Below are 139,424 nucleotides of genomic sequence, written 5' to 3' on the forward strand. Positions count from 1 at the left end.
GATGAAGCACAAGCTGGAATCAAGATTGCAGGGAGAAATATCAATAACCTCAGGTATGCAGATGACACCACCCTTCTGGCAGAAAGTGAAGAAGAACTAAAGAGCCTCTTGATGAAAGTGAAAGTGGAGAGTGAAAAAGTTGGCTTAAAGCTCAACATTCAGAAAACTAAGATCATGGCATCCGATCCCATCACTTCATGGGAAATAGATGGGGAGACAATGGAAACAGTGTCAGACTTTATTTTTCTGGGCTCCAAAATCACTGTAGATGGTGATTGCAGCAATGAAATTAAAAGACGCTTACTCCTTGGAAGGAAAGTTATGACCAACCTAGACAGCATATTAAAAAGCAGAGACATTACCTTGCCAACAAAGGTCCATCTAGTCAAGGCTATGGTTTTTCCAGTGGTTAGGTATGGATGTGAGAGTTGGACTATAAAGAAAGCTGAGCATCAAAGAATTGATGCTTTTGAACTGTGGTGTTGGAGAAGACTCTTGAGAGTCCCTTGGACTGCAAGGAGATCCAACCAGTCCATCCTAAAGGATATCAGTCCTAGGTGTTCATTGGAAGGACTGATGTTGAAGCTGAAACTCCAACACTTTGGCCACCTGATGCAAACAGCTGACTTGCTTGAAAAGACCCTGATGCTGGGAAAGATTGAGGGCAGGAGGAGAAGGGGACCACAGAGGATGAGATGGTTGGATGGCATCACCGACTCGATGGACATGGGTTTGGGTGAACTCTGGGAGTTGATGATGGACAGGGAGGCCTGGCGTGCTGCGGTTCACGGGGTCGCAAAGAGTCGGACACAACTGAGCGACTGAACTGAACTGAACTGAGGATGTACAGATGATTAAGACACAGTCTCTCCCCTCAAGAGCTTATACTCCAGTACAAGAGCTAGAGGCGGGTGGCTGTATAACAATGAAATGTTCTTTCCTGGAGGGGTATGAGAACAGAGATAACGGAATCACCCATCCGACTAAGCGAAGGTGCCTTGTGAGCTGGGCTTTGAAAGATAAAGCTTGGTCAAAACACAAGGTGGAAATGAAGGGTGAGCAGAGGCGTGACATGTGCCTGGTGTGTTGGGGGCACCACACCACCACACATAATCCAATGTGACTGGTGTGCAGGGTTCTTAAGGAAGAACTTTGGGGACCAGGTGAAGGGTGCCAACGCCATGGTGAGGCCCCTTGATCCTCTCTGTGTTACAGGCACAGGGCTAAGAAAGTTGTTAGGCAGATGGTAACATGGTCAGAATCATCTAGTGAAAATAAGAATATATTCATTATCTCTTTGGTTAAAAAGAAATCTTTTATGTAAAGAATTAGTATAACATTAATCTCATTCACAAAACCACCAGGATGATCTCACAAAAAACACAGCGGAATATGCTAGATCCTCCCAAAGCACACCAGAACCCTCTGCCCCACCCACCCTGCTCAATCCCACCCTTTGCCCTATGTATGCACCAGATTGTTTTAAGTATATGACTCAGTAATTCTCAGTAAATTTACAGAGCTGTGTAACCATTACCATAATCTGGTTTTAGGACATTTTTATTACCTCAGAGTCCCACATGGGTATTTGTAGTCAATCCCCATTCCTATCCCTGGCCCCAGGCAACCACTGATCTGCTTTATGTCTCTATACATTTGCTATTTTTAGACATTTCGTATAAATGGAATCACACAATGTGTGGTCTTCTGTCTCTAGCTCCATTCACTCAGCATCATGTTTCGAGGCTCATCACACGGGAGCATGAATCAGCAGTCTGTTCCTTTTTATTGCTGAATGATACTCCAGTCAGATGTCTGTTTCAAAGCAGGATGCTGGTTCTAGAAGGTAAGATGGGTAGAGGAGGAAGAAATAGAAGCCAAGGGACAAACTAGAAGACCGTGGTGGTTGTTCTGGCTGGAGACCAAGGAGGCCTGAGTTGGCTGGGTAGCAGTGGGCACGGAGCAAAGAAGGGAGGGAAGTGACAGCGTCTGAAGACAAGTTGCTCACATGAGCTGGATGGGGAAGGTGAGAAGCCTGGGCGAGGTCCGGAATCCCACGGGGTGAGGAAGGGGCGAGTGAGCGGATAGCATCTCTGGTCAGGTTCATACCCGGCTAATGGGGCCAGGCGTTCACAGGTCCAGTCAGCCCTGAGCACCCTCCTGGCAGCCTGCTGAGAGGTTGGGTCCTTGAGCCACTGGGATGAAGGCGCTGAGAACAGGTCTGTCCCTGTGCTGATGACACAGAGCTATGAGGGGCAGCACATTTGTGATGACTCATTACAAAAAAGCTTGGCGGGCTCAAATGATGGGCCATCGCAGAATCTGGGCAGCTCTGCGGGAGTGAGACCTACAAATGCCAGTGGACTGTGGTTTTCTGGACACCCATCTATCTTCCTGGCATGCTGTGAGCTATAGGAACAAAGACAGTGCCTGAGGATACAAGGAGGATCTCATGAAAATGACCCCAGTAGCTGGCTTTGGTTGTCAGGGCCTCCTCTTTTCAGCTTCCTTTGGGAACAAGGAGCTCCTTTGCTTCACAAGACGGTTTGCCTTCCTGAAATTCCCACAGGCCTCCAAGTCCCCACGTGAAGAGTGACAGCTTTCCTCACTGCTCCTCTAGTGCCCCTGCATTGAACAACAAGCCCAGCATGCCTCTCCATGGGATGCTGAAAAGATGGGGATCTCACGTCCCTGCTTGCTGATCTTTATTTTGGTGTTTCTCCCAATAAATTCTGCTCCTTAACCCTTACTGTGTATTGTGCAAGAATTTATGATGCTATTAATCACCGTAGCAACTAACAACACAATAGGGGTTTCTTCACTTTTGAATCCATGCACTGCCAACAGAGCGTCCAACTCTTTGTGACCCCATGGACTGCAGCATGCCAGGCTCCTCTGTTCTCCACTATTTCCCAGAGTTTGCTCAAATTCATGTCCATTGAGTCAGTGATGCTATCTAACCACCTCATCCTCTGTCGTCCCCTTCTCCTCCCGCCTTCAATCTTTCCCAGCATCAGGTTCTTTTCCAATGAGTCAGCTCTTCACATCCGATGGCCAAAGTATTAGAGCTTCAGCTTCAGCAACAGTTCTTCCAATGACTATTCAGGGTTGATTTCTTCTAGGATTGACTGTTTTGATCTCCTTGCAGTCCAAGGGACTGTGTTTGATAAGTAGCTATGGACAAATAAAAGCACAGATCACTTGGATGTTAGGTACCTGCCTTAAAAGCAATTGGTTCAGAATTCCAGGTATTAAGCAAAGATTCTATCACTGCACTCTATTCATCAAGTCCCAGTTCTTGGAAACTGGAGATCTGATAACATTTACTGTAATTTCCAATTATAAAAGTAGCATATGCTCTCAAAGGCAGATTTGGACACTATAAGCAATGTTAACTTTTTGATTGATTTCTTTCTCGATACAGAAGGAATGTTCAGAATATTTATTCATTCATACATATACATAGGATACATACACACACACACACAACAGATCTTTACTACATAATTGGGATCAACAGGAAGATTTAAATTTCAACTTAAAAACATCTTTCTGTCATTAAAACTCTTTGGAAACACCCTTTTTAATCTGGGCAGAATAGTCTATCATATGTAGGTTACACGATTTATTTGCCCATTCCCCTCTCATTGACCTTGTAGGTTGCTCTGGGCCTGGGGGCTGGTTTCAGTGATACATAACTCTGCCTGTCCCAGGTGGGGCTCCGGAGTCCTTCCCCAGCCACAGTGTGATTCTGTTACACTTTTTAGCCCACCTCGCTCAGCACCTGCAAACTCTCCTGTTCTGGCTACCTTGCTCCAGGTTTATGTGCAGCCTTACCCCTGCCCCTGCTCCCCACCCCAGGGGCCAGTTCTGCCCCAGTTTCCTGTTTCCTCCCTCCCAGCTAGCGTCTAGGACTCTGCATCTTCTCAGTCCTGAAGGCCACGGTGGCGGTTGTTCCTGGCTCTCTCCTGCCATCTCCTGCCCACTTGCAACATCTCTAGTATCCTAGCTTCAATCTTACGATGCTGGGCCAATTGGGAAAGAACAGGTCTAAATCAAGAGAACGCCATTTAACAGGTTTAATTGTAAAGTCCCATACTTATTTGTTCTCAATTATCTGCAGAGTAACACTATGAAAGGCCTGATTTAATTGTACCTAAAGGAGGCAAGGGTTCAATCCCTGGGTTAGAAAGATCCCCTGGAGGAGGAAATGGCAACCCACTCCAACATTCTTGCCTGGAAAATCCAATGAACAGAGGAGCCTGGCGGGCTACAGTCCATGAGGTCACAAAAATTCAGACACGACTGAGCGATTCAGCAGGAGCAGAGAAACAGTCCTAGAGGCTTTGCTTGGTAATGAGCCCTCTAAGAATCACTAATGGAATGTGTCTGTCAAAAAAAAAAAAAAGTCATACCATTTCCAGTCACCTTTATGTACTATTTTGGGACTCAGGATCACCAGGGGGATGTCTTGGGAAGGCAGATTTCAGGTTAAAATAAGGAAAAAGCTTTGTAACAGGAGCCGTCCTCCAATGAAATGAACTGGCAGTGACTGTTAATGTTAAGAAAAGATGGGATCCCTTATGCCTCCAAGATTTTATTGCTGCCCACACAAACTCATTACACACGCTTCTTAAGTGACTGCAAGGAGATTGAACACCCACGCTAGCAGTGGGAGGTGTGAGCTCTGGGTTTACATGTGAGCCTTCATTATGCAGCTTGTTCCCTGCCATCACGGAGAAGAATTCAAAGGCTAAGTGAGGCGTGTGGTAGCTCCCTGGGGTGGTAGCTCCCTGGGGTGGGTCCCGGGCAGGCCCTGAGGCCAGCTTTCCACCGCTGCTAGGCTTTGGCGCTGTGAGGCAGCAGCCAGTCTCATGAACTAGGATAATGGTACCTCGGGGGGTGGTGGGGAGGAGAGTGTTCTTCACTGTCCCCAAGCTGGGCAGGCCCCACCCTGCCTTCCCATCCATCCCAGGACGCTCCGCTGCTATCACCGTACCTCTGCTCCTGCTTAGCCACTAAGCTGTGTCTGACCCTTTTGCGACCCTATGGACTGCAGCCTGCCAGACTCCTCTTCCCATGGGCTTTCCCAGGCAAGAATACTGCAGTGGGTTGCTATCTCCTACTCTGGATCAAATCTGTGTCTCCTGCATTGGCAGGCAGATTCTTTACCTCTCAGCCTTCTTGGAAGCCATGTCTGCATTCATATAACCCACAGCAGCTCCAACAGACACTCGCCTGTTACTCATTGAACACAAATTTCCTTCCTCTAGGCCTGTTGTGTGGGTAAGTCTGCAGGGAAGGTTCCTGCATGCATAAGGGAAAGGCTCCCTTTCCCTGGGGAGAGGGAGCAAGATAGCAAAGTCTTCAAGGGCCAAGGCAGCCATGTGAAAGGATGCTTGTGCCAGACAAGAGCAAGTGCAAAAGCAGAGGGGGTGGAGTGGCTTGGGATGGGGATTGGGGAAGAAATAATTCAATATGGCAAGCTGCTTAGTCTGGCTGGGGCCGATGCAAAAAAGGGTGGGTGAGAGATGAAGCTGGAGAGGTAGTTGGGACTCAAAATAAGAACAGCCATACTAAGGAACCTGGATTCGAAACTGAAGGATGTGGGAAGCCACTGTCAAAGAACAGTACTAAAACCCCGAGAAGTCAAGGACTGTGAGGTGTGTGCCTCCTTTTAAGAACAATGACCCACTGAAAGATAGACTGAACGGCTCTGAACCCTAAGTTCGTGGTTTTATAAGCTCACCTTGCCAACAGTGACCAACCAGAGGCTTCATGGAGCACCGGATGGAGAGCGTGGTGTTTCGTCCTCACCGATACACACTTGGATTTGCGTCCATGCCCATGATGCCTCTGCTAGCACTCCCATCTGTGGACTCACCTTCTACACATTCTCAGGATCAAAGACCACCTTGCTTCTAAGGAATCCAGCCTTTGTGCAAAATTAGGAAGTTGGTTGATAGATCTCATTCAAAAGTTTTTACCATGTACCAAATTATTCACAGGCAACTGGCTTTATTGTTGCTGTTTAGTTGCTAAGTTGTGTCCCACTCTTTGCTACCCCATGGACTGTAGCCCAGCAGGGTCCCCTGTCCATGCCATTTTTCAGGTAAGAATTCTGGAGTGGGATGCCATTTCCTTCTCCAGGGAATCTTCCTGACCCAGGGATCAAACCTGCCTCTCCTGCACTGCAGGCAGATTCTTTGCCACTGAGTTACCTGGGAAGCCCCACTGGCTTTATAGAAGGGTATGAAACTCAAGTTGTAGTGCCACTGGAGAGATGACACCTTCGAGGTTACCACATTGGTTCACAGCCTGTGATACATGCCTTGAACCAGCACCCAATACACAGGGCCAGGAACCAAGCCATGGATGTGGAGGCGCTCACTTTCATAGCTAATGATTCCCCAAATTTTTGCTTCCCATCCCTATAACTCGGGGCTCTGTTTGTTTAGAGATTTTAGCCTTGAGAGAATGTTTCCATCAGGAGACAAAAATAAAGGTTTCAAAACCTTGGCTCTTTGACCTCCTCACCACGACTCTGGTGTTGTAATATAGTGTGTAACATAACGATTTGGAACACACTGTCCATGGAATTCTCCAGGCAAGAATACTGGAGTGGGTAGCCATTCCCTTCTCAAGGGGATCCTCCACATCTACTACATAATTCAGGAAGAGAAAAGTATAGATGTAACTTAGAAGATCCCCTGGGACTTCTCTTAAAAAGGAATGAAAACAGTAATCGATGACACTGAATTGTATTGTCTGCCAATTTCCTTAGAGTAAAACCTCCTACTGTGGCCAGTGTCAAAGCATCAATATGACATTACAGCATTCTGAACATGCAGTGATAAACAGTAGCCTATCATTATGTGGTTTTTATACAATACATACAAAAGATATAAATAACCCCAAAGGGACAGATAATAGTAAAATAACTAGAAAGTGATGAGCTTGGGGTATTTATTACATTGTTTTTAATATAATTTATTTGATTGTGAGGGCTTCCCACATGGGTCAGTGGTAAAGAGGCCACCTGCCAATTCAGGAGACACAGGTTCAACCGTCGGGTCAGGAAGATGCCCTGGAGGAGAAAATGGCAACCCACTCTAGTATTCTTGCCTGGGAAGTCCCATGGGCAGAGGTGTCTGGCTGGCTATAGTCCATGGAGCTGCAAAAGAGTTAGACGTGACTTAGCAACTAAATACCAAAGTCCCACAATAACAGGTCATCTCTTACGGAAAACCAGGGTGCAGCACAACCAGTGACTGCCGCAGGCCTCTGGCCTCTGGCCAACTCTCTTCTCAAATGGAGGTGGGCTTAATTTGTCATCCTCTACTTCTGCAGCAGGAGGGAGGAATAAGGAAGGAGGGTGGAGCTGAGGAGGAAAGCAGCAGGCAAACTCTTCAACAGAGAGCTGGAGGCAGTACTCCTACATCGCTCGCTGATTTTCTCTCCAGATCAGGGCAATTAGATGAGACCCGACTAAGTGGGAGAGCTGCAGAATCATTGTTACTGCTCTGGAATCTCCGCATACTACAGAATCCAGAATCCTTCTCTTGACATTTCAGCTCGAGCTGACAGCTGCCCCCCAGTGGCGCCATATGGCAGCTGGGACATGGCCCCAGTTGAATCAGGCAGTGGGGACTTTCAGAATCACCATCCAGCTAGCTCTGATGTCTCACCCAGTTATTTTTAACACAAATATATTCCAATTTTACAAGAGTTGAGTTTGGGGGGAATTTACTTATAACATTGCAACAGGGATTTACTGGATTGGACACCAGAGGGAAGTTGGTGAATATTTGTATTTTGTTGGCTTGATTTTGGGCTTCCCAGAATTTGAAACCATTTCTTTAATTGGGAAACTCCCACTGTATGAATCTTCGTATGAGGTGGTGCTGATGATGCCCTCCACTCACTTTCCCAGCCTCCCTCACAATGAGCACGGTTAGGGGCAGCGGGGATGCAAACCTGCCTGGCGTCTGGCACTGAGCAATAGGAACGGTGGCACCTCCACCAAACAAATTCTGCAACGTGATGTGGCTGTTCAGCCTTCAGATTCCGTCTTTCCATCTTCCCAGTGATTCTAGTATTTGTTTCAATAAATTACCTTTCATCTTGGGCTTCCCAGGTGGCGCTAGTGGTAAACAACCCACCTGCCATTGCCGTAGATGTAAGACATGCGGGTTCAGTCCCTGGGTTGGGAAGATCTCCTGGAGGAGGAAATCACCCACTCCGGTATTCTTGCCTGAAGAATCCCACGGACAGAGGAGCATGGGGAGCTATGGTCCACGGGGTTGCCAAGTCAGTCTGACACAACTGAAGCGACACACGCCTTTCTTCTTAAATCAGACAGTTGTTCTTGTGACTAAAACCCTCGGTTGATATCATATAAATAATTCTCAGGGGGAAGTAGCAGAGTCTTATTCTAACTTTTGGACTAGTGACACAGGAAATAGGGCCATCCACTAACAGAGTTCTGTGCATATGGTGGGTTGAAGCGAAATGATGAGTCACTTTGAACAACTCTGAAATCCTTCCTGAATGAGTCTATTTCCAGCATCAGTTTCCTACTTCTTTGGTGAGCTCTTTGAACTCTCTCTGCCTTTAATCTCTCCTGTCATATGGCTTGTCTTCCAGGCACCATTGTAGAGACTGGAAGGGAGCTCTTATACCCAACGTGGCTTGATTCCCCCCTGTATTTTTCCTCTCTATTAATACATATAAGCAAGGACTGACTCCTTAACACCAGTGGTGAGGGGTGTGGGGACATGTGTACCAGCACACATACATCTCAAGCCAAACTGAGTCAGAAAAAACAACCCTGAAGTTCATAATTCAGAAAAACCAACAATCATCCTAGGAGTGGAACTTTTCATAAAACTTTTATGCCAAGAAGAGCTGTTGTAATAATCAAAGCATTTCTCTTCCCACTCAGGTGTGGATATCAAGTCACACCAATAATCAAGAGAATACCCAGGAGCCAGAACAAAATTTTGCTTACACCCATACATTTCACAAAACTTCATAATTTCTCATCATTAAGTACATCCCAGAAAAGCCCATAGATAATATCTAACATGACCATATATACACACACGCATACAGTATCCAGTAAGACAAAAAGGCTTTCTATACAAAGACAAGTCCCAACTTCCAGCTAAGCTCACTAATTTCCAAAAGACATCCCTCACTTGATCTAAAGCTAATTTCTTCCCCCAGGACTTTAATCTCTTCTCCTACATGATGCCATTTTAAAAGGTTCTCAGCAGACTTTGGACTTTGAAATTCTAATGTGCAGTTTTTCCAGCATGGGCCCTGGCTTTTCCTGCTGACCAGCATAGCCAAGGCATAAACTGGGCAGTCCAGGCTCTTGAATACACCCCCATTCAAATGCAGAAGAGAAAGGATATGGGCCACTGCTGAATGTTTTCACTGTTACACAAAATGGCAGAAAAAGTTCTTTGACCTACTCAGGTGCTAAGGATGCTATCCTTTGGATTACAGTAATAGCCCAGGGAAAAACACAGAAAACCCTGACCGAGCCAGTTTTCTTTTGGACTTCAGAAAGCTCAGAGCCAGCTCTGCAGGTCACGTTTAGTTATGCTATAAGGATGTTACCCTCACCTTTCTCTTCACCCTCAATTTCCTAATATAATTTTACCTTGCCATATATATTTCTTATTTTTCTGAAAAACAAGGGAATTTATTTTTACCATATTTAAATTTCAAATAATTACAGAGTCACTGAAAGTTTTAAAGGTATTAGAGAGGTCCTGCTTTTCATTTCCCGAGAGCAGGAACCACCATGCCCTGGCTCTGCCACATTCTGATGAAAGGCCCCTGGGATCAGCTTTCCTTGTCCTGAGAAACCTATGTGCTGAGGCAAACCAGGCCTGAGAACCGCACATGGTTGGGTGGGTTTAGCTGTTTCAAAACAACTGTTTAAAGTCCAAGAGGTTTGACAATGCGGATCTGGACTCTAATTCCCCAGCCAGGGATGTAGACCCCGTGTCCTGCATTCTGCATGTTTTCCTTCCTGTATCCTATTCATTCTTTTTTCTACATTCCCTTGCTGCTTTCTTCGTAAGACATGTTTTTTGAAAGGGTAGAAGCCTTCAATGAATTTTTCTGTATTTTTAGCTGTTTGGCCTCATCTTATGTTTGACCAAGAAGACCCGAAACCAAAAAAGCCCCAGAGTTAGGGCAGCCTGTTTGGATAATAGGCATTTTTGCTTGTATGTTTATTCCCAAGATCCTCACTTGACTGAGGGGCATGGAGATTAACGGTTTCATTCTGTACCATTTTGTATGATTTGAATTTTTACCCTATGCTAGTTATTAATTTTTTGTTTGTTTGTTTACAAAGGTATACTTCATCAACTTGTTGTAGGTCGTAGCCTAAGAGAAAAAGTTTTTCTGGGAAACAAAGATTAAAGCTAGTGTATCTTCCCAAAAGCCATACAGTTGTAAACGATACTCATCAGTTTATTCAGTCCCATGAATAATTAATTAATAATAATTAATAATTAATAATTAATAATAATTAATTCCTGTTGATCTGGATGAAGTAATCAGGTTTTTCAGTAGAGTTTTGTCATTTGCTGGGCTTTCCAGGTGGTGCAGTGGTAAAGAATCTGGCTGCCAATGCAGGAGACAAGAGTTCAATTCCTGAGTCAGGAAGATCCCCTGGAGTAGAAAATGGCAACCCGTTCCAGTATCCTTGCCTAGAAAATTCCATGGACAGATGAACCTGGAGGGCTACAGCCCAGGGTGTCACAAAGAGTTACCTAGTTTCTTCCAGCAGTTACACTTCACATAAACATAGTAAAATACCAAAACCAGGAACTTGATATCAGTACAATGTGTGTGTAAAGCTCTAGGTCATGTTATCACATTCATGTAACTCTGTAACCTCCACTGCCAGCAAGATACAGAAGCATTGCATCTCCAGAGATCTTGGTGCCATCCCTTTTCAGTTGCACTCACTCCCCTCCCTCCACTGGCCCTAACACCTCGCAACCATCAATGTGTTCTCCATGGTTACAATTTGGTCATTTTGAAAGTGGTATATAATCCAGAATGCCCAATGCCTGGCAACCACCGATTTGTTCCCATTACTATAATTTTGTTGTTTTGAAAACGTTGTATAATTGGGCTTTGTAGTCAGCAAAGGTGAACGTATTTTTGAAGTACAATTACTTGTTTACTCATCTCTTTTTCTCTAGATCACTTCAATTTTCTACTTTATTTGTACATTCACTTATTCAAGTGGAAGAGTCTGGGCTGGGGTAGCTACCACTTGGAAAGGGTTTTTTTTTTTTTAGTATCTCTGCTGTCCAGTAGGGTTTCCCTGGTAGCTCAGCTGGTAAACAAGCTGCCTGTACTGCAGGAAGCTGCCTGCAGTGTTAGACACCAAGGTTCGATCCCTGGGTCAGGAAGATCTCCTGGAGAAGGAAATGGCAACCCACTCCTGTATTCTTGCCTGGAAAGTTCCATGGACAGAGGAGCCTGGTGGCTATACAGTCCTTGCGGTCGCAAAGAGTCGGACACGACTTAACGACTAAACCACCACCACTCTCCAGTCGCTTAGGAGATATTAATAAAAACAATAAAACTTATTTTGAACTTCCATCTTCTTGAAGGTGAGAGGATAAATTTCTGTTGTTTGAAACCACTGCATACGGTAGTTTGTTAGAGTTGTCATAAGAAACCAATAGGACAACTAAGACAGTGCCTTTCTGATACAAGGCAAGTACTCAAGAAATGTTTTGTGAACTTCTTTGAATTCAGAATAAAAGGAAAAACTCTTCCAAAAGGTAATTCCTGGAAGGCTTCATGGGAGTGGGATTTAAGTTATTCCTTAGAGAACTGGGTAAATCATAAAGGGAAGAAAAGGAGTGAGAGATCATCTTAAGTGGGAGAAATATGATGGGGAAAGCAAGGAGGCGGGCAAGCCTAGGACTCTTGAGGGCAATGACACTGGCCCAGTTTATCTGGGATAGAAGAGGGCCCTTATGGGGAAAAGTGGGAAAAGTACTGCGGTGCAAATGCCCTGGTTCCCCCATTTATCAGCCTACGTGTGGGTTTTCACCGGTTTTCCTCCAATACAACCAATCTTATCTGTAATCTTACAGATTATTCGTCTAACACTGAGTGTAAGCAGTGTTATTCTGTGGTGTGCTGTCATAATCCAAGTGGGTTCTCTTGGATTCCCTACCAGAAAGCTATTTGGAGCAAGGCAGGATAGAAAGAACCTTCTTCCTCCCCTAGGAAATCACTCCATGAATTACCGATCAACTGTGTACCACTGTCTTAGTTGCCATAACTCACGAAGTCCATTCATCAGCTTAGCATAGATGTGGTAATACACACAGCAAATCAATGGACTTGCCATCTGTCTCCAAGGACCCTGCCATTCACTTCACTCCCAGCACTCCAAAGGCAAAGTCAGTCAGCTCTGTTGTAGCCAGTATTCTGCCCAAGCTCTGCTAATGAGGACATCAGTGCATAGGGCATAATGATTAGTGTCTGTGCTGTTGCTGATGATCCTGAAATACAACAAGATCTTGACAGCCCTATGCATCCTCAAAGGCAAAGGCAAATTACTTCAATACACTTGCTTCTTTACCAAAATTCTACATTAACCAGAGCATTCCATCTCCTGCTCACATTAATGGACAGAGTTTTCCATGACGATGGTTCTAATCAATAGGTTTACCACAGTCCCTGCCTATTTATCCAATATTATCTTTTATCTTTCTTAGAGTAACTGCCAAAAGATTTGGAACTTGAGATAACATATATATTTTTGAAGTGGAGGTTAACAGATATGTAGACCCATGGAATATAATGAAGATTAAAAAACAGCCCCAAATAGAAACTTATTACACTTTTGAATGGAAAAAACCAATATTATTGTATTGAAGAAAAAAGATAACTGAATTAATTAGACAAACTGGATAGAAATATGGATAATAATTAAACTGAATCTGTACTTCATGTGATAGCATAAAAAAGTACAAATGGCTTGTTTAATATAAACAATATAATTAAAGAACTAAATAAAATATAGATCCGTATGTTGAGAATGTTTTAAGGTATGATATCAATGCCAGAAACCATAAAAGACTGACAAATTTGAATACAAAATCTAAACTTGGGAAAGAGAGAGAAAAGCCAAGTTAAAAGGAAAATAACAAAGTCAGAGGGGAAAAATTACAGCCTACTTGGCAAAGAATTAACATCCTTTTGAAGGTGATTCTTAGGTTAAATTTAACCATAATTTAAACTTAAAGGAGTTGAGAGCAAATGCTTGCCCACATAGTCCAATTCAATTAAGCACTCTTAACTTCAGACTTCAAACAACGGTAGGAAGTCTATTTATTGGATTCCCTGATCAAAGAAGGAAGTGTCCCCAAATCCTGTACTATTATTGTTTTACAGGATAGTCTTCCTTGGAAAGGATACAAACAGGAAGACTGAAAAAGACACAACAAAGCATTAACCATGGTTATAGCAAGGTTTGGAAGAGTTGGAGGGGTTAATTGTTTTTTCCTTTTTCTTGTCTGTATTTTCTAAACGTTTTCAAACTGAATATACGTTGTTTTGGAATAAGTGGGAAAATGTTTAATCGGCCTGGATTCTTATTTGCAAGCAACAAAATTCAATTCTGGCTGTTTTAAGTAAATAGGGGATTTATTAAGAATGCACTGGATTAAAAAATTGTTTTAAATAATAAGTTTTAAGATGCATTTGGAAGCTCATTGAGTTATAGAGAAGGTGGAAAACCAGATTTGGGCCTGAGTGGACAGAAAAATCTTCCAAATCATATTTGAAAGTCTGAGGAGAAGACAACAGTGGTCCCATCAAGGACTAGATGGTAATCTTTGGGATCACCTCCATCTCAGCACCAGGAACGTGTCTTGGAGCAAACTCAACTGCCCCTGCAACCAGAAAGAGAGACAAGTGCCATCTCCCCCTCTTAGTTTTAGCCCCCTAGTCAAAGTCAAGGGCACAGCTGGCAAAATGACCTGGCTTGGGTCATGTGCCTGCATCACAGGATGCTGGGGAAAGGCAAACCCTTGGCATTTGCAGCCTCTATAGTGGGCGGGTATCTCTTCATCTCGTTAAGGTACACGGGGCAGAGATTGTCCTAGACACGGAAAAGTGGTTCATAGGCTGGTGGTCAAGAGGAAAGTAACTGGCCACTACTTAATACATTTTAGAGATTTTCATCAAAAATACAGAGGGAGTTAGGAATCTGAAAAGCAACAGCAGTTTAGAGGGAACTGTGATGGGGTAACTCGCTCAGCCATTGGCTCCTCATGTGACAAATTATCTCCTTCTCCCCTTAAAAATAGAATTTCTTCCAGCAATTTTATTACTGTCTCTAAGATTATCTGCTAATTAATACATTGTTTGGGGTTAAACATACCTTTTTTAAGTAAAAAATTTACTTATATAGTAGTTAACATGTTCTAAATAATTTATAAATATATTCATTTGGTCATACTGCTTTCTTAACTCCTGCCTCTGAAAGCTTCACCATTACTTCCCTTGGAATAGAGGTGAGGGAGATAAAAGAAAATTGGGGTCCATGTCAGGCCTGGATAAGGGGGTGCAAAATGGAGGATTCAGGGTATGGTGAGAGCATAGGAGGCCTGAAGGGACAGGGGAGTGAATGCACAAAAAGAGTGGAATGGAAGGCAAAAAATACCACAGACAGATAGCTACTTTAAAATTTTGTTTGAAATATCTGTCAACCAAGAAAAAAGAGAGAGCCATCTGTTAGAATGGCCATCACTGAAAAGTCTACAAATAGCGAATGTTGGAGAGGGTGTGGAGAAAAGGGAACCCTCAGACACTGTTGGTGAGGCTGTAAATTGATGCAGGCCCTGTGGAAAACAGTATGGAGATTTCTTAAAGAACTAAAAATAGAACTACCATATGATCCAGCAATCCCACTCCTGGGCATATATCCAGGAAAGATAAAAACTCTAATTCAAAAAGATACATGTACCCCAGTGTTCATAGTAGCACTATCTATAATAGCCAAGACATGGAAGCAACCTAAGGGCTCATCAACAGACGACTGCAGATCTTCCCAGCCCAGGGATCAAACCCAGGTCTCCCATATTGTAGGCAGATTCCTTCTCCAGGGGATCTTCCCAACCCAGGAATCAAACCCAGGTCTCCCACATTGTAGGTGGATTCTTTAGCAGCCAAGCCACAAGGGAAGCCCAAGAATGCTGGAGTGGGGAGCCTATCCCTTCTCCAGCGAATCTTCCTGACCCAGGGATCAAACCCAGGTCTCCTGCATTGCAGGTGGATTCTTTAGCAGCCAAGCCACAGGGAAGCCCAAAAATGCTGGAGTGGGGAGCCTATCCCTTCTCCAGCGGATCTTCCTGACCCATAAATCGAACCAGGGTCTCCTGCATTGCTGGTGGATTCTTTATCAACTGAACTACTAGCGAAGCCATATACAAATGAATCTATATACAAACAGAAACAGACTCACAGACATAGAAAACTTGTGGTTACCAAAGAGGGGAACAAATAGCGGTATGGGATTAACAGAAACTATGTATAAAATAGGTAAGCAACAAGAATTTACTGTATAGCACAGGGACTTTACACAAATCATCTATAAGGGAACATAATCTGGAAAAATACAGAATCACTATGCTATCTACCTAAAACTAACACAATACTATAAATCAACAGTAGTTCAATAAAAATATAAAGGGAAAGAAAAATACAAATTCTTCCTCGTGGACCCAAATGGATCCGAAATGTGGAGCATTATTACTCAGATTCAGTCATATCATAGGCTAATTATTCCAAAATTTAAAAATTATTACAAAATAGCTTAAACTTTGACCATGAGATCTGATGGAAGCACTTAGGAAGATGCACCCTGCTCATCCCACTGCATGTGCCCTGAAGGGAGTTTTCACTCCAGCTTGGAATGACATGCTGGACACCTGGGGGAAAGGCTGGCCAGCTTCAGAACCAGGAACAACTGCTCTACCTAGCAGATAAGGTATCTCACATGTGTGATGTCCACTTCCGTACACTAGCTGCTAGAAAGTCCCGTCAAACTGAGGCCAGTTCCAGAAATGTAAGCAGAATAGTGTTCATGGAATGTTTTCTAGATCCCGAGCTGTTCCTTGTTTTTCCTGTCTTTTTAGTATTCACCGCTCCTCTTTCCCTCTCCCATACTAAGAAAAAAATTGCAAGCCACCTTAAAAATCTTTTTTTGTAATGAGGTAGGGCAAAAAGTAATAAATATGCATATTGACATTTGCTTGGGAACCTAAAATGTAAATTCAACGCACTAGCTCCCTATTCTGGTTAGACATCAGATCACAATTAAACCTTCCTCAGATTCTCTGTTGTCCTGGTAACTGCTCTCCGCTTAGAGAACACAGAGGGTGATATCGCCCAAAAGGGTCTGGAAGGAGAGCAGGAGCGTATTAAGGAATTCTTCCTGATGTTCGTAACCACACAACAAGCTGTGGCAGAATGGTAGCATGGAGCAGAGACAAGCCCTCCTCAGGTTACTCCCGTTGCTGTGATGTAGTCGGGCTTTGCTGCAGTTAAGTGGCTATGTACGTTATAATAACAAGATTGGCTATGGCACACCAAAAATATTGACAATGAATAGTACTTTGGATAATCACAGATTGCAAATCCTCTTAAACGCATTCGACTCTAACAGATATATTTAGACTTAGATGAACAGTAGCTGAGGGAATTTCTCAAAGTGTCAATTGGTGTGAATGAATAAAGATGGCTTTAAAGGAGCTATACTGCTTAGGGATTAAGGCCAACTGGAACAATTCACTTTTACAAAATAAGCCTCCAAGCTCAAGAGAGCAGCCCGTCTTTGTTTGATGGAGGCGTATACACTTCAATCCTCAGGATGTGTGCTGGCAGTCCTGTGATGGTTCATCCCTGTCCATTCGTTCAAGGAAGAGGTTTTAATTGTACATTGATGGGAACTCGCGACTCCGTTGAAACAATCTTTGTAGCAACAACAAAGAGGGAAAATTTTTAAGTAGCCGTCATTTTTATTTTGGCTTAACAGATTTTAGCAGGAATATTCTGAATATGAATCGGCTTCATTTTTAAATCCTAAAGAGAATTTCTGAAGCAGCCCAGAAGGTGCCACTTTAGTCGGAGGCAATTAAAAAAAGCCCAGAATAGCAAGAAAGAAAATCACACAATTTGTTTGGACATTGTAGGGAAAAAAAGTTACAAATTATATGAACTCCTTTCCTCCATCCTCCCTGAGTCTATTTGTTCTTGTTTACACTCCTACATAAAATTCTTCCTCAGTGTTTGGAGGTGGGGATGGGACAGGAGGTATGATGTAAATATTAAGAAGAGTTTATATTATTTAAGATATTGCTTGTCATGTTTTAACTGCAACAAAGTCAAGTGTTACATGCACTTAACAAAACGGCCAGTGCAGTGACTTTCCTGGTGGTCCAGTGGCTAAGACTCCCCACTCCCAATGCAGGGTTTGATCCCTAGTCAGGGAAATCGATTCCACGTGCTGTAAGCAAGAGTTCACATGCTGCAACTAAAGATCCCTCATGCCACAACAAAGACCCTGTGTGCCATAACTGAGACCCAGTGCAACCAATTAATTAATTAGAAAAGGGGGGGTGGATGGTACACTTTTGGATGGTACAGAATCTCTTCCCATAGGTGAGTTGTTTTTCTCAAGAGTTGAATTCCATCCAGCCTTTAGTAGGTAATGTGGGCATCAGTGGAGAAAAGTAGAAACTGATTAAAAGTCATTTCTCTCTAGGTGTTTCCCCCGCCCCCCCAGTCCTTAAGGACGACCAGAGAATGCATTTTCAAACTTAAATCCTTTAAAACGCTGAGCTACCTGAAACTGTTAGAAATACGGCTCCTCAAAGTGAAATGTCAACAGAGCGTACCCAGCTACTGGGATTCCCTGCAGGTACCACTTTGAAAGTGACCCGCGCCATGCTCCTCCAGTGTGCGAGACAGCTACTTAATGATGCATAAAACTAATTATTATAAAATAAGACTGAATCTGTATGGTAGCTGCTCACAATGTGGAAAACCACACTTTTTCATGGCCTATTTTCTTTTAAAATGTATGCCCTTTTCTCATCCTTAATGTGCTCTGGATATGTAAAATAAATACTCTTCGCAGCAGGACCCGGGCTTGGAGGCCTTAAAACCCAATAAAAGAGTCCTGTAGTTTAATGGTCCTTAAATGCTCAACATCTTTTTCACTTAATGTAAAATCCATCTGATCTAATAGCCGTGACTGAATTATAGATATATAATTTTTTTCTATTAAATGTTAATCTTCTGACTTGGCAGAGCAATAGAAGCTCTAAATTATTAAGAAGGCAATAACCTCTCTAAACTCTTTCCTGAATTCAGAATATTCCCAGGACTGCTATCTTGAAAAAAAAAAAAAAAAACTGCAAACCTGTTTAAAATATAAAATAAAAATTGGGCCTATTAAGTACAATTTGATGCTAAATATCAGTTATAAGGGACACTATTTTTATAGATGTTTATCTCCTTTATTATTTCACTATATGTATGTATGTGTTTGTAGGTATGTGTATACAGATACACACTTATAACTGGAGAAGCAACCCTCACAAGTCGTGGCTCTTTTTCATTTACATATGACATTTTTGTAACCTTGCCTTTTTGGTTGAATTCATTCATCATCAATGTTTGTTCATGCAGGCATAAATAATGAAAATGCCCTCTAATGCATAAGTGATGCCACATGTCCAATTATGCTAAACACGGTCTCAATGCCCAGAGAATCTTATTGAGTGCCATCTTTGCTGCAGTTTTTTTCTTTAAATCTCTACATTCATGATTCTCATGAGCCAAAAATCCATACATGCAGTAAGAAACAGAGCCATGTTAAGAAGGTTAGTATGTACCTGGGGAGGTAGTATAGACACTCTCGTTTCAAATACTCAAGCCCAAAACATAAGAGAATTCAATTTCCAACAACAAAATCTTAAATCCAGTTTAGTTGGAAACACTGAATGAAGTGGGAGCTGAAACATCTATTTAGCATTTTGTGCATGATATATCTTCTGGTGCCGTTTGCTTTTTTCTTTTTCTGAAAATTACTCACAGTAATTGTTTTTCCTCTCTGAAATTTATTCACAACATTCAGCAGCCAGGAGCAAGGTCCAGGTTCTTCTTCCCCCGCCATACATGTGCAACCATAATTTGCACAATTATCACAGGCAATTCTCTTTGAATCCTTATTTTGGTGCCTTTAGTTTGATACATAGAACTTGTAGGATGAAAAAGGATCACCACAAGGTTGTAGAATCCAGTGACGAGGAAGATAAAGAGACTGCAAGAAACAGTTTTCTTCCACCATGGGGAAGCAGATGTCAAAATTGTAATCACTACTGTCAATATTACCCACTTGGCATTAGTGTAAGCAGGCACTGATGTATCTAGTCATCATGGACACCAAAAATTTGAAACTCTTCCCTTTTCTTCTTTGAAACAAGCAAACTGAAAACATGAGCCATGTTCTCTGTAGGTAAGAAGCTCATGCATGAGACCAATATTCAGGTCTTTGTTAGAAGGAAGGTGGTTAACACTGCGGGAAAAAAAAAGTGCTCATGTTCTAAAGCTGCAAGCTTTTTAAAGCACCAGTGATCCAATGCATTTAGAATTACAGGAAAAAGTAAACTGTATACTATTGGTTAGGGACAAGAGGAAAGGTTTAAATAAAAAACAAGCTATAAGAAAGATTAATTCCCAGGTGGCGCTAGTGGTAAAGAATCCACCTGCAAATTCAGAAGATGCAAGAGAACCAGGTTCAATCCTTCAGTAGGGAAGATCCCCTGGAGTAGGAAATGGCAACCTACTCCAGTAATCTTGCCTTGAAAAATCCCACGGACAGAGGAGCCTGGGGGACTGTAATTCATGGGGCCACAAAGAGTCAGACACAACTCAGCACACACACACATCTGAAATTTTAGAACAGCACAGGTGTAGCTAGTGTTTGATGCTGTAAAAGTGCTGCATTCAATATGCCAGCAAATCTGGAAAACTCAGCAGTGGCCACAGGACTAGAAAAGGCCAGTTTTCACTCCAATCCCAAAGAAAGGCAATGCCAAAGAATGTGCAAACTACTGCACAACTGCACACATCTCACACGTTAGCAAAGTGATGTTCAAAATTCTTCAAGCCAGGCTTCAACAATACTTGAATTGTGAACTTCCAGATGTTCAAGCTGGATTTAAAAAAGGCAGAGGAACCAGAGATCAAATTGCCAACATCTGCTGGATCATCGAATAAGCAAGACAGTTCCAGAAAAACATCTACTTTTGCTTTATTGACTATACCAAAGCCTTTGACTGTGTGGATCACAAACTGTGGAAAATTCTTCAAGAGATGGGAATACCAGACCACCTGACCTGCCTCCTGAGAAATCTGTATGCAGGTCAAGATGCAACAGTTATAACTAGACATGGAACAACAGACTGGTTCCAAACTGGGGAAGGAGTACATCATGGCTGTATATTGTCATCCTGCTTATGTAACTTATATGCAGAGTGCATCATGTGAAATGCCAGGCTGGATGAAGCACAAGCTGGAATCAAGATTGCTGGGAGAAATATCAATAACCTCAGATATGCAGATGACACCACCCTTATGGCAGAAAGCAAAGAAGAACTAAAGAGCCTCTTGATGAAACTGAAAGAGAAGAATGAAAAAGTTGGCTTAAAACAACATTCAGAAAACTAAGATTATGGCATCTGGTCCCATCACTTGGTGGCAAATAGATGGGGAAACAGTGGAAAGAGTGACAGACTCTATCCGTTGGAGCTCCAAAATCACTGAAGGATGGTGACTGCAGCTATGAAATTAGAAGATGCTTGCTCCTTGGAAGAAAAGCTATGACCAACCTAAACAGCATATTAAAAAACAGAGACATTACCAACAAAGGTCTGTTTAATCAAAGCTATGGTTTTTCCAGTAGTCATGGGTGGATGTGAGAGTTGGACTATAGAGAAAGCTAAGCACCAAAGCACTGATGCTTTTGAACTGTGGTGCTAGAGAAGACTCTAGAGAGTCCCTTGTAAGGAGATCCAACCAGTCCATCCTAAAGATCATCAGTCCTGGGTGTTCACTGGAAGAACTGATGCTGAAGCTGAAACTCCAGTACTTTGGCCACCTCATGCGAAGAGTTGACTCACTGGAAAAGACCCTGATACTGAGATAGACTGAAGGCAGGAAGAGAAGGCCGATCCGATGGACATGAGTTTGAGTAGGTTCCAGGAGTTGGTGATGGACAGGGAAGCCTGGTGTGCTGTAGTTCATGGGGTCGGGTCGCAAAGAGTTGGACATGACTGAGCAACTGAAGTGAAACTGAGCTAGTGCTTAGAGTCACTGCATTATTAAATTTTTAAGATGTTCACTGCATTAATATTTTATTTTAAAGGTTCTTTATAATACTAACCCTTTGTTAAAAGGAATGAGCTTTTCTGATGAAGTAGAAGTGATTTAAAAAAAAAAAAGCAACAAACAGTAATAAAGTTTTCAATGAAGGGATTCAGTGATTCTTTCAGAGAGCACTCGTATCTTAGGCAACTGATCTTCCTCTTGGCCTAAATTCAGACTTCACAGTCTTTCTGAATACAGAACAGCAAAGTGACCAGCATCACACATTGTATATGTTTCATTTGTTAAGGTTTGTAGGAGCTCTGCATTTGACATCCAAAGGTGAGTGAATGAGAAAATGAGATTAATTCAAGGAGGTTACTTGGTAATGCATTCTACATAGCTAACTGAAAATAGGTGTCATTCGAAGAACATGGGTTTGGGTGAACTCCAGGAGCTGGTAATGGACAGGAGGGCCTGGCATGCTGCAGTTTATGGGGTTGCAAAGAGTCGGACATGACTGGGTGAATGAACTAAACTGATCTGTACTTTGCACCCCATCATTCTCTACCCAGAATTCTCCAAAAATAGCAAATGGACTTGATCACCTTGTAAATCTCTTGCAAGGATGTTCAAAACAACATTCCACAGAAAAAATTTTTTTGATGGCTGAAGACAAAATAAAACATAAATAAACCCATACAGGGGTTCCCTTACCATCCCTAATAAGGAAAGTATAACACTGAAAATTATTCAGTTAAGAACTTCTCTACTCTAGAGCTTCAATAGGTGACTTAAAACTCATGAAATAGAACTCATGCTGAAGAACAACATTAAATATAAAATTTAAAGAATCTAAATATTGCTTATGTAAACTGTGTATACTTAACTAAAGAATTAAAAATAAATCCATTTCTGACTTTTCATTGTTGCTTCTATATTGAAGAAATATGACAGTTTATTCTTTGGTGAGATAAGTTATTCTGATGGTCTTTTGTCCTTGTAATTCACAAAAATGGGAACAAAAACCTGGTTCAGGATGCTCAAAGATTATTGATAAGGCACATTTTGCAATTAAAAAAAAAAAACTTGGTTGAAATGATTCATTTGTGTAGTTTATTTGCTAATAGTCAAAATAGTAATTTTCAATCTGAATTGTGAATAAAATATTAACAAAATAACAAAACAAACTTTCCTTAAGGAGACAGAAATAATAAAAATGGTTGGTTATAATATTTACTATAAACATGTCCAATTGCATTATTTTCTTGCTATCTATATTCTTACAGTTTACTATGTTCCTGCACTTTTGTCTAAATCCTTAAAGATCTGTCCTCTAAAACCCATTCTCTAATGCTAATTTTGCAAGAAAACTGCCTTTTACATTATTAATCTCATTAGTGCAATTTTCCTATAAATAAGTACAAAACATTTGGAGGATGCATCTATAATGAGTGCTTGGTTACTATAGTAGCAAATGTCAGAGTAATTACTAAAAAAAAAAATGTCTAAAACTTTTGACACTTTGGAAAATCTAGTATACCATTAATCACAGTTTCCTACATACTCTGGCAAGAAAAGTCACCACAAGTGAAAATTAAGATACCATTATGGAGATTATGAGGCAATTTTATTATGAATTCCTGATATATTCCACCCTTGCCTGTTCTTAACCTAAATGTAATTTAACACTGCAAACCATCTGTGAAATGAAATTTAGTTTAAAAGGCATAAATGTTACTAGTGTAAAAAGAAAAAAAAACGTGTACCTCCCAAAGAAGTCAAAGGCACTCATTAAGTTACTTGAATAAAAATGGAACTTGGCCAAGTTATCATGTGTTCCTTGAAACTTCATGAGGTCTCATGGCTTGACTGAAGACCTGAAAGATCTTTTGAGTCACTTAAAAGTGGCTCCCAACCCAATTAATTTCTCTGGAAGAAATCTTTAATTATTTCCGCCTTAACCCCTCTTCAAATGGACCCACTCAGTTGGCTCAGGTTTTACTGGGTACTCAATCAGTTAAAACAATCCAAGGCAAAGTGTTAATGTTGTTTGCCTAATTGTAAAATTAACATACACAGAATATAAGATTTGAACTGATACTGAAGAACTCAGTAACATAGCTGTTAAAAACCTACTGATGGATCAAAATACACTTTATTTTAATTACACTAGCACAGCAAGGCCCAGAAAGGCCATGAAGTCACACACAGAATGGTCAGCACTAGCGGAAGAGCCACCGTGGGTGGTGGGTGCCTGCTAGCACACGAGGCCCTGCCGCATCTGTATGATCTGCAGTAAGGCGGCCTGCACGTCCTCATCCATGTGACCCTGGGGAGAAAGGGGAGAAGCACTTTATGTCATCTCCATTCACACACAAATTCTTAAGACACGGGGCTTTATAACAGGACCTTATTGGTTGTGATTCACCAAGTGCTAAATCCTCACCATCGTGGTGACATTCTCAACATTTTATTGGAAAGCAGAGTAGAGTTCTAACGTGGAAAGGACAATCAACGTAAAGGTAGTGCACACCAGTGCCTCTAACTGTCTAGTATCAGAGAACAGATGGACAAACTTCTTTCTCTCTTTTTACTAATGGCTCAGATGATAGAGGCAGCATAAGTTACAGATAAGCAAAGTAAACTACTACAAGGAAAAGTTTATTTTGCTTCTGCCAAGTTTTTTATCAGAAAATTAATGAAAATTCCTATATTTATATTTTTTACATAAATAGGATCATATATATTGTTTTGCAATTTGTCTTTCCACCTAATGTCACAGAAAGCTTTTCCAAGATATTGCTTATTTTTATTCATTTATTTATTGGACACACCACATGGCTTGTAGGATCCTAGTTACCCAAGCAGGGATCAAACCTGGATCCATGGAAGTGAAAGCCAGAGTCTTAACCACTAGAATTTCCTGCCTTAATTATTTTAAATTATTGTATAATATCCCATCGTGTGTATGTATGATAATTTCTTCATTCTCTCAAAAAATAGACATTTATGGAGTTTCCAATCTTTCACGGCAGGTTCCTAGAGAAGAAACTGCTGGGTCAAAAAAGCAGGCTCCATTTTTAAATTTTGCTAAGTACTACAAAGTTTGCCTCTACAGAGATAATGACGAGCTACACTCCTACCAACAGGGTATAAGTGTCCATTTCCCACAATGCCCTGAACAGTGCTACAGATTATCCTTTTCTTTAATATCTGCCAATCCCAGCAGTGAAAAATGGCACCTCCTTGTTTATTTCCCCTTTTGCTAGTTATGTTGAGGTCTTTTAACATGAATGCTATCCGCTTATATTTACAAAGAGACACTTTAAAGTTAAAGTGATGGCAAGAGGTTTATTAAATGCAAGTCAATATGGTGGGCTTACAACAGCCACCCCCCTTCCCTTTTCCTTTGCTTGAGTACTTGAATGCATTTCAGCATGACACTTGCTATTAATATAAAAAGTTTAGCTTCCAAAATCTGTTTCTATAACAGCGGGATGTTTAAATTCGAAACATTAGCCATAGTTGACTAAACTGAATTTCTTAGTTAACTTTATGATGCCAGAAGGCAAGACTATTTCATATGCCAATTGCTTTTGTTATGTTTCATTAGGAGTCAGTAGAAAATAATTTCGAATCTCAGAAGCATACATGATAAAAAGTTGATAGGCTTGTTAGGTTTGCTGTCTTTCAGTATGCTGCTCCCAGCCTTGGCCAGTATCAGAGCCAAGCAAGTTCACCCTCACTAACACAGAGCTTCTATACTTTTCTACTATTTTCCCTCGAAAGAACTCCCCATCCTGCTGCCCGTCAACAGTCTTTTCCCATAATTACAATAATAACAACTTTCAAACCCCAGCTTATCTTCTATCTACTCAAAAGAAAGCAGCCAAAGAGACTACCATATTATTCATCCTTTTCCATTGGTTTCCCCTTTATCTCCTACAGAAAAGGCAGGCCTTTTTAAGAAATTGATACTGTAAAAATCTCTTCCTTTTTATTTTACCTAGTTCTTTTTCTAAAAATGATCTTTTTTTTTTTTCAGTGTGGACATTTCAAATCCTAAACAATTTCTATTACATCTCACCTGCTTATTGCTATTCTAACATTGTCTCAACTGTCTTCCCAAAAAATCTATCCTGAGAATTTTGGAGATGCTGATCGTGTTTCTACAGAGTATTAAGTATAAAACACTTCATATGTTAAACATATTTCTTAGTGTGATTTTTTAAATAGTTTTCTCATTACACCCCTCAAGAAAGCCATCTGTGGTCTTACGCTTCACTGAGATTAAGGCTCAATAAATAAATACTGCTGATGTTCTAACAGAACCTCTGTTTTCTTATATTATTACAATTCTGTGCACACTTGTCACTTTTTTGGTATTCTCTACATTTCAAAGAAACACTTCTGAGCTACCAAGAAACAGCGAAGTTCTTCCTACTTTCCTCTTTCAGCAACAGCCATGTGTGAATGTCAAGGCATTATCTCCAGCTAGCGATACTAGTAATGCGTGCCGCCATCACATGTTGCCAAACTGTCTACAAAATGAGTGACAAGCAGATGGAGACAACACTAAATTTAAGATGCTGTGTTGCCACACAGCTTTGTAAATTTCTCTGGAAGACATGCAACCCATGATTAAAAGAAACAATTATTTTAAAATAAGCATATGGGGGTACAACTATGTTAAACATGAATGACTTTCACATAAATTTACTGGAAAATAAAGAATTATTTTCTCTAAAATGATATCCTATCCAAAGGAGCAGTTCTACTTTACCTGCGCAGCACTAAGAAGGTGTGTCCGATAAATTGCAATTACTTCTTGGTGCTGTCTGTCGGCATCCTGCAAGTGTGGAAAGATGGGGAGGTCAGACTATCAGCATTCATGTTTTCAAACACATGGAGGCTTGTAACAATGCTGCCCTCAGGCCTGATGCTTCTAAACAGTAGTAGTATTAAAGTGCTCCTGCTATATTGCGATAACAAACCACCTTGGACCCACCAGATGCAAAATTCCATAGCAAAACAATAGTACAAACTTTTCTAAAGAAAGTGTGGGAACATTCACAGTGAAAGCAATGCCGCTCATCCTAGGTAATATGAAATTACTGCCTCAGATCACATCTAATGCCATGAAATTATCCAGACACTTATCAACGTATGCTTTAAATTACCGCGAAAACTTCCCATTTCATCACCTGTCTTTGGGCTTTATTCCCTTTCATGCTACTGAGACTCAAGTAACTCTGTCCTCACATCACTTTTCACTCAAAAATCTTGGGTGACACTTCATTATCTGATATCTAATATCTCATATCTGTAAGAGGGAACTGGAACGCATCAGCTTGATTCTCAACAGCCTCCACAACTGGGCCTCAAACACAGCTCCCAGGACAAGCCAGCCTAGCACCCTTTACTACCTTGAGGCTCGCATGCCACTTGATTTCATTCCCAGGCCTTGCTTCACACTGTTTCCTTTCACCTATCAAAACACCATCCATATACAAGCTCAGCCCAGGTACTCCCTCTTTCAAACTGGCTCCTACCACATCAGTAACCTTTCCTTCCTGGCAATTCACATCACTGAGACCCCGGGATCGTATACTCAATTCTATATTTGATACTTTTGTCCCATTATTTTACTTTTTATAGATATATATTTTGTCTAACTACCCAGAACCCTTGGGGACAGGGACTGTATACTCTCTTTATCCCTGACAGTGCTTAGCACAGTGTCATGAACATAATAAACAATAAACAAATATTTTCAAATACTGAAAAATCCACCACATCCTTTTGGTAAGATCCAAATTAGCAATATGTCATCATTAATCTGTAGGCCAAGAGTGTTATAAAATGAACACTTAAAGAAATAACTTTCTTCTATTCAAAAACAACTCACAACAAATTCCTATAGATTAGAAAAATAGCGCCCAACAATTTACATTTGATTGGGCTACATTTTACTTAGCCTCACAGCTCATTCAACTAAAAAAAGGAAACAAGCAATCAGTTTATATTATCCTATTCTAAAGATGAGGAAGCCAAGGATTAAGGGAAATGTATCATGTCACTCTCTTTTAAGTGGCAGGGCTTAGAACTGAGCTCCCCACTTAACCTTCTTAATCCAGATGTTTTCTTTTAATATATAAAGGAGATACATATCCACAAAGGTATTTATGAATGTATACATACACACACACACACACACACACACACACACAGATATTGTCTTTTAATATATGAGGATATAATGTATAAAAACCATAGGAATGCCTACCTTTATTCATAAGGATAAAAGATTATTTAAAAAAGTGTGCTCTGCTGTGTCTAACTTTTGTGATTCCATGAACTGTAGCCCGCCAGGCACCTCTGTCCATGGCATTTTCCAGGCAAGAATACTAGAGTAGGTTGCCATTTCCTACTCCAGGGGATCTCCCTGACCCAGGGATGAAACCGCAGCCTTCTGCATCTCCCGCATTGGCAGGCAGGTTCTTTACCATTGTGCCACCTGGGAAGCTTGCTTTAAAGTGAAAGTGAAAGTCACTCAGTTGTGTCCGACTCTTTGTGACCCCATGGGCTATACCATCCATGCAATTCTCCAGGCCAGAATACTGGAGTGGGTAGCCTTTCCCTTCTCCAGGAAATCTTCCTACCCCAAGGATCAAACCCAGGTCTCCCACATTGCAGGCAGATTCTTTACCAGCTGAGCCACAAAGAAAGCCCAAGAATACTGGAGTGGGCACGCCTATCCCTTCTCCAGCGGATCTTCCTGACCCAAGAATCGAACAGGGGTCTCCTGCATTGCAGGCGGATTCTTTACCAATTGAGCTATCAGGAAAGAAGTGGACCAAAATTTTAGAGTCTGCAACAGTTGGAAAGCTATCAGATTTGGAGTAAGTCCCAGGACTAAATCCTAGCTGTATGATCCCAGGCATATTTTCGTCTTTGTTTCCTTAAGAATTAAATGGGGGGCTAAATAAAACCTTGTAGGACTGTGAAGAAGATCAACTTAAAGATCAAGCACATAAAATGCTTAGTATAGTGCCTGGTACATAATAAGCACACAAAAATGTTATCATATCATAGTATAAATAATTTCTAGCAAAAATGATTACATTCTTGGATCTGAACACAGCCACAAATTAATTTGATTTCTAAATAAGATTTTACAAACAAGCAAAGGTGAGCCTGCACATATCAGCATGAAGCCCTGCAGGTCTCAGGTACTCACCGCCAGCTGCTGCTGCAGGGACCGGACCTGCTGCTGCAGGCCGTCAATCAGCTGACTCTGCCTCTTGCTGGGACTTCCACTCCCATAGGTAAGCTGGGAAAGGCCATTGAGGGCCTGTTTTAATCTCTCCACATCATTGAGCAGTTCAGTTATCTTATAAAAAAAGAAAAAAGGTTGTGAGAAACACGTATTAGTCACATATTCACTTGTAAGGAACATCTTTACACAGAGCTCATTCTCTGAGACACAAAATTCACCTTTATATACCAGAAAATTGAGGAAGGAATACTGTCAAAACTGTTTCAACAGTATGTGCAGTATATGATTTTCTCCCAGTACAGGGAGAATCTTTCATAGTTAAGAAAATCAAGTAAAATCCTAATATATGTTTGGTATGTGGGTGTGCATGCTAAGTCACTTCAGTCGTGCCCGACCCTATGAACAGTAGCCCACCAGGCTCCTCTGTCCATGGGATTCTCCAAGAATACTGCAGTGGGTTGCCAAGCCCTCCTCCAGGGGATCTTACCAATCCAGGGATCGAACCTGTGTCTCTTATATGTCTCCTGCATTGACAGGCAAGTTCTTTACCACTAATGCCACCTGGGAAGCTCCTTGGTATGTAGTATGTGCTTAATAAGTGGCAACAATTATAAGTGGGAAATTAATAACTTGTTATCATAATTTCATATTAGATTCATAACTGATTTCCGAACAAGGTGCGAGCACTAAAGTTCTAGGTCATGTGAGCAGACATGTCAGAAGGTCAGTACTTATACCACTCCACTGGGCTGGAGCTGGGGCTGTGTCACTGTATTCCCAGCACTAAACATAGCACCTGGCAGGTAGAAGGCATTTAATAATTATTTGAATGGGTAAAATAAAACTGCATTCAATCTCCCTGATTTCTCATCTTCCTAGTACATACTTTATTCAACTACCAGTTTTGAAAATGTTATTGAGCACCTGTTCTGTAAATTGTACAATGAGAATGAACAGTAAGAAGGAAAGATAAGTTATGAATCTACTCTTAAAAACTGGCTGGGAAGACCACCCATATCATTCTGACATGGTAATATATATGCTGTGAAAGTGAAAGTGAAGCAGCTCAATCATGTCCAACTTTTTGCAACCCCGTGGACTGTAGCCTACCAGGTTCCTCCCTCCATGGCATTCTCCAGGCAAGAATACTGGAGTGGGTTGCCATTTCCTTCTCCAGGGGATCTTCCCAACCCAGGGATCAAACCTGGGTCTCCCGCATTGCGGGCAGACGCTTTAACCTCTGAGCCACCAGGGAAGCCCTGTAAATGGATGTCAAAACACAACATACATTTTGGAAAAGGAACTGTTTACTGTAAGCTAGATCGGCCAAAGAAGGCTTTAGGAAGGAGAGTTAAGTGAAGATGTGGGCATTAAGAAATGTAGAGAATTTGGGCAGGTAGAAAGGAGGGGCAAAGACATTCTGTCTAAAGGAAGATAAAATGTACAGTGAGTTGGAGGGCTCAATTTACTGGTATGAGTGAGTTTCAAGGTTCTGGGAGGCTTCAAATTCTGGGAGGTTCTGCAGTGTCTTCAGCTTCTTGCAGCCCAGAAACATAGTTTAATACTTTTCCTTTCCCATTCTTTAGGTGCCCTAAAAACCCCTGGGTTTTGATTATTCATTTTTGAGGCAAGCGAGTCTTGAGTCTCCCTATCTTCCCACAGTTCTTGCCTGAACCAGATGAGAAAACAAAAGGAAAACTGCTTTTTGATTTCTGTTTGTGTAACTTTACCTTTTTCTCAACTCTGTTTTGTTTTTGTTTTCAGCATATTCACAGTCACACTAAAAAGGCGGCATTTAATGATCACTTTGTCAATGCTTTGGTAAACCTGTCTTGTGGAGTGCTACAGTAAACAGTCCTTTCGTATGTACCCTGGCAGTTCTGCCCTGGGGTTGCCAACACCAAGCCATGCTTCCCTAAAGTATTATCATTACCTTATTATCTTTTGCTTCGATTTGTTTGGCGGATTCCTGTATTCTTCTCTGTAGTTCTGTGATGGTTGTTAAGGATTTGTCACATCGTTCCTGCTGATCTTTGATTTCTTGCTCAATGCTGAAATGGAGCAATTCCTTCTCATCTTTAGCAGACAGCTCCTTCTTTTTGGCATGCAAAACCTCCTCACATACTTCCTCATACTTCCTATTCAGATTGGCCAATTTTTCATTTAAGTTGGAAATCTGTGTCTCCAAATCGCTTTTCGTTGCTTTATATTTCGACAAATCAACCACCTCCCTAGTCTCTAATTTTTTTAGCGCTTGTTTAGTATTCTGAATCTCAGACTGGAGTTTGGAGACCTCTTCAGTTTTGTTTTGGCTTTCTTCTTCCTTTTCTCTCAAGCTAGCTTTTATGATTCCAACTTCTTTCTCAAATGCTTCCTTAACCTGCAAATGCTCAGCCAAGGGCACAGAGGAGTTCTTCTGATTCTCCAGCATCTGCCGCAGTTGGGTCACTGTCTGCTGCTCTTTCTCATAACATCTCTGCTTAGTCTTCAGTTCTTCCTTGAGTGTCTCGATTGTACCACTAAGAGATTTTTTCAGGGACTCAACCTGTTCCAGCGGAACATGCTGCTTCTGCAAAAGAGTTTGTGCTGCAAGGATCTCAGAAGTCTGCTTGGCATTTTCCTCCACAAGCTTCTCTTTCTCCTTCTTTGCCTCTGTGTATTTCTGCAACAGGTCTTTTAACTGTCTGTTCAGCTCTTCTGTTTTTCTGCTTAATGCTCTTTCTGTTTCATGAGAATTCTCAACGAGAACATTCTTATCCTTTAGATCCTTCTGAAGAGTGAGGATCTCCTTCTTTAACTTGTCATTCTCTTGCTTGCACTTCTTGGCCTCTTCTTCGCTGGTATGATACTTCTGTGTCTGCTGGGATAATTGCTCTTTAAGTTCTTTTTCGGTGGCTTTAAATTTTCTTTCACATTCTTCCAAGCTGATGATTGGAGCATATTTTAGCTTGATGCATTCCTGTATTGTGTCAAGTTCTCTTTTCTGGGCTGCGATCTCAGCATGCAGGGTTACAATCTCCTCCTGGCCTTTTTTGTAGTTGGCCAGTATTTCAGCGCTGTTGTCCTGGACCTTCTTCATGCTCTTCCTTATGCCACTCATCTTTTCTTCATGCTCTCTTAGGCTGATGTACTCAGCTTTTACTTGGTTCTGAGTATTCTCCAGATTTCTTTTTAATATTTCATTCTCATCTTTTATTTTCACAAATTCTTGATTTGTATCTTCACACTTCTTCTTCACATCTACTAATTCTCTATTGGTTTTATCCAATGTGCTACTCAAGGCAGTTTTGATCTCTTCATGGGTTTTCACTGGCACATACTGATGACTCATGGTCTTTTTCAAATCATTGTTTTCAGACATGAGTGAATGTATTTTCTCTTGGTCTTCACCACATTTTTTATTAAGTTCAGACAGCTGCTTCTTAAGCTCAGTGATACTGGATTTCAGAGTCATCATCTCTTTTTCGTGTCTCTCAGGAGGTATGAACACAGTTTCCAGGCGGCTGACGTTCTTACTTAAACTGGCATTTTCCACAAGCAACTTTTCCATTTCCAACTTCGTTTCTGAATATTTGTGTGTCACATCTGAAAGCTTTTTATTCAAATCATCAACAATTACATCATGTGACTTTTTCATTTCTTCACTTACTTTTAAAGGGACGTAATGATTTTTCATTTCAGTTGTTAGGTTATGTACTTGTTGCGTAAGGAGCTTATTATCCAGGCAGACCTTTTCGATTTCCTTTTGTAACGTCTGATTTTTTGATGTTAACTCAGTGATCCTCTTCCCCAGTTCTCCTGACTTCTGCTCTAATCTGCTCTTGAGCTGCTCATGTTCCTCTGGTTTGACGTGCTGAGCCAGTTTGGCCTTCAAATTCTCAAGTTCTCTCCTTAATGGTCTAATTTCGTTAAGTGATCGTTCATACTCTCTTTCCACATCTATTAATTTTTTTGCCTTCTCATTTACTTCATTTGATAACAAGCTCTTCATGTTTTCAAATTTCTCTGCTGGAATAGAAAGGGCCAGCTTGGTTGACAAGTCCTTTAACTGGCCTTCCATCTCAGTGAGCTTCCTTCCTCTCTTCTCTCGCTCGAGCTCACACATGCTCAACTCCTTCTGCAGTCGCTTATTCTCTTCCATCAGCTTGCCCTCATCTCTCTTAAACTCTTCAACTAACATTTCATTTTGTTTGATTTGGTTTCTCAATTTCCCCACTTCTGCAGACGCACCTTCATATTTCACTTTCATGTCTTTCAACTGATCCTTCAGTTCCTCCATCAGTCTGTGGTTCCCAGTAGCTGCATCACTTGTCAGGTGCTCTTTCAAGGCAAGAAAATGTGTCTGCATTTGTTTCACTTTACCTTCTGACTCATACATTCTCTTCTGCACGTCTTTCAAGGCATCTTCCAGTTGCTTTATCTGCTCGTCTGAATCCTCTTTCACCCTTTCACATTCCAGTGCTAAGGCTTTGCACTCTGCCACCTTGTGAGCCAGTTCATTTTGGAGTTTGAGTCTGTCTTGTTTTGCTGAATCACAGAAAGTTCTCATTGCTTCTAATTCTTTCTTTAAAATTTCGTTTTCTGAATATGAGGCTTGATTAGGTAAGGCTAGTTCCAGTGGTCTTAACATAGATCGGCTTTGCATATGGACTGGCATGCCTGTGGAAGTACACTGCAAAAATAATAGTAACACAATAAAATATCAATCCCAAAAGCCTAAAGAAGACACTTATTTACCAAACTTATAAAGTTGCCACATCATCAGTGGCCAAAGGGTTTCCAGACTAGCATATTAGAAAAATATAGTAGTACTGATTTTTGAGGTAAGAAAAACTGTTCTAGGTATGATTTCCTTGATGCAGTGACATTTTGAAAGTCTGTTCACTTTACGTGTATTTCTGGCAGACCAAAGAAGGAAACAGTTGTGGCCTCTGGGGACTTTTTTCTCTTTCTCTTTTTATAATATCTACCGATGAATGTCAACTGATCAAAATCCATTTACTATTTCTATGTTTTACAGCACATAATCTGCTTAGAACTTCAAATTCTGAAGAAACTCATCAGAGCCCTTGAGTTAAAACAAGGGTTTTGCAATTTTAAATCTGCAAATAATTTTATAGAATGATATATTATTATCTAATGACATATATTGACCTCTGAGTTCCCTCAATGCTAATGCCAGTGTAATGTTTAAATTATAAAAATAATACCAAAATAAACCTAGCTAGTATAAGAATCAAGAGAATGATATTAATCAATTCACAAAATATAAATGTTTTCTTCTTTCAAACAGAATGATAAATTAGAATTTAGCATACGTTCTTACTACAAAACTGAATCAACATCTTGTTTCTTCTGTTAAATGCTGACAAAAAGAAGTATAATTTAAGCTCTCACTGAAATATTTCATAAGTACCAGCACACAGAACATATAACCATGAAATATTAAATTTAACTATTTCTATTTTTCCCTATCCACCCTATTACAGTAAGGGCTTTTTTAAAATACTGATAAAAGCCATGTGCTATGAGTATGTCCCACTATTTTAATAGGCAGGTTTTACTGTTGTTCACTTCAATTAACACTGCCTTCCTATTAATGAAGAAGAAAACCAGGCTGTGCCTAGTCGCTCAGTCAGATCTGATTCTTTGCAGTTTTATGGACGATGGCCTGCCAGGCTCTTCTGTCTATGAGATTCTCCGGGCAAAAAATACTGGAGTGGGTTGCCATTTCCTCCTCTGGGGGATCTTCCCAACCCAGGGATCAAAACCACGTCTCCTGCATTGGCAGGTGGATTCTTTACTACTGAGCCACCTGGGAAACCCGAAGAAGAAAATTAACAACATGGAATAACTTCTCAGCCTCAGTCTGCTTCCGACTTACCAATTATCTCTGGACTAAGACTACTATAATTCACCAACAAATTACTTACTCAGCTTCACAATTCTCATACTTATTTTACTACAATCAAACATTTATCTTATCTTCTTAAATGTTACTCAGTTAATTGACATCCATTCTCTCAACTTAGACGCTTAGAAGTTTCCAACTTAGAGGGACCCTAGACATCATATAGGCTAATTCACTCTGCCCATGGATGATGAAGGTATATATATGAAACCTTTAAAAGTCCAAATATTTATCAGTTCTGCAGTTCATAGAGGGTACTAGGAAGGCAAACCTTGTATCCACTGGAAACTAAATGTGAAGAGCAGTTAAGCAATAGAATCAGACAACACTCCCTCTTGGAAGCTTTATTTTGAGGTGAAGTGAAGTGAAGTCGCTCAGTCGTGTCCGACTCTTTGCGACCCCATGGACTGTAGCCTACCAGGATCCTCAATCCATGGGATTTTCCAGGGAAGAATACTGGAGAGGGTTGCCATTTCCTTCTCCCATTATTTTCAGGTAAATTTCCCAAATATAGAATACACATTTGAATTCAATGAACAATACACCTCAAAGTCAAAATGAATGCCTTTTGAATTATTCATACCTGTCTCCCCTGTAAATGGGCAACTACAAACAGTTGGCCGACTGCTGTTAAAGAATAGAGGCCTACTATCAAAGACAATGAAATTGTAATTCAAATCTTTTAAATCACCTTCACCAAAAATACTCTAGAGGGCACTAAACAGCGTATCTGCTTTTATTAAACTCAAGACCACAAGACCAATTTTTCTTTGATAATGAAAACTTAATTCAATGTATATATAGATGATAAATAAACAAAGCTGCTTTCCTCCTTTTAAAAAGGCACAAATATTTTTATAAATATTTTTTAAAATAAAACATTACCTGTGATTCTGTCATGTACATTTGACCTTGTTTAAGAAGGATATCTTCTTTCCCTAAATAAATCCAAATAAAGGATACCTTAAATATCCATACCAAAGAAGGTTAAGCATTAATTTAGTGTTATTATCTCCTTTATTATTCAAATAAAAAAGAAGCATGAGTTACAAAATAAAATTACCCTGTTCTAAAATGGCCATATTTTTACTTATTTTGCTATATACATAAGGAAAGTATGTATATTCTTTCGAGTAGATATGAAGTTGGTTTTTAGAATTATGTAAAACTGTTAGGCTAAATAAGTTAAATGATTATTATAAAATATGTATATTATAGTCAAAATAAAAATGGTATCATTTGCAATTTATAGGATAAATATTACAATTGTACTTAGCTAAGGAATAATTTAATATTCGATAGGAAGCAAAAAGTTAGATTTTATAGAGAAACTTTAAAGATGGAGAATAAACACAGTGAAGATTAATTATGTAAAGTCTTAAAATAATAAAGAAGTATTTACGGAACATCTAAATAATTCTAAAATGCTTACCTGCATGAGGCTATATCCAAAGATTTTTCCAAATCAGAAAACTATGTTTACATCTCTTTCAATAAAGAGCAAGTCCCAAATATCACAGGTTAAATGTCTTAACAATCAATATGCAAATTTGGTAATTTGTACAACACACAATCTAAAAATTTAGGTCCTAAGGAAAATCAGAGCCTTAGTGATTAGCAGATTTTCTGCTAAGAGACTACAGGAGTCATTTTAACCTCTTCCCTGCGCCATGCTGAGGTACAAGAGACAAGCAGTTGATGAAGTTTTGCAGCAGGAGTATCATATATAGTCAGAAAAAAATATTCTTTTTTGCTTAAACTGGGTGAACTGTAATGATAATCTATACTTTTATACTTACTGAAATGACTTCCTGATCCTAAATGATCACTCTGAAATCAGAAGAATACATTAAAACATTTTAGATGAATACTGCTTCAATTTTGTTAAATTCTGTATCTATTTTAGCTCTAAATGATCCAGTCATAAAACCACATTTTCAACATTCCTTGTTTCTCCTAGGTATTATTCTACTCGAACTCACAAAAAGGCAAAGCACAATTAGCGAGACCAGCTGGGAATAAACTATTTCACTAAGCATTTTAATAAAAGCAGACAAGTATTTCAAGAAAAAACTTTGACTGTTCAAAAGAAAAGCAAGCTCCAAATGAACTGAAACAACTTTGAATACGTACTCTCTGCTGCTGCTTTACCTCAAAAGGAAGGAAATGCCACATTCGCACCAAGAAATCAATTTACTATATCACCGTTGGGGAGCAGAAACCTTAACTCATCAACTATGAAACATTAGCCTAACCCTTTATTTCAGATTTATAAAATGCTAATTACCTTTGAAGGTAACAGAGACAGAGAGCAGGAAATAAAACTGAGGCAAAGAACTGCATATAGTTCATAATAAATCCACCAATGCATCAGTTAGGAAAAGGAGAAAAATAGAGAAAATTTAGATACTCTGAGTTAAAGTATACTTGGATTGATCCCTATCCCAAGTTAGCCAAGTACAGAGAACCTAACAGAAATTAAAATACTATACTGTCAAGAGTAAACATATGCAGATGTACATCATGTTTCTATATTTGTCTATATTCATACTAATGGCTGTGTGTCAAACTCTGATAAATGACCATGATAAAAACGGCCCACAGTTCAATAACTAAATTAATGTCCCACTAATACTTATGCCCCAAGGGTATGGAAAAAGATCTGTAAAGTTAGGTAAGCTCTTTGTTCTAAATAATATGTAATACTAGAATCTGCAATAGGTAGTAAATGGGCTTATACATGAATGGGTGAAGGGAGGCCATGGCACATAAGAAATTCGAAAAATTTAGTTTGGACTTATCACCTTGCCTTGATGACTCAAATGACAACAAATGCATGAGTTACAACATAAAATTAGCCTTGTTCTAAAATATCCATGTTTCCCAAACTTGTTCTGTAAAAATAAAGAAAATGCCTACATATTAAGTACCACACAGTTGCACTCATCTCACATGCTAGACTAAAGTAATGCTCAAAATTCTCCAAGCCAGGCTTCAACAATATGTGAACCATGAACTTCCAGATGTTCAAGCTGGTTTTAGAAAAGGCAGAGGACTCAGAGATCAAATTGCCAATATCTGCTGGACCATCGAATAAGCAAGACAGTTTCAGAAAAACATCTATTTCTGCTTTATTGACTACACCAAAGTGTTTGACTGTGTGGATCACAACAAACTGTGGAAAATCCTTAAAGAGATGGGAATACCAGACCACCTGACCTGCCTCCTGAGAAATCTGTATGCAGGACAGAAAGAAACAGTCAGAACTGGACATGGAACAACAGGCTGGTTCCAAACAGGAAAGGGAGTACGTCAAGGCTGTATATTGTCACCCTACTTATTTAACTCATACACAGAGTACATCATGAGAAATGTTGGGCTGGATGAAGTACAAGCTGGAATCAAGATTGCTGGGAGAAGTATCAATAACCTCAGATATGCAGATGACACCACCCTTATGGCAGAAAGTGAAGAAGAACTAAAGAGCCTCTTGATGAAAGTGAAGGAGGAGAATGAAAAAGTTGACTTAAAGCTCAACATTCAGAAAATTAAGATTATGGCATCTGGTCCCATCACTACATGGCAAATAGATGGGGAAACAGTGGAAACAGTGGCAGACTTTATTTTTTGGAGCTGCAAAATCACTGCAGATGGTGACTGCAGCCATAAAATTAAAAGACATTTGCTCCTTGGAAGAAAAGCTATGACTAACCTAGACAGCATATTAAAAAGCAGAGACATTATTTTGCCAACAAAGGTCTGTCTAGTCAAGGCTATAGTTTTTCCAGTAGTCATGGATGGATGTGAGAGTTGGACTATAAAGAAAGCTGAGCACCAAAGAATTGATGCTTTTGAACTGTGGTATTGGAGAAGACTCTTGAGAGTCCCTTGGACAGGAAGGAGATCCAACCAGTCCATGCTAAAGGAGATGAGTCCTGGGTGTTCATTGGAAGGACTGATGTTGAAGCTGAAATTCCAATACTTTGGCCACCTGATGCAAAGAGCTAACTCATTTGAAAAGACCCTGATGCTGGAAACGATAGAGGGCAGGAGGAGAAGGGGACTACAGAGGATGAGATGGTTGGATGGCATTACCGACTCAATGAACATGAGTTTGGGTAAACTCCGGGAGTTGGTGATGGACAGGGAGGCCTGGCATGCTGTAATCTATTGTGTCGCAAAGAGTCGGACATGACTGAGCAACTGAACTGAACTAAGTATTACACATAATACAACAATGCTGGTAGCAGTTTATGAAGACTTTCAAGGGAGGTGAGATAGCAGTGGATATTCCATATTACAAATAATGATTCCTTAGTTGTTAATAACGGCTTTCATAAACACTGGGTCACAAATAAAGACCTTATAATTTTCTCTTGGATGGTTAAAAATCATTTCTAGCATAAAAATTCATTTGATTGGGGAAAATGTCCCCATTATACTGAATGCAAAAACTTATAAAATAGGATGTATAATAAGATTCCATCTGATGAATTCATGTATATAACAAAAGTTATGTACAAAGAAGGGGCTTCCCACGTGGCTCAGTGGTAGAGAATCCTCCAGTCAACGCCAGAGACACAGAACACACAGGTTTAACCCCTGGGTTGGAAAGATCCCCTGGAGGAGGAAATGGAACCTTTCTCCAGTATTCTTGCCTGGAAAACCCCATGAACTGGGGAGCCTGGTGGGTTGCAGTCCATGGGAGTCGCAGAGTCAGACCCAACTCAGAGACTGAGCACACACACACATACATGTACACGGAAAGGTTTGAAAGGATGGTCAGGTGCTAAGAATACCACATCAGCACAGATGAGCTTTATATCAACAATAGATTCGCCTTGTGTCAGTCTAGATTAGCTGTGTCTAGTTCTGCACTTCATAAAAAAGGAATTATGCAGTAAGTGCTCTTTGCATCTGATTTCTTTCATCCAACATTGTATCTGTGAGTTCCATCCATGTCTTTATATTCTTTTTCATAGCAATACCCATTTTTTTTGTTTACAAAGAAAAAATTGACTTTTGTTATGTATTTTGGAGTTATATCTCATAATAAAGATAAAAGACTCACACTGAATCAGCTACTCTCTTCAGCGACCCCAGTGCTGAACAACAGTTATAAAAATATGTATTATGGCCTTGCAAAACACATCTCTACAGTTGCAGGTCTGGAGAGGGGTCACCCTTGGCGCAGGGACCATGAGGAGGCTTCTGGATGAAGGTGATGTGCTATTTCCTGATCTAGGAGGTCTGATTTGTGAAATTTGTGAAAATCCTTCAACTTATCCACTTTAACATATACTTTTTAACATATATTGTATTTTGAATAAAAGTTTTTAGAAAAGCATAGTCTTGGAAGAACTAAGAGCTAACTGAGTCAACAAAAGATAAGTATATGATCTGAGCCTTATTAACACACTACCCTCACCAAACAAGTTTGTACATGTACCAGGCTCTTTCTGAGATAATCCTGGAATTACCACTATTCATTTAAATGATGACTTTTATTAACATTATCAGAATCACTGTAATTTTACAGGTAAAAACTATGACATCTTGAAATGGTAAAAAAGGACAAAGAGGAAGGTTGGGGAAGAGAAACTGGAACTGAACTAAACGTTGGTTTAGTCAATTTCAGTTATTTCATTTAACCTTTATGACAACTCTGTGGGAAAAGGGACAATCACCCCAATTTTGCCAAAGCAGCAAAAAGCTCAGAGACTTCAAATGAATCACCTGAGGTCACACTATAAAAGAGAGAGTGATAATTCAAATTCAAGTCTGACTTCAAGCCATTTACCACTTCCATTGCAAGTTACACAAAACACTTTATTTAAGCTTTCTGTACCTCAAAATACTTAAATCTACTTTTCAGAGCTTCAATAGTTCTTAGGCTTTCTTCATGTTGCTTTTCTTTGGCTGCCAAAAGGGACTTCAGCTTTTCTTTCTGAAATGAAAAGGAATAAATACAGCACAAAATCATACTGTGCTTGAAATACATGTGCATGAAATGTACTACAGAAAATGTGCATTAGAATTACTTTGAGGACTATCGTTAATGAATTCTCTAAGCTGGTAGATTTTTTTAACTATTAGTCAAACTTCATACCAATATACCAATAATACACAAAATATACAAACAACATTATGAAAAATTCAAATTTCTGTGGTTTGTTTTGTCATATTATTTTCAGACATTTTCTTTATAATGCTTAGAATTTTATATCTTTTCATGACAAGTCTCATGGAAAATGAGACATTCAGAGGAGTAACAACAAAATGCCTACAATAACCCATGCCACTATTCTCAAAACATAATTTTACAGTCGCACATAGGTTTTGTTTTTCCCTTTGAACAATTAACCAAAAAAGCAATTCTGTCTCCATCTCAATTTAGGACTTAAAACTTCTACTGCAATATTCTCTTCATTTACATAATATTGTTACAGCTTTAAAGTAAAACTTAATCATCCTACCTCACTTTCCAGATCATCAGCCACCATTACTTCCTAAATTTAAAAAGAAGAAGAAATATATTTTCACTCTTGAAAGTTTATTTTAAGAAGCATGAGCTTGGCAAACACCTTTTAAACAGACGTGCATGTCACTGAGCCTGGGGTCAAGGATGTAAGGAGATGCCTGTGCCCCCACCCCTGTGGCTCCCACTGTCATTCGTTCATCTCACTAACCTTGCTCACAAGCACTTCAGACTCCTGACAGCCTGTCAATTCCTTACAACTCTTACTTGCTCTTCCTCCTCACTTCTGTCCATTCCTTCCTCTCCAATCCCACAACTCCAGTGTTATCACCATAGAGCAACAGATTTGACATTAAGTTTCATATAATGAAACTTCCCTGGTGGCTTAGCCGATAAAGCGTCTGCCTACAATGCAGGAGACCCGGGTTCAGTCCCTGGGTCAGGAAGATCTCCTGGAGAAGGAAATGACAACCCACTCCAGTATTCTTGCCTGGAAAATCCCGTGGATGGAGGAGCCTGGTAGACTACAGTCCATGGGGTCGCAAAGAGTCGGACACGACTGAGCGACTTCACCTTCACCTTCATGTAAAGGTCTTAATAAGATCTAACTTTCCTCAAGGGCAATGATCTGATTTTACCTCCTTTAGCATCTGACACCATGACTTGCTGGGAGGGTTTGATCATTAACAATTTGTTATTGACAATGATGATGACTTACAGTAAAATAGTTCTGGATGTTTTTGGTATCATGCAGATTATTTACCTCATTTAGCTGTAGCTGTAAACCATTGACTTTATCCAATAATATTCTCTGTTCTTGCTGAATTTTTCTCAACCTCTCTTTCAGATCTTCATTTTCAATCTCCAGATCCTTTAACAGTAAAGAAAACAGGTGCTAGGCCAACTTTAAAAGAGCAACTCTTATGGAAGAAATTTCTGAAAGCAGCTCACTATCATAAATATATACATATACAAACAGCTTTAAGTATAAAGATACAATAATTTCAATGACATTTAAATCACTAAATCTACACATGAGAAATAATGTAGAAAATTACAGTTCTATAACTAATAAACATAGCTATATATAAGACAGCAAATCATGATTCTAATAAATAAGAAATAAAAGCATCATCTAGAAATAGAAAATAGCAGAAGAATATGTCATTTTAACTTTTGCCAAACACCTCTCAAATTAATGAGTTTAAAAAAGTGAAGAATAATATCTACCTAAAGAAACAAAAGACCTATACATAGAAAACTATAAAACACTGATGAAAGAAATCAAAGAGGACACAAACAGATGGAGAAATATACCGTGTTCATGGATTGGAAGAATCAATATTGTCAAAATGGCTATACTACCCAAAGCAATCTATAGATTCAATGCAATCCCTATCAAACTACCAACGGTATTTTTCACAGAACTAGAACAAATAATTTCACAATTTGTATGGAAATACAAAAAACCTCGAATAGCCAAAGTAATCCTGAGAAAGAAGAATGGAACTGGAGGAATCAATCTGCCTGACTTCAGACTCTACTACAAAGCCACAGTCATCAAGACAGTATGGTACTGGCACAAAGACAGAAATATAGATCAATGGAACAGAATAGAAAGCCCAGAGATAAATCCACGAACCTATGGTCACCTTATCTTCGACAAAGGAGGCAAGGATATACAATGGAAAAAAGATAACCTCTTTAACAAGTGGTGCTGGGAAAACTGGTCAACCACCTGTAAAAGAATGAAACTAGAACACTTTCTAACACCATACACAAAAATAAACTCAAAATGGATTAAAGATCTCAATGTAAGACCAGAAACTATAAAACTCCTAGAGGAGAACATAGGCAAAACACTCTCTGGCATAAATCACAGCAGGATCCCCTATGACCCACATCCCAGAATTTTAGAAATAAAAGCAAAAATAAACAAATGGGACCTAATGAAACTTAAAAGCTTTTGCACAACAAAGGGAACTATAAGCAAGGTGAAAAGACAGCCCTCAGATTGGGAGAAAATAATAGCAAACGAAGCAACAGACAAAGGATTAATCTCAAAAATATACAAGCAACTCCTCCAGCTCAACTCCAGAAAAATAAATGACCCAATCAAAAAATGGGCCAAAGAACTCAACAGACATTTCTCCAAGGAAGACATACAGATGGCTAACAAACACATGAAAAGATGCTCAACATCACTCATTATCAGAGAAATGCAAATCAAAACCACAATGAGGTACCATTACACGCCAGTCAGGATGGCTGCTATCCAAAAGTCTACAAGCAATAAATGCTGGAGAGGGTGTGGAGAAAAGGGAACCCTCTTACACTGTTGGTGGGAATGCAAATTAGTACAGCCACTATGGAAAACAGTGTGGAGATTTCTTAAAAAGCTGGAGATAGAACTGCCATATGACCCAGCAATCCCACTTCTGGGCATACACACCAAGGAAACCAGATCTGAAAGAGACACGTGCACCCCAATGTTCATCGCAGCACTGTTTATAATAGCCAGGACATGGAAGCAACCCAGATACCCATCAGCAGACGAATGGATGAGGAAGCTGTGGTACATATACACCATGGAATATTACTCAGCCATTAAAAAGAATTCATTTGAATCAGTTCTAACGAGATGGATGAAACTGGAGCCCATTATACAGAGCGAAGTAAGCCAGAAAGATAAAGACCATTACAGTATACTAACACATATATATGGACTTTAGAAAGATGGGAACGATAACCCTATATGCAAAACAGAAAAAGAGACTCAAATGTATAGAACAGACTTGTGAACTCTGGGAGAAGGCGAGGGTGGGATGTTTCAAGAGAACAGCATTGAAACATGTATATTATCTAGGGTGAAACAGATCACCAGCCCAGGTTGGGTGCATGAGACAAGTGCTCGGGCCTGGTGGACTGGGAAGACCCAGAGGGATTGGGTGGAGAGGGAGGTGGGAGGGGGGACTGGGATGGGGAATACATGTAAATCCATGGCTAATTCATTTCAATGTATGACAAAAACTACTGTAATGATGTAAAGTAATTAGCCTCCAACTAATAAAAATAAATGAAAAACAAACAAACAAAAAAAAAAAAAGTGAAGAATATTCTTACACTTTGTTAACCTAATCATCATCACTTCAGTGCTCTGATAAAACATTTAAGGCACTTTCTTAACACTACATAGTAAACTATGAAATCCCCCCAAAATGCTTTTGCTTCACTGTACAGAAAAGGTTATTCAACTTATATTTTAATAGCATTTGTCACAAAGCAAACCATTTAATTATGGCTCATCTTCCAATGCAACACAAATAATTATTATTTGAACACTTTAATGAACATAAAAGGTAAAACTACTGTGTGGATAACAAAAGTATTTTTTAGTCAAAATTTTAAAATTTAAGAAAATGTTCAGATTTTGTTTTATTCACAGTGATAATCATTTTGTCATTATAATTAATTTTCTGAAATAAATACAAATGTATGATTTATGTCCTAAAACAGATATATTTAAATCAACAAAAAGTTATATAAAGTTATTTACTTTTTAAGCATATTAAAACAATATTTTCTGTAAGATAATACTGACACAAACATTCATATCAAAAGTCAATTCTTTTAGAAGGAATTATGCAAGAAATAGAATCACAAAATATAACAAGCTTCTCTTCCTGCCCTTACTTATCCACAGCACTTCCCATTTTTGCTTCCTTTCTTGTCCCAAACCTCACTACAAACAACACTGGAATTCTCTGCAAAGGAAGATACCAATGTTTTTCTTTTTACCTGAACGTTTTGATGCTCCCTCTGATTTGACTTCATATTTACTTCATCCAGCATCTGAGACAAATTTCGCTTTGGTAAAACATATGAAAACACAGGTTAGCAAGTGTGAGAATAAAGAAAAGTACATTTTCCTCAATAGGAAATATACCCAATTAGTGATTTTCAGCTTAACCAAGTTTTAATTTTCCTGTACAAAACACAAGGTGGCAGTGTTTCCACTTAAAACTCCAAATGGAAAAAATATTTAACAATATAGGTTTTAAATGAAACAAATATAGTCTATTTTTTAATACTAAAAAATAACAGAATTTAAATCTCTATTATTAACTATTTATTTTCACCAAAGTCACAAAATTTTAAAAAGAAGAATTTATACTAGAAGGAAAACTCAAAATTATACTAAAAAGCATCAGTTACTATTCCCAAAACAAGGGAATTGGTGTTTAAAAAGAGAAGGGAGAGTTATATTAATATTGAAAGAAAATATGGAAATTATTTGAGTACTGATGAAATAAAATATCAAAGGGTGTGATAAGAAAGAGACAGACAATGCACTGACGAAAGCTACATGACTTGGCTGGTACATGATCTGTTTCTGTACACTTACTGCTTTGAAACTTTACTCCAGCTTAGAGATTTGCTTTAATAAAAATACAACACAATCATTAAACAAGAGAGAAAATCATCTTTTTTTGCCCAAATTGATCTGTAAATCTACACAATAATTTGACAGCTAAAAAACCAAATAAAAAAGTAAATGCGTTAATTCTCTAAGGTAATTACATTTTGCATTATTTGTTGAGTTTTGTTTAATCAAGTGTTTAAACTATCATTCTAATGAGCTTGGATTTGGAATTGGAGGGAAAAAAAGTTCCCATTAAGATGACACTTCGTATCCACAATTTGGCCCAAACTACATTTCCAGCTTCATTGCTTCTAGCAAAGGTCCATTCTCATGTGGAATCTGACCAGTCTCATCATCCCATGTCCTGCCCTCGCCTTCCCTTCTGGTCCCTGTTCCTCTGGCCTTCTACTGCCCCCTTGGAACTGTTAGACACGCTCCCTCATCAGAGGCTTGGTACTTGCCACTCCCTCTGCCCTTGAGGTTTCACCCACAGAGCCCCTGGCTCCCTCTTCACTTCCTTCAGACCTCCGCTGGAATGTCACTTCCTGACCACACCATCTAAAATAGCTTCCTGCCCTCTGTCTCTGCCTCCCCTCATCCTGTTCTGCTGGTCTTCAAAGCATCTCCTAGGATACTAAATACCTACTTGTTTATTATCATCTCTCTCACTAGGCTGGGAGCTCCATGAGAGCAGGGACTTGGAACACTGATATCCCCAGCACTTAGAACAGTAATAAGTAAGTAACTGAATACATCTTATTTTTAAACTATAGGCGTCTTGACAACAAGGATTACATGTCCTTTAGTAAGGAAATAAATCCTATTTATAACAGCTATTATAAAATGTATTTAATAAATAACTGAAATAAGTTTCATTGTTCTTAGTAGAATATTAATTTCATGAATTCATTTAGATAACTTATTCATTAAGATACCATTCCCATATTAATATTCAATAATTCTCTTTTAAATACCTGTATATTTCAGAATCATTTTTCTCTGAAGCTGGGTGAGATGACTGGTACAGTTATAAGAGTGTACATTTTATTTTCCTCTACCCCAACTTAGGTTACCTAAGGAGACAGCTGCTCCAGATGGAAAAAAATTGACAAGTAGACATGACCCATGCATGGACATATTACTTAATTCTGATGGACTGAAAAGGCAGCATGCTTTCATATAGCTTTCAGATTCAGGTGCGGGCTAGAGAAATGATGCAGAATGATGACAGGATGGTTGAGAAGGTACCTGATTACTTTCTCTTCAGGGTTTGGAAATGTTCAGGTCCTTCTCACTAGAGAAAAGCTGAAAGCCTGGAAGGGAACAGCCAGCAGAAGAGGAGAGTTGCCTACACTAGCTTTGGGCAAGATGGTTAGAGTGCGTAAAGCAACCCCACTCATTTTAACTCAAAGAGAATAGGGGAAATAATCAGACATCTGCTGAGACACAAAACCAGGGTTAAGTAGTGATTTGATAATAAAGTTGGTATAAGGGATGAATTACTTCATGTACTGTGTTTTTTTTTAAAAGTCAGTGTGAAAGTCACTCAGTTGTGTCCAACTCTTTGCGACGCCATGGATTATACAGTCCATGGAATTCTCCAGGCCAGAATACTGGAGTGGGTAGCCTTCCCTTCTCCAGGAGATCTTCCCATCCCAGGGATCAAACCCAGGTCTCCCACATTGCTGGTGGATTCTTTACCAGCTGAGTCACAAGGAAAGCCCCTTTTAAAGTCAAGTCCTCATTAAATTAAATACACACAGCAAAAAAGAAAAAAGAAAATCAAAATGTTAAGGTGGCATTGAAGTCACAAATATAATCTTCCTTGAACTGTTTTCTTCACTTCTTATTGCACTGAAAGAATTTTCCCACCTCAGGATATATTTGGTTCTGTTACTAAGTAAAAACAGAAAACTGTCTATGGTCTGCCAGACTAATATTCATCATCAAAGAATCTCAACAAGGTGCAATATTTCACACTTGAAAGGGCTGTATGCTCAAGACCAGCGATCAGGAGGTTGCTTATTGCCCACTGGATACATTCACTGTAATTAAGACCCACTGTCTCAAGCTGAGTGACAGTATCTGTATAAAGTCTCAGGATCTCATGACCTAGGTTCTACATGGGCATGATTAACTGAGAAGAGAGAACATGAATTTAAACTCAAAACAGTTAAACATAACCATTAACCAGGTATGCTAAGCACTTTACTTAAATTGTACAATATACATAATTTTTAACCTGTTGTAAAGATGGTCCTTTCTTCCAAAGTTCTCTCCCTGAAGATTTAAAGAGAGGGAAAGAGAGGAGAAAGAGGAACAGTGAGACAGAAGGTTAATTCAGGTAGACTTCCATTCCCTAATTATATAATTAAGTCAATATTAAAGAAATAAATTTCTTTCTTTATAGCTTACTACCTTACAGTTAAAACAATAGTGAAACATCACTTTTGCCTATCTAATTGGTAAAGTATTTTTTTCCTAGGATAACATCTATGTAGATAATATTCAATGCTAGGGAGGGGAGGGAGGTGAAAAATGCAAAATTGAAAACACTCCTAAATGAGAAAGCAACTTGTTGATATATATCAAAAGCTTAAAGAAATGTGCATAACCTGAAACCTCCTGACTCAATTTCTAGGAAGTGATTCTAAGGGTATAATAAAAACATGCTAAAACATTTACACTTAAGGACAGTCACTAAATGGTTATTTACATTAGTAAAAACTGTAAGCAACTTAAATAACACCTATAAAAAAATCACTTAACCAAATTAAATGTAAACAGATTGAATTTTATGCATCAATAAAAATCATACTGTAGAAAAAATACTTATGAGGGAAAAGTCGTCAAACTGTATTACACAAAAAGTAATCTATAGCTTACCACAGGTGACTTCAATTTTATGCATAGTGAATAGACTGGGGAAGAATATTCCTCAAAATGTTAGTAGAGGTTCCTCAGTGGCAGAAAGTGAAGTCACTCAGTCGGGTCCAACTCTTTGCGACCCCATGGACTGTAGTCTACCAGGCTCCTCCATCCATGGGATTTTCCAGGCAAGAATACTGGAGTGGGGTACCATTTCCTTCTCCAGATCTTCCTAACCCAGGAATTGAACCTGGGTCTCCCGTATTGTAGGCAGATGCTTTACCATCTGAGCCACCAGGGAAGTGTCAGAGTGAGTGGCTAATTTTACTTGTTGTGCTTTTCTGTACTTTCCAATTTCTCTTTAATAAGCATAGAAACGTACTTGATACAAGTATTCAATAAATCTTGGTTGAATATTTTATATACACGTTTAAACAATGATTCTTTAAAACTTTTTAAGTATAAGACCTTAAATCCCTCACCCCTCATAAAAAAATATGTATTAGTAAAGCCCTTTATTTGGGCCTTTCTTTTCAGTTCTTAAATTACTCCACAGTAGAGGAGGGGGGACTGGATAAGCTAGACAGTAAATGGGACACACACTGCCTCCAAATGAGTGACTGTAATGTAAACTTGCACAGCTGGGGCAGAGAGGGAGATGAACCAGTTCTGCTTCAAGTAAGGAGTGTTTTGCCCCTTACAAATACTGTAGCTCTACCACATAAATCTTAAAAAGCTGTCCTTTATTAGCACGCTTTATTAACTAGCACTTTCTAGTGACAAAAAACTGCTGGTACCTTTGTTGGAATTTTCTGATGCAGTCTTCAGTAAGGTTAGAATGTCCAGATTGTCACCAATTCTTGCATAGTAAGAACTATCATGGCCAAGGGCATCCAGCAAGGTTACATCAGCGCCATTTTTGATTAAGACTTCTACTGCATCTTTGCAACCATACTCGCATCCGAGCATGAGAGCAGTCCTACAAGGGAAGACAGAAGAATAAAAGACCATAAGAAGAAGGGAAAAAAAAAAAAAAAGAAATCTCTTTCAGAGGCCCCATTCTTAAAGGACAGATATGACTTTTAAAAGCTATATTGTTAAAAAAATAAAATAAAAGCTATATTGTTACACACACAAATTTGACTTCATATTTTTGTTTTATATTTTAACTCCATTGCATTTATAAAAACATGTGCTTGTGTCTTAGTTTGCAGGGCTTCCCTTAGTTTACAGTGGTGCAGATGGTAAAGAAACTTCCTGCAACGCAGGAGACCCGGGTTCAATCCCTGGGTCAGGAAGATCCCCTGGAGAAGGGAATGGCTACCCACTCCAGTGTTCTTGCCTGGAGAATTCCACAGACAGAGGAGCCTGGCGGGCTGCAGTCCATCGGATCACACAGAACCAGACAAGACTAAGCACAACACAGCAATGAAAAAGAGACAAACATACTTGGAAAAACATAAGATCTATTAAATAAGACATCATATACATGGATCAGCCAGATCACGCCTCTCTGATCTAAAATTTATTTTTATATCAAATTTTATTAATCATGCTTGGATCCAGATTATAGTAACACAAAAACAAAGTAATATCAAAAAGTCACTTTCTTAAAAATCACACTAATGATTAAATTGCTTAAGAATTTCCTCCTTTGGGATGCCTGAACAGTAAAAATGATCAGAGCTATAAAACCTGACATCCAAAGACTATTACACTTATCTACTTCCAGTGAACTACAAACAATAGAATACATGTTTAAAAGAATAAAATAAACTGAAAAGAAACCAACAATTTTACGAGTATTCATCTATAAAAATCTCAGAAACTCGTCATAAATTATTATAATGCTTCACCTGGTGAAATGGGCATGTTTTGGATACTTTGTTGTCAGAACCTCTGTGACTATAAACATCAGAATTACAATATAACATGTAGCATGATACACTAAGCCCAGAAAAGAAGACAGGGAGAAACACAGACAGAAATTGTTAGTGCACATCAATTAAAACAACATCAAACACAGATGCAGAAGTAAATGGAGTCTGTATTGAGGTACAGAAATGAACTCAGTTTCAGAGAAGGAGGTGGCACTGTGCCCAGGTAGAAAGGAGAGAAAATACCTTGAGCAAATCTATACTGAAACATGTCCATCTCCAGGACAGCCAAGAACTCCTTTACTCTCAAAAGATCCACTAATGAAGAAGTAGACTGTAGATGTAGCTTTTTATTCTTCTTCCTTATTTGAGCCCATTTCACTAAAGGTTATTTTAAACGTTAAAAATAACTAGGATATAATTCCTCTTTCTTCAGTTCTTTGACTCAAACACAGGCCATAGCCACTGCATATATTTCAAGTATTTCCCTCTCCCCTCTTCTTCAGACAATTCTGAAGAAAAATAAGTAGTGAATGCTAATTCCAAGGAAGGGAGAACCACAGGGGGTGGAAAGGCCAGGTCACAACAGCAGAGCTTCAGGATCACTGGGCATCCAGCTCGTGTCTAAGGAACCTTGATAAAAGAATTACCTGTTTTGTTTGTCTCTGGAATTAATATCCGCTCCTCTATCTATCAGCAGTTGACATATTGTTGGCCTACACATCTGAGTAGCCAGAACAAGCGGTGTCCGCCCATCCTAAGCAACAAAAAAATAAGACAGCATTAAGACAACAAACCTCCCAAAATGTGAAAGTTAGAATCCATGAGTTGAAATGACAATAAACATAAACTGACTTACTACGTCTTTGGCATTCACCGAGGCCCCGTGGTCGCAGAGCAGCTGTATGCTAGAAGGACAGTCTGCCATAGCTTTGAGGAACAAAGGAAAATGATAAATGGGGAACATCTGCTGGTAACACGTGGTGTTTTGCAAGACCCAAATAAGGCCTAAATTCGTCAATCCCTAAAATACCAAGCTTTACATCCTTCACTCTCAGTTTGGCATTATAAGCATTGATTTTTCTATCTGAAAATGGATTAGACAAGATCATTTTGTAAGTTTTATATAATTTATCAGAACCAAGGAATACTGTCATTCTTATAGAAGATAAGAATATACTGCTGTTCTAAGGGTAAACACTGACAATGAAAATCAAACTTAAATTTTCTATTAGAGTATATTTTAAAATATGGCTATAACTGACTGGACCCTTGAAGTATTAGCTGAGATTTTCTTTAAAGAATCATATCCTTTCTTTTTTTTTTTTAAATAGAAGAGCTACAGTTAATAAAGTATGACTCATATAGTTCACATGCCCTTTCAAAGCAGAAACTGCAATGTCTGACCTTAATTATGCAAAAAGCAGGGTCATTTTGCTAAAAATTATATTACAAAGTCACATCATGCTTCTTCTCTGATTGACACTAGAGTTCATATTTATATCAGGAAAAAATGGTCAAATTCATAAAATGTGTTTATACTTCCCATGAGTTTTTATAAAATTTTATGAGTTGATATTAGATTATCTGCACAAAAAGAACTAAGTCAATGTTCTTTTTTTTTGTAAAATTCAATAAAGTAAAACCAAACATACATTTTAAAAAATCAAGTAAATTTTTCATTTCTGATGTCTTTAATCCAGCAATCTTTTATATAAAATATACCATCAACCTTTTAAAAAAGATAAAACTGAAATCAAATACATTAATTTCAGAATTATGAAATGAACAACCATTCAGGTCCAAATAATAATGAACAAATGTAATGGATAAAAAACTTGAGAGTTACACCATATTGCATAAGTAAAGTCAGTATTAAAGGTGCTATGATGGAGAATGTTAGCTGTTCACCATCCTTCCATGGTGATAAAACTGTGCCAGTCACAGGGTGGTTCACCTAGACCATAGGTCGCAGTCTCCTTTGCATGCAGGCAAGAGTACATGAGTTAGATCATGCCAGTTGAGTCTGACCGGAGGGATATGTGCTACCTTCTAAGGCTAGGGCTGCAAAATGTGGTTACACATTCCTCCATAATCTTTCTCTTTCCTGTTAGCAGGAAAACAGATACCTGTTGTCAGCTTTAGCCTTAAAGAAGAGAACAACACCCTAGGCAATGGCAGAACTGCAAAATGGAAGTAATCTGGGTCCCTGCAGGACCATATGGAACAGAGGAACAAGCCAATCTAATCATCAGGGCTGTGACATGAAAGAAACTGTGTTTTTTAAAAGCCAATGTTATTTTGTCACAGCGGTAGAATCTTATCCCTAATCAAGACAAAAATTGCTACTGGAAGTCAGGCGCTGCTAATAACTAAACAAATAACTAAATTACATGGCACCGGTTTACTGGATGGATACTAGGTGGTCAGTAAAATGTATTTCAGGCTAGGAACCTTGTGATTTTTCTCATGCTGTAGCAAAACATTTGCTAGATTTATCATGTGTTCTAATTTAAAAGGTACACCATGTGACTATGGAACCTTTCTAGGTAAAGCAACAGAAAAGAGCCAAAATTTTAGTACATATTGACAGCTGCTTACTGCTTTTAGTAAGGTATTTTAAGAAAATGATGAGGTTAAGCAAAAATTAGTTATGCACACTGTTGGAAGCAAACAGAGTGCCTAGACATTTGGGACCTCACAGGTATAGGGAAGCTAATTATTTCTCTTTACCAAACAGCAAGATCTAAAATTATTGCTGGTCACGACTTTTCTCAAAGACTGTGCAATAAGGAAAATAAAGAAAGGGGAAAAAAAAGATACAGTCCTGGAATAAAGATCGAATTGAGGATACTATATTCCTATACAAGACGTATTATTTCAGATGACTTTGAGATAGCAGTATTAAAATGAAGTAGAGAACCAGTGAGCTTATTTTCAAAACAGAAGTAGAGTCACAGACATAGAGGACAAACTTACGGTTACCAGGGGGTGGAGGGGAGGGATAAATTGAGATTGGAATTAACATATACACACCACTCTATATAAAATACATAACTAATAAGGAGCTACTCTACAACACAGGGAACTCTACTTAATACTCCGTAGTGGATTATATGGGAAAAAAATCTAAAAAAAAGAGTGGCAATATGCATAACTGATTCACTTTGCTATACACTTACTTGTACACTGTAAATTAACTATACTCCAATAACAATTTTTTAAAACCTTGTAAATTAACCTAATGTTCTATACTGTATGGAACATTTTATAAATAAATAAATTTTCTAAATTTGGCCAAAAAAATAAAATGAGGTAGAGAATCATGACTCTAGAAATAAAGACAAGAAATAAAGAAGGGTTAAAATTTTTATGTCCAGAAAATAAATGGTGAAATAAATATGAAAGTGGCTGGCAACAAACAGGCGAGAAACCTTCCAAGGTTCTGAGGGAATGAATGTACTATCCCAAATCCGAAAGCCCAGGCAGCTAAACCAATAACTCTTCCTGCACTTAAGCTGCCTATATAGAAGGCATACCTTCCAGCATCCAATTTATCTGTGTCTTAGAGGATAACAGATCAGTAAGCACCTCCGAGATGGCAGCGCTAGGGCCCACAGATGACAATGACAAGGGATTTTTCATGGGAAACAGAACCAGGGGGGCACAAGGAGCAGTTAACCAAGAAATTTACTCCCAGACTTCAGCTGAAAGCCTTTGCAAATTTTGCTCAGCAGCATTTGGTACCCGCTATTGATTAGTGATTGCTGTGTATTTCCCAGTTCTCCCTTTTCTGGAACAGAGACTTTATTTATCCTGTTCTTATTTCATCACTATATATTATGAAGAGTACATTTCTTTTCTTTGCGTTTACAAATTGTTGGACCATGAAGAGCCATTTCAGAGCCAACAAGAGCACAGCGCCCAGAAGCCCGACTTTGAGGTGGCCTCAGTAACTGAACTGGTTATGTGTCCTCTCCTTGGCGAGGCGGGGGGCAAAGGTTCTGTGTGTGGGAAGTAGCGGCTGCAGGAATATTCAGAAGGCCAGAGGGCTGGACTGTGGTGACTGTTACCAACCTGTTCTCCCCTTCTTCTACAGTGGAGCAGCTGGGCCGTGACTACTTATCTGGAGATTACATTTCTGGGCCTCCTTTGCAGGCCACCAACTGACTTTTCTCTTGTTGATGGATTAGGAATAAAGGGCTATTTACCACTTTCAAATCTGGGCCTTAGATCGCGGGCATTTGCTCCCCCAGTTCTCCTTCCCTTTGCTGCTGGCTGGAACATGGATATGACTACAACCCAGCTGCAATGATGTAGCTGAGAAAGACACCACAGTAAAGTGGAGCAACAAGATGGAAAGAATTCAGTGCATCAAAGACCTCAAGCCACAGTGCTAACCTATATACCACTCAACATTTTTGTAATAAGCAACTGGTACTAAAGTTCTTTTATTATATCAACTCAGTCTTCATCCTAACTTCATCAATATACCTAATGGACAAATATTTAGATTTCAATTGGTTAAGTTGTACCAGTTTTAAAAACAAGGATAATAAAATCTATAATATAGAAAAAATTATACACAATGTATACATTTTGCTGAGTTTGGACTAAAGAATACATTGTAATACCATCACCACAATCAAGATACTAAACATATGGATCACTTCCACAAATTTCCTTGTGTCGTTTTGTGTGTATGTGTTTTTGAGGTTTGAGGTTTGTTTTTTTTGGTGAGAATACTTATCAAAATATTCTGCCCTCTTAATATATTTTAAATTATACAATATCATATTGTTAATAATATGCAATACATTATTATATTTTATAATTATCTAAATTTTTGTATAATAATTATACCTCAGGTATTTAAAAAAGTAAAAATAACTGGGGAAAGCTGAACATTGAACAGATGATATTGAAACTATTTTCAAACACACTAAGTGTGATAATGATGTTACATTTAGGTTACCAAATAGAATCATTATCTTTCAGAGATAAAAACTGAATTGTTTATGGATAGAATTATATGACGTTTGGATTTGATTTAAAATATGTCAGGAGAGTAGAATAATGGGTGGTGGTATAAATGAATCACAAGGTTGGCCACATGATCACAACTGTCTAAATTGGATGAACAGTATAAGGTATTTTAATACGATAGTTTAACATTATGCTTGAAATTTTCCATAATAAAAATTTTAAAATAATTTTTAAAATGATTAATAAGGTTGGATTGATTAAAAAATAACTATGAAAAGGTGGTAGAACAGAAATATCACATGACAGAAATTCATACTTCATTAAGCAGCAAAATCATTTTAAAATTTCTATCAAGCACAATAAATTAGTGCTACAGAAATGAACTGTATTTTTTTTGTGGTGTTAAAGTTAAATAAATCTGGTGATTCTGTAACTACACAAGCTTGATAAGCATATTACATATGAATCTAGGTTTATGTTTTTTTAATTACTTATTTTTATACCAGTAGCAATACAAAATTATCATAAAAATAAAAAACTACAGAAACTCACAGGGAGGGGTCATTGTGAGGCTCAAATGATAATGTATGTAAAAATGCTTTGCAAATAATAGTACTCTGTTCCAAAAATTTTAAAAATGCACTGTGTAAGAGATTAAACTATCATAGAAGTACATATTTTTTCAAAGGAAGAAAATCAAGTTACGAAAGTTTGAAGGAAATCTGAAGTATAACACATTTTTCAAGGCACCACTCTAACTACCACAGTTACTCCATATACATGAATGGGAACAGTGTGTTGTTTTTTTTTCCTTTTTTTTGAACTTCTAGTTAACTATGAATTTCAGTCTTAGAAGAGTCCAGCCAGGGGTCAGAATATCTTACATTTCAAAAATCCTTAAATATTTAACTTTTTCTAATCATTTTTTTTAAGACACCTAAAGAATAAAGCAGATAAACTTTGATATTAATAAAATTCCTGAAATTACTAATATAAAACTCTTTTAAAACAGAGCACATTACAATGATATCAAATTCAGCACTGATACCTCTAAACCAAAACAAGCACCACCACCATTAATTGAGAAGTTACTACATGCCAGGCACCATTCACTAATCATGAATAGTTATAACCATTACTGGGTTTCCTTGGTGGCTCAGATGGTAAAGACTCCTGCCTGCAATGTGGGAGACCTGGGTTCCATCCCTGAGTTGGAAAGATCCCCTGGAGGAGGGCTTGGCAACCCACTCTAGTATTCTTGCCTGGAGAATCCCGATAGACTGAGGAGCCTGCTGAGCTACAGCCCATGGACTCGCAAAGAGTCAGACACGACTGAGAGACTAAACACACAAGGCAGTAGTATTCTTAACTTCATTCAGCAGATGAGGAAAATGAGGTACAGACATGTCAATGAGGTAAATACAGTTTTTAAGAAAGAGACAAGTCTTCCTTCTTCCATTTCTCCTACCAGTCCCCAAGCATACACATGGTATTTACAGCTCCTTGAGAACAAGGTTATGGTTTATTCATCTTTGGACTCTCAATATCTCGCATCTTGGCCCGGAAATACTGGCTGAATGAATCTTTTTAAGCTGTACAATCTACCCAATTTCAAACTTGAGTAAATAAAAAATTCATAACATTCTGTTTCTCCATGGATTACATAAACATATGCATGTTAAACTCTGAAATTAATTTAAATGCCCAGCCATTTTAACAAAGATTTATGTCCAACTGAAACCTTTGCTTACCTGCATCATGAAGTGCAGTTCTTCCCTGCAGGTCTACATGTTCAGTGGGACAATTGTACTGTTAAAACATAGAAATTTAGTCATGTAAGGAAGTTTTACTTTCAAATTAAGTATCATGATTCAAATGAACAGCTGTTACTTCATCTTAAAAATACTGCATTTATCAAAAACTCTAAAGAGTACTAGACAAGTCCTAAATATTTTGACATGTGACAAATATAATAACATTGTACTATAAATTTAACAGTATTCCAGCAAACAGGAAAACATATGGTATATTACAATAGCATGGAATATAGAAATGGCTATTGTTTGAGTTTTTGCTTTTTTTTCTGTAGCAGTTAAAACTTGAACAATTGAATCAGAAAAAAACAAATGACCTCTGCTGTGAAACTCAGCAGCAAACATGTTCAAGGAAACATGTGACTAAACTTTTCAACTAAAAACTTAATCTAGCCCACTAGTTCATAGAACTCTGTGGCTGCCTGATTACAAGCTTAACTAATGATGCTATTATACAGTCTGACTTATTGGTGTTTATATAGAAACATACAGACCCTATGCTGTGCCACTTCATCTCAAGTCATATACCAGACCACAGAAAATTCCAATCTCTAGCTAATGTCAACAGGAAGGTCAAGTCTTTGTTGTTTATTTTTAATACACTGAGTTATGCAATTCACTTCCCTCAGAGTTTTTGCTCTTTATTGTTCACATTCTTTCACAAATGATGGAAAAAATATTACGTAAGCTAACAGTCAAAGCTAGCCTACTATTTTCTTTGATCTCAAGTTCCAAAAATGCATTGAAAACACATCTACTATTTGCAGTCAAAGTAATAAAGTCAAAGTATTAACCACTTTTACTACCTGTAGAAGTTTCTGCAGACACAGTGCATGCCCATACTTTGCAGCCAAGTGCAGAGCATTCCTTCCTAGAAAAGGGATAGTTTTAAATATATGATAAGGGTTATTTTCTTCACATGTGAATCCCCCTTAAAAATGTAATTTTTCCCAAAATCAGTTGACAGACTACTTTATTTATAGGCATGCTTTAAGTGTAAGCTTTATTTGCACTGAAGGAGAGAGGGCAAAAATCACTCAGATTGGTCACTAGGCAAATCATCCAGAGCGGAAAGAACACAGACAAAAACAAAAAAGACATATGTTGGAGTTGGAATCAGCACAATACACATACAAAGTTTTCTGAGTTCTGAAAAGGTATGGCTAGTACAAAATTTCTAAAAATAAATATTCTGCTTCAATGGAAAACATACACACACGTGTGTGTACATGTGTGTGTGTGTAATAAACAGTTTTGTGTTCATTCAAAGGTGGCAAGTAAATAAAGTTTGGTCTTCAATTAGGAATTTGGGCTTCTTTCTTCCTGTGGTTTTTGGGCTGTTTGGCAGTAAACCCCCGGCCATGCCTGAACCCTCTAAGTCCGCTCCGGCCCCGAAGAAGGGCTCCAAGAAGGCGGTGACCAAGGCGTAGAAGAAGGACGGCAAGAAGCGCAAGCGCAGCCGCAAGGAGAGCTACTCCGTGTACGTGTACAAGGTGCTGAAGCAGGTCCACCCAGACACCGGCATCTCGTCCAAGGCCATGGGCATCATGAATTCATTCGTGAACGACATCTTCGAGTGCATCGGGGGCGAGGCATCACGCCTGGCGCATTACAACAAGCACTCCGACCATCACATCCAAGGAGATCCAGAAGGCCGTGCGCCTGCTGCTGCCCGGGGAGCTGGCCAAACACGCGGTGTCCGAGGGCACCAAGGCCGTCACCAAGTACACCAGCTCCAAGTGAGCCGGCCCGCCACGGAGTGATCGAACCACATCCATCACTTCGCGATCCTGCTGAAGGCATCAGTGCAATTAAACTCATCAGAGTACTCAGAACAACGTCCACTGTGGATTCTTCACTTCTGTCATCCTGACAGTCCTCCGATACATTTTCATTGGATCCAAAATCTTGGTGGAGGAAAATCCCTGAACACTATCTTGACTTCTTAAGGTGGAATGCTTATCTCCATAGGCTACGTGAGACTATAGCTGTTGCTTCCTTCAAACCTAGTGTTAAATTTTGGCAGTGGCCACACCGTGGAACACAGACTTCTAAAAGTCACAAACCATGACTTTGAATAGTTTTTCAGTTGTAATTTGATGGAGGTAAGAAATGTAGAAGAATAGATGCCATTTATCTGTATCATGCGCTGCTGCTCTGTTTCAGACTTCAGTCCATCCTGTGTAGGAAGGTGAAAGCTTGCAATAGTCCTTTAAGGCCACTCTCATTCCATATCTGTTTTCTAGATGAACAAACTAATGCACAGAGAAGGGGAGTATTTTGTCTAAATAGCTAGAGGATCAATGACAGAGTCAGTGATGTATTTTGTGGTCTTTTGTTATCATTAAATTCTCTCAAAACAAATAAACAAATGGAGATGGGCCATTTGTATTTGTTTCAATAGTGAAAAAGTTGCCATTCTTTATTTGAGAGAAAAAAAAAAGTTTGTCCTTCTTGTTCCCAAGAACAGAAAAGAAAAAAAAGGACAGCTTATTATTTTTTTTCTTGGCGAACACTGGTCCAGCTCTCTTTAGAGGGTCCTGTAGCCCTACTCCTATCATCACACAGTTAATAACTTTTGCCTTTCCTGTGGGAAACTAGCATGTATAGCAAAGTCTGCCTGTTGATTATAATACTGAAATAAAAAATAAAAATAAAAATAAATTAAGAATTTGATGTACCTTTAGGTGAAGATTTACCTCACTAACTCATCTGTGATGTCGCCCTTTCTCTCCCTCCTTGCCTTCCATTTCCAAACAGAATGCTGTTAACAGCAATGCATTTATTTGTCCACACATGAAGTCACAGGATAAAACATTAAAGTTGTTAAGGAAACTCTCTGCTCTAGGTCAACTCCCATATTTCATGGAGTAACAAAGTATAAGCTCAGAGATACAAGTTGCAAAGGATCTCAGAGAAATAAGAATGATTGTCTAGATGAATGGAAAACTAAAACATTCACTAAAGAAAAGTGATAGCTATATTCAAACGCTTAAAATCTATCCTGTGATATGCAAACAAACATATGCTATAGTATTTTAAAAGACAGACATAGGTATGACTAAGTTTAAGCAGGAGGCCTGTCTAGAAGAAACACTTGTTTATAAATATAGCTAGCCAAACAGACCAGGTCTCCTCATGAGGCATAACGGTTAAGAACACAGACTCTGACTGTGACTCATACACTGAAGGACTCTGGCACATCACTTAACAACTCAGTGCCTTGCAGACTCACTGGCTTGATGTGAGGATAAAATGAGTTAATACATGTAAAGTGCTTAGCAGAATAGCGTCATCTATTATCATGTTTAAAAAAAAAGCATCATCTATTCCTGTTATGATCACGACTGGTGATGCTGTTATGAGGTAATTAGTTCCCCAACAAGTCTAACCAAAGGCCAAATGACCTCAGGACAGCAAGAATTTACATACTGAGTAGTACATGCATCTGTGCTAAGTTGCTTCAGTCATGCATGACTCTTTGTGACCCTATGGACTGTAGCCCACCAAGCTCCTCTGGCCGTAGAATAATTCTCCAGGCAAAAATACTGGAGTGAGCTGCCATGCCCTCCTCCAGGTGATCTTCCCAACCCAGGGATCAAACCCACATCTCCTACGGCTCCCGGCATTGCAGGCAGATTCTTTACCGCTGAGCCATGAATAGCATATAAGTATAAATTAAATGGCCCCTATAGATTCTCTGAAGCCTGAGATTTTAGAATCCTATAACACTACCAAGACAAGCCCTAGACTTCAGGTCTCCAGCTGCTAATCTGTTCACTCATGCTTTCCGCTATATTGCTTTCTCCCCCACAATACCTCAACTAATTAGAAACCAAGTTAAGGCCTTCTCTCTGAAAATCACATTTAAGTCTGACTGAGAGCATTGGGGGCAGGAGGAGAAGGGGACGACAGAGGATGAGATGGCTGGATGGCATCACCGACTCGATGGGCATGAGTTTGAGAAACTCCGGGAGTTGGTGATGGACAGGGAGGCCTGGCGTGCTGCGATTCATGGGGTCGCAGAAAGTTGGACACGACTGAGCGACTGAACTGAACTGAACTGAGAGCATTATCAGTGGACAATGCTTGTCTTCTCTGCACTAACTATGGAGGCAAACATACCTGCTGTGTCACTGGTTGTAATATCAACTCCATGTATGAGGATGGCATTCAAACACTCAAGATTTCCCTTTGAGGCTACAACATGAAAGCTAAACAAAAAGAAAATTTTGTTATGCCATGGAAACTACCCAAGGTCAACTTTAACGTTACATTCATGTCATCTTATATTCAATACTCCTACATACACACACGTACACACATGCATTTTAAAGGCTACACTAAACACTACATATTTAATACAAGAAAAAAAGAAACTTATTTCACATTACTGAAAAACTAATTTTAATCCAAATTTATATCACTACTCCTATAGTTTATCATTTCAATAACAGAGGCACTGGGATTTAGACCTTAAATGCACTGAAAAATTTCTATCAGATTATTTTACTTAATTTCAAATATACGGAAACTGCCAAAACAAATGAAGATACCACAGAATGCTAAGGCTAAAGAGAAATCAAAACACTTATCCAGCTCTTTAGAATTATCATATTAAAGCTGGCATAGAAAAGTTTTCAAAACAAGCTAAGCTATACTTGAAAGCCACAAAAGATCTGGCATCATCTTCTTCCCCCAAAGTACTACCACATAATTCCTCCTTTCACTCAAGAGATCTGTGTGACTGGTTGAAATTTCACACAAACAGGCAGAATTGAACATGTTTTCCAATAAGGTAAGTAAAGCCTACTGAAAACATAACTTTAAGTCATCAAATATTCAAGAAACAGGATAAAATATCCCATTGTTTCTTTGATCATCTAGTACTTTTTCTTAATGAACAAACACAAATAATTTGTGTGCATTAAGAACTGATACTGTACGTAAATACAGTAGGACTTGTTGGCAAAGGACATTGAACTCAGGCCATCAACAAGTACAGTAACCACTGTGAAAATGCCAGGAGATAAAGGCTCAGCAAGGTACCTGGATACAGACACACCGCATACCCCGCAGTAGGGGTCTTCCCTCACCATACCACTTAAAAATTTTACATTTTCCCACTCCCTGAAACCTTAGTACTCCTAGCTCCCCCATCCCTGCCTTCATTATTTTAAATATAACTATGCATTTTCTAATATATATAAATTCAAATTTTATTTTCTTTATGGTCTATTAATCTCCTCTAAGAAATCAGGGATTCTCGGCTGTTGTGCTTCCTATTATATTCCCAGGACCAATTAAAGTACCAGACAGATGTGTTGTTTTCTAGTCACTAAGTTGTGTCAGACTCTTTTGCTACCCCATGGACCGTAGCCCACCAGGCTGTCCCTGGGATTTACCAGGCAAGAATACTGGAGTGGGTTGCCATTTTCTCCTCTAGAGGATCTTTCTGACCAAGGGATCAAACCCGTGTCTTCTGCATTGGCAGGTGGGTTCTTTACCACTGAGCCACTTGGGAAGCTCACCAGACAGATGATGAACCCTCAATATTTGAATAACTGAATGCTTAGGAACAAAATATAGAGATACCTTGCAAATTCATTTTCAGATATTAAATTATGCCTCCATTAGCATTATGATGAATATAAATGCAAACTAGAGACTGAGCACTACTAAGTAAATCAGGTTTGTGTACAGTTTAAATGAGAGAGAGAGAGATACTTCTGATATAAAGAATATACTGTTCTTAAAAGTCAGGTAAGTTCTCCTTATAGTAGAATTAAACTGCTATAAGGCTGAGGGTCTCAATTCTATCTGCAACACTGAAGTGGGGAATTATATTATGCAATGCACTGAGAACTTTTTGAGGAATGGTAATTTCCTTCAAGCAAAGGTTTTTCATCTTCAAACAACTTTGGAGATCTCATTCTTTGTCTACCTGTTTTCACTTCTTAGGCTCACAGAATTTGAAAGACTTCTTTCTCCAAAATAACTTAACATTATACTGATGATGCACTAAGAGGGCAGAATCAGAGCAAATCTACAATGCATTATTAATATGGGTGTGCTATAAATAGTATATGTGCTTCAGAAAGAAGATATATCAATCATTACACTGTATGCAGAGTTGCAAGGGAAATCTGGAAAACTGCTTTATAGAAATATGCTTTTTCAATTAAAAAATCAACTTTTTCTTTTTAAAAACAAGACAAGTATTACTACTATAATAGGAGATCCAGGTAATTTGGACAGTCCCCACCTTTAAAGACAACCAGAAAAGGATACAAAATAAGAAATCTGCCTGAAGGTATCAGTGAGCTAACATGACAGTGAAAAATTACTAAGACAGTACGCAGGGAAGCACAGAGGCCCAGAGAGGTGAACTTGGAATATGGGGCTACTTTTTCTCTAGGAGCATTTGCTGGTTAGAGAGAAAAGAACTGAGAGGTTGAACAGTACTTTTGACAGCCTGAGGGGAAGGCGAGTCAGGAACTGGAACCCACAGCTCTCCAGGAGGCAATAGGGATTCTAGGTGAACCTGCCCCGTTTTGTATTGGCAAAGGGCTACATCCCTGGGAAAGAGGTGACAAGGAATAAAATAGATTCTTGTAATGACTATCACAAGGCCTCAAATATTTCATTTTTGAAACTGTATAGAGATCAAGAGGGGCTTTGCTGATAGCTCAGATGGTAAAGAATCTGTCTGCAATGCAGGAGACTGGGTCTTATCCCTGGGTCGGAAAGATTCCCTAGAGAAGAGATTGGCTACTCACTCCCATGTTCTTGCCTGGAGAATCCCACGGACAGAGGAGCCTTGAGGGCTGCAGTCCATGGTGTTGCAAAGAGTCAGACATGATGGAGTGACTTATACTTTCACTACAGAGACCAAGAAGGACATGTCAATTTTGCCTTAAATTTCAAAATTTAAGAACCAAAAAAAAAAAAAAAAATTCAAAATTAAACTATTTGTATAACTATAGAAAATATATACTTGTAGTATGTCCTGTACTTGACTAAATATAAAATGCTTTAATTAAGAAACACTTTGTGTGTGAATAACAAAAGGAAAATATTTTATCCTACGAATCCTAGAAAGAATTCTACTTCTATAGGGAATACCTCAAAAACTTACACTACTCAAATATGTCATAAACTAGAGCTCACAGTTCATCATAAACTAAAGTCCACAGTTCATCATATTATACCAGATTTGCATAACTCTATTAATATAAGTAATTTCCCTCAAAATTGAATCTTAGATCAAAAAAGTCTGAACAAAATTTCAAGTAACCATTCATTCAAAACATTCAAAGAATGGGCAGACAAAACTGAAGAAATAAGGTTTCACTGAAGATTTTCATTGAACTTTTAAAATCATGGCACTCAGGGAAAAATATGAAAAACAATTTTGATATTAAATTTTTACTATTTATACTGCGAGTCCTATAAATGGCTTAAAATTTAGCAAAAATAGAAGCAGGACTCAAAATAACCAGTTTCTGTAGCTATCAAATTGCCTACTTTACAAAACTGAAACAGTACAAAAAATTGGGACTCCTCAAACTTCAATGCTCTTATAAACAACTTAAAGTCATGCTCTGCTATTTTTACTATATTTATGTATCTAAGCATTCTAAGATAGTAACCTACATCAAACATTAACTATTTACTTCCTAATATTCATTTCTATATTTAGTATCTAGTTTCCAGTATTCTAAAAAAAAAAAAAAACTCATCCAAGTATAAGGCAGAGAGGAATTTAAGGAAATGAGACTTTTCACCTCTAACTTTGGAAGGTTTCCCAGATAAGGTTTGAACTGCTGTATTTATAGAGGATAGTAACAGAATCTGGATCTACCCTTTAACCCAACAGCTCCCTATCCTCAACATGAAGGGAAATGATGAAGACTAGGAAGAGGTAGAAGAAAAGATACCTAGTTTATAAGCATATAGACAAGCCAGCAGCCTTCAGTAACACAAAACAAAAGGGCAGGATCACTGCCTATATCTCCCTAAGTCACACTAGTTATTCTGCCTCTCTGTTGTCCTAGACAGCTTCATTTAAATTAATTACGCCAATACAAAAAATGGATTGGGGTTAAGGGGAAAAGGCAGTGTAATTTATAGAACTCTTCCAAAACAGCAAACTTGGGTTTATATCCCAGACTGTGACTTTTAATGAGACTAGACACCAAGTTATTTAGCCTCTGTAAACTTCTTCCTACTTCTTTCAGAGGGCCACTGTGAGGATCAAAGATGATAAGGAGTATTAAAAAAAAAAGCTTATAAAACAAAATTGCACCAAATAACCCAGGCTGTGATTTGCCATAGGGCCCAAACAACTAGACCACTGGGTGGTATTCTAGTATTCTCTCTCTCACTTTGAAAATCTTTCATATTGAGGACAATTATTAGTCCAAATTGATGAAAGTGATGTCTGAAAGATTTTAGAGTGTGGGTTTTGGTAAAGATTTTTTAAATTACATGTTGATAACCATAATTCACAAATTTCATTTGTATGCCACGGGTGTACCCTTGAGAGAATTACCACAAGTAATACTCACGCAGATCTGCCTTCCACATCTAGCTTGCCTGGACTGACTCCCTTTTTAGCAAGGATTGAGGACACTTTTTCTACATCTCCCCTTTCTGCTGCTTTCATCAATCGGTCATCATATTTGTTCCAATCTGCTGCTTGCTACAATAAAGAAAAAAGAAAGTAAACATAGCATACTATATACTATATTAGTATGGCTCTCCAAAGGAGGGGAAACAAGAGAAGGGAAAACAGTGCTGTATAATACATCACTGGGTTGCCAAATGTATCTCAAATTCCTTTCTCCTCACTATTCTAACTTGATGAAAAGAGCCTTTCCAAAACACACAACATACAAGAAATAATTTATAATATTATATATTTGAGAAAAAGGGAATTTCTCATGTTTTCTGCCCTGTTTTCTTTGCCTTCAGAGCAAAGAAAGGAAAGGAATTAACTGTTGAATACCTACCATGTGCCAGGTATAAATTACTGGAACAACCCTAATAAACTAGATTTATCATCTCCATGTAACAGATGAGAAAAATCAAGGCTCCAGGGATATTAAATGACTTAACAGGCCAAGCCCAATTATGACTTCTCATGACTTCCCAAATCAGTGTGCTTGTTTTCCTGTTCTGTAATTCAAGCTTTTGAAATTGGCTCTGGTTACCTATCACCCAAGACCTTTAGAGGAAGTGAAATTCTGTACACATTTAAGAACACCCACCCCTCTCCCCACAGCATCTCTTGCTTAAAAGGTACTATTGGAAATATAATTATAGAAGCAAATTGTATACACATACATGCAATTAAAAAAACAATCCATTATGCTTATATATTAGGATAAAAAGAAACATCTACATAGAAAAAATTTTTTTAAAACTAAAAATATTAACTTAAAAATCCTAAAATTATAGGATCAGAGATGACTTTCATTTTCTTGCTTCTTTACCTTCAACATATACTGCTTTTTATTAAAAAAAAGATGTTTGATTTCAACAAAAACAGTGCATATGTATTTCAAAGGAACATTAAAGGCAATTTTTTTAAAAATAGAAAAACATATCAAATGATATAATTTTAATTATATTAAGATTATCAAGTTTTAATTGGAGAAAATACATTCAAGACATTAGATATTCTGAAGCCAATAACTTTAACTTTTTCTTAGTAAGTAGAAATATAGAACTCAGAACTAAAATATACATTAAACAAGTAAGGTTTTAGCCTTTTAAAATTCTGTACAGTAAACTTATTGCTAAATTCTTCTTTGCTAAGTCCAATATCATTTTTAGAACAAAAAATAAAGTACATATCTTTCACTTATCTTACAAAGCAATTCTTATGTCCACAAATACAATAACAAATCTCTGGAGGAAAAAATGAATCACTTTATATAAAGCATATCCTCTAAACATTTGAGCAATAGGATTATTTTATATCTACTCTTCTCCAAAACAAAACAAAAAAAGTAACCAATTTTCTAGCTAAATAAATAATGTATTCATTAAATACTTGAAGTGACAAATATAAAAACTGAATATGAAAAAAAGATAAATTAAAATTTTGACCCACCAATGAAATGTAACATTTCAATGGAATCTGGTTCAAGTATCTACACAGACTTCAGAATTGCTGTATACAGTCAAATTTGGAGATGAACTACTTCCTTCTAACTTGAAAAGTTCAAATTATCAACTATGCTATGAGTCCTATGAGCTCTACTTACTGCTTCAGTCTAAACAACATTTTCAGCTTCCCCTTTCTTTAGCTTTAAAACAAAACAATCAGTGTGCTGGCTCTAATTTGGGGAATGGTAGTAGATGCAGGCTTTGTGATTTCAAATGCCTAAGGGATTAAGTCACGTTTTAGCACACAAACCCTTGCTCTAAATTGATTAATTTACCCTTGCAGTTAGAACAATCTCAATTTTATTTCCAAGTAAACTAGCTGGTGGAGAAAGGAGCTATTTAAAACACTAGAACAATTGCAAAATCTGAAAGTAAGGTTCTTTAAAAGATAACTAAATAAGATTAAAGTCTGGTATTAATCCGGTGATTTTTCAGTCCTACTCTACCAAGCACTTTGGCCCACTGTCAGTTAACAGAAATACTGCTCAATTACTAGAATTCTATTCTGAGCTTTTTAAATCCAGAAAAAGAAACAAGCACGTTTGTTTTCGATCACTAGCCCCAGTCTGCTAATCAAATAAACCAGAGAGAACAGAATAAGACAAAGAAACCAGATTTTTTAAAAAGTAGTACATTTTAAAAGAATACAGTTCAGAAAGCCTGGCCAAGACTCTTTTGTTTCACTGACTATAGGGATACCTACTCTGTTCTTAGGAGCACAAGAAAACCAACAGCTCATCATAGACAGGATTTAGTTTCTTGTTGCTAACAGCAAATTAGTTCGCATTAAGTTACAAATCACTGTGGCTCACAAAGCGAGCCCTCAGAGAAACTCCTAACTAGTGACTCAGTCCTTCTTCTTACAGCTCTTCCTGTTCTGCAATCTTCATGCTGCGCTACGCTTAGCTTGGATCTCTAAGGATATTTTCTTCGTCTTCGGAATCCTTCTCCGCCTTCATAACGCTTGAAACTTATCTTCCTTGCAGCGGCAGCACTTGATTAAGAGCAGCCCCAAATCAGGTACTGTAACTCCTCCTATTTATTATTCTTTAGAAGCTGTCTTTCACTGCCTTCCCTTTTCGGGCACTCCACTGGAAAGCTGGAACAGCACTCTACATCCTGCCGCCTCAACACTGCAGCACAGACCAGCGCCTGTGCACAATAAAGCTGTCCACATCCGAATCATCCCCGTAAACAGTGTGTAGACTGCCTCCCATTGGTCAGGATCTATTTTAGATTCCATAGGCCTTGACAGCTGAGTGACAGATAGAGAAGAGCAGCTAAGAATATACTGTAAATGCATGCTTCTCCTCTGAGTAATAAACTTAAGGTCTGCGAGGGAAAAATGACTCAAACACATTGTAAAACATGCTTATTATATCAAAGCAACTTGCGTGACATTACAACAATATTGTTAACAGACAAATTTGGTTATTCCCACAAAAAAATATTTTAAACCAGCTTCAGTCTTAGGATCGTCTAAAGAGAAGTTATAATAACCTTGATAAACAGAATATAAAATTCTATTTTTGGCAAATAGAATCACACTTTAATTTAAGGAAACACACACACACACAGAAACATTTTCAGATTTTTCTCCATTTTCCTTGTACCCCCTCAGCCTCGTTCTGCATGCAACCAGGTTTCAGCTTACAACCGCTGCCAGCCTGTCTCCTAACATGTTAAATGAGAAGAGCGAAGCACTGCCAAGACATTAAATAGTCTGCATTATGATGAATACTTTTCAACAAATTTTAAATTTAACTCACTGCTCTTAATTTCCAAGTTTAGCACCCTGCCTGATATAGCAAGTAAATATTTTATCAGTGGAAAACCAAATTATCTGGATTCAGGGATTTTAAAAAACAAGTATGATGATTAAATATTAAAGGAAGCAAATGCATATTAATCACTGAGCTAGACTGTAAATAAAACTCCACTTGGGGACAAAGTAAATACCCTCTCCACGTTCTCCCCCGCGATGTTTCACCTCCTTGTACCACAACATCCCTTACATTGTCAAGGATGGTGACAAATTTCCACAAGCTCCAGGGATTTTTTTCTGTTCTAGTTCCCACATTAACACAAGAGTAATTTACACTTCCTCCAAAAAGTCAGATTTGGGAAAACCATTTCATGGGAATGAAAAACAGCCCAAGACGACTGTTTACAGGAGGAGGTAAGGGCTATACTACAGATCATGCCGCCAGCTAAACTCTGTTACGAATACCATCAAGAAATCCATTTCCTACTATGTAAAATATTAGGTACATATTCTAAGATATATAAGATCACATACCATAATGTATTATTTTTGAAACAACTTTTTTACCCCCCAAATCACAATGGATTCTTGGCTGGACCCAGAGACTCTGCCCACTCGATTCCACCCTTCTTCAGGGAAATCTGGGTGGGATAGAACTCAGGCCCTGTCCTTTGGTTAACAAAGCAAGCACATTCTTTCTAGAAATAGGACAGCAAAGGCAAAGGAAATAAAAAGAAAGGAGGAAATCTGCAAGAAGTAATAAAAGCCGTATATGGAGCTGTCTTGCGCTGATAACCAAGGCTCAGGAGACAGGATGTATGGACTCCCCTAAACTGCGGCTATCCTGAACCTCCTCTGCTCCTCAGTCTCCTTCTCCTACTCTCTCTCTCCTCCTCAGCTGCTTCCCGAGAGCTCAAGACAGATTCCCACCTCTGCCGCCCCCGGTGCCAATGAGGTTTTTCCCCTACCTTCATCCTAGTTCTTAAACATCACTTCCTCAGAGAATTCTCAAATACTGTATCGACAGCACTAGCCCCATGCTACCCTTGCCACTCTATCTTTCTGCCCTGTTTCATCCATCTTCATAATACTTGTCAGTATGTGCCAGTATATCATGTTCACCCATTTATTAGCCTACTTCCTATTTCTGGTATTTACTTCAAAAATAATCAAAATAACCAGGGGGACAGACTGAATTCAACAGCACATTGAAAGGATTATACACCATGACACCACATACACCAATGCAGGAGACACGGGTTCAATCCCTGGTCTGGGAAAATCCCACACGGCCATGGAGCAACTAACCCTATACGCCACAAAGACTGAGCCCCGCATGCCTGTGCTCCACAAGAGAAGCCATGCAACGAGGAGCCTTGCACCGCAACTAGAGAAGAGCCCATTACAGCAATGAAGGCCCAGCAAAGCCAAAAATAACCAAATCATACAAAAGAAGGAAATCACCTCAACATAATAATAGTTACATATGAAAAGCACATAGGTATCATCATATCCAATGGTGAAACACCTCCTCTAAGATCAGGAACAAAACAAGGATATTCCCTCTCACTATTTTTATTCAACAAAGTATTAGAAGTTCTACCCAGAACAACTAGACCAAAAAAAAAAAAAAGGAAATAAAAGGCATTCAAATTGGAAAGGGAGGAGCAAAATTATATCTGTTTGCAGATGACATAATGATACATGTTGTTCTTTGTTGTTTAGTTGTTAAGTTGCATGCAACTCTTTTGCAACCCTATTGGACTGTAAACTGCCAGGCTCCTCTGTCCATAGGATTTCCCAGGAAAGAAAACTGGAGTAGGTTGCCATTTCCTTCTCCAGGGGATCTTCCTGACCAAAGATCAAACCCATGTCTCCTGTGTTAGCTGGCAGATTCTTTATCACTGAGCCACCTGAGAACCTGATGTTATATGCAGCAAATCCTAAAAATTCCACAAGAATAAAAAATTTAGACCTAATCAATGAATTCAGCACAATTAGAAGAGAAGTCGCTCAGTCGTGTCCAACTCTTTGCGACCCCATGGACTGTAGCCCACCAGGCTCCTCTGTCCATGGGATTTTCCAGGCATGAATACTGGAGTGGGTTGCCATTTCCTTCTCCAGGGGATCTTCCCGACCCAGGGATTGAACCCAGGTCTCCCGCATTGTAGGCAGACGCTTTACCATCCAAGCTACCAGGGAAGCCCAGGCCAGCTGTAAATCCTATATAAAAGCAACACACAACAATTATGCTTCTATATACACTAACAAGGAGCAATCCAGAAATGAAACTAAGAAAACAATACCACTTACAATAGCATCAAAAATAATACAATAATTAGGACTAAACCAATAAAGTGAAAGACTTGTATACCAAAGATTACAAAACGTTGTTGAAAGAAATTAGAGAAGATACAAATAAATGGAAAGACAGAGCATGTTCAACTGGAAGATTTACTATCATTTATGTCAATACTACTCAAAGCAATTCACAGATTCAATATAATCTCTATCAAAATTTCAAAGGCATTTTTTTTTCAGAAATAGAAAAATTCACCTTAAAATTCATATTGACTTTCAAGGGAACCCAAATAGCCAAATAATCTTGAAAAAGAAAAAGTCTGAGGTCTCACCTGTTCTGATTTTAAAATATGTTACAAGGTTACAGTAATCAAAACAGTATGGTATTGTCATGAAAACAGATACACAGATCACTGGGCTTCCCCGGTGGCTCAGACAGTAAAGAACCCATCTGCAATGCGGGAGACCTGGGTTTGACCCCTGGGTTGGGAAGATCCCCTTGAGGAGGACATGGCAACCCACTCTAGTATTCTTGCCTGAAGAATCCCCATGGATAGAGAAGCCTGGTGGGCTTCCATGGGGTCGCAAAGAGTTGGACACAATTGAGCGACTAAGCACACACAGCACAGATCAATGAAACAGAATAAAGAACCAGAAATAAACCCTAATATATAAGGTCAAATGATCTTCAACAACGGTGCTAAGACCAGTTGATGGTGAAAGGACAGTCTCTTCAACAAATTCTGTTGAGAAAACTGGATACCCATGTGCAAAAGAATGAAGATGGACCCTTATCTTTCACCATATAGAAAACTTAATTCAAAATGATTAAAGACTAAATTTATAAGCCTAAATTTAACATTCAAATATAAAACTCCTAAAAGAAAATACAGGGAAAAGCTTTATGACTTGGGATTTAACAGTAATTTCTTATATATGACAACAAAAGCACAGGCAACAAAAGCAAAAGTGGAACTACATCCACCTTAAAAACTCCTGTACAAAAGACACAGAATGAGAAAATATTTCCAAATCATGCATCTGATAAACAGTTAATAAGGAAACTATATAAAGAATTGTAACTCAATTATAAAGAAACAAATAACCCAATAAAAAATGGGCCAAGGACTTAAATCAACCTTTCTCCAAAGATGATATATGAATGACCAACAAGCATATAAAAAGATGTTAAACATCATTAAATTAGAAATACAAAGCAAATCATAATAACATATCACTTCACACCCATTATGATGGCTACTATCAAAAAATTAGAAAATGATAAGTGCTGCTAAGGATGTGGAGAAATCTGAACCCTTCCCATGGATGGTGGAAAAATTTGAATCCTTCCCACAGTTGTTGGGAATGAACATGGTGCAACCACTACAGAAAACAAGATGAAGCTTCCTCAAAAAATTAAAAATAGAACTACCATACAATCCACTAATCCTTTTTCTGGGTATATATCTGAATGGATTGAAAGTAGAGTCTCAAAGAGGTATCTGCACACCCATGTTCACTGTAGCATTATTCACAATAGCCAAGAGGTGGAAGCAACCCAAATGTCCATTGATGGATGAATTGATAAACAAAATGTGGTATATACATGCAATGGAATAGGAATCAGGCATAAAAAGGAAGGAAATTTTTCACATGTTATACCACAGATGAATCTTAACTTTATGCTAAGTGAAACAAACTCCAGCCCTCCAAAGACAACTACTGTATGATTCCAGTTATGAGGTATCCAAAGTAGTCAAATTCAAAGAAACAAAACATAGAATGGATTAGGGGAAAGAGGGAAATGGGGAGTTGTTATTTAATGAATATATTTTAGCATTTCAGATTTATAAGATGAAAATTTTCTGGTGATAATTTGCACAACAGTATGAATATACTTAACACTACTGAAATGTTCACTTAAAATGGTTAAGATGGTAAATTGTCTGTGCTTTTTACCACAATTAAAAATAAAACAAAAGAAATGCAGTCTCACAATATCATTAGCATGCTTTACATTAATTAACAAATTTTTAAAAACAAAATTAAGAGGGTGAAGATACTGATGAAATGAGATTGACCACAGGTCAATAATTGTTAAAGCTGAGTTATAGGTTCATCAGGGGTTTGCTATGCTAAACTATTCTCTAAACTTCTGTGTTTCATGTACTTTTGACACTTGGTCCAATAAATCTGGTTGATGCATAAATTTCTAAACTATATTACTTGCCTCTTACCAAGGCCCTTCATTAAATTGGCAGGAAACACAGTATATCCTTTCCACTCAGTCCTCTCTGAATTAAAATGAAGCCATTTTCATTCACAGCCATATACTTACAAGATAAGTCCTGTGCTACTGAATGAAAGCATTCTGAAAAGAAGCAATTTTTTTAAAAAAGCATTAAATGTTTACCACATATTATAATAAATATATTTCTGTACTTCAGTACTGTACTATTTGAAAAGAAGCTATTCATTAAACTCAGAATGTACCAAGCCAACACATCTATGGTAAAAATCAAAATACAGTTCTTTCTAGAGAATAAATAAAACATTCTAACACAAAGTATTCTAGGTAGACCTAAATAGATGATATCTTTAAACACTAAATCACCATAAAGAAAATCACTTAAAAGTTTTGACAGTGATTTCCTCATATTAGCATGAACTGCAAATTCACAACTTTTCAGAAATTAAATGAAATTTTTAAAATATTTAATACATCTTTAATGTAGAAAATCTGTAATACATTTAACTTTACATATAAAAACAGAAATTCCACCATGCAGAAAAAAAATTACTAAAAATTTTGTATACTAACCTCTAATTTCTTCTCTGTTAAAAGGTCTAGTCAAGATTTTTAAACGTAAATGAGTCCAACAGCTGCTTCATTTATTCAATATTTAGGATAGAAGGTCTCTTGAGAAGTACTTTATAGAAGCAAATAAGCAAGCAGACTTTAAAATATATGCAAATTCATATAAAGTATTTATATATTTAAGGGGTAGACTCAACAGATCATAGGTAATATTATTTGAAGACCAGTTTTAGCCTAAATGCCATTCTAGATGCATTATCCAAAAGAGAAACATACACAAAACTTTCACAGATTACCACAAAACTTTCATAGAAAACTGCTTAAAACTAAGAAAAGTCATGCTAAACAAAAGTACCTAATTCACAGTTGTTCATCATTTTAGTGTCGCAGACCCTTTCAAGAATCAGATGAAAGGAATGGATGCTCTTTTTAAAAGTATATATAAGAACATAATCAAAATAATTTACATTTATTTTTGGAGGGTCACTGATCTCTCTACAAATATGGAATCCATGAACCCCAAGTCAAAAACCGCTAACACAGATAAGGAGAAGCAGCAAAGGAGTTCTGTCTTTCATATAATATTTCTAAAATACTGAATAACTGTCAGAAGATGGGATAATTCATTTTGTTCAGTAAAAATTTACCAAGCATTATGTGTAAAGGGATATATTTAAATACTCGACTCAGGATTTAAATATACATGATCATTTGGTGTGTGCTATGCCACATGTCAGGTGCAGGATATAAAACAGGGAACAAAACATACATAAGACCTGGCCTCAGGCAATTCACAGGAATAAAACCCAGTTATTTTCTTCAATTGCTCTCACAATATGAAAAAGATACATATGAAAACATGCAAATAATCATAATACAAGGCTATCTATCTATGCTCTATGCTCAGAGGCTCAGTTGTGTCTGACTCTTTGTGACCCCATGGACTGTTGCCCGCCAGGTTCCTCTGTTTATGGGATTCTCCCAGCAAGAATACTGGAGTGGGGTGTTCATACACTGCTGTAATATTACATTAATTACATGGAAGGTATAGAAGTAGATCAAAAGAGAGAAAATCAGAAAAAAAAATTGTAGAAAAAAAAGTAGATAGTTTAGCAAACTATATACTAAAAGGTGAGAAGGGAGACAAGATCAGAGGCCGAACTCGGGATCTAACAAGATGGCCAGGCTGCCCCACAAGATTATCAAGGAAACCCGGCATCTGCTGGCAGAACCAGTTCCTGGCATAAAGAGAACCAGATAAAAGCAATGTATGTTATTTTCATGTGGTCACTGCTGGCCCACAGGATTCCCCCTTTGAGGAAGGGACTTTTAAACTTGAACGATTCCTTCCAGAAGAATACCCAATGGCGGGCCCTAAAGTGTGTTTTATAACCAAAATTTATCATCCTAATGCAAGCTGGGAAGAATATGTTTAGATATTTTGAATAAGTGGTCCCCAGCACTGCAGATATGAACAGTTCTGCCATGGATCCTGGTTTTGTTAAGTGCATCCAAACCAGATAATCCATTAGCAAACAATATAAGAGCAGTGGAAGGCCAACCAAGCCCAAGCCATTGAAACAGCCAGAGCATGGACTAGGCTATATGCCATGAATAATATTTACATTGATCTGATCATCAAGTCTGCATGACTTCTGTTCTGCCAAGACTTCTTCCTTTTTTGTTTGCATTTAATGGACACAGTCTTAAAAACATTACAGAATAAAAGCCCAGACAGCTTCAGTCCTTTGGTGATGAAATGTACATTAGCAAATCTATGTCTTGCCCTGATTCAGTTGTAAAGCCTGAGCAGAGGCTACAAGTACCATCTGGATGTTGCAAAACATTCAAAAGCAGTGACCCCTCTCTGCTTTTATTCATTTCCCCCATCATGGTTTAATTAGAAAGCACTGTGAATAAAGGTAGTTGCCAGGGTTAGCAGCAGGGGTGCGGGTGTCATACTTAATTTTTTTGGTGGGGGAGAAAGTAGTTTTATTTTACAAGTTCCTTTCTCCCGTCTTATGGTGATCTAACTGCATTGGGTAAAAACAGCTAGCCAGCTTTTTAGAATATGCTCTCCAGCCAAGTCTAACTTTATTTAGACACTGTAGATGGACAAGCTCTATCGTTTGAACCAAAATGCAAACATTAAACAAATATCACAGCCCTTATTAGTAACCCTGTGACCCTCCTGTCAAGTGTAGAATTCTCCCTTCAAGAAAAACCTTGTGATCATTTTGTGTGGCTTGTCTGAAAACTTTTGTAAGTCTTACGTTTTAGTAAAATATTTTCTAAAAAAATTACTCTAAAAATTATTCTAAAAAAATAAAAATTTTTCTAAAAACTTTTATTCTAAAAAATTCTAAAAATTTATTCCAAAAAAATTAAATTATTTTATTCTAAATACATATTCTAAAAAAATAAAATTAAAAAAAAAAAGATGAGTAGAAAAATCACCAGGTTTGAAATAACACCACAAATTAGGAAACTAAACAGAGCTTGTAGACAAAGCACTTCATCATATTGTAATTAAAAAATCTGTTCACATATGACTGCCATATACACAGCTGTAACCGAGGCTTCTCTAAGCTTCAGGCCCACATATTCTAATACCTTTGTGACAATTCTTCTTCAGTGTCTTAAAAGTACCTCCATGTTTCAAACTATATACATGATCCCAACACGCAGGTAAGACCTTGCAGCAAAAAAAAAAAAAATGATCCTCCTGAAGCTTGATCTTACTCCAACTTTCACTAACACAGTAAATGGTACTATCATCCATCTAGTTGTACAAGACAGAAATATAGAGATGAGTCTTGACACCTGACCCTCCTTGTTCCCCTGGTACCAAATCTCAGAGACTTAACCTCCCCATTATTCAAATCCACCTGCTCATCTCCATGTCTACCGACATCACCCTACTTCAAGTTAGCACCATCCTTCACAGGATTACTGCATTAATGTCCTAAACAGTCTGTCCAGATTCATTCCAGCCCCTTCCCTTGTATTCTCCACACTGTAGCCAAAGTGATTTTCAGAATGAAAACCAAGTCACACCACCAGCACTCCCTTTCAAGCACCCTCTGCCACATCACTTAAAATCTGTCAGTAGTTTCCTATTCTTGGAGGAGAAAAACAACTTCCTTCATGATGTCTTATTGTTCAGTTGCTTAGTCATGTCCAACTCTTTGCAACCTCACGGACTGCAGCATACCAGGCTATGCTCATGATGTCTACAAATCCCTGAACAGTGTTATCCCCACTACCTCCTTCAGCCTCCTCATACTGAAATGCTAACTGATTCTCATATTATCTATGCAGAAACTGAGTCACTGGGAGATTATGGGATTTTGTATAAGGCAATTGCAGTTAGCTGCAGAATGATTAGGGAATTCTTTTGTTAGACTTATCCAGTGCTTTCTACTAATTAAGAAATTTCAACTTCTCAAATCATCTGAAAATAAATCTTTGATGTAAAAATGCAAGTATCTTTAAAAAAATTAAGCATCATAAACTTAGATGTCCTTTACATCAAAAAAATAAAAAATAAAAACTTCCATATTTGCAAATACAAACTTTAATGAAGCACCTAATATATGTCAGGCATGGCACCAGAGATATAGAAGTTAATAACACAGCCAAAATCTCTCTTTTTTAAACCACTTTATTAAAGTATAATTGACATGTAAAAGGCAGTACATATTTAAAGTACATAACTCAATGAGTTTAAGGCTTCCACGGTACCCTACAATTATCACCATTCTCGTTACTAAACCCAAGACAAGCCCTGCCACAACCAAACAGCAGAAAGCAAAGCTCATGAAGCATAAACATTCCTTGAAGATTAGGCTGCACAATTAAGAACTGTTCTACAGTTCACTGGATTGATGATGGTTAGAAATATTTCCCCCATTCCATTTAGTCCAAAGGTTATTTACTCTTCTTTCTTATATAACAGCAAGTTAGAGCTTACATAACAGAAAAAGAAAAAAAAAAAGAATGTTAAAATAAAACAGGAAAACAAAAGCTGTGCATCCAGTATCTTTCTCCTACATTCCAGACTCTTCCTTTTCTGATTTTTCCTTTTCCTTATTTAATTAGGCCTCATTTTATCTACTCAAGTCTTCCACTACATGATCTGAAAGTACTATTTAGTCGGGACTCAGTGGAACAATTAGAGGAAGGGAAAAATTTATCCCGTCAACCATTTTTCTGACCAAGACATTAACAGGCTAAATCCTGCTTTACTGAATTTCTCTACATAAAAATGTCAAGAAAAAACAACAACAATTATTGTTACTATTACTTAAATGACAAATCTAACATCTTAAATACTGAAGGTGCTATAAAATTTTAAAAATAAATAAAATAACTTTAAACAAACTACAGTCTAAAAGACTCAGCACTGCCTTGATAAGATTTCCTCACCACTCCATTTGATTCTATTCTAGTCTGTCGTATAAATACCAGACTGTCTACCACTAACTATTGCAGGTATTTGCTCCTTTATTAGAGCTGTCTAGGGGCCCAAAAGAGGTTGTTTAAAATAGATAGGAAATTGCCTCGCCAATTTTAATAAGTATCATTTTTTAATAATATTACGTATTTCACCCTTCCTGTTTTATTTTAACATTCTCCTGGCAACAGAAGCAGCCTCAAATTCTAAAGTAAATATATATATAGATCTTGAACACAACAAATGATAAATGTGTATCATACAAGAATAGAGCTCGTAGGCTGGACATATAACATCTTATTTAAGATCCCCTTTAAAATGCTAAGCAATTGGTTATTTGGGAGTAAATTTTCTCCCAAGAAAATTTTAGAGAAAAGTGTATTCAAATTAGAGTTCTTTAAACATCTAAGTGTCATGAGTGAATTTTTTTCAGTATAAAGGTAGAAACCAAGAAGGGTCTATTATGCCTCCTACCCCACCTTACACACACCAATGAACACAGTAATATCTCTGATGAGTTTTAACAAACACTTCTGCTAATGTCTGAAAACAGGACAGATTTAGGAAACAGTCTATGTTTATTCTTGACAAAGTAAAAAGCAAAACAGATACACTTATAAAAGAGCCTCTGATGGTGTTTGACTACAGTGAAAAATAAGAGATATTTTTGTTTCTTTGGTTTTCTATTTATTCTTGGCTTTGCAGAGAAATAGCTAAATAAAAATATGTTTGCTTGAACTAAAAAGACTCTTTGAGAATTAAACTGATAATAAATCTTACCCTACTAGCCGGTATTTTTAAAATTGAAAGTTGGAAATACAAAGATATGTATAGACAGAGGGTCATAAGAAAATACATGTTTTTACAAACACATTAGAAGTTAACTGCTTTTCTTTTTAATTATGAAAAGGATAATAGTTCAACACATATGGCTAACTCTTCCTGCATGGTTATTTTACACAGGATTTGCTCCCAATGAGTCTCAATATGTTTCTCCTCATTAAAAATACATGACCAAATTAATAATGAAGAAGAATGAATACTCTCATGATATTTAAGTATACAATAATAAAACACAGCATTTAAAATATTCAATTTCAAAATTTTTTAAGAAATACTTCTAAGTGCTTTATATACATAATTGTTACACTATAAGAAAAACTCTCTAAGTCACATTGTTATTTCTACTTTCCAAACAGGGCATAAAGAAACTAAGCAACTGATGGTGTTAGATTGGGCAGCTACTATTAATTCCCTCCTCTCCTGTAAACCCATCCTCTGCAATATGACTTTGCTATGATTCTCATCAAAAGATGGCATTTATTTTCTCATCCCTTAAATCTGGGCAGGACTTGACAAGTTGAACTGTGGCAGAAGTGATCTTGTAGAACATTGAATCGAAGTCTCAAGAGACCCTGCAGCTTCCCCTCTGGGGCTGTTGCTGACACAGTGTAAGCAAGCTAGCCTCCTAGAGCATGAGAGATCTTAGGAGAGAAAGAGCCCAACCACCCAGTCATGCAATCTAGCAAAAACTGCCAGACACGTTAGCGTGGCCAACTTAGACCACCCAGCCTTAGAGGCACTACCAGATGACTTGGCAGCCTCATGAGTAATCCCAGACAAGACCAGTGGAACAACCAAGCAGCAGAACCCAACCCAAACTGCTGACCTATGGAGTCAGCAGCAAGTAAAATAGTTGTTGTTTTAAATCACTACATTTAAACCGAGGACTGCCTGAATCCAGGGCCTGGACTCTCTCTACTAACTAAAGCTGCAATTTATTACTTGGTTGGGAAACAAATGGATCTTGTAGTCTGATTCAATTTTACAGATAAAGGAGCAAATTAAAAAATAGATTACTTTTTTTTTAATCCATTAACTAAAAAAAGGGGATGAGCTGGGCATAGAAATACACCTTTTTACCATCTTAAAAGAAGGAAAATAGACACAAACAATGAATTCTGCAATTGTAATAATATGAAGCTGACAAAATTTTGTACAAAAAATACTTTCTATTCATTCCCAAAGATACACAAGTATTCATTTAAAAACTAACAGCATTCATATATATTTTGTCCATAAAAACTGAATTCAGTAAGTGATCTAAGAGCAAATTTGAATGTCTATGCAATGAAAAGTTAAGAAAATTAAATTTTATGAAACTAGTCAAATCTGTGGCTTTCAAAAACAAAACATTGCTACTGTAATGTTTAATAAGTATACATTCATACTTGAATGGAAATATTGAGCTAGGAACGAACCATAACAAAGCAAGAACCACAAGCAGCATTTCTATGTATTCTTTAAGCATTGGCAAGCACTTGCTATAAAGGGTTAGATGGTATTTCAGGATTTGTAAGCCATGCAGTCTCTGTTGTAACTATTCAACTCTGTCACTGTAGAATGAAAACAGCCACAGACAATATACAAAAAATAAGCACTGCTGTGTCACAATAAAGCTTTATTTATAAAAAACAAGCAGTGGGCCACAGTTGCCAACCTCTGTTTTAGATGCTCAAACATCCTGTTTATTAGTCGTCATCAAACTAATCTGTTTGCTACCTTATCATGAGATTTATTAGAAAGTACTTTCTGTATTCATATTCCACTCTTCAAAATAGCACTGTGGTGTGTGTGTGTGTGTGTGTGTGTGTGTATGGGTAAATTTTATAGGGCAACTTGGCTTAGCTATGATGTCCAGTTGTTTGGTCACACATGAGTCTAGATGTTGCTATGAAGGTATTTTGTAGATGTAATTAACATCTGAAATCAGCTGACCTGAGGTAAAGGAGATAACCCTTGATAATGTAGGGTAAGGCCTCATCCAATCACTTGAAAACCTAAAAAGCAAGATCAGCAAACTTTGAGAATAAGCAATCCTGCTTCATGGCTATAACACAGAAATCCTGCCTGAGTTCCCAGCCTGCTGGCCTGCCTTACAAATCAGATTTTTCAGTCCCATATTCATGTAGGCTAATTCCTTAAAGTAAATAAGTATCTCTCTCTTAGATGCAGATATCTTTGAGATATAGATACATAGATATAATCTATTCTATTTCTCTGGAGAACCCTACCTGATACAATAATGGGGTTTTCCTAGTGGCTCAGTCTATGGGGTCGCACAGAGTCGGACACGACTGAAGCGACTTAACAGCAGAAGTGGCAAAAGAATCCACCTGCAATGCAGGAGACCCAGGTTTGTTTTTTTTTTTTTTTTTTTTTTCATTTATTTTTATTAGTTGGAGGCTAATTACTTCACAACATTGCAATGGGTTTTGTCATACATTGACATGACTCAGCCATGGATTTACATGTATTCCCGATCCCGATCCCCCCTCCCACCTCCCTCTCCACCTGATCCCTCTGGGTCTTTCCAGTGCACCAGGCCCAAGCACTTGTCTCATGCACCCAATCTGGGCTGGTGATCTGTTTCACTATAGATAATATACATGCTGTTCTCTCAAAACATCCCACCCTCGCCTTCTCCCACAGAGTCCGAAAGTCTGTTCTATACATCTGTGTCTCTTTTTCTGTTTTGCATATAGGGTTATCGTTACCGTCTTTCTAAATTCCATATATATGTGTTAGTATGCTGTAATGTTCTTTATCTTTCTGGCTTACTTCACTCTATATAATGGGCTCCAGTTTCATCCATCTCATTAGAACTGATTCAAATGAATTCTTTTTAACGGCTGAGTAATATTCCATGGTGTATATGTACCACAGCTTCCTTATCCATTCATCTGCTGATGGGCATCTAGTTTGCTTCCATGTCCTGGCTATTATAAACAGTGCTGCGATGAACACTGGGGTGCACATGAGGAGACCCAGGTTTGATTCCTGGGTCAGGAAGATGCCCTGGAGAAGGGAATAGCTACCCACTCCAATATTCTTGCCTGGAGAATCCTATGGACAGAGGAGCCTGGCTGGCTACAGTCCATGGGTTGCAGAGTTGGACACGACTGAGCAACTAACACTTTGTTTTCACATACTCCCACTGTAGATGCCAATCACAATTCCAGTCTTTTCACCAAGTTGTCTAATATTTTATACCTAACATTTTTGTTTACTACTACATTACGTGGTTTGCCCTTACAGCTTCCTTGCTTCAGCCCCCTGGCCTCCATGCCTACATAATTTTATTATTTTTGGTGGTACTGGTATTAAAGGTAGCACCCCACTTCTGGTTCCAGTTCCTGCAGTGTTCATTTTGTTGTAATAATTACCTCCGAATTTCAGTGGTTTCTCAAAATAACAAACTTGTATGTCCTATTAACATTATGCTGCAGACTGTGGGTCAGCTCTGTAGAAATAGCCTGTGATGCCCCTCCAGAACCAAGGCTGAAGGAATACCCCTTATAGGAAACATGGCACTCTCCTGATAAAGTATGGAAACAAGAAGGCTGGCCCAAATTTGGCCACAGCACATGACATGCTGCTGCTGCTGCTGCTGCTAAGTCACTTCAGTCGTGTCCGACTCTGTGCGACCCCATAGACAGCAGCCCACCAGGCTCCACCATCCCTGGGATTCTCCAGGCAAGAACACTGGAGTGGGTTGCCATTTCCTTCTCCAATGCACGAAAGTGAAAAGTGAAAGTGAAGTTGCTCAGTCGTGTCCGACTCTTAGTGACCCCATGGACTGGAGCCTACCTGGCTCCTCCATCCATGGGATTTTCCAGACAAGAGTACTGGAGTGGGGTGCCATTGCCTTCTCCTGCATATGACATGAGCAGTCCCCAAATCAATAACCATGGGAGGTAGAGTCTTTGTGAGGTATGCAAAAGTCATACATGTAGGGATACACACACACACACACACACACACACACACATATGATCATCTTTGAGGAAGTAGGGGATTGGATAATCTCAAATAATAATACTGTCTACCACAACTTCCTTCCATAGTTTTGGATAATGTACAAAAATCAGAGTATCCTTTTTAAAATTTAAGGTCATTATTACCTTAATGTTGTTGTTTAGTTGCTAAGTTGTGTCTGACTCGTCTGCGACCCCATGAACTAACCAGAGCCACCAAGTGGGAGAGGAGCATCTAAAGTTACATGACTGATCCCTGAAGCTGTGAGGTCTGAGCTAGTTCTGGGCAGTGCCTACACTGAGTTATATTATAAGACACCCAGCTGGTACCCACAGAGAACTGCTTGGTGTGGAAAAAACCCACACATACTTGGGAATACAAAACTATTCAGTGAGTTGTGAGTAAAGGAAACAAATGTTTTCCTTTCACCTAGTAAACTCTTTCAGTGGAACAAAATGGCTTGGAGGGTAACTCCCCACAGGAAGAGACTAAGGATGTGGTGCCACAGAAGCCTGATAAGCTCAAGATAACTGTACCGATGTCTAGAGAAAAATGCATTTCTCAAAGAATTGAGGATGCAGTTCATAGCACATGGATCTGACTGAAATCAAATAGATAAAAAGACAAAAGACAACTTCCAAAACAATCCCCAGCCTGAGTTAAGGGTCTATTACTCCTCTAGATCATCTTGGGTCCCCAAGTTTCTATAAGTGAGAGGCAGGCCAGGAAAGCTGCTCAACACTTACCTCACTCCCCAGCTGAGAAGGGTATACCCTTCAACACTGTTCCAATATGGATGAGTGCGATATATTAAAGGAAACACTTCACAGAGGGCGCAGCCAATGGCCACAGAAAACGATGAACGAGGGAGCCTCACACAGGAGTACAACCAGGGCCTAGACAAGGAGCATCCCCTAGTGCAAAGAAAAGGAGGCCTCGCTATATTTACCCAAGAATATTCTTATAACTGGGGCTTCCAGGTGGTGCAGTGGTAAAGAGGCCACCTGCCAATGCAGGAGGCACAAGGGATGTGGGTTCAACCCCTGGGTCAGGAAGATGCCCTGGAGAAGGAAATGGCAACCCACCCCAGTATTCTTTCTGGGAAATCCCATGGACAGAGAAGCCTGGCGGGCTATATAGTCCATGGCATCTCAAAGAGTCAGACGTGACTGAGCTACTGAGCATGCGTGCGCGCGCACGCACACACACACACACACACACACTCTTACAATTGCCAGGGTCCAGTGATTGCTGTACCCTGGCAATTGTAAGAATGTGCTGCTCTGGCTTCCCTGGTAGCTCAGTTGGTGAAGAATTTGCCTGCAATGCAGGAAGCCCCAGTTTGAACCCTGGGTTGGGAAGATCCCCTGGAGGTGGGCATGGCAACCCACTCCAGCATCCTTGTCTGGAGAATCCCCAGGGACAGAGGAGCCGGACAGGCTGCAGTCCATGGGGTCGCAGAGAGTCGGACACGACTGAGCGACTGAGCACAGCACAGTGATTGCTGTATGCCTCCTTTCTTCCCCTTTCTTAACAAACGGGTTTACTGTGGACAGCCTATCCCCGCTCCATCACTACGCTGGGGAGACAGAGGGTGCATTATGAATTGTCTCTGGGTCAAGAAAGTCTACATACAGAAATGATGTAGAAATTTTACTGTGCTTCAAGACTTCAACATGATTGGAAGAAATTCATGAGCTATTTTTCTTGAGGAAAGGATAAATAAATCTAGCACACAGAAAGGAAGGAAGTTAATATTTGTAATCAAGAGACAAGATTGTGGCAGATTATATTACTGTTCACGCTTTACCATACCCATCCTTGGAAGAGGCTCTATATCCCTGCCCATTAATTCATAACTTGCCTACACCCTCCAGTGGGAACAATATTTGTCTGTGCCTCTGACTTTGAACCTAATCAGGCGACATGTTTTGGCCATCATGAGGCACTCTACACCTGAACTGAAGCTTTAAGGGATATCACAAGTTTCAGTCAACCCTCTGAGCTAATACCATGCAAATGGCAGGTCCAGACAGAGGCTGCTCCTTCAGTCTGGGTCTTAAGATTGAAAACATGTGGAGAACAGCCACTCTGCACAAAGTCTTTGTGTAAGGTAATATGATTATATGCCACCGAAATCTGGGAGCTATCTATTTCTATAGCCAAGTTGATTAACACAGAAATCAAATGAAGCAAAAGGTAAAAGGTGGAGGGATTCTATGATGTGTAGCTATTACTTTAGTAGCTGAATATAGGGCAGGATACCTATGATTATAGGCTAGCACAGTTAGTGAAAGATCTATATTTCTCTAGCAGCTGGGGGTATGAGTAAATATAGATTCCATAATGGATAAATCAGCTCAGTTGTTGGAAGTGAGGTTGCAGCAAAAATAAAACTAAGGTTGCAAACCTTAGTTTGTTAATAATAAGTTAACATTTATTATTAATAATAAGCACTTCATATTCCCTTCACATAATCCTCAACTCGAGCAAAAAGACTTTTATTACTATCTTCACTTTCCATATAAAGAGAAAGAAAATTAGAGACATTCAGTAACTTGCCAACGTTAAACAGCTACCAAATGACAGAGTAAAAATTCGAATTCAAGACTCTCTAATTCTAACTTTCAATGCTTTTGTATACCATGCTGTCAAAAAAAGGGCAAAGATTATCAAGTCATCAGTCCATAGAAGAGTTATTTTGGTTTTATACTTTTTACATTTCTACAAAATAGATGTAAGAGAAAGCTGATGTCATGAGCTCAGTTCTAAATCTGAATCATATTAAACATATTATTCATAATGAATTTTTTCTTTTATACTCTACGATGTCCCTATTAATATGACAACCAAGAATCTAAAATAATACATCTTTTATTTCTACTGAATATATTTTCTTAACTGTAGATTATAAAAATTAAAATTTTGAAGATTCAGGTCAAGTAATGGCCTAAATTTACCTAGTTAATATGAAAGAGATTTCCCAAGCATATCAATAATGCAAGAAAATGACTGGTGATGCATTTTAGATTAGAAGAACATTTTAAACACTTTATGAACCATTTAATAGCCCTTATATCACCCATATAAACAAAAAACGAGAGCTATTTTATCATATAACACACACTCAGGGTAGACAAATTATACAAGACTAATATAAATTCATAAAAAGCAGAAAAGACAACCTAGCAAAACCACAATTAAAGAGATAATAACAACTTTACATTTTGTTACACATCCTTCCTGATTTTCTATACATAGATACACAGTTACTTTTAAATCAAAATACACATATTTCATTTACATAGCTATTTTTAATATGAGTTGAACAGAATTGCTTATAAATGTATATTCCTAACTTAGAGAATTTCACTGTATTCAAATATCAGTCTTTCTGGCTCCCTCTGCTGGACACTAAGAGAAGCTTTTTATTATTATTCATTTTGTTTAAAAATTCAGTCTCAGGGAAGCACTCAGTTATCATTATTAAAAACATCTTTGAGAACTTGTTTGAATGCATAATTTGGCCAGAAAGAGTACAACGGTCTATTATTGAGTGTACTCCTATTAGCCAACAGGGATTTAGCATTAAAATTCCTGGACTGAGCTCCCAGCAAGTTCCCAGCTTGATAACTTATTTGCTAATGACCTTGGTCAAATTATTTATCCCTTCAGAGTTTCAGTATCCTCATCTGTAAAATGAAGCTAACATCATTTAGCATTTATAATCACACAATTAGTTATAAAAATTCAAATTAATAGACTAAATGCAAGCTAAATGGCTGTTGAGTATTACTGCTATTACTATCACCACCACCACCAAGGAGTTAAGTTGGGATTAGACAGCATTCCCTCTAAAGAATTATTAATACTATACAGTTATCAAATTCAAATAGATTAACTTTTAAAATGTAAACTTACTGTACGTACTCTCTGCTTCTTCCTATTGCTCTCTGCTACTTCCTATTGCTCTCAAGATCAAATTCCTTAAAATGACCTCTAAGATTCTTCATGGTCTGGCCCCTACTAACCTCTGAAGTGCAACTTGAACCTAGATACTCTCCCTTCAGTCCTCCAATCTCTTTTCATAGTGAAGTTCTTCAAAAGTACCAGGTTCCTTCACAGAGTACCTAATTACAGCATTTCCTTCCTCAATGCTGCTTAACAATAACTCATTTTTTTAGATCTCAGTTCAGCTTTTGCAGAGACACTTGCTCTGCCTTCCCAGACCAAGTCAGACCTTCCCTATTATGTATTATCTCATTACTACGTATTATCACACAGAGCTGTCACTGTACATTTAAATGTGTTAGCCCTGTAACACTGCCTCCTGACCCACCCTGGTCTGTCTACAAGTTCCTCAAGATCAGGGAGTAGCATTCCGTATCCTCACAACCTCTTGGCTGCAGAGAGTAGGCACTTAAGTATCTGTTGAGTGACTGAATAAACTTAATTAACAAATACTGAAATCAAAGAATTCTTTCTCAGCCTGACTACTTCACACAGAAAGGTGGCCACGTAATGTAAAACAACATTATGGATATTTTCCTTTAACTTCTCAGGCCAGCTGCTCATAAAACCTGTTCATGAAGTTAGACAATAATACACAGAAATATCTTTAACTAAGTTGCACACTTAGAAGAATTTTTAAGAACACAGAAACCTAAATATATGATAATCCTTTAACACGATTTAATTTTTTAATGTCTGCAAAATGTCTTTAAATGTCTTTAGTGTCTTTAAAATGGCTTGCTTTTGTAACAAATATTCAATTGAAAATTTGTCTAAAATTGATGTTTTACACGGTATTAAGAGGTTTGCTTTTCAAGGGAATTTATGGTTAGCGAATTAGTTGAGCTGGCAATAACCAGCTAAAAGCCGTGCTTCATGGTTTCTTCCAGAAGTATGTATACTGCACTATTTTAAACCAACACCTACCTCCAACTGCCTTAAAGAGTGTGACCTTTCTATAGATTTAGCTCCTTCCTTATATAGTAAGCATCCCCGAGTATGTAAGTTTTGCCCCAAATGGCTTTCCCTCAACGAGGAAAGCCCCAACCAAACAAAGCAACGTTTGAAACATACCTCCTAGACTCAAATTTTATTTGATAGGATATTTGATAAATTCATTTGATAGATGTGTTGGATAGATTTTTCTCTTTACTGATGATTTTAGCAGATCCTATGACTCCGAAATAGGCTTACCTGGTGGTTTAATCCCTGGGTTGGGAAGATCCCCTGGAGAAGGGAATGGCTAACCACTCCAGTATTCTGGCCTGGAGAATTCCATGGACTGTAGTCCATGGGGTAGCAAAGAGTTGGACATGACTGAGCAATTTTCACTTTCACTTTTCACTTTTATGACTCCAAAGCTGCATTATGACATATAGAGAATTAAAAATTAATTTCTTCCCTTGTTATGTTAGGGAAAACTAAAATTTTTAAATAAGCTCATATATACATATATAATAGACTCAAGCTGTTGGGGGATCATCCAGTTCAGGAATGGTAAATACTTAGCATTATATGTGGCCACTCCCATGGCAAATATAGATAAATCAATCTTGGCACTCTTTCCTTTTGATAAAGGATGTCCACAGACCTCCCTGAGAATAAAACAGTAGTCAAAAATGTGAGAAAAACATGTGATTTTAATTGTTACAGGGAACATTTGCTGCTGATGGCTGTGACAGGAGATAGCCAACAAATTCTGGTAAATCTCCCTCCTCCACATTTGAAAAGGAAATCCTTCAACTTTCTTGATGGACTTTCAGCCGTGAGGAGGATCTCTGGTGATATATCTCTTAATGCACCCCAGTCTCCACAGAGGTTGACAGGCTGTGATCAGGCTCAACCTTCCATTTCCTAGGTTGTCATTTAACCAAAAAATAGGAATCAAGAGTGACAGGCACAACTAAAGTACCTGTGAACAAACTGGAATGAAAGCAGAGGTGTATTAAGAGGGGAAGTTTTCAGAAATTCAGGTACTGACCTTGCAGGAACAATCCAAGGAAGATGACGGGACACCAAATCATCAAAACACAATGATGGCTTTAAACATTGGAATGGTATGACTCATTCCCACTCTTCTGATGCTACCTTCACCAAGCAAACTTCTGATAAACTTGCTTCCCTATAGGGAAAATCTGGATGAAGTATCCAGCCCACTAGTCAGCTACTTACTTCTTATAATACAATAAGGTGACATTTAATACTTTAGTGAACTTTCAGTGTAACTCAGCATCTTCGAATCCAATCAAGATTGAGTTTCTGCTCAAATAAGCCTAATGTGAATTTATTAAGGTGACAAAAAGGCTTCACCTGACAACAGGAAACTGGGTCTCCCTTAACAAAACTTTTAATTCAAACTTTTACAAGACATATAATATATGAACAACACAGAGGAAATTTGTAAAAACTGTAAACAGCACTGATTTTCTCATTAGCTCAGAAGCATCCTCTTTGCTGCTCTTTTAAAAGTAAAACTAAATCTCTCCAAAATTCAGGTTTTAAAAGTACATACCTACTAGTCTCTCCAATTCTTGTTTCACTTGGCTTTAATTTTCATCTGAAGTAGAAATAAGATCATAGAGCTCAGTACACTGAAAAGGCATGCAAACATTAATCTAGGTTGTAAGATCACAATTTTAAGGAATAAACATTCAGAAAAATAATGGAAGGAAACAGCAGAACAGTTAACAGCTATGGAATGTGGGATTAGAGAAGACCTGAATTCTTTATATTTTCTGTATTTTCTACAATGAATATTGTTCTATTCAAGCTTCCTTACTTGCAAGAAAAAACATCCATTCAGTTGCCTCAAGAAAAATTGAATTTATCATAAAGCTATATAAACAAAGAGCTGCAAGAGAAATCTCACAGAAAATGACAGCTGAGCTGAGCTCTACAAGTCTGGAGCTGAGGTGGCCCCAGCATCAATTCTGCTCCAGGAACCTCAAGAAGAGGACTGAGTGGAGCTGCCCACCAAAGCTCTGCCACATACATTGCTCAATTCTAGTCCATGCACGTCTTCCACTCAGCCAGCAATGGACATGCTTTCTTTGCTTCCACCTTAAACTCCATATTTCCTTCATTTTAAGCAGAAGGCTATGTGTTAAGGTATAAGAAGGTTGGGAAAATAAGCAGCTTTTGCTTATGGACTTAACTGTACTTTTTAAGATTATGTATTGAATACACACACATGGTTTTTAGAAAGAGCCAACAGTACAACCTTCTTGGTGACTCAGGGGTAAAGAATCCACCTGCTAACACAGGAGACAGAAGTTCAATCCCTGGGTCAGGAAGATCCCCCTGGAGAAGGAAATAGCAACCACTCCAGGATTCTTGCCTGGGAAATCCTATGGACAGAGCAGCCTGACAAGCTACAGCCTATGGGGTGGCAAGAGCCGGACATAACTTAGTTACTAAACAACAACAAGACAGTATAGAAAAAGGAATATAAAAAGGAAAAGTCTCCCTCATCTTCCCTGATATTTGGAGGTGGGGAAGAATAACCTATAAAAGGAAAGTTAATATTTATGTTTCTAAAAATTGTAAAAATATTATTTAAGAAAGCACAATATCCTTAGTTTCTCATTTTATTACACAAACAATGATTATACAACAATTAGAAAATACACATAATCAAAACAGATTACTTTGAAATTATTGATATTGCATCACATATAAATAATATGAAGCATTATAAAACTGGTTCCATTTTAAATAGATATTTTTTCTGAACTTTACTGTCCACAGAGCAGATTAATTTATATTGGCAACCTATTTATAAATTATGTGAAATATTTCATCATGGTAGAAATATCTTCTTTCCTAATACACTTTCCCATCTGTCCTGCTCAGATTAAATTGATTAAAATGAAAATAACTGAGAAAATGTTCTCAAAAACTAAAAACTCCAAATATACATAAGGTAGAGACATTTAAGTTTTAATTACTAAATACCCTCAAGCTGTTCTAGAACTTCTACTCGATGTGGACAGCAATCTCGGACGGTGGTTTGCATATCTTTTTAATTTCAGAAAATTTTTTCAAAGAAGTCCTGAAGTGAATAAAGAAGAGGAGCTTCTCTTTGAAAATAGGGTCCCTTTGCTGGCTGTATTCTCTCCTTTGTCCTCTGCCACCTAAGACACTCCACAGAGCAGCTCAGGCCTGCAGGCTGAGCCGTAGCAGGGAAGCCACCAGCATGAAAATGACCTGGTACATGAGTGTATTTAGCACAGAGTGATACCAAGTCTAACGCATCTCTTCAAGTGTGGTGCAGAGTATCTTTGAGAACCCCATATTCCTGTACTCCTTAAATACAGGAAACTACTTTTAAGAGTTTAATGAAGAATTTAGTTTATACTTTTCCAATTAAAAAAAAAAGTCTCCACTAACTAAACTTGGATTATACTAACAGGCTATCCTCCAACTTGCTTTTTTCACAGAATAAATATATCTTGGATATCTTGACGTGCCACATATATGTAAATATGATGATGTTTCACAATTAAATGATAATCTCTAAGGATTACAATTTTCTATAATCAGAGAAAACAAAGTTTTTAAAAAGGAATGAATAACAAATGTTTCCACTGCTATTTTTGTTACTTTGAGTACTTTGAATTGATTTTAGAATGTAATGTTGGGGATTATAATATTAATATTGTACTGGAAGGTAACTTTATGGGAAACATCCCTGGTTTGCAGTTTGGAAGTTCACTGAAAGTGAAAGTGTCACTCAGTCATGTCGGACTCTTTGCGACACCATGGACTATAGCCTGTCAGCGTCCTCTGTCCATGGGATTCTCTAGGCAAGAACACTGGGATAAGCAGCCAATCCCTTCTCCAAGAGATCTTCCCAACCCAGGGATCGAATTCAGGTCTCCTGCACTGCGGGCAGATTCTTTACCATCTGAGCCACCATGGAAGCCCTGGCAGACTTCTAAATTGGTTAAGTAGTTTAATTATAGTCTTCATGTTTTGAAAATATTTAATAACTCTTACAAGCAATTTTGAATTTTTCACATATTTTACATCAGTCAAGTAACTGCATATGAAGAATAATTTAAATTTAGCATGAATAAGTAGTTTTCAATTAGTATGATTTAAGTATTACTTTATAATCAAATTATAGCAAACTATTCTAACAATTGTATCTCACTATACAATTGGAATTGAGATACTTTGTATTGATTTTAATAAAATGATGGCATATTCAATAGATTTCAAATAATACCCCGTACTTGAGAAATTATGGAGCTTAAAGTTCAGTATCTTTATTCTCTTCTTAACAAAGGATTGCAGTTACTTGTATTGCAGTGATTACTCTAATTGGAGTTAATAAATGTTTATGTTTATAACCTCTTGGTTGACAGTGACAGAGCTCATGACTTTGCTAATGGCAGGGCTAGGCACTGTGTGTAATAAGAGTTTCAGGTCACTGGAACTCTTGCCTAGTGATCCTTTCAGGCATTGTGAGAGGTATAAGGGTGGCTCATGTTCATCACCATATTTTTCTGAATTTCAAGGATGTTTAATGATGAGGAGATCTGAGATCTAGCAGAGTTGCGGTGCTTTAAAATCATTATTGTTCAAAGCTGGGATACAAATCTGAATAGGTGGCTATCAGGGCTCAGGGTGCGAGACTGTCTGAGAAGACTGTCTATCCCTTTAGAGTGTAGCAGGACCCTTTTTGGGGACCACTTTCATACTGTGGAACAAATCAAGAAGAGCAAGCTATTTCATTCAAAGTCTTATATAAAATATAGACATTAAAGAGAAAAAAACCTGTATGCTCTTGAGGTAAAAATCTTAAACTTTGTTACATTTTTCCTAATAAGTTTTATTCAGTTTTAAATTTGCACAGCATTTTTTTCCCATATTCAAAAACACTTGCTAAATCTACTTACTTATATGTATTTATACAATATAATTATTTTGTTAAATATGAGACGGTTCAATTCTTTTTAAGAATATCTTTTGTACTTCAATCACAGCATTTGCCTTAAAAATGAAAGAATTTCTTTTAAAAAGAACAAGTTCGGCGGTTATAGTACTTAAATAGAAACCAAGCCAAACTCAAAGGTTCACTCGTACAATAAAAAATTTGCTTAGACTTTTCCAAAAATATAGATATAACACAGCCTCACGCATTTTATAATTTGTTATTCCATTCTCACCTTTCTCCTTAGTGTTTGGAGGAGAGATGAGCTTTTAAATAAACCCATGAGCTTATTATTTTAAAAGGCCAATTTTTAAACATTTCATTCTTTCTTAAGTGAGAGTATATGGAAAATACAGAAAAAGTTTTAAACGGCCTATGATAAAATTGATTTATATTAATTAATGGCAATAAGAAGAACTGGCACAGTGGTAAAGAATCCACCTGCCAATGCAAGTTCAACCCCTGGGTCAGGAAGATCCTATGCAGGAGGAAATGGCAACCTACTCCAATATTCTTGCCTGGAAAATCCCACAGACAGAAGAGCCTGGTGGGCTACAGTCCATTGGGTCACAAAGAGTCGGACACAGCTGAGCCACTGAGCACATGCACACATCATGGTTTTGCTTGGGAGTTCTGTGTTTTTTTAGTTTCTGCATCACTGTGGACTATTAGGGTAGTCTATGAATTGGCCTCCCCACTCTATCTGTGCCCCTTGACTACTTGTAAGCTACAGTTTACACTCTACACAGTAGTCAGAATACTTTTTAAAACCTAAGTCAGATCATATCACTCCTTTGCTTAAAATCCTCTAGTAGTTGCTATTCTTAAATATTTAACCTGAAAGTAATATTAGGAAGAAATCAAGAAAAGTCAAACTGTGGGATGTTTTGTAAAAAGCAAACAAACAAACAAGAATTGGCCTACTGGACTTTTTAGATTGGGATCCAAATACAATCCAAAATCCTTACCCATACATGATCTGTACCTGCAAGAGATCACTGACAAAATTTCCTTCCACTTTCTCCCCTTTGCTTACCTCACTTCAATTTTAATGGTCTCCCTGTTTTTAAATTACAAAGAAAACAAATATAATTGCATCTCAAGGCTTTTTAACAAGACATCTGCCTAGAATTAATAATTAGAAGAAAAGGCAGATACATTCATTCCCTTCAAAAAGCTTACTATATCATAATTTATCAGTTTTCCACTGCTGCAAAACCAGACACAGAGACTTAAAATAGCTACCATGTAGTAATACTATTGCTCATGAGTCTACATGTCAGCGGGGCAGTTCTGCTGTGCTGGGTGAGGCTGGGTAATCTCGGCGGTGCATGTGTCTACCGTCAAATAGCCTGGCTGGCTGGACTGGGATGGCCTCTTTCCCATGTCTGGTGATTGGTGGGATGCCTCCTGGGACAACAGGAGCAACTAGTAACTAGCAGTCTAGCCAAACAAGTGTGGGCTTGATCACAAGAGAAAACAGAAGCATGAAAGGCCTTTTGAGACCTAGGCTCAACATCATTTCCAACATTTTCTACTGTCCAAAGCAAGCTGCTTGTACAACCTATATACAAGAAGCAGGGAAACAGGCAAAGTCACATTGCAAAGACTATGGGTACAGTGCAGGGTAAAGAATAGAACCATTTTGTAATTGTCTACCACACATCACGGATGACAAGAACATGATTTCAAAACGCTGGTTCATCTAAGATGTGTGGGTGAGGAGAATAAGATATACAAAGGATGATATAAACTATATTTTGCTATAAATCCTATAAAGCATGCTTTCTCAACCAAAGGGTGTGTCCTATGCACTCTAGGATGCTTAGCAGGATGGCTCCCTGGCATCTACCCGCTACACACCAGTAGTACACTCCCACGTTGTAATAACCAAAAGTGTCTCTAGATATTGCCAAATATCTTCTAGGGAACAGAAACCACTCACAGCTGCGAACCACTGCTAAAAAGGAATGAAATAAAGTAAGGACAACTTGGTCTTATTACTGCCAATATAACCTAATTTTACTTTAAAAGGCCATTCAAATGAGTCTAAAAGGCAAACTTTATTTACAGATATGTAAGGTATATACCAAATTCTTAACAGTTTACATATTAAAAATTCAAAATTTCTCTGATAATACTTAAGATTCCTGCCAATTTAACCAAAAACCACCCATATTTTGGCAATCAATATGAAAGAATTTAATTATCAGAAGTTCAACTAAACTAATAATGCTACCTCTAGGATTTGGTATGTGATGCATAAATAAATCCCAGATTGGTTTATTATTTATATTTTATAACAAATGAATACCAAGAAACGATGGTGTTTCTCTCCCAATCTCCAAAGGTAAAATTCTGTCTCAAAACTGCAGTTCACGTCCAATCCTCCCTCTCCCCATTTCAAGGAAACGGCAATATAGATCCCATTTCCACCCCTCTCTCTAACAGCAATTACAAACACGAGACACACCATGAAAACCTCTGTCATAAATTATAGGAGAACAAAGTTTCAATAAAAGAAGGAAGAAAATAACAAGTTAGAGCATTCCTGGGCACACTGGAAGACCTAGCAGTCACAGTCATGAACTATGTACTGCTCTAGACTGTTCTCACAATACTTATGTTCTAGAAATGCTAATACAAGCCAAACTACTTCAAATGCATAAACCAAATATCCTCTAACTTATATTCACATACATATCTGTGATGGTATTGGCCAAGTGAAGTCATATATACAAGAACCAACTTAAAGACCCTCTTTTTGGGTCCTCTGGGCAAAAATCTAATAGTTTCTCCTTCAGAGAAAAGAAAACTGGTAACTTGCTAACCCAGTGATGCACCAATGAGCAGGGCTGGGACCACAGTAAGGGGAGTAAAGTGCTAAGGGCACCAAATTTAAGGCAGGACTCATCCTAATGGCCAGGTAATAAGTTAAAATATGAGGAAAGCAACTGCTGTTTCAATCTTACCTCCGGTTCAGCAGGGATTGCGCTTAACAGCAGGAAACAGCACCCTGAATTCCGCATCCCCAAGTTCTGTCCTGTCCGAAGCCTTGGCACTTACACCTTTCTCGTTATCTCTGAGAGCCCTCAAAGAACCACAGGGCCTGCCTAAACTGTTCAGTCTGATGGTACCAAACAAGGAACTGGGGAATGCAGCAGAAAGAGTCACCCAGATGGATACAACTGGAACACCTAAATTTTGAAATTTTGAACGCTGGAAAAAAAGGGGGCATTTCAGGAACTCCAAGATGGTCCTTCATAAAGCTGGCCTTGTGTTTATAAATGGTTTATAATTGTCAAGCATCTGTATTCACACTTCCAATGGAAATGTTATCATTTTCAACATCTTTTCCCAGTTATCACTATTTAACTCTATCAGTGTTATCGACTAGAAACACTGGAAAGCAGTAGTGCACCTTGTGGTTAGCAATATTAGTTTTAATAAATCAGCTTCAACCCAAAAATAATTATAGGGTAGGACTTCATCTTCATAATGCAATACTATTCTTTCCCTACTTACGGTCTTAAGAAGTATCTTCAATGCTACTGAGGAGCAGGCAAAGGAAATTTATAAGTTAGAATCACTGACAACAGAAACCCCACATGATAGCCTCATTACATAAAACGAGACACTTTTTTGTCTTAGGAGTAGACCCAAACACGCCACCACACCCAGAGGTGTTTGTCAAGCGTCCTAAGTATAGTTCCTTCCTCTGTTGTGACTCACCCTTTCCCACGCTATCAAACAGTTCAACAGCAGGAATGCTATTAGATCTAAGCAATTAGGAAAACTGCTGTTCCATTTCCTCAGCTGTGCAGAGAGTTCTGCTTAACAAAGTTTGACTTGCCCAACCCCCTGCAGTAAAGCTACTTATTAACCCCAGATCACTTTAAGTGGCTTGGAGACGAGTCATATTCGGTACAGGTCCTTTCCCATCTGTATTTTAAAGACCACACATAAGCAATTTAAATCTACCTTTCCAACAGCCACCTCGTGACCCCTACACAGAATCTCTTTTCCAAAACTGTGCAGGCCTATGTGTTCCCCTCAACAACACACGACAGCAAAGGCTATTTCCTCAGCAAATTAGTGATGGGGTGAATGCTAAGGAACATAGGGGTTTTAGCTTATTGTCAATGGGCTCTTTCTACCAATTATCTTAATTATACATATTCAATAATTAAGGCAAGGGAAACCACTCAGAAGCTTTTTACTCTTGCCAGCAAGAATCTTTCAGGCCTACGGACTTACATGTTCCCAGTAATAAATCCCCAAATAAAATTAAGCTGTTAGTTTTCATAAATAAGTGTATTAAAATTGTATTAATATTAGTCTATTTTTATTATAAAAATTAAAATCACAACAAAGAAGTGAAACATAAAAATTTCATAATCCATAACAATGATCATCTTTGTGTATTCCCCTGCTGGTCTTTTCCCATGTGAATTTTTATATGACTATTATCAAGTTGTACCTATATTTTTTATTCTGATTTTTTTCACTTATAAGATTTCCATTTCTTCCACAGAATTTATTTATATGGCAGAATAAGAGTATGGCAAAAGTCTTGCATTGTTCTCAGTCAGTCAGTTCAGTCACTCAGTTGTGTCCAACTCTTTGCAACCCCATGAATCGCAGCACGCCAGGCCTCCCAGTCCATCACCAACTCCCGGAGTTTACTCAAACTCATGCCCATCGAGTCGGTGATGCCATCCAACCATCTCATCCTCTGTCATCCCCTTCTCCTCCTGCCCCCAATCCCTCCCAGCATCAGGGTCTCTCCAATGAGTCAACTCTTCGCATGAGGTGGCCAAAGTATTGGAGTTTCAGCTTCAGCATCAGTTCTTTCAATGAACACCCAGGACCGATCTCCTTCAGGATGGACTGGTTGGATCTCCTTGCAGTCCAAGGGACTCTCAAGAGTCTTCTCCAACACCACACTTCAAAAGCATCAATTTGTCGGCGCTCAGCTTTTTTCACAGTCCAACTCTCACATCCATACATGACCACTGGACAAACCATAGCCTTGACCAGACGGACCTTTGTTGGCAAAATAATGTCTCTGCTTTTTTATATGCTTTTTAATATGCATTGTTCTACTGCTGTGTAAAAATTTACTACAAACTTAGAGGCTTAAAAACGAAACTTATTTATGAGTTCACAGGTCAGAAGTTCAGTGGGGTTGACTGGGTTTTTTGCTTAGGGCCTCTCAAGGCCAAAATCAAGATGCCAGCCACGCTGGGCTCTCGTCTGGGAAGAATTCACTTCCAGGTTCATTCAGGTTACTGGTGGAATTCCGTTCCCTGAAGCTGTAGGTCAAGGACTCTCTTTCCTTGGTGGCTGTCGGCACAGAGCCTCTCTCTCAGCTCTTCAAGGCCTCTTGCATTTGTTGACACACAGCCCCATCCATCCTCGAGCCAGCAACAACATACCAAGTCCTTCCTGTCCTTCAAATCTCTCTGCTTTCCAATTCTGCTGTGAGCCAGAGGTAAGTCTGTTTTTTAATTTTCATGTGACTAGAATTGGTCCACCTGGATAAACTCCCTATTGTCTAACTCAAAGTCCAGTTGTTAGTAACCTTAAATTACATCTGCAAAATCTCACTTGCCATGTAACAGAACATAACCCTGGACATAGTATCTCATCAAATTCAAAGTCCTGGGGATTAAGGTGGGAAATTAGGGAAGGCCATTTTTAGAATTCTGCCCACTACCTCTCTGTCACAATAGAAAATGTATTTCCAACTGTGGATAACAGTCAAACTTTAAGGTCCTTTCTAATCCTAAAATGCTTTTTAAAAATCTAATCTTTAAACAAATTAAAGAGATAAAGTGAAGGGTTATTTTAAAACTCATTAAGAAAATCAAATTATATGAATTTAAAAATTAGTCACATTAAAAAGGGAATTGAACTCTCCCCTAGTTAAAAAAAAAAAAAAAAAGACATGTAAGACATGTTTTTGCAAAATCATCACCTTTTGGAGCCAATTTTCTACACCAAAAGGCAAAGCATGGCTATAGAAATAAAGGTTAGTGCCAAATCATAATGACTGGGTAAACCAGAAGCGAAGAACCCTAACACCAGCGACAATGTCTATAGTACAAAACCCCAGTCTGATTCTTGCTATAAAGAGCAGAGGAGTAAGTGGGCCAAATGAAAACCGGGCTCTTAGGCTATTCCACCCAAGGTTCATTAAGGAAAACTACGACTAAAGATACAACCCAGGGATCAGGGTAGCTGGGCATCTCAGAGGGATTCAGCCAACTGACTTTGGTATGAGACAGTCCTCATGCTCACCACAGAAATCTAGCCAAAAAAATAAAAGGAAAGGGGAGGAAAAAGGCTATGTTTGTTAGCCTTCAGGAACTTCACTCCTCTGGACAGAGAAGAGAACTCTTTCTAAATCTCAGCTACTAATGGGCTAAACATTACCAATTGGCTACCGATAGACTGACAATGGGTCCAAGGTGGGGCAATCTGCAAGGGGACGGGAGAGCAGTTCCTGAGAGCAGAGAAGAAAATGAAGGCTAACAATAGAAGTTTTAAGCCCAAGAAAGAAAGTGACAAATATGAGCGGAACTAAAATTTTCAGTCTCAAAGTAGTTATAATTTATACAATGACAAATATATCAATAGAAGTAGCTATTGCATGTTCCTCAACAGAATTCTAAAGATTTGTTCCCAGCAAAATAAGCCAGATTCTGCCTATTTGTATTAACTGGTGGGAAGAGTACACTGATAGACATGAATGATACCATGGGACTATAAGCTCATACAGTGGTAAATATAAAATACTAACTACAATGCCGTGTGGTGAGGCCAAAAAAAAAAAAAAACAACTATAGCTTCAACTCTATCAAATACATGAGTAATGTCTTCCACAGCTAGCAAAACACTCTAAATCAAGGATTCTCACAATGCTTATAAGAATTATACGAATTGCTTATAATGATTATTATAAGCAATGTATGCTTATAATGATTATTATAAGCAATGTATGCTTATAATGCTTCTAATGTGCTTATAATGATTATTAACATGGCACCTTAAGCTTTCAAACGTATTTTTCAAACAATATCATCAGAACTTTGAACTATTCATCCAAACTATGAATCAGTGTACTCTAAAACAAGGCTAAGATGTCAGGATACAGGAAGATGGAGACAGCATTCTCTCCAGCCACCCCTCCACTCCCACCTTTAGAGTTACTACCTCCAGCCTGGGACTGCACCTTCCCCACACTGCAATCAGGTGCAGGGGGCTTAGTGGGACTTGCTCAGGGCAAGTTAACTGTATGACTGGCAAGTCACAACTTCTCTGGTCTCAGATGACCCATGTTTCTCTAATGTACTCCCTCTTCTCCATCCCTTCCAGCACTGTTATGATTCAGGCCCTCACTAACCCTTGCCTATCCTACAGTAGCAGACTCATAAACAATCTGCCCACCTCTAAGACAGACCACCTCAAACCCATCCTGAACACAGCTACACAGTAACCCATCTAATAAAACACCGGTGATCATATGATTCGCCACTTCTGCATACACGGGACAAAGTCCAACACTAACAACGTGGCCTATTTTAAGCCATTCCAAGATTCAGCCCCAATCTCCCTCCCTGACTAGCTCCCCTTCAATCTCTTGCTGATTATTTTCATGGCAAAAAGTTGAGCTGACAACCCAAATGCCCCTTCCCCCAACTCCAGCATTTCTTCCCTTCATGCCTCTGCTCTTGCTGTCCCCTCTGAAAGGAATGTCCTCCTCTCCTGGATCACTCCTACCCGCTTCTTTTGAGCGTCAGATGAGGAGGCTCATCCTGCAGGCTGGCGGCTGGGGCTGCCAGGGGGTCGGGGAGAAGAGCTGGGAAGCAGCTGCTTAACGGGTACAGGTCTTCCTTCTGGGGTGATGAAAAAGTACGGGAACCAGAGACGGTGCTAACACAATACTGTCAATATGTTATATGCCACTGAACTGTTCACTTTAAAACGATTTCTGTTATGTGACTCTCACCTTAATTTTAAAAAAAGCAGCAGCAGTCCACCCTACAAAAAAATACCAAAAACCTTCACCACCTCCTCAGCCCCAGACTGGATCAGCACCTTGTAAACGCCTCTATCATAGCACTTACTTTGTATTATCCATTTATAGAGTTCCTGCACAGTATTTTGAGCCTCTTTATCTTCTTCATCTTCTCATCTCCCTGTGCTTAGCCTAGGCCCTCAAGAATTAATTTTTAATAAATAAAAAATAGAGATACCGCTTATCTCCCTGGGGGCAAAAAGCTAGGTGCAAACAATCTTTTGAAGATCTAGGTTCTATAAAAAGCCTACAAGAACACATATTAATTGGAAAGAAAAAGATCAAGAAGACTGCTATTTATCTGATTATAAAATTCAGGTGAGATTTTTCAGGGAGTAATGAAAAGAACTACCATTTATTGAGTTAACTGCAATTATTAACCCCATTTTCCAAATAAGGAAACAAAGTATATTGAAGTAACTTGCCCAAGGTCATAAAGCTGGTTATTGGGAGCAGCAAGATCCAAGTTCAAGGCTACCAGACTGCAGAGCTTGACCCTACAACGCTAACACACTACCTGCCCCTTCACATTGCTCCAGGCATAGTTTCAAAAAATATGAACCGTCTGGCCCACAGTGTGCCTTCTCTAAGGCTGAGAAAACACTCTACTTTCCACATTTTTCTACTTATCCATTGCCACGAATGTTGTTTATATTTTATAAAGTGTTTTTAAAATACAAAATGTTAACTTTATAAAAGAATCCAACAGTCAAAAAAATAGAGGTAAATCATAAAAAAATCTCCCATTAAAGAAAAAAAACCTCTCATGTGTCAATCAGCACATGTTTGTGAGCTATTTCTCATGTCACAGCAGAAAAGATCACAGAGCATCAGCCTCACTAGAACCACAACCACAGACTTCCCCACTGGAGAGGCTGGGGTATTTTCATGATACCCCACCCTCTACACAGGCTAAGTATCATGTGGGTGAGAAAACTATAGAAAAACCAAAACAAGCTAGAAGAAAATTTACAGACACTTTTTTTTAGTTTAGAAAGCATGATTGTTTTATGTCCTTCCTCCCTCCCCCTCTTTAGTAATACCAGTATCTGGTAAGGAAATAATTAACCAGAAGCCAATGAGACTTTTTAAAACATGTTGTGCATCCGAAAGGAAAAACTTTACTACAGAAGTAATGTTGACCTTGACAACATATCAATAAGGTCAATATTAAAAACATATTTCCCCCCACCCCAAAAAGCACATACCCTTTTAGACATACATGTACACAAGCATGCATGCACGTGTGTGCGTGTGCACACACACCCCTTTCCAGACAGTAAGCCAACAATTTTTAGTTCTATTGGATACTCAGAACTTACTTCACCCATACATCCTCCAACTAATGCTAAAACTAAGGATGATGGGATAATGTATTGGGTGAACATACACATATACACAACAGCAAAAGGCAAAGAGGATACAATATGACAGTATTAATATCAACAATTCAAGACAAAATTATAATGGGACAAATTCAAGATTTTTATAATCACTAGTTAGACTTTACAATAAATATAAAGTAGCCAGGAACCTTAATATATCAATTAAAACAAAATTAAGTATATAAAGCAAAAACTATTTGAAATATAAAGGGGAAAGGACAGAAACACAAATATAGTCAAAGATACACTACTCTCAAAGCTATGATGGGCCATAAAATAGCAAAAATAGAGATATAACGCTCTCAAAGATCAATAAGAACAAGGCATCAAAAGAAAGAAATGGTCAAATAACATGAAAGAACCAATAATCACAAGAATATTGTCATACTCCCTGTAAAATAAAGACACAGATTAAAGCAATAATATCTTGGCTGATAAGTAAATATGTTTTAAATCATAGTATGATTATTGGAAAGGTATGGGGAATGCAACTGCAGGATAGAACACAAAATGGTTTTGAGACTTACCTTTAAAGGTCTTCCTTCTGCCCAAATACCCTGCCTCCCAATTTTTTAGGTCTTTGGCTTAAGACACAAATTCCATAGCTTTCAATTTGAAATTGTATCAGTTCACAACGGTTAAAAACATGGTTCCAGAGTCAGACCACCTGGCTCTCCACTTCTAGACATAGCACCTGGGCAAGTAAATGATTTAACTTCCATCTATAAAATGATGGCAATAGTACTCACTTCTTAGGGTTGCTGTGAGGAGTATGTGAGTTCATGTAAAGCACTTAAAATGATGCCTGGACATCCACATTCAATAAATATTGGCTATTGGCACTTGGACTTCTTGTATGTTATTTATTTTTAAGAAAATTCACTAGCATTTACTGAGTTATCTTAATGGGACATTTGAATCTGCTCAAATCATTTCAAATTACTTGTAGTTTTAACTACAAAATGTCTTAGAATCAAATATTATTCAAAAACATACACATATCATTACTGTGGCATTAAGGTCACTAAATGCTAAGTGAATAACAAAGAGGTACTAAGGAATCTTTCAATAAATAGCGTTACCTGCGGTTTCAAATCTGATGAACAGAACTACAATTGACTTGTTTTGTTCTTTATCTTCAACTATATTTTGTTTTCTACAATGAGCATGTGTGACTTTTATGGGAAAAAAAAGATTTTAAAAATTAACAGCCATTTATCCTCACTGGTTCAGTCAAATATCTACTCTCTCTTAAGGGCACCTGCCAGTCTGATTGCATTACATAAATACAGCTCATCAAATCACAGCCTTGGTCAGAGCTTTAGTCACTCAACTGTACTAGTTCATGTTTTACACTTCATTTTAGAGACTACACTATGTGGAAATAAATTAGTCCACATCAATAATACTCAGGATTCCTGAGAATACAAAAAAGCCCAACAGACAAAACTATTTTTGTAACTACAAACAAGTGAGTTTACTCTTGTGTTTTTGTGTTATATTTTTAAACCTTAAAGACCTATTACTTTTTCCAACTATATAAAAACTATATAAAGCTTTTACATGTTTTATGACTTAGGAAGAGACAAAATGCATATGTTAGCCTATCATTTTGCTTATAATTTCAGGAAGTACATTTCAAACATCTATTTTTAGGCAAATTCATTACAGAAATCAATTTGATTTCTCTCACACAGATAGCTCATGCAGGTGGAAATTTTCACCAGTTTGTTAGATCCCTTATGAGAGGACAGACAAATGTTTGCATGATCTGTAACAGGACAATTGAGGTTTCCATGTGATACTGACCCAGAGACTACATGAGTTATGTTTAAATCTAATATTCTGGGATCTAGATTTCTTCAGCAAGGATACAACCATAAGTGAAACAGGGCTGATGAGAACAAAATCTTGCTGGCTGTTAGCTAATTCTAGAGGAGAAGGGATGAGTGGGAACATGAACTTGTTATTAACAGGATAATTTCTGAAGATGAAACTTAACTGACTCTAGTCAGAGATCCCTCTAAACAATGGTTAAAACTTGTCAAGGAATTCAAAGTTTTAATTCAAGGTAAAAAAAAGAAAATAGAAAGAAAATCTTCCTTTCACTCTCCTCGAAAGCTGTCACCCTCTAACTCCTGGCTTTCACTGAAATCCTTGTAACTCATCTATACCATCCTTTACAAGAACACCAAATTTTGTTTTCAAACCTAATACTCCCACAATTGGCTATATAATTTCACAACTCCAAAACACTGTGCTCACTTCTCTTTTGCCCTCAATGCCCTTCAAACTCTATGTGACCCATGTTCAAGCTTCACCTTTCTACCTTGATCCCTGACCCCACCCTACACATCTGTGCTGTTATAGCAATTTATACACACCTATATTATGACTCTTAGCATACTATAGTATTATTTTATGTCTAGCTCTCTGAAACTTCTTGAAAATTATGATTTTATCTTTCTTATTACAGAAGTTTTAAAACATATACAAAATAGTATCACAAAAGTAAATACAATAGTATCGTTATCCAACCAATTACAATAATTAACTCACAACCAGCCTATTTCAACTATATCCCCCACTTACTTCTCCCACCCACCCACAGATTATTTTGAAGCAAATTCCAAACTCCACATCATTTCATCTGTAAATAGTATACTCTTAAATGTTTCTCTGAAAGACAGACCTCTTTATAAATGTAACCACATTACTACCACTGTCACACTTAAATCTTTTAAAATAATAATTCTATACTATCAACACAAATTTAGATGGTGTTTACATTTCAATTGTCTTATAAACTTTTATTTTTTTAGTTATTTAATCAGGGTCAAATGAGGTCTACCATTGTGGTTAGTTAATATGTCTCCTAAATCTCTTAATATCTAGATTTCTCCTCCATTTTTTTTTCTTCTTCTTAGAATATATTTTTTAAGAAACTAGGTCACTTATTCTAGAGTTTTCCAATATTAGAATTAAGCTCATTGCACCCCCATGTTTCTCTGTCCTCTGTATTTTCTGTAAAATGGTGGTTAGGTCTACAGACCTATCATATTCAGGTTTGGCATTTTTGGCAAGACAATTAGTAGCAATGAATATTTCCATCAGGAGATAAACGATGTCCAACTGTCTTTCTGAGACATTAGTAGCCACTCATAAATGCCTGTCGGCACTCTATAGCCATTGATTCATGAGGAGCTAAAAAATTGTGATATATTAATTCTATCATCCCATCTTCATCTATTAGCTGGGGTAAAATACCTTTGGTTACCCTGAGAAAAAGCACAAGTTTCATTCCTTCTCTTTATTTTAGTCCTGATCTTTGCTGACTTCTTTGCCTTCTAGTGTGATGAAGCCTGCCATGGTCATCTTGCACATTTTCTGCTCCCAGTTTGGAATTATCCACGTCTTCAAAGAGGATCTAATCATTAATTCAGTTTCTTGAGCCTAGCTTACATGTGCCATAAATGTCTTACAAACTAAATAAGGCAACTGCCTTATTACTGAACTAATGAATTTAAATTTGAAAAATGTGTATGATGTGGAATAAATAAATGCACAATCATTACTCCACTGTTATTAAAAGAAGTAATTAAAATGCTTAAGTACTCATCATTTAAGTTCTTGGACTCATTATGTACTAAAAGACATACCAAAGCAATTCAACCCTCCTGCTTTGGAATTACAATATAGTTCAGCAATTAAAGTCAGCACGATGCTGAGCAAAACTGCTGCTGGGTTGCAATCCAAAAGTATAAAAAGAGGGCTTCTTTACTGTGATCTTCCTGCAAGAACCACAAGAAATACAACACAGGAATAATCCTAGAAAACTGTCTGAATAAAGTTTTAATTAAGGTAAACATTTTGACTAAAAGTTGGCATCTTTAATGAAAATGAGTAAACATTGCTCAATTAAGTATCATGAGTTTAAACAGAACAATTTGTGATCTTAATTTTCACATTACCACAAAATCATCAATACAAAAATAACAATAACATCCTTTCAAACACACCCATATCACTGAGTGGAAAACACAAATGCCGCATTCTCAAAATTACAACTAAAACAAAATAAAACTTAGTCCTTTATGCTTTTCAAAACATCTCAAACTTCTGCTCTTGGTGGGAACCAAAAGTTTTTTGAAGATTTTTCAGTTGCTATATTTGTAACTCTAAATTCTTTTAGAAATACCAAATTTTTTTTCAGGGTACTGAGACATTAATGAGATGCTTTAGAACATATTTGGTTGCTGATTTATAAAATTGATTGCCCCATTTTAAGAGCAGCCTAAAGAAAGGGCAGCAAAAATTATCACTGCAGAACTTCCCAGGTCAGAGATTAGTAGCACAGGTACAATTTAAAATGGAATCTCCTTCCAAAATGTGTGCTTGTAATACTGGTTTGCAGTAGTCCTTTTAATTACTACTCAAATTTCCTAATCTGAACAAGGTGAAAATGGAACAAGCCTATTCTCATTGTACACATAATTGTACACATAATTGACTGTACATATAATTGACTAGATCTGAAGTAGCATTTATAGTTATTTAATCATCCCTTTCAGAACTCTGAAACTCCAATTTAGTAATTAAAAATAAATCTGACAACAAAAATTGTCTTATTTTATGATTAAAAGATGCAGCTATCTCTAAATTTAGCTAGTAAAGGGCACTCACATGTATTCTATGCACAATTTAAAATTGTGAACTATATTTATTTATGTGTATAAACATACCCTCTTTTAGTGAACTCAAAACTCACTGACATATTTATAACCACGGTACTACTCAGAATATTTGAAATTCCTTATATAGCATATAATTATAATTTAGCATGTTACATTAATATGCTGTATTTTGCATACTATAGTATCATAAAATATTTACATAGTTCAGTTTATTTCTAATGTGTCTCCAAATAAGCTTAAATATTATAAATGCATGAAGAAAACTATTTATGAAATACACTTTTTAAATCTTTAAAGTTGTACAAATTGTGATCATCTGTGATTAAATGAATGCTTTAAGATTCAATTAGGCAGCCACAAGGGGAAAATGGGAGAGAAGAAAGAAAACAAGATGTATACCTCTTATCTTACACCAGAAAAAAATTCTATATGGATTAAAGAGTTAAATATTTTAAAAAATGAAACAAAGACTAGATGAAAACATCTGGAGATTTTTCTTTATTTTTGTTAAATATGGCAGAGTAGAAAGGCCAAGATATAAAAAGTCACAAAATAAAAGGTTGATAAATTCAACTGTATAAAAATAAGCCACACTCTGCATAGCAAAAGCCACCATAAACAAAGCCATAAGACAAAAAACCAATGAAGAAAAAAAATTTATGTTGAAAAGGCTAATTTCCCCGATATAAATAAAGTACATACAAACGAAAAGGAAAGAAATCAACAACCCAATACAAAAATGGAAAGAGTAAACTCTTCACAGAAAAGAACATGGAAGGGGCTCTTAAAAACATGCAAAGATGCTCAACTTCACCCACAGTAAAAGAAATCCAACAAACTATCCCGAGATACCATATTTACTTATCAGGCTGGCAAAACTTAACAATTTGAACAAACTTTAAATAAAAGCATGGGAAATAATACTTTCTTATACACTGGGTATATGATGCACAAGTAAATTTAACAACATTCTTTAAAACTATACATGCACATGTCCTTTAATCTAGCAATTACACTTTCAGGAATTGATCTGACAAGTATACACACACATGCTTGCAATATATTCAGGCTTATTCATCATAGCATTGTACATTATAGCAAAAGTTTGATTGGGGATGCTCTAAATGGGCCTAGATACTACAGTTTAAAAAATATATGCAACAGCAAATATAGTGTATTACCATTTATATAAAGAGTGAATACTTATATTAATATTTGCTTGTATATGCTAAACTCTCTCTGGTGGGATATACAAGCAATTGATAACACCAATGGCCTCCAAGGAATGGTGGGGGACAAGCAGAATAACTGAAGTACACAGGTGGGAGACGGACTTTCTGCTGTAAATAATTTGGCTCCTTTTAAATATTAAGCCATGTGCTATATTATCTATTCAAAAACAAATTTTTAAATGACTTTGAAAGCAAGAAGATTTTTTAAAATGCTCAATCATAACAATACATACACATGGGACCAAATAGGATATTAGGGCTTATGGTTTATAGACTGAAAAGCAGAAAGAATCTATTTCCCCCTGTTCCTTTATTAAACTCTATCAATATTTAGTTTGGTTTTATTACTCATCATACTTATATATTTTCATTTAAATATTTTACAAAATGTATTTGAAAATTTAGCTAAAATTGAGAGATGTTCACTTTTTCTAAGCAGGTAGGTTCTATTTTTTTATACCATGTACTTCTCTTTATTTTTTATGACGGTATTTTTTTTTTAAAAAATAACAGAATGCCCAGTGTAACAAGTGCTAAAGATTTACACTCAGAAAGATGCATTTTATGTGCTGAATGTATAAAATGCAAACTGGAATGCTGGTAATATCAATAACAACTAAATACTCTGCATCTCTAGAAGAGAAAACAGGCTAAAATTAAGGTGTACAAACAGTGCAAACCAAATGGGGTAAAACATTGTGAATAATCCTAGAAAAGTATACTGTTAAAGCTGAAAACAACCTGCAATACAAAGAAATTGAATCTTCACCTCGATTATGTATAGTGATTGATATCATTAAATCACTAGTCTGTCAATTATTTTCTTTTAAAAAATATGAAAGTAATCGTCTCTTCTATGGGCTAATTAAACAATTTCATGCCATATTAACCCATATCAAATCATCAAATATTATGCTATCTGAAACTATCCCTTTTTTTTTTTTTTCAATTGGGAAGTAAAGAGCCAAGTTTCACCACAATTTTCTTAAAGTCCAAGTAAAATCATCCTAGAAGTAGTCAAGTGGAGAAAAAGGCATTAATTCTGAATTCACTCAAAAGCCAAAGCAGATTAATGAGTAGTCTGAAAAAAAGCATTTAATCATTTGGCAAAACCTATGAAAATTATTAAGATCTGTTTTAATGACTCCAAACGGACAACCAGGCAGTTTTGAGCATTACATCTCAGTAAACGTTTCTGACTCTCAAAACTTTTAAAATAACGTTTATCCCAAAAATACATAATGTGGAAGATATAGCCGTTCTTCTACTTGCCAAATTATCTAAATCCCAACATCTGCAGTCAGTCTGTTTCTCAACATTTCTGTTCTCCTGCCAACTAAAGAGAGGCCCTGAGAAAGCGTGCAGAGGCCGGGCTGCGGATCACCGCCGAATGCAGGTCTGCCGGGGTCTGTCTGTCCCACAGGTGAGACTTACAAGACAATTTCCCAACTTCACCACCACTTTCAGAATCATCACCCATTTGGGGCTTTGTCTTTACAACTACGCCAGATGCATCTGCCTTACTCAGAAATCAAACTTTTGTGTTTGATTCTGAGTCCCAGTGACCCCGAGACAGCGGCCAGCACACGGCGTCCACCCACCCCAGCAGCGCTCACCCACGAAAGGTCCGGAGTCCGGACCGGGCGGCGCCGGGTCCACTGCCCTGCCCACCTGGACAGTGGGGCGCCAAGCCCCCGCCCGACCCGCAGGCCCGGGGACTGAGGGGCGCCCGCTGTGCCCAGCAGAGCCGGGCCGAGACTGAGCGCGCGTGGGGTGCGGGGGTCACCCGGGCAGAGGGCAGGGGCTGGGGTCACCCGAGAAGGGCCGAGGTGGTGGACAACCCCCGAAAACACCGACTTGAGGAAGAGGGGACGATCCTGTCCTAAAGGCCAGGAGCTTGGAGACCTAAGGGTGAGGGGTGGGGAAAGGGACGGAGAGCCCCGGAGGCAGCGGCGGGGAGGGTCCCCGGGGTTTCCGGGCCAACGCGGAGCCCTGGTTTGAGGAGGGAGGAGGAGTGGCCGGGGCCGACCCAGCGGGACGCTGTGAGGGAAAGCCGAGCAGAGACGGGCTCTGCGGTTCACGGGAGGGCAGCGCCGGGCGCTCGGGGCGCGCACTAGCCACGGAACTCACCGCGCTGACGGCGGCGGCGGCGCCGGACGGCGCGGGGCCGGGCGCGTCCTGCCTCCTCAGGCGGGACTTGAGGCTCTTCATGGCCAAGACCTAGCAGTCCCGCTCCCGCCGAGCGCGGCGCCCCCGACCAGCGCGCGAACCTTAAAGTCAGCCTGCTGGAAACGCGCGGAGGAGGCGGCGGCGCGGGCAGTCCCGGCCCCACCTGCCACCTGGGGGCCCCCGGGCGGCCGTCGGCTCCGAGCCTGCGGCGGGACTCCCCTCCCACAGCCAATCCGCCCACGACCCTGGTGGGGATGGGGCTGGCTCTGACCAATAGGAATCCGGGAAGGGGGAGGGACTTCCCTTTCAAACTTAATAACACCCTTCCTCTCCACGCAGGAAAAAGTTTGGAACTTCAGCTGGGGAAGCGGTGGAGGTGAGCAGCCAGCGATGAGGAGCGACTCTAGAAGCTCCAGGCCATGGGCACCCCGACTACCTGGGTGATGGAGCGTCAGGTCTAGAGAGAGCATGGAGTCTAGCCTACACCAGCTCTCTTCTACCCGGACTCCCCTCCTCTCTCCACCCACGTGCTCTTTCCCAAGGAAATTTCTCTTTCTTCCGTCTGATCCCAGAAAAGACTCTTGGTCACCTGCACACTCACCGGCTTCCAAGAACAACTTCCCTTACATCGGTTGATGTTTCGCTAGACAGATCCCAGTATCTGGAAACAACTACTCGCATCCAAAACTCCAGGGGAAAAAAAAAAAGAAAAAACAGACTTTGAAGAATAAGGTAACAGTTGTACAGAAGTGTTAGGAACAGACTGAAAACGTTATAGAAAATCAAAGCACACGTCATGTGCTCAATAATTATTTGTTGAGTCCAGAATCCACTGCTTTGGAGGGTAAGAGTTGAAAGTTGGAGGGGGAGAGCTTTAATCAAAAATGACGCACACGGTCAAAGTGATACATTAAAAAGTTGTCAAAGAAAAAAAAATTGTCTTTTTTCCCCCAAAAATTATGGTGTTTCCTGTAGAAACACGTTACAAGTGAAAGTGTACAATGAAATTAATTCATCCTGTCCAGAAATCTGGATGGATAGACAGGCAAGTGTGCAGTACCCAATAATTTGCTGTTATGGTGACATCTTCAGAAGTCTTCCTGGGAGTCAGTTTTTCCCAGGAAAATATTTATTCTAGCAGTCACCCATTTGAAAAGATTAACAGTCCCCATTTCCCACTAACAAAGGGCTCCTTTTGTCTGAAAGGTCAGTTGCTTCTTTGGAGTTTCCTTAGAATAACTAAAGATTTTATTCAAATAGTGTTAAGGAAGTTTTCAGAACTGTTTTGGAGAGACAACATTCCCGTGTTTACCCTTAACAAAACACTAAGTAACAGTTAACTACTTGAGAAAATTATTAAATTTTCTCTTGATTAGTTCTATGGAAGTAAATTTTCTTCCACCTCCTTCCTCAAGATCTAGAGTCATTCAGTTTTGTTGCCTCTTTATAGTGTCTGGATAGCTAGTTACTCTCTGTCCTCATCTGCCACTGCAGATCCAAAATTATCTCATACCTGGATGTTATAGAAGCTTTCCAACAGAGTGTTGGTCAGGTTGCTGACCTCTGAACTACCAATCATCAAAAAATTTTACAAAATACTCCTCCTTTGCTCAAACAGCTTCAGGGCTAATAAAATATAACTCTTTTACTTGGCATTTAAGGCTGTATAATATGTACCTAACCCTGTTCTCCAGCTGACACTCCAAGCAAATTCTTCGGCCCATTCCTCAAACATGGGTCTTGCCTTTTCATTTTTCACATCTTTATGCATGCTAATCCTTCCTCCAGTAATTTTTTTCTCTGTCTACATTCATCTAACAAAATTCTACTGCCTCCCACCAAGAATGATCAGAAGAGAGCACAGTGGGAACTTCTGGAGTATTGTACTATTTTTCTATCTGGTTATATAACTAGTGTGCTGATTACATAACTAATGTGTTCAGTTTGTATAGAATCAGTTAGCTTGTAGTCTTTATGATATGTGCACTTTTATATATGTTGTACTTGAATTTAAAAGTTTTTTAAACTAATACATCCATTCCAAGTGTCCTCCCCTCTAATAGAGCATTTTTTGATCACTCAACTGAAAGTGATTTCTCCATCTTCAGAAGGACTAAATTGAACTTCTCAGATGATACTAACACATATGTTCTGAACAAGCATTATTTCAGTACTAGACTTCAAACTCCTTAAACCCAGGGAGTAACTGATCCATGTTTGAATTCCCTAGAGTGCTCAGCATATATCAGGTGCTTGATAAATATTTCTGAATAGATTGATGCATTTTTTTTTTTGTTACTAGACTGCATTACAGTTTGTTGTTTGTATTCATGTAACACAGAATTGCTGCTTTCCCTGTGGTGAATGCTGGGTGTCTCTTGAGCATCCAAGTTCTCGGAGTCCTAGTAACTGGTCTCTTTTCAGTTGTTACTGGATAAAGCAAAGGAAGCAGACAGCCGCAAGTACAGCTTACATCAGTTTCCAAAAATGCATGGGCAAGTTATTTTTATAAACTGTCTGCATGATGCCCCATGGTGTCTGTGTTCAGTGGCCTTTGTGGATTTTTCCAGGCTAGAAACTTGATAGCTGTTGTCTGCGTATTCCCATTCCAGAGCTTCTAAGTAAATAGCACTGGTTTGAATGTGCAGTACATCTTTTTTGTATTGATCTAGAAGCTCCCCACATGAAGTAAAGGCACTTTTATTAGTATTCAGCCAGGCAGCTTTTGTTTTTTTTTTAACCATTATCACTGTTATTTATTTTTTATCATTTTATCACTATTATTTATTTTATATTATTTATTTTCTTCAGAGCAAAAGACACTTATCAGATCCAGATGGAATTTATTTGGTACCATGCTGAATCTATGTGATTTTTTGTTGTTGTTTTGCTTCTTATAATATATGAGGTCTGGAAGGCAAATGCATTTAAAATTATTTTAATGGGTTATACATTCATAATATAAAGACATCTCAAGTAATACAGAAGGGGAAAGTGAGTCTCCTTACCACCTCTGTTCTTTGGCTCTTGCAGTCGAGGAAGTTGTATCCTAACCGGGGGGACAAAGCTAACACATAGCTCAGCTGGATAGCAGCTGCTTACTACACTGTATGTAGAGTGCAGATGTGGGTGGGATTCAGGGAAGGAAAGATCAGGAAATAAGTGTGCATGTAGGGAGAATAGCCAAGGTTGGGAGAAGATTCAGTGAGTGTACTGAGAAGAAACACCAAGAAGGCAAAGGATTCCCTGGGGACCAGCCAAAGCAGATAAGAGTTCGGTTGGGAGATGCTCGTTGATAACCATGTGATGATAATGGCAACATGGTGACAAAGACAAATTAAGCACAGAGAATCAAAAATTTACAGTTAAAATGATCTACTTTTAATCACGCATTTTATGAATTTTATGTCCAACAACTTCCCTCTTCATTTTCAGAACTTCCTGTCTCCCCTGGTCACCCCAGAGGACCCTGCCAACAAAGTCAGTCAGTAATTCCGTGGAGAATCCCAGGACATCAGTCATTCTCTCCCACATACCAAAGCAGATTAGTGGCAGAACCACGTGTGGCCACAGGGTCATATGGAAAGGCACCTCCACCCACAACTTATAGGGCAGCCCCAGGAATGAGAGACCTGAGGCAGTTCTCACACCCTCTTCTCTTGCCACAGTCAAAACTAAAACACATTGCATAAGAGAGCTTTAAAAAAAAATAAATAGGTCATCTGTGGCACTAATTTTAAAAACCACCTGCATTTCTAGTAAGCTCTCCAATGACTCCATCCTGGAAAACTCGAGTGGGAAGAAGAAAAGCAGGCAGAGGAGGTAACTGCTTCCCTCTTACAGAAACTCTCTTAATCTCCTGCTGAGGGCTGTTTTGTGTTCTGCTGTAGCAAGCTTGAGCCTACCAATTATCTCCTGAAGAGGACTGCTTTCTGTCTCCCTGTCCTCCTTGGCATTTACAGACTGTCATTCATGTATGACACATCAAATGTGTCATTAGTTTCAATACTGAAAGAGGGAGCAGAAAAGCAGGGAGCGGCGTTGTCAGGAGCAAAACCAGACTTCCCTGTCATAACTGAGCTTACACCTAAAAACAGCCATAACTTTTTCTCTAAACTCTTCCCAGGTTTAAGCCAGAACGTCCAACCCATCTCCTTTGGTGAAAAGTAGCCTTTATTATCGAGTCTTGATTACACAAACCTCCAGAAATACCACTGGCCCCTCTCTGTGAGACTGATGGCCCTCGGTGTGAGTGGTAGAAGCTCTGGATTGCCTTTTTTAAAACAGGCTACTCAACCTGGAACCCAGATAAACTCAAGGCATTTGGTTCAGGAACCAAGTAAGCATCTGACTTCCATGATAAACTTTCCTGGATTCCAGACCCTGGATTTTTCTTATCTTGGCCAGCACACCAGGATATTCACAATGAGCCAAAAAACTTTCAAGACTTCAGCACTGTCGAAGTGGAATAGAAAAGTTTCTTGCTTTTAAATTGAAAATGTGGCAAATAAAGAATATCTCTATAAGAGTTTAAATGATAGTCTTGATTGAATAATTACTAGTAAATTATGTTACTGGTTGTTCCATAAGTTGTTCCATGCCAATCTTTGCTACTTAAGCTAATGAAAGAACATTCCAGACAATAAGTCAAGGTAAATCTCACGTTCAATCTTGGTAAAGGTCCCAGGCTTTATGGTACATATTTAGCAATGATCTTACAGTCATTTGAATTAAAACTATGGTGGTTTAAGTTATGCTGAAAGAAAAGTCACAGCAAAATGCTGGATAAATGGATGTTCTAAAAAAGTTATGTGTAAACACAGCTTATTATGTGTATTAGATACTATATTATTATACTTCACATTATACAAGATTATATTATATTATTATTGTTAAGCATTATTTAGGATCCATTTTTTTGAGGCAAGTAATAGTGACTTTATTCAGAAAGTCAGCAGACTGAAAATGGAATTCTTCATAAAATAGCTTCACAAATTAACACATCTTTATGTAAGTCCTAATTTTCATATAAAAAATGGAACCATATTAGTGTGGGTAAATTTGTATTTCAAAAGGTTAATCTTCAAAATCAGTTACTTGCACAGTATCATACAGGATTTATGTTTTATGTGTGTTTGGATTTGGTTATCAAATGACTCAGACTTTTGCTTCCTGTATAAGAAAAGCTTGCAAAAAATTTTTGTCTGTACCCTTTCTTCAGAACTATTTACATCAATGTTTAAATTACTATAAAAATTAAAATTTAATTTTGTATCAAATTTCTAAGTAATGCTTAATTACAATGCTTATTTGAGAGAAAATTTTAAATTAAGATACAGTTTTTGTGTACTGTGGCATTATTCTACACTGCACATAAGCAATAAGGGCAGTTTTAAAAAGCATTCTTTAACTGTTCAAAGAGATTTGTCCACCCTGATGCCCTCATGAATTAACCATGTATATATTCTTTACATCAGTGATATCAATTTAGTATAAGCATCAAGATATTCAATAATAATGGATCAATTTATGCTTTGCTTTCACAATTGCTGTTTTATGAATGATGTTGCTACAAGCAAAATATATAAAATAACTAATCAGTTAAAATATCATCACAGTCTGGACTTCAAAGAGTTACATTTTAATTCTGTAATACTAAGGAGAAGCATTACATATTGTGTTCCATAAACTTCAAGACCATCCCTAGACCTAAATAACAATTAAGAACTGTTCCTTTGAATCTTAGGAGGGTGTAGTTCATGAATTACCCAAAGATCAAGGCATAGCATTTTAAGGCTAAACTAAAAGGCATCTTTCTTCCATTCCTGAGACATGAAGAGAATAATAAACTCTCAAGATGCATCAACTTTTTGGCTCGTAACTCTGAAGTGACAGTCATCAAGTTAACAAAAACAAATAACCCTAATGCCTGAAGGGTTGGGCTCTGATTAGCCCAGTAAATCCTAATTAAAGTGACTTTGGAGAATCCCCAAATATGAATCACAGCAAACCCCTAACAACAACAAAGCTCACACTACCATATGAACCCTTATGGCCAGAAAGCTCCCATCCAATATCACATTGCTCCAAGTAAACACTAGATGTCTACACTTTCAATGCTTTCATTTAAATCACACTTCTCTCTAAAAAGAAACTGAGGTGACATAAAAGATTTCTCTGATGGTTCAAACGGTAAAAAATCTGCCAGCAATGCAAGAGACCCAGGTTCCATTCCTGGGTCAGGAAGATCCCCTGGAGAAGGGAATGTTTATCCACTCCAGTATTCTTGCCTGAAGAATTCCATGGACAGAGGCTGTTGGCTGACTATAGTCCATGGGGTCACAAAGAGTCAGACATGACTGAAAAGCTAACACTCACTTTTTAAACAAATCTTACTACCATACTTTCCTTAAGAAAAGTAGGAAATAAACCAGAGGAAGGGACTGTTAAAACAACTATTATTGATGGCCCGTTTTTTTATTATTATTATTTATTTATTTGACTGTATTGGGTCTTCACTGTGACATAAGGATCTTTAGTTGTCGCATGCAAACTCTTAGTTGTGATATGTGGGCTCTACTTCCCCGACCAGGGATCAAACCCAGGCCGCTTGCATTGGGAGCGTGGAGTCTTAGCTAGCCACTGGACCACTAGGGAAGTCCCACTGTTCTGGGTTTGAAATTTGGCTTTCCACTTCCTAACAGCTAGGGCAAAACAAAAATGGAAATAATCACTGACAGCTTTAATATGAGGAAAGGAAGAGGCACAACAGGTTCTCCAGAGAAGTCAAGTTTTCCTGATGCTGCATTCTAGAATATATTTCTCGTATGGGTGTGGCGTCACATGCAGAGCAGTGAGCAGTGTGGTAGACAATCTCCTCACTTATGTTTACCCTTGCAGTATTTAAAAATACCTTTGTTAAGCATCCAGGATGTTCATTCATTCACTCAGCAAGTGTTAGTCACAGATGATGTGTGACACAGTGCTGAGGAAACAAAGGGAACAAGGTGGACAAGGGATTTGCTCTTGTGGAGCTTAATTCTCGCAAGAGTGGTGGAGGGGAAGAGAAAATGTAAACACACAAATAAGTGACCAAGATAAAGTCAGATAGTGGTACTTGAGGAAAATAGGAAGAGTCATATGCTAGAGAATAAGGGAGGAGGGGGTTACCGCAGATTGGGTACTCAAGAAGATCTCTTGGAGAAGTGAATTTGACCTCAAGTTTGGATGAGATCAAGTTAAGCCTCCTCAAGCAGGCTTAATGGAGCCTGCCAAGTATAGATATGGACAGGACTTCCCTGGCAGCCTAGTGGTTAAGACTTCGCCTTTCAATGCAGGGGGGATGGGTTCCATCCCTGGTTGGGGAGCAAAGAGATCCCACATGCCTTGTGGCAGAAAAAAAAAAAAAAAACACATAAAACAGAATGTTGTGACAAATTCAATAAAGACTTTTAAAATGGTCCACATCAAAAGATCTTAACAACAACAAAAAAAAGTGTAACTGTGGAGGCAGAGGAAACAGCAAATGCAGAGGCCCTAAGGCGAGGTCCAGGTTAGTGTGTTGAAGGAACATACGGAAGGCCAGCATGACTGGCACATAATGGGGAAAGAATATGAGCAAGATGAGTTTGGAGATGCAGGCTGAAGCCAACAAAAGTAAGGCCTTGTGGGCCGATGTAAGGTTTTGGATTGTTTTCTAACAGGAAGCTAATTTAAGCAAGAGATGATGGGATCATTTTATATACTAAAAATATCTTTCTTTTTATGGGGGAAGAACTGATCACAAATGACCAAGAAGGAAAGAAGGAGGGTATGAACAGGACTGGAACACAGTCTAGAGATAGAACTAACTTGCTAGCAGACTAGATACGGAGAGGAGACTAAGTGGATGGTGGTGCCATTTACTGGGTGGGAATGACTACAGGAGTTCTGTTTCAAAGGGAACTGTGTAAATTTTGTGTACTGTGGCATGTTATTTGAGTGTTATTTTTTGGTCATGCTGTTTGAACTTCCCATTGGGCATCCCACTGGGGATATATTGGTTTGGCCAAAAAGTTCATTTGGAGTTTTCCCATAAGATGTTATGGAAAAACCATGAATGAACTATCTTATGGAAAAACCCCAAAAGAACTTTAACTAGACAGTCTAAACAGCAGTATTTAACTAGACAATCTAAACAGCCAGAGTGAAACTCACTGGAGAGATGGGGCTGGAGACACAGATTTGGAAACTAAAAGCTAATAAGTGAAATGTAAGGCCATGGAACCAGATGAGCTCTATTGTGGAAGAAGAGGGCCAAAGGCCAAAATATGGATACTGCAGCACTTAGAAAACAAGAGAGAGGGTGAGGAGGAGGAGACTGAGAAACAATGGCCAGAGAGCAGGCAGAAACCCAGAGGGTGGTGATGCAGCAGCCAAGAGAGGATGGATTTTCAAAGGTCAGCTCTGCCAAATAGTGCTGAAAGATGGATAAGCATGAAGACAGATGAGAGACCATTGGACTTGGCATCAAGTACAGTACGAATAGCCTTAACAAAACAATTCCCATCAGATTTGGCTAAAATAGGTTCAAGACAGAATGGAAAGTGATGGGATGGAGATTATGACCAACATGGTGTAAAAGGGAGCAGAGAAATGGGGATAATAGCTAGAAGGCAGCAAGAGGTCAGTAGAAGTCTTTTTAAGGTGGGAGCTGTTGCTACTAAAGCTTTTCTGTAAGCTGGAAGGAGAATGATCCAGGAGAGGGGCAAGGACTCATGAAACAGAGAAGGGAGCTGTTCATAGGGATTAAGTCCTTGAGAAGGTGAAAAGAGGGTCTGATTCCTCAGACAGAAGCCTGAAGTCATCATCTGTATTAACAGGAAGGAAGGCAAAAAAAAATACAGGCACAGATACACAGAGGTTGGTATATTTAGAGGAAAGAAAAATAGAAGACCTCAAGTGGGTTACATCTATTTTCTTATTAATCATGATCATCAGTTAAAGGAAAGATGAGCAGTGAGGAAATGGGGTTTTTGGAAGTTTGAGGAGAAATGAGAAGCTGTGAAAGAGCCAATATCTTTCAGTCTTACATCTCCAAAATATCAATTTTCTCTGCCTGAACTGAGATCCTCAGTGTTATTCTGGGAGTATGAAACAACTATCCAACTGATCAATTTCTACTAGTAAAGGGATCCATTCAGACTGGGACCCCCAATACCTAAACCACCAAGCAGCACATATTGGTTACTTTGGGTTCCCAGGCTGTAAAGCAGGGATCGGTTAAAATACTGAGCCACCAAAGGACCACATCTCACCTTTTTGTGTGTACGGACCCCACCTCACCAAGTGCCACTATTGAACACTACTATTACTGTGTTTGTGTTTAGTTGCTCAGTCGTGTCCGACGCTTTGCAACCCATTGGACCATGGCCCACCAGGCTCTTCTCTCCATGGGCTTTCCCAGGCAAGAATACTGGAGTGGTTGCCATTTCCTTCTCCAGGGGATCTTCCTGACTCAGGGATCTAACCTGCATCTCCTGTGTCTCCTGCATTGCAGGCAGATTCTTTACCTGCTAAGTCATCAGGGAAGTCCCAGTGACTTACTACCTGAGTCACATGCATTGAGATACCACCACGTACCAAGCACAGTGCTAAGTTCTCTACATATGTTGTTTCTTTTGATACTCCCAACAACTAATTGAGCAGCGTGTACTATTATTATCTCAGTTTTATAAGTGATGCATATGAAGCTTACAAAGGCTAAATTATATCAACATGAGAGACAGTGAAGTTGTCCAGGAGATGGGAAAGACAGAGAGTCAGCAATTATTAATCATGCCATATAATTAGAAAAGATGTTGTATAAATGAATGCAAAACCAAATCAATTAGCAAATAAGGTATTCATGCTTGTTAATAATTTGCCCACAGAGAAAAAACTATAAAGCCAAAACTGAAATAAAAGACCTGTACCTATAAAGGTATACAATTCACTACAGAAAGTTAAAATCCTTCAGAAAGTCCAACATGGATAAAGGGGAATTTAGAAACCCCAGTTGATTCTACAAAGTCTGTCAAAGAAGTGATTCAACTGGTGGTGCAGAATTGGTAAAATGTTTAACAGTTGGCCTTTTAAATTTTCTTGTGGGGTTAATGGGTTTGAAGTAATTGCCCAGTCCCATAGTGTAAGTAATCCCACTTTGGAGTTCAAGTCAGCATGGAGTTCAGCTTGTAAAAATTCCTTAAAATTTAAGAATCAGCTCTTGTAGCACACCACTGGAAAAAGTGAGTAAGAGACCTTCTGGGACCATCAGACCTCATGCTTCCTTGGGTATGTTTAGCAAGGATGACTTTGAGATCTCAGAGTTTCAGTTGTTCTGAGATTGTAACACCCCTTTCTATGGGCTAAATGAATAAAATAAAAGGAAATCTCTAACTATAAGAGCACTGATTCTAATGTACTTTTGATACTAGGATTAGGAATAGGTGTAAGAGACCATCTTGTTCCAGTGTTTGCATTTTGTTCAGATCTTCTGTCTTTTTTTCCAAAATATTGAAATAATGAAATGAATAAGGTATAATCACATACAGAGATTCAGAGTGGTAACTTTCTGTGTTTTAATATATCTGTATAATTTGAGGCCTGCAGCTTCCACAAATAAATGCTGAGAAGTTGGTGTTGAAATTGGATAATGTAAGTGACTGAGTTTTCTGTCCGAAAACAACTCAAACACAAAGAGTTAGGTTAATGTCATCTTAAACAAAGGATTCATTGACCAACTTGTCTCAGGTTTAAGATTATGAATACTCACCGAAGTGGTGCATTTATAAAGTCACAGGTGATTGGTAATTGTTATGTGAAATTCCAAAAGATTCTCTTCCCACTTTCATTCCTGATTCATGTCAGAACAAGCAGGACTTAGAGTGTAGGGTTGAAAAAGACTCTAGAGTGAAATCAAGTTTTCTTTCAGACATGTTTCCCAGATTTTTTTGGTTTTTTGGCTAATGTTCCTGGTATTGTAGGAGCCCTGCATTCTCTTGTCCACTTTAAGCAAAAATCTAGTCAATGCTGTCTAAAACTGAGATTCTACATAAACATTTCAAAAAACAATTGAAATAGTAAACAGCGTCATTAAAAACAGAAAAAATTAAGCAATATGAGAGTTCGTGATTGAGAAAATTGATTCACTCATTCATTCATTCAGTACTTGCTGAGTATTTTTTAAGTGCCAGGCACTCTTCAGGTTCCTTGAGATTAATCATTGTTCCTGATTATTTGTCTCCTGAAGGACAAAGAACAGAAAGTGAAACATGCCCATGTGATTGGAACAACATGAAAAAGGGCAAGAGATGGATATGAAATGAGAGAAGTAAGGTGGAGTAAAAAGTTACATCATGTAGTTCCCAGTAGGATATTGTAAGGGCTCAAGACTTTTCTCTGGTGCTGAGCTAGAGTTGCCTATAATGCACCCTTATCTAGCAGCATGGAGGCTATTCCAACCTGGAACTAAAGATAAAAATCTCAGGTGTTGTCAGCAAATATAAACGATAATCTGAGCCACAGGAATAGATAAGAAGGCCCGAGAGGTATGTAGAGTAAACCAGAGGACAGAGCCTAAGGAATGGTAGTCTTTAGAGAATGGATAGAGAAATGCAGGCCTGCAAACTTCAGGGTCAAGAGGCCAAATGTCAGTAAATATTAAGTGCAAGTGATACAGACAGAAGTCAACAACTACTTTTCTACTGTCATTCTCACAGAGCACAGCTTGTCAAACACTCAGAACACTTCTGAGCCACACCCTATCTTCACTTGTGAGAGAACAAATAAACCTAAGGCACCCAACACAGCCTGACATGGCAAGACTCTATTTGCACTGCCGCTGCTGCTGCTAAGTCACTGCAGTCATGTCCGAGTCTGTGCGACCCCATAGACAGCAGCACACCAGGCTCCCCCGTCCCTGGGATTCTCCAGGCAAGAGTACTGGAGTGGATTGCCATTTCCTTCTTCAATGTGTGAAAGTGAAAAGTGAAAGTGAAGTCTCTCAGTCATGTCCGACTCTTCGCGACCCCATGGACTGCAGCCCACCAGGCTCCTCCGTCCTTGGGATTTTCCAGGCAAGAGTACTGGAGTGGGGTGCCATTTCCTTCTCCATGTATTTGCACAGTTGATCACAATTAGTTGGGACATTTGTTTGCTTTTACTTCTTGGTATTTCAATATTTCAATTAAACAATGTGCAGAGAAGTTATTAGAACAGTAAATCCTCTATACTAGCAAACACTCAATCCATTGATATGAGAACCACAGGTTTATCTACATGATGGAGGAGGTCCGTGTAATGATGTTTCCTCAAAGAGGCCACAGGAGATTCAGTGATGCTTGGAGGTCCTGCATGCTGATGTCCCTGCTCTCTGTCCTACGTGCATGACACATCTGTTGGCAATGGACTGGCTCAGTTCAGACCTGAAGCTAGGCAATTCAGGGTCGAGGGACCATTAGTCTGCTTCTCACCTGTAGCACATCTTGGACTATTTCCTTTGCACTTTATGTGCAACTTCTGTCCATGGTTCAACATTCTTCTCAAGTCTCGCTGCCATCACAAACCTTTGCTTGACCATTTCAGTCTTTGGATCTTTTTCCTTCCTGCGAACTTTTATCACAGTTTCTGTTGTTCACCTGGTTCTTGATAATATCTGGTTTGAGATTAATTTCACTCTTAACCAAATAACTCTGAGTTATTTGCTGTCACCAGGAAGGATATGGAAGGCCTTGATATCTTCTAGTCATTCTCCTGGAAACTCACAGATCCACCTCTGTCCTTGGCATAGATATTACTAATAACTAATGACCAATTATACATATATATTTAGAATAATATATAAATTTATTCTAGATCTTACATGATTGTGGCATGTTTAGAGTGTGAAGGTCAAAGGTCTTCTCACTCAGGAATAGTTTCAGTCTGAAACAATTCATTAACTATTGAGGGAGGCATAGAAAAATAAGCTAAGATCATGTCTAGGCTAGGTACAATACAGCTGATTCACTTTTTTTCTTACATTTTAATGTAAAAACTGAACAAATCAAAGAGTCACACATTATATAATAATGATGTGTCAGTTATTGACTTATTGCTTCTCATCTCCAAATTCACCCTTCATTACCCAGCAAACTGGACCCTCTAAAACATGCCTCTATCCGACAGCAGAGTGTTCTGGAGAAATACTGGGGGAAAGTAAGGGAAAGGGACTTCTTTTCCTAGTTTTAGGGTGATTTCTTTCTCTTTTTTAAATTTTTATTTTTTGATCCGACTTGAGATCTTCATTCCCCAACCTGGGATCAAACTTGAGCTCCTTGCAGTGGAAAACTCAGAGTCCTAACCACTGGACCACCTGGGAATTCCCAGGTGTGTTTTCTTTTCTTCTTACTCCTTCAGCTTTCTTGTGGAGACAAGGGATGGGGCTGGGGCCATGCTCACCTTAGGTGAGCATCAGGGGAGCCCCACGGCACGTCTGTGGAATTCCACCCGCATCCAAGCTGACTTCTCCATGAGCCCAGCAGCGCTCCCACAGGCGGCTCCGCAGTGAGTTTTCCTAGTACCTCTCACCTGTCAGCCCCACTCTGTAATACCCCAGTGAATTTCTATGCCATTGGTCAGGATACAGCTATAAGGTCTTAATTTCAGCCTTGGGGGGTGGGTATTCTCCAAATGTGTTCCTTCCTTGGGTACTCTGCCCTTGGGGCAGGCCCTAAGCGGGTCCTTCTGTCTGTGGTTCCAGTATTCTTAGAAGTTTACTTTATCCCTGAGTTGCTAGTTCTCTATTATTAGCCAATAAATCTTTATATGAAAGCTTCCCTGTTCCTAGTACAGTATGGTTTCTGTGTCCTACCTTGAATGACGAAGATAGAGTGAAAAAGCATCATTTTATACAACTCCCTCACTTTATACGTACGGAGGTAAGAGCAGAGGGACCAGAAAAGTAAATGCCTTGCCCAAGCCACACAGTGAGCAGTGGACTCAAAGGAAGTCACATCTCCCAGTGGTCTTTAAGTAGTGATTTCACTGTACTAAGCCAGCGAAGTAGATATATTTTGTGAGTGGATTAATGGACTCAGGCTCCGAGAACAAGGCTTTGTTGGGATAGATCAGAAAAGAGAAAGTATGAAGGCCCAGGAGTCTTTGATAGTAATAAAGAAAGTTATCACTGAAATAAGAAAATTGTACAGTTAGGATAAGCCAAGACCTCTTAACAAAGAATTTGCTAAATACTTCACAATGGAACAAACTAAACCAATGGCTTGACTTCAGGCCACAGATGCCCAGGGCATTTGGAGGTAATTTCTTAAGGGTATTTGCCTTCCAGGTTCCTGAGCCTGGAGCATCCTTGGCCGTAAGTCCTGTCTGTGTATCCCAGTGACCACCCACTATCTTTTCAGATCACCCAAGCTGCCTGAATATTCAGCAGATGGTGACAGTTTCCTTGGAAGGGTCCCAAACTAATTGGTTTGTGGTATCCTAAAGGAGGCAAATCTCTCTGTTGTGGGTGAAACCTAATGGCAGTGGGGAGGGCCCTCCAGAAACACCCCCATCTCCCACCATGCTCATGAGATCCCCACAGTCCACAAAGCAATGGTTTGGATTTTGTAATTAATAGTTTGTCTTTTACAAGATGGCTTTGGCATAGTGGGTGCCAATACACAGTCCCTTTGAAGCATTGGCCAGGGCCCAGAAGTTGCTTCTAATTTTTAATTGGGGCATGTTTGGATAGCAAGAGAAGAAACGCCTGTCTAGCACTGAGATTAGAAAAAGGAGGAGGTGTGAATGGTTAGCCTCAGGGAAACTTGACTTATATATGTTGTTCTGGAAAGTTCGGTAAAAGGGAGGGAATTCTAGGGGTAACAGGATAAAGTGGAAAGTACACTAACTTTGAAGTCCAGCTCCCAGATGTCAAGTCCCGACTGTGTTACTAACTGGTTGTATGATCCTGGATGAGTCACTGCACCACTGGAGTTCTTTAAAAGAACAAGGATTTCCCTTGGATCTATAGAGGTATAAATGACCCAAAATGCTTTTTGTGCACATTCATTACATTATTCCCTGAGCACCTTCCAGGGCTGAGGGAAGCAGCCAAGTCCTGATCACCTGAAGGTTCACACTCAGAGCTCTCCTCTACAAAGCCTTCCTGCTCGCTGGCACACTTTCCTTCTTTTCTGTGTTCTTTCCTTTTAGTGTCTGTTCAACTCATTTCATAATTCGTCCTATAGGCCTGTGGAGGTTAGCAATCCAATTGTTACTTTATATCTCAAGCCTTGCTCTCAGAGCCTTCATTCATTAATCCATTTATAGAGACATATGTCGTGTCTCTTCTAACTGTGAGACCTCACAGGTAGGAACTGGATCTTACACTTTGTATCTCCCACAGGATCAAGTTCAGTGTCCTGGATATGGTTAGTGCTTAATTAATGATCCTTGATTAATTGGTCCATTAGCATGGTGGATGTACAAAGGCATGTTAGGGGAAGTTCTTGTCCTCAAGGAGGATTCAGTCTAAATGAAGGATACGGTCCAACCTGAAGAGCTGTGCAACAATGCAAGCAGTTCCCTTGACCTGTGATTCATTGCAAATAAATCCACAGACCAGTGATTCCCAAACTTTGGACCTCAAATTTCTTGTAATTTATGGGTTGAACGAAGCCTCAGAAATCCACATATCTATAAGATGAGTTAGACACATCTCAAAAAGTGCATAAATTTACTTTTCAAATACATATTATGATTGACAAAATACACAGCTATTTGCCATGCTGTTCTTTGGTCATCATGAATTTTTATAACAGGTACTAAAAGAACAATTATTGTGATGTAGGTTATGCAAAGGTTTTTTGAAGTTAAAAAAGAGAGATGATCATACCCAAATAGGTTTGTTCAAACCACTGGTATAGACAGACCAAGTTTAGAAAAGAAATTGAACATGTTAGCCTAGGTGGGTCAGAGGATTTTTTTTTCTACCTGAAAGAGATGGGATTTTTATTCATCTTTGAATAATGATTAAGTTTTTAACAGCAAGGGCGTATCTGAGGCTCAACCAATTTCAGATGTCCTAGTGTATATTAAGCCCGCTCTGGTACTCTTGCCTGGAAAATCCCATGGACAGAGGAGCCTAGTAGGCTGCAGTCCATGGGGTCGCTAAGGGTCGGACACGACTGAGCAACTTCACTTTCACTTTTCACTTTCATGCACTAGAGAAGGAAATGGCAACCCACTCCAGTGTTCTTGCCTGGAGAATCCCAGGGATGGGGGAGCCTGGCGGGCTGCCATCTATGGGGTCGCACAGAGTCGGACACAACTGAAGTGACTTAGCAGCAGCAGTGTATATGAAGGACTTTCGTGATGGCTCAGTGATAAAGAATCTGCCTGCCAATTCAGGGGATACTGGTTTGATTCCTGGGTGGGGAAGATCCCCTGGAGAAGGAAATTGGAACCCACTCCAGGATTCTTGACTGAGAAGTCCCATGGACAGAAGAATCTAGCCAGCTATAGTCCACGGGGTCACAAAAGAGTCAGACATGACTTATGACTAAACAACAAGAATGCATATGAAAGGAGAAAGGCCACAAGAAATGCCTCATACCTACATGCTGCAATTCCTTCCATGACAGATCATGACACTTCAAGAGCAGAAAGTACACACATGGATTGGAGCATGGGTGGATGTAGACCTCAGGTTAATTTAAAGAGCTTCCAGACAATTTGCAAAGACACAAGAAATCATTCACCTTAATAATGTATGCCAATCAGTAAGGAGACTTTAAAATTGAACTTTTTTCAGATTTTTTTAAGTGCACCTTCTAAGAACTGTAAACAACTGCATACATCCTCAAAACTTAATGAGGGAAATATATACAAGGAATCACATATACAAAAATTGTGCTGAACTATTACACAATGACTTTTATTTATCATCAACTGTGGACGGAAATATGGGTATTAGTCCAACATTTTCCAACAAACTAGCTGTGAATCACTTCTCGGGAAAATCACATCATTTGTCTAGACTTTGATCTGACAAAATGAAGGACTGGACCAAAGAATTTTTCAGATCTCTTTCTGTTGGCAAGTTTCTGCCTTTTGGAAGGTGACCGTGCTAGGAAGAGCCATCTGTCTGCAGGGGAGCTGACTGCTGGTTCACTCTTCTAAGAGAAGTGGACAAGGGCGTTATCCCTAAAGGTGATGGGAGGAATAGCAGATGACTTTCCAACTGATCTGGAGAAACGTCCCCAAAGTCTCATTCCTATGACTTTTTTTGTGAAAACTGTTCTCTCTGTGGGCTTTCCTGGTGGGTCAGACAGTAAAGAATCTGCCTGCATTACGGGAGACACAGGTTTGATCCTTGGGTCAGGAAGATCCCCTGGATCTTCTTCTCCAATATTGTTGCCTGGAGAATTCCATGAACAGAGAAGCTTGGAGAGCTACAGTCCAAAGGGTTGAAAAGAATTGGACATGACTGAACAATTAACACACTGCAAAGATAATGCTTCACTCTCTCCCTTTCTGACTTTTCTCTTTAGGTTACTATTTGCCAGAGAATTCAATTTCTTTTTCTCTTTCTTTGAACTTGGGTTTCACGCACGTCAAAATGCTGACTGCACTACTGGGAGGAGATCACGAAAGATGACCCAGGTCTTTTGGAAAACTTTTTGGCAGGAAGGATCACAATGTTTAAGAATATTCATAGCCTTTTATCTTATAACCCTAAGACACTAATCTTAAGGATGTAATTCTAAACGTCATTAAACATTCAAGCATAAAGATGTTCATCATCAAGTTGTATAATTTATAATTGCAAAATATTAGAAGCAACCTCAAAAGAGGGAGATGGAAGGAAGCCAAGATGGTTAAGGAAATCATAGTTTATTGAAGCAACAAAATACTGTGTTGACAAATGATCTTAAAGTTTGAAATAAAAACATGGAGACTGCTTATTTTGCAAAGTGATAAGTGGGGAGGGTGGGAGACAAAATTGATTGTATGTATGATTTTAACTCTGTAAGCCAAAAAAAGAAAATTTTTTAAATATCTTAAAAAATTATCAGGTTGATCAAAATGTTCATTCCAGTTTTTTTGTAACACTGTACATAAACCAGAACAAACTTTTTGCCAACCTAATATGTCAAAATGTTAGCAGTGGTATTTCTGGGGGCTAGGATTCTTCCTCGCTCATAATCATCTTTTTTTATCAATAAGTTTTATTATTATCAGAATAAAAATATGATTTAAATATATAGAAGCAAACCTGGACAAAATATTAACAATGAAATCTCCTCACAAAAGGAATGCAATTGTTATTTTTTCTTTATATTTTTATGCATTTTCCAGGCTATATATCATTTGTATAATCAAAGGAAAGCAATGCAAGAAAGCCCTTAGCTCAGGAGACCCTCCCGGGATGATGATCAGGAGGCTCCCACATACTCCCCAGCCCCTCGGTGCTGAGAGATGGTGTGGTACAGCTCATCAGCAGCTCAAGGGCCTGCCAGAGCGCCCCAGGCTGGAAGGTGCTCTGCTGGGCTTATCTCTAAATTTAGACTACAGGTGGCAGGAAGGACATAGGAGGAAGGATAAAGATCCAAGGGGGTGGCTGCTTAGCAGGTCTCAGAAACCCAAATCTGGGTTGTGCTGTTGAATGGAAACGGCACTTGCAAACATCTTGGCCAACCAGTGCAGCTTGTTTATCCTGAGAACTGGAGGTGGACTCACTGATCCCCACAAATGCCCAGCCCATACACCACCAGCAAGAGTCAGCTGAGGCCCGTTGCCAGCTGGACAGGTGACTCCACTAGAGATTGTCCCTTCTCTCTGCTGCTCCAAAGACTGGCAGGCCCCAGTTGCAGGGAGGTCAGATTCCCAGCAGATTCCAGGCTGAACAAAACCCAGGAAACACTCAAGGCTTCTGCTCTTCATCTCAAACATCTGGCACCAAGGCAAAAAATGAGGGCTCTGCAGTGGGAGTCACGCTTGTCCTCCAGCTCTTCCATTACCTTGCTGGAAGGCCTCAGACAAGCGGCTTGACTGGTGCCTCAGTTTCCCCATTTAACCTTGAGATAGGACCTGGCAGGTGGTTAGTGAAAGTGTTAGTCGCTCAGTTGTATCTAACTCTTTGCGACACCATGGACTGCAGCCTACCAGGCTCCTCTGTCCATGGAATTCTCCAGGAAAGAATACTGGACTGGGTAGCCATTCCCTTCTCCAGGGGATCTTCCCAACCCAGGGATCAAACCCAGGTCTCCTGCATTGCAGGCTGATTCTTTACCTTCTGAGCCACTAGGGAAGCTTTTGATTCTTGATAAACGGTGCTGAATGAATGACAAAGGTGAGGTAGGGTAGGTCTCATCAAACAGGCCCTTGGGGAAAGCTATGGGAACCTCTCCCCTTTGAGAAGAGACATATGGGATGGTGCTCCCTTCCTTACCACACCCACACACCACTTACTGCAGACCAGTTCTCTTCCATCCATGAAGGCACTTTTCTGGATTTCCTCTTGGTGGGTGGGCACAAAATAGACAACCTAGCCTACAAGTAGGCATTATTCAGTCTTGTCTCCAGTGTCACCAGCCCAACTTCATTCAATACCTGCTCAAGTGCATGTTAAAGACATAGGTCATAAGCAGAGCTGGAAACATAGATGAAAGACCCAATCCTTGTCTGTACCAAGCTCATTGCTCAGTCCAAGGAGAGAAAACTAGTTATGATTCAAAGTCCTAGGTATAAGGCAGAAGCCTGGGGACTTCCTTCAGTGGTTAAGAATATACCTCCCGTCAAGGAATTCATTACCTTGGTCAATTAGAGCTTCCTTCACCGCCTCGTATCCATGTAAGACCACAGTGGTCTGGGATCCAAGGTACAGAGTGTAAACAGGGACATATTGTTTGGCCAACTGTAAAGAGATACAAACAACTATTAGGGCTATTGTGAAATCTCTCCATTGGAGGCTTCGGTGGGAATTAAGTAATGATTCACAAGTAGCTTAGACCTTGCTCCATTAAGTTCCTTTCAGTAATTTAACTTGGGCTACAGTCATGGATTCATTCTTTCCTTCATCTATACATGCAACCATTGAGGAATACAAATATTCACTAAGCACTTATATTGTCAGACATTGTGCCAGGAACCCCACGTAACAGAGTCTAGTGGAAGTAACAGACAGTAAAACAAACTACATTTGCAATACAAGCTGCACATGATTCTATGAAAGTGGTAAAGAATGTACTTATGCTAGATGATAATGGGAAAACTTAATAAAATAGATGAGAATTCTATAAGGAGGTAACATTTAAGATAAAACTACAGATGAGAAGGAAACAGCAATGATAAGAGAAAGAGAGATTACTTAATAGGTATTAAAAAGAATGAAATCTATATATTTATGATAGCATTGTGTCAAGGGGAAAAATAGAATACTAAAACAGCTGCCAGCTAGGGATTGGTTTTCAAATGTATTTTACATCCATGCATGTGAATTTAAAGTAGCCATTTGAAAGTACTTACGTGAAGATGTATGATGATGGAATACGGAAACATGTTCATATTCTAAATTAAATAGTTGAAAAAAAATAAACTTACATTTAAAGATCCAAAAAAATAAAAGAATATACCTCCCAATGCAGGGGACATGGGTTTGATCCCTGGTCAGGGAGCTAAGACCCCACAGGCCACAGGGCATCTAAGCGCACTCACTCTAGAGCCCAAGAAATGCAACTAGAGAGAAGCCTGTGCCCTGCAACAAAAGATCCCTCACGCCACAACTAAGGCTTGACACAACCAAATAAATAAATATAGTGTTCTTTTAAAAATAATAACCAGTTCAGTTAAGTCACTCAGTCATGTCCAACTCTTTGCGACCTCATGGACTGCAGCACACCAGGCTTCTTCCCCATCCATAACCAACTCCCGGAGCTTGCTCAAACTCATGTTCATTGAGTCGGTGATGCCATCCAACCATCTCTTCCTCTAATGACCGTCCCCTGCTCCTCCTGCCTTCAATCTTTCCCAGCATCAGCATCTTTTCAAATGAGTCAGTTATTCAAATCAGGTGGCCAAAGTATTAGAGCTTCAGCATCAGCATCAGTCCTTCCAATGAATATTCAGGACTGATTTCCTTTAGGATTGACTCGTTTGATCTCCTTGCAGTCCAAGGGACTCTCAAGAGTCTTCTCCAACACCACAGTTCAAAAGCATCAATTCTTTGCTGCTCAGCTCTCTTTATAGTCTGACTCTCACATCCGTATATGACTACTGGAAAAACTATAGCTTTGACTAGATGGACCTTTGTTAGCAAAGTAATGTCTCTGCTTTTTAATATGCTGTCTAGTTTGGTCATAGCTTTTCTTCCAGATGCTTCCTCCTTAGAAGAAAAATAATAATAAGCTTAAAAAAAAAAAAAAAGGCAGAAGTTGGTGCCAAGTGGTCCCTGGAAACCTCGAATTGGGAGGGGTAGGGGAGGAGGATGGGAAAGGTGAGGCAAATCTTCACCTTTGAACAGATACTGGCAGAGTATTTGCCTGACAAATGATTCACAGTTAAATGAGAACTAAAGGAAGAGGACCTGGTGCCTCATGGCAGAAAAGGGGTAAGTCTGATGCTGAGAAAGGAAGAAAGTGCCTGTTCCGGGGATGGAGTGAAGAGACGCAGGGGCAAGGAGTGGAGACCCTAAGTGTCAGCAAGAGAGTGTGCTGGATCGGGAAGAGAGGCTGGAGCACCTGTCCAGGAGGCCAGGCATGAGAGATGGAGATGGTGTGGAGATGCTGTTGGGAAACCACTGGAGGGCTGAGGTGAGCCTATGTTGTTGTCATGGGGCTAAACAGAGACACGCTGCAAGAAAGACTGAAGACATAGAGAATGGACTTATGGACACAGTGGGGGAAGGAGAGGCTGGGATAAATTGAAAGAGTAGCGTTGAGAGTATATTATGTATATATATATACACTACCATGTGTAAAATAGATAGCTAGTGGGACACTGCTATACAACATAGGGGGCTTGGTGTTCTGTGATGACCTAGAGGGTTAGGATGGGGGGAAGTGGGAGGGAGGCATAAGAGGGTGAGGGTATATGTGTACTTATAGCTGATTCACATTGCTGTATGGTAGAAATGAACACATTATGAAGCAATAATCCTCCAATTAAAAATAAATTGAAAATAAAAATTGAAAGAAAGAAAGACTGCAGATGCAGGGAGCAGAGGGATCCTGGGAAATAAGCCTCAGGACTCTTATGAAATCCAAAGGAGAGCTTTGTTGTACAGGCAGAGGGGTGGTCAAGAGCTAAGCTGGCAGAGTTGGGGCAGCGGAGCCTCCACCACTGGTGGGTGGGGTAGCTTTTCCCCATCTGTCTCACAATCTTGCTTTCTCTTACATACAGAGCGACCGAACTGAACTGAAGATATATCCATTCTCGTCTTAAGCATGATGTTATTACATTATCTTTAAAGATGTGGAAAAGTCCCCCACCCCCGTTTCCCACCAGCTCTACCCTGCTGCACCGCTTCTGGTCACACACAGCGGGGTCCAGTCTTAAGCCAAGTGTAACCAGGCCACAAGAGTCGAGGGGACCCCAGGGGACCTTAACATTAAAGGAAAAATAACAGCACATCAAGGCCTTCCCAAAGAGCCAGCCAAGTAAATGCTGAAGCCCACGCACATTTCTTGATGGAAGTTTCCTTGGGTGGGCCGAGGGGAAAAATAAACAGAAAGGAAAATCAGCATTCAGGCAAGCCAAATGCAGGGAAAATGGCAGAGTTCCCTGTGAGATGGACCAGTGCATCCACAGCTCTCAAAGTCAGTCTGGATCCAAGGCTACAAGTGTCCCTGGTAGCACAGGGGCTTCCCTTCAGCCGCCGGAGTAGAGACAGGGGCACATCAGGAGCCAGCCCTGGCGACCGTTCCACGCTGGGGATTCAGGAACGAAGGGCACATGTTGTCCGCTGATGCCTGGACTTTGTGGATGTAGGAGGCGAGTGTGTGTGTATAAAAGGGAGTTTGCCCATCTGCTGGTCAGGCCCATGAGCAACAACTGTGGCATCATTTTCTCTGAGTCCACTGTAGCTTATTTAAGTCATCTGTCTGCTGGAATTTAGTTAAAATGAAATTTTAGTAGAATTCTTCATGTGGGCGCTGTGGTTAAACAGAAATTCCTTTTAGATGAAGTCTGAGGAGTGAGGCAAAATAAGCAGAAAGCTAGGGATGAGTAACTCCAGGATGGTGAATGGGCCAGGCGGGGAGGATATCTACGTGGGAGAGTACAGGCCAACGTCAAGGTGGTGGTGGCCTCCCCAGCCCTCAGCCCAGGGCGAGGCAGGCTTCCCTCTCGCCATCCCACCACTGTTCTATAGAAAGTGCGTCTTCCTTCCAGAATTCTTGAGCATGACTGAACTTCAGCAATCATAGTCAAGCAATCCTTCCTGTCAAAATACAATTTCTTTTATTGGCTTTTTTTTTTTAAGACCTTTATTTGTTGGCTGCACTGTGTCTCCACACCGGCATGTGCTTTTCTCTGGTTGTGGCTCAGTAGTTGTCTCTAGAGGGCTTAGTTGCTCCGCAGCACATATTAATAGCATCTTAGTTGCCTGACCAAGACTATAACCCAAGTCTCCTGCATTGGAAGGTGAATCCTTACCTTAGCAACCAGGGACATCCTATTGTTTTCTTTTTAAACAGCACCACTGCTCATGGGAGATAAGTGAGAAAATACAGACAAGTGAAAAGAAGAAATGGTCAAATATCCATAATCTTACCTGTTTAAAACAATCAACAGTAACACCACGCTAGATAACTAAAATATCCCCCTATAAAAATAAATATGTTAATTTTTTTTATAATTGGTCTAACAATTTACACTATTAACACCAGGTTAGATAATTAGAATACCATCCTCAGTAAATATATATATATATATGTATACATGTTATTATATATAAGGAATATGTTGTACTATATAAAATACATAATGTACTATATATTATATTATGTATAATATAATTATATATACACACATACCAAAGGTACTTTTTTCAAGCAAAAATGGGTTCATCCTGTTTATACTGTTTTTGTGATTTTTTTTCCTGCCTCTTACCTAACATTTTATGAGGCTGTAGATATATTTCTCAACATCATTTTAATGCCTGCATACATTCCTATTACCTGAATTACTCAGTTTATTTAACCAGTCCCTCATTGCTAAACGCTTACGTTATTCCAACTTTTTCTCTATTCATAAGAGTGTTGTAATGAACATTCATGCAGCTAAATATTTGCATAAATGCTTAATGTTTTTTTGGAATCCATTCCCAGAAGTCAAATTGCTTGCAGCTTTTTGATCTCCATATGTTGGGAAAATGAAACCCAGAGATTGGCCAAAAGTGCTATAAAAGGAATAAAAGTGGGGGGGGGGGGTGGTGGCAGAACAGACTGCCCAGGCCCAGAGCCCAGACCTGCTGGCTTCAGGTAGAGTGCTGTCTGCGCTTTGTGAGATGTGGAAGGGACACACCAGATTCCTCTGACTGTTGATGTCAGAGGAAGGGGGCCAGCTATGCACATGGAGGACACGATTGCACTACAGCTTCTTGGAAAAGCAAAGGCTCTTATTTTAGCGTCATCTATGGGAGTTACTCACCTTCTAGAGCCCCAGGTCCCGGGTACTCTTGGGCTACTCGGTTACTTCTCACTTCACACCTCTGCCCTGAGAGTATTTGGAGAACAAGCCAACGGGCTCAGAACAGAAACACAAATTGTCAGATTTGTTAGAAAGCGGGACAGCAAGGAGATCAGACCAGTCAAGCCTGAAGAAAATCAACCTTGAATATTCATTGGAAGGACTGATGCTGAAGCTGAAGCTCCAATACTCTGGCCACCTGATGCGAAGAGCTAACTCATTGGAAAAGACCCTGATGCTGGGAAAGACTGAAGGCAGGAGGAGAAGGGGACAACAGAGGATGAGATGGTTGGATGGCATCACCGACTCGATGGACATGAGTTTGTGTAAGCTTTGGGAGTTGGTGATGGACAGGGAAGCCTGGCGTGCTGCAGTCCGCGGGGTCGCAAAGAGTCAGACACAACTGATGGCTGAACAACAACAGGGTAAGATTCTTCCCACCCACCATCCCCCACCCCAACTTCCTAGTATGATTTATTTATTTTTCACAATTTTTAAAAAATTATTTATCTGTGGTTGTGCTGGGTCTTCGTTGCTGCACGCAGGCTTTCTCTAGTTGTAGTGAGCCAGAGCTACTCTCTAGTTGCGGTGCCCAGGCTTCTGATTGAGGTGGCTTCTCCTGTGCAAAGCACCAGCTCTAGGGTGCACAGGCTTCAGTCACTGGGGCATGTGGGCTCTGTAGTTGCAGCTCATGGGCTTAGATGCTCCTCGGTATGTGGGATCTTCCAAACCAGGGGTAGAACCCATGTTCCCTGCATTGGCAGATGGACTCTTAACCACTGGTCCACCAGGGAAGTTTCCCTAGTACAATTTAAATTGAGCTGACTCTTTAAACTAGTAATCTTCCCCACCGAGGAGGGAGGTGGATGGGTAGGGAATGGGTGCTGGTGCAGGCAACAGGTTTACAAAGAAATACTGGTGTGGGGAGGGCTTCCCAAGTGACTCAGTGGTAAAGAAGCTACCTGTCAAGCAGGAGATGCAGGTTCGACCCCTGGGATGGGAAGATCCCCTGGAGAAGGAAGTGGCAACCCAGTCCAGTATTCTTGCCTAGGAAATCCCGTGGACAGAGGAGCCTGGTGGGCTGTAGTCCGCAGGGTCACAAAAGAGTCAGACGTGACTTAGCAATTAAACAATGAAAGGTGAGGGGTATAGAAGAAAGGAGAGGGTGTGCAGTGAATCCACAGAGTGTTACGCTAGGAGTGAGGAGACAGGGTTCCAGTTCTGCCAATGTGCTGTGTGGCTTTGAAGAAGTTGCTTTCCTACCCTGGTCCTGTTCCTTCATCAGTTAACCAGGGGCACCAGACCAGATAAGCTCTGCTATCCTTTTCTCTTTTAGGTGCTCCACTGTTTTCCTCCCTCAAGTGATAAGTTTATTTAGTTACCTGGTTTAGAACATTCCTTTTGTGACGACTGACAACTTTCTGTGTTTTCTGAATCTTACAGGTGAGTATTGATCCTACACTAATGGCATGGAAAGACTCCAAGGCAAACTTTGATGTTCTGATGAGAGTGTTGAAATCCTTCAGTCACCTCTTCTATAGCCACAAGCTCTGGTTTCTAACTGATCGTGCCCCACTGAATTTAAAACCTAGCATATGGAAGCCTTTAGGAGAGAGGAATGTCCACCTCACATATACTTGAATACTTTCCCACTGCTTCCTCCTTTCTGCAAGGCCTTTGGGTCACAAGGGCCTAGGGAGTTGACAGAGGGATTTCATTCAGCATGGCAGCCTAATCAAGGGTTATACCGAAAAGGATGCTAAGCCACTCCCATTCTCAATCATAAAGATTGCCATGTCTGCCCCAAAGAAGGAATGTAGGAAGCAGCAGTACCACATTCTCTCTCCTTCCCTGACCTTCTGTATGAGAATCAGTATATTTGTTCCAGTTCCAGCTTTCCAAAGGGTTCCTGTGCCCTAGGATGGTGATACAGAAAACCAGTTCTCTCAAGAAAAATGAGTTTAGGGAGAAGGAGCTGACTGGTGCTGAAAGAGCAGACCTGCACAGCACCAAAGCTCCTAGCAGCATGGAGGCAAGGACTTCATCAACTCGCTTTTTACTCTTGGGTGTGACTTATCCTCTCCAAACCTTCTCTTGATGTTAATTTAAAATTTTCTTCTGTATCACATTTTGTTTTGAGGAGGCATGGTGGGCCATTGGCTCCAGGCCCCTATTTTTTCCACCAGGAAGATACTGGCTGGATCATTTATGGCTCGGAAATTGGAACTTCAAAGAGAATCCTCTGTCTTCTGGTGACAAAAGATTTCGAAGCTGATGCACACGGAAATGTTTGATATTTCCCCTCAATCTTTCCATGGAAATGAAAGTAAAGCAACTTTTAAAATGGCTATTAGGGCTTCCCTAGTGGCTCAATGGTGAAGAATCCGCCTGCCAAGGCAGGAACCATGGTTTCGACCCCTGATCTGGGAAGATCCCACCTGTGGTGAAGCAACTAAGGCCGTGCGCCACACCTGTTGATCCCATGCTCTAGAGCCCAGGAGCGTCAACTGCTGAACCCACGTGGCGCAACTACTGAAGACCCCGCCCTGGAGCCCACGCTCCACAATGAGAGAAGCCACCACGATGAGGCCACACACCACAGCTACAACAGTACCCCCGCTTGCTGCAACTGGAGAAAAGTTTGAGCTGCAATGAAGACCCAGCACAGCTAAAAACAGAAATAAATTCATAAGCAAATTTTGTTTGGAAAATAAAATGGCTATTAGTAGTGTTACCGAAAGAATGTGTGGGGTCCAGCTGCTCGCCACTCAAAAGCCAATAAACAGGCCAGGTTGGTGGAAAGGAAAGTTTGCTTTATTTCAGATGCCAGCAACTTGTGGGGTGAGGAGGGCAGATGTCTGTCCAAAGGCTGATGGCACCCCCCCCCAGAAACCAGTGAGGCAAGAGCTTCTATAGACAAAAGGAGGAGGCTACATGGAGAAATAGCACAATCAGCTCTGACAGTCATCCTCAGATTGGTCATTGGTGGTCTGACCAGAGTCATCTTGATTGTTTTAGGTAGTTAATTTTCAGTTTCAGGGTCTTATATTTGTTTTAGGGTCCATTTGTTCTTTGAGGCCAGTTCTCAGAATTGTGGCACCTCATGTCCTGGGTATAGTCTGGTCATCATGTAGTTAACTTCTCCACCTGTGTGTTTTAGTATCTATAAGACAGCTCACAGGATATGGCTCAGAATATTAGCTATAGCCCTTGAGAAAGAACTAAAGGTCCTTGACTCTGCTAAATGATTACATTATTATTATTATCTAGTCTCCTTTGACTGTTTCCCTTGTTTCCACATTTCTCACTGCTCTGATTAAACTTGTTCTTTAACTAAAGTTGTCCACAGACAAAACGCGGGCAGAGGACATGGGTGGGGAACAAGGACCATAGGACCCTGCTCTGTTTCAGTAGAACTATTAGGGTATGGAGTAGGAAACCCCAGCAGGATCTCAAAGCAGGCTTCCTAGACCCGGGAGGAGGATGTAGCTCAGTTCATGGCTGTGTAACATATTGGACATGCCCAGATCTAGAATGGGAAAGCTGGAGCTCTACTTTCAGCCCTGCTTGTCATTCACTGAGAAAGTCACTTCCCCTCTCTGGTCCTCAGTTTCCCCATCTGTTACCTGCCCTGCCCACCCAAAAGGGTTTTGGGGGTGATCTAGTGAGAGGAAGGATGTGAATATGCATTGGAAAGCAGGCTCAAGAGCTATATAAGTGGAAGGGGTGATTGTTTGTTTTCCTAAGTGGAGTTGTCTCTTTGCCATCACCGCTGGAGAGCTATTTGGACAGTAAGTATTTGGCCTCTGAACTTTCA

At 39.0% G+C, this 139,424-nt stretch overlaps 1 protein-coding gene, 4 long non-coding RNA genes and 2 pseudogenes across 7 annotated transcripts; 5 read left to right on the plus strand and 2 right to left on the minus strand.

The window, feature by feature from the left end:
- Positions 1–23,574: 23,574 nt before the first annotated feature.
- Positions 23,575–111,113, minus strand: UACA (uveal autoantigen with coiled-coil domains and ankyrin repeats). Of its 2 annotated transcripts, none has more exons than XM_070468734.1 (19): positions 110,882–111,113; positions 65,645–65,778; positions 61,200–61,288; positions 57,881–57,945; positions 57,012–57,069; positions 51,134–51,204; positions 50,925–51,031; positions 49,195–49,376; positions 47,772–47,809; positions 44,905–44,973; positions 41,870–41,977; positions 41,105–41,137; positions 40,477–40,575; positions 36,428–36,458; positions 35,514–35,566; positions 30,651–33,389; positions 28,679–28,831; positions 26,222–26,287; positions 23,575–23,767 (listed from the first exon to the last, which is right to left on the minus strand). In XM_070468734.1, exons 1-19 carry the CDS (start codon positions 110,960–110,962, stop codon positions 23,696–23,698), a joined length of 4,248 nt encoding a protein of 1,415 aa, XP_070324835.1. In that variant the 5' UTR covers positions 110,963–111,113; the 3' UTR covers positions 23,575–23,695. The 2 variants fall into 2 exon arrangements, with proteins under 2 accessions (XP_070324835.1, XP_020732482.1); XM_020876823.2 differs by lacking the exon at positions 110,882–111,113 and adding an exon at positions 67,954–68,395.
- LOC110126902 (histone H2B type 1-N-like) lies at positions 58,404–59,379 on the plus strand (annotated as a pseudogene).
- LOC110126903 (ubiquitin-conjugating enzyme E2 N-like) lies at positions 75,189–76,363 on the plus strand (annotated as a pseudogene).
- Positions 98,148–106,446, plus strand: LOC139035564 (uncharacterized). The gene is made up of 2 exons (XR_011488165.1): positions 98,148–98,851; positions 106,177–106,446. It is a non-coding gene; the product is annotated as an uncharacterized lncRNA (long non-coding RNA).
- On the plus strand, positions 110,387–115,033 carry LOC139035565 (uncharacterized). Of its 2 annotated transcripts, XR_011488167.1 has the most exons (3): positions 110,389–110,662; positions 111,260–111,652; positions 114,356–115,033. It is a non-coding gene; the product is annotated as an uncharacterized lncRNA (long non-coding RNA). The 2 variants fall into 2 exon arrangements; XR_011488166.1 differs by lacking the exon at positions 114,356–115,033 and having other exon boundaries at positions 110,387–110,662; positions 111,260–111,732.
- A 13,763-nt stretch (positions 115,034–128,796) lies between these two features.
- On the minus strand, positions 128,797–133,815 carry LOC139035566 (uncharacterized). Its single transcript, XR_011488168.1, has 2 exons — positions 131,447–133,815; positions 128,797–130,835 (listed from the first exon to the last, which is right to left on the minus strand). It is a non-coding gene; the product is annotated as an uncharacterized lncRNA (long non-coding RNA).
- Positions 133,816–134,673: 858 nt separating this feature from the next.
- Positions 134,674–138,350, plus strand: LOC139035567 (uncharacterized). The gene is made up of 2 exons (XR_011488169.1): positions 134,674–136,032; positions 137,051–138,350. It is a non-coding gene; the product is annotated as an uncharacterized lncRNA (long non-coding RNA).
- The last annotated feature ends 1,074 nt before the right edge of the window (positions 138,351–139,424 follow it).

Source organism: Odocoileus virginianus, chromosome 6 (assembly GCF_023699985.2).
Source record: "Odocoileus virginianus isolate 20LAN1187 ecotype Illinois chromosome 6, Ovbor_1.2, whole genome shotgun sequence".
In the NCBI taxonomy this organism is placed as follows: Eukaryota; Metazoa; Chordata; class Mammalia; order Artiodactyla; family Cervidae; genus Odocoileus; species Odocoileus virginianus.

Coding starts and splice junctions, on each gene's coding strand:
- UACA (XM_070468734.1), bottom strand. CDS start 110,962: ATGAAGAGCCTCAAGTCCCGCCTGAGGAGGCAGGACGCGCCCGGCCCC. Junction 51,032..51,133: donor CGGTGAATGCCAAAGACGTA/GTAAGTCAGTTT, acceptor TTTGTTGCTTAG/GATGGGCGGACACCGCTTGT. Junction 36,459..40,476: donor GTAGATTTAAGTATTTTGAG/GTACAGAAAGCT, acceptor TTCTGATTTCAG/AGTGATCATTTAGGATCAGG.